The sequence below is a fragment of the Rattus norvegicus genome, chromosome 9, assembly GCF_021556685.1.
Source record: "Rattus norvegicus strain SHRSP/BbbUtx chromosome 9, alternate assembly SHRSP_T2T, whole genome shotgun sequence".
In the NCBI taxonomy this organism is placed as follows: domain Eukaryota; kingdom Metazoa; phylum Chordata; class Mammalia; order Rodentia; family Muridae; genus Rattus; species Rattus norvegicus.
This window is the reverse complement of record NC_141542.1, coordinates 61428024-61572202: the sequence shown is the minus strand read 5'-3', so window position 1 is coordinate 61572202 and position 144179 is coordinate 61428024. Positions and strand designations below refer to the sequence as shown.

Below are 144179 nucleotides of genomic sequence, written 5' to 3'. Positions count from 1 at the left end.
TGTTGCTGTTTTCTTGGTCATGTGTTGAACAATAAGCAAATAATACACTAAAATAGCAAATGCCAATAATTAATTCAAAATGTATAGTAAATGTAACTATTCTTACCTGATAGTTTAACTTCTTATGTAGCTGAGAAAATTATAGTAAAATATTACCAAATTAACTAATGTCAATTAATTAATGTCAATTAACTTATCCACCAGATGGTGATTTAGGTACTTCCTACCTTTATGAGTCCACAGCACCCAGGCAAAGGTTTATAGCAAGCTTAAGTACTTAGAGCATATAATTGAAATTAGTGTAATTAAACTGTTAGTCTCTGAAAACGACAATTAGATGTTTCTCAATTTGACTTCAAATGACAACACCACTACTGCTGTAATAATATAAAACTTTCTTTCAAAGATCCCGTGCACTTTCCCCAATAACCAAGTTTTCTTTGTAGTATGCCTCTGTAAGTTAGAAACAAAGCTATTTCCCTACAATTTATATACTATAAAAACTGAAGTTACATAATACCATCAAAATCATAGAGCTAAAAGAATAACAAGACATTTTCCTCTGAGTTTTCCATTTTTCCTATTAAAGGAAGCAGTCTTTAATATTCCTGTCTTTTTAGAGATGAGTATTTGGTCAATGTTAAGGCTGGACATACCTAAAAGTGTTAGCTGAGTTTACAGAAGGTGAAAGAGTAGCATCCACAGCTTGTGGTTTGCTGCTGAAGCCTCTGGTAATGCTTGCAAGACTGACCTCAGAGCTTGTGGTTCACTACTGTATACCCTGGCAACAAATCCAAGCAGAAAGGATTAGAGTCTGACAGCAGCAGTTTCTGCGCCTCTGGTTGCACAACAGTGACATTGAAAAGCCTGAAGCAAGGACTGAAGAACAGTAAGAATGTTCCATGACTGTCTGGGAACACAACTAGAGCTTGGAAGAATAGACACGACTCCTGCAGTGAGAACATAAACTCCTTAGACGAAGCAAACCCAGTTTTCAATTCTGATGCCAAGAGTTATTTTAAGATTCTGTGGCTCTGACGTCCTATGAAATAGACACCATGTAGTTTTCGTGTCAGTTATGAGGGTGTGAACACAGTTTTTAGAATCCAAGAACTACGTCAGTATGTGTGTAGCATTATTCTGTACCCAAGAATCAAATAATGACATTTCCTTCTCACTGGAGCTAACCAGGACATGGTTCACTGAGCATCTACATACCAGCATACATCTCAGGGCACATATAAATTCCACTTCTCTGATAACCAGCCTTAATGCTGCAAGAGGATTCAAAGCCAAGCAAGACTGCACATTCAGGAGCGTGAGTACAACCTCAAGAAATACTTTTATACCATGATGTACACAGAACTGACCTGAGGTCTAGGCATCACAAAGCCAAGTTTTCATTATTCATATCAGTAACTGCTTATGACTTGGGGCTATTTACCTACTATATTTCTTACCTTTCCTCATTTTTAAAACAGGATTATAAAAATCACATAAGAAGTACTTGGAGAATAAATATTATAGGTAAAACATTCCTGGATATTGTTTTGTCCTAACAACAGTGTCCTTTGCCTTACAGAAGCTTTGCAGTTTTATGAGATCCTATTTGTCGATTCTTGATCTTAGAGCATAAGCCATTGGTGTTTTGTTTAGGAAATTTTCTCCAGTGCCCATGTGTTCGAGATGCTTCCCCGCTTTTTCTTCTATTACTTTGAGTGTATCTGGTTTGATATGGAGGTCCTTGATCCACTTGGACTTAAGCTTTGTACAGGGTGATAAGCATGGATCGATCTGCATTCTTCTACATACTGACCTCCAGTTAAACCAGCACCATTTGCTGAAAATGCTATCCTTTTTCCATTGGATGGTTTTGGCTGCTTTGCCAAAAATCAAGTGCCCATAGGTGTGTGGGTTCATTTCTGGGTCTTCAATTCTATTCCACTGCTCTATCTGTCTGTCTCTGTACCAACCATGCAGTTTTTATCACTATTGCTCTGTAATACTGCCTGAGTTCAGGGATAGTGATTCCCCCTGAAGTCCTTTTATTGTTGAGGATAGTTTTAGCTATCCTGGGTTTTTTGTTATTCCAGATGAATTTGCAAATTGTTCTGTCTAACTCTCTGAAGAATTGGATTGGTATGTTGATGGGGATTGCATTGAATATGTAGATCGCTTTTGGTAAAATGGCCATTTTTACTATATTAATCCTGCCAATCCATGAGCATGGGAGATCTTTCCATCTTCTGAGGTCTTCTTCAATTTCTTTCTTCAGAGGCTTGATTGGGAAAAGATCTTTACCAATCCTACAACAGATAGAGGGCTTATATCCAAAATATACAAAGAACTCAAGAAGTTAGACCTCAGGGAGACAAATAACCCTATTTAAAAATGGGGTTCAAGAGCTAAACAAAGAATTCACAGCTGAGGAATGCCGAATGGCTGAGAAACACCTAAAGAAATGTTCAACATCTTTAGTCATAAGGTAAATGCAAATCAAAACCTCATACCACCTCATACCAGTCAGAATGGCTAAGATCAAAAACTCAGGTGACAGCAAATGCTAGCGACGATGTGGAGAAAGAGGAACATTCCTCCACTGTTGGTGGGATTGCAGACTGGTACAACCATTCTGGAAATCATTCTGGAGGTTCCTCAGAAAATTCCAGTTTTGTTGATGTTCCTGGGAGGCCTGCTCTTTGTCTGAGGGGAAGTAGAGTGAGAGTAGATCTACAGAGGAAAGAAGGTGGGAGGGAGAGACTAGAGGGAGGTAAGAGAGGGGAAACTCCATCAAGAATGTAATTTATGAGAGAATAATAAAAATTGAAAGAAAGGAAGGAAGGAAAGAAAGAGAAAAAAGGAGAGGAGAGGAGAGAGAAGAGAAGAGGAGAGGAGAGGAGAGGAGAGGAGAGGAGAGGAGAGGAGAGGAGAGGAGAGAAGAGAAGAGAAGAGAAGAGAAGAGAAGAGAAGAGAAGAGAAGAGAAGAGAAGAGAAGAGGTGGGTTGCCATTGGAGAGGAAGTAGGTTGAAGTTTATAGCCCAGCTTAACTGCAGTTTTCTTACTAGCCTAGGTGTGAGTAATTGTAATTAATTAAATTAGAATATAATATGACCATGACTTTCATCATCTAACTATTAACTTGCATTATTTAATCATCCTAAAGTTTGTAATAGCATCTATTAAAAGGAGTAGATCTAAGCCTTATGTTCTTAAATGAGTTGAACAGGCACAATGCCTATATAAGAGGAACAATATTAATTTTAAAATTTGTATCAAAACATTTATATCAGTGAAAACATTAAGCCTATATCAATATATAAATTCTGTATAAATGTAAGAAATTATAGCTTCAATTTTGCCTCAAATATACAGATTTCTACTAATGTAATATTATGGACATACAATGCTTTGTTTAAGAGTAAATTTGATATCGTATCGCTATTTGACTATTTGTCTGACTTCTATTTACTATATTCCCCCTTTCCTTTTCCACCCACTCACTTTACATAAGAAAAGAAGGATAGATTGGGTGAAAGGAAAGGTAGAAGATCCTGAGTCTAAGCTCTCTAGTTTCCTCCCTATCCAAAGCTACAACATTTACAAATTATTCCTTAAAATGACAACATATCTATAATTCATAAACTAACCAGAATTATCCACCCCAACCAAAAGGACTAGAATGGTGATCTTTTGCTTGCTTCTTATTGATTTGGGGTGAAAAATTCCCTTCTGTGGCTCCAAAGGGAAATAGGAAAATTGTTTTGTCAAAGGAAGGCTAGCTGGCATTATTCCAATTCATGGCTTAGCTGAAGTCCTGATTGTAACAGTTTGAAAGGCTGAATGGCAAGCTAACTATTCCGGAAATGTCCTAAAAGCAAGTCTTTAGAGGAAACAGCTTTGATGTAATTGAGGTAGGATTAGGCAGGAAGCTGGAATGTAAGGTCCCAGAATCTCACCATCCCAGAGCAAGGATCTTGTCAGGGCTGTCTTTCTCATCTTCCACTCTGCAGTATACAAACCTTACAAGCAACATGTAAAAAGACATTTATTATATAAAGACATGAATATGGAACACGCAGGGTACACAGATTAATTAAGGAAGATCAATAAAGAAAGACAACTGCTGGGGGCTGGAGAGATGGCTCAATGGCTAAGAGCACTGACTACTATTCCAAAGGTCCTGAGTTCAATTCCCAGCAACTACACGGTGGCTCACAACCATCTGTAATGGGATCTGATGCCCTCTTCTGCTGTGTCTGAGGATAGCTACAGTGTATTCATGTAAATAAAATAAATTAATAAATCTTTAAAAAAAAGAAAGAAAGACAACTGCCTTTCCTTAGATGTTAGTTTGATCACGTAATCAAGCGACAATATAAATTTCTATTCAAGCCATCTTAAAGAATGGCATGTAATAATAAGTCATGAGAATTTTGTACCCAATAAAAGTCTTAGCCAGTCCCAGAGCTGTCTCTGTGTACAGATTCACATATAAATCACCTATCTTGTTGATCTTGTCAATCTCCTCCTTGGAGATATTCAGGGACTCTCTGTCATGTCTGATTTTTATCAACTTAGAAGGAACCCATAGCTTTTCTTTTCCTATAGAAATATACAGATAACTTCTCCTCCAATGTAACACATTTCCTGTTTTCCATTCTGATGTTAGAAGATCCTTAAACAGGTTGGTTTAGTTCAGCAGTTTTTCTCTACAGTCCAATGTCTTTTAGTAGCCACAGTTTTCTCTTGTTTACTAGCATTGAGAAATATATAAGGTTAATAAAGCACTATGTAATCTATCTCTGGGTGTCTCTGTTGCCCTCCTTTTGTCTGTTAAGCATCTCTTTTAACGTACAATTAGATCTCTCCACAATTTCTTGTCCTGTAGGATTATGTAATATACCTGTAGCATGTTTTGCATTATAATATGTAGAAAACGGCTTCATTTTATTTGGAGACATATGACAGACCATTGTCTGTTTATATTTGTATAGGTATACCCATAATGGCCGTAACAAATTACAGCTTCCAACAAATTACAGAATCAGCCTTTTCTGAAACGAAGGCAGTTGGCCATTGAAGTCCTGAACAGAGGTCTAGTCTGTAATGCACATATCTTAGGTTATCAGACTCTGTAAAATGGAACACATTCATTTGTCAAATTTCATTTCTTTAGGGTTACTTCCAGTGGGTAATGGAATTTGGTTATATAATGAGAAAGTAAGATATCGGCTTACAATTTCCTTGGCTTGTTGCCAAGTGATATAGAATTATTTCTTTAAACCTTTGTTGTTCAGTCTGATCTATGCAATTCTACGTTTTTTATTCTAATATCTTTTGCAGCTCCTGTCTCCCACCTTCATTTCCTTCTCTCTGATGCTTATCATGATCTATAAAGTCCTGTGCCTTTCCTTCCAGTGTTCCCTCTACCTGTGTTGCCATGTCTTAAATTTATCTCTCTGTGGCTCAGCCTCATCTATTAAATTCTGCATCTTTTGCTCCAATGTCTTCTCCAGCTCCTGTGGTCAACCTTGATTTTCCTCTCTCTGTCACTTATCATGAGCTATAAATTCCTGTACCTTTAGTTCTACTGTTCCCTCTAGGCCATGTTGCCAAGTCTTAAATTTCTCTCTTTGCTGTTCAATGTGCTCTATAAATTCCTGTATCCTCTGCTCTAGGCCCTGTTTCTATAATTTTAACTTCTCTTTATGTTGTAATTCTGATACTAAGTTATTCCTTAGCTATAAGACCTCTTGCTACTTGTGGGATTTCCTCCTGGCCACATGGTTCTGGTCCATCGTGTCTTCTTCCTCTTCTTCAGTCCTCTCTCCTTCCCCTTTCACCCTCTTTGGCATCTCTGTCTGCCCCTATTATCAAACCTTTAGTCCCAAATTTCCCCTTCACTGACCAATCACGGGCTCTAACCTTTATTGACCAGTTAAAATGTGGAGAAGGTTCACATGAGATTATCTGATTATGTGATGGACTGCTCATCGGGGCCAACCCTTCTTGAGGAAGCAGAATTAATATCAGAATACAAACTGCTTCAGAACAACCCAGAACAGTATATGATGGCCATAATCCTAACCAAACTACAGATATAATACTTTATTCTAAATAATAAATTGGTTTTTCTATCATTTCAAACACATTAATTTATTTAAAGTAAAAAAGTACCCTTGAAATTTTTTAGTATTAACTTCCTACAACCACCCAATGTTCTTCCATGATTCATGCATAAAGTTCTCTCCTGCTGTCTGCCTTGGAATAGCGGGTGGCAGGGCTTGAGTTGCCTGAACTGCCAGATTGTGGACTGAAAAGAAAGAATTTTTTTTCTTGCCTGGGTCTGAGTCAGAGGGAAGACATTTTGAGAACGCACTCAGCAATAGAAATCCTTCCCTTTTCTTTAATGTTGGTCTCAAAGCTCCAGATTTGTAAGACAATAGAAACAATGATAAAGTAGAAAACAACAGAAAAAAATGTAGCACACAGAAACACTGTCCAGTTTAGCAGCCATGCTTTAAAAACCATACACTCCGATCCTCTCTCTTCTTAGCCTGTGGTGAGGCTTTTGACTCTGGGAGACAAAATATTTAAAATTATTTCAATTGTGGACCTGTTATTAAAGAGTTTTTATGAAATAAAAGTAAGTTAAAACATAAGAAATATTTATGAACACTGATCTATAAGCATGTTCTTTTCTCTACACGTTAGCATTATTGACTGTGTCTACATTAAGGAACCACTCTGGGACTGTTCCAAGTGCATTTTTTTAAAGTTCCGTTTGTGACCCCCACCATGTAGGTTCAGGCAGGTTCATGGTGTGGGGCAAGGAGCCCGCCACTACATGGAGTGGCCGCTGCCATGTGGGTTAAGCCCTGTAGACTGAACGTCATTCATTCCAGTCCACCTGCTACATAAGCTCACTTTCTGGCCACCAGATCCCTAAAACTACATGCAAACCCTGGCAGATTGGTAAGCTTTCTGCCCCATTTGGCGGACACGGCTCACGGTCCCAGGAAAAGACTAGCTACCTTCTACCAGTCTAAGGGACGGATTTATCCATGGACTTTATGACTGGCATTCTAGTTGACTCGTCATTTTAGGACTTCTACCCTTGGGTGAACCACCTCCCCCTCGCTGTCCGTAAGCGTTTTCTCTCTCTTTTTTTTTTTTTCCTCTCGATTTCTTTCTTGTGCCGCACTGCTGGTAAACCATTCTCCTTTGGGCTCTGTACCCACAATTCCGGCATTAGGCCTTCAGCCCTCAGTCACTAGCTTCAGCGTGACGACTCAGTCTAGGCTTGGCTGCTCATTATATTTCATTGATCTCCTGCCACTTGGATGCCATGGTAAGATTGATCTATCATTAATTTGCCGGTAAGAATGTTTTGATAACGTCTACCACCCAATGGGCGTCTGTCTCATCTTCCAGTGGACCTCCAGGCTCCCCGCTGGGATGCCTCTAAAACTCGTGTGGTTGCTGGGATTTGAACTCGGCCACTCTGGAAGAGCAGTCAGTGCTCTTAACCAGTGAGCCATCTCTTCAGTCCAATGAACTATTTTCTAAAGATGGATATTTAGCTGTTACTAAATAAAAATGTTAAAGTAAGTAAAATTTATTTTGGATATCTTTGTTGTTTTGAAAAAAAAAAAAAACAAACAAACTCGTGCTGATTTAAAGGCGTCCAAGCGTATACACCTTTGCAATCAGATCTGGTCTCAGTACCATTAGATAACGACTCAAAGTGACCACTTAATGGTACTTTTTGATCCTACCATTCTAGAGAATCTTCATATCCACTGCCAGAAGTCTATTAAAGGGAAGGGGCTCCTCTACAGGAACTCCAGTGGCTCTATGTTGGCATTTACTTTCGGCCCTCCCATCACTCGTTCTAAATCTGCAGTCGACTCCCACACTTCTTTCCCTATCCAGCCTAACCCAGCATTGCCTCTTTCTTTAAGGGAAGTTGCTGGAGCAAATGGTCTAATTAGAGTTCTCAACTAAATGAACTCTCTCAGGTAGAAAAAACACTGGGATCTTAAACCTCCAACCCTTCCGCCTTTATTTAAAATTTTCAATCTTTTAGCTTGACTTTCTGTGATACATGTATGTTTCTCAGTAATAATTTACTCCCGGATGAACACAGGTGAGTTTGGGAACAGCCTAGGATGCAGATGTCAGACAAACACAGCATATCTGACCGTGTCTGAGACGGTACCTGACCAGAATCCTCAATGGAATTATAATTCCTCATGTAATATTCTAGCCAGAGACTGATTCGCAACATGCCTCCTGGCGGGTCTCCATAGGGCTGCCCTAAAACCAGTAAACTTTATTTTTTTTTTCGAAGCTGGGGACCGAACCCAGGGCCATGCGTTTGCTAGGCAAGCACTCTACCACTGAGCTAAATCCCCAACCCCACCAGTAAACTTTAAGACAAGAAAACCCGTCTTGATTTTTAGAGCACTTTACAAAGGCCCTATTACAATATACTCATTTAGACCCTGAAAATCCAGAAGGTAAGCAACTCCTGATGACCTTCTTCTTTTTCCAAAGCTGACCCAACATTAAGGCCAAACTTAGATGCTTAGAGAGGGGGCCCCTAACTTCATAGGCAGAAGTCTTGGTGCTGGCCTTTAAAGTGTACTGTCAGAGATATGAAAAGGCCCTCAGACAAAAATACCATACTCGGGCAAAGGCTGTGTGATCAGTTCCAGCCACTGCCTGGGCTTCCTGGCTTTCCAAGGTTTGGAAACCACCAGGTCAGTGAACAAAGGCTTGTTCTGACCACTGCAAACCATCAGAGCTGTCAATGCCCTCATGCCTCTTAGGACAGAAAGATATCACTCTCAGGTCACCCTCCAGCTGATCTAGGCTTGGCTAATGGATGACTGAAGGGGCCTGAGCTCCCTTGACCCAACCATTTTCTTCACCAGCAGGGAGCCCCAGGTACTCATCATGGTATCTGGGCAGCCCATCTTCTTCCTCTTGAACACTGAACCACTTACTTGGTCCTGACAGAGTTTTGGAGACTCACCTATCCTCGTTTCCCTACAGAGCCTCAGGGGACTTAAGCCTACCATCTCTGGCCTCCTAAGGAAAAAAACTCCTCTATTCTACCTCTTCTGCCTTTAATGCCCCTATACTAGCAGTTAAGAAACCTAATGAAACCTATCGCCTAGTTCAATATCTCAGGCTCATTAATTCTGTAGTGGCTCCTCTCCATCCTGTTGTGGCTAATCCTTACATATTTCCTTCCACTACTCCTCAGGAACATCTCATTTCTTGGTCCTAGACTTTAAAAATGCATTCTTCCCTATCCCTCTAGATGCCCAGTCAAAGAATATCTTTGCCTTTACCAGAACTGGCCTGAGCACCCACTTTTCTACACAATTCACCTGGACTCTTCTACCTCAGAAATTCCAGGACAGTCCACACTTATTTGTCCAGGCCCTGACTTCTGCTTACTTTCTCTGTCTCTTCCTAAATCTAAGATTGTCCATTTTGTAGATGATAATCTTCTCTGCAGTCACTCTCTAGAAGTTAGCCAAGTTGACACCTCTGCTTTTCTAAATTTCCTGTCCAGTCAAACCTACAGAGTCTTGCCTTCTAAAGTCCAACAGTCCTCTTCTCAGATGACCTATTTGGGACTAGCAATTACTCCAACACACAAGGCCATTACCTTAGAATCTAATTCAATTTCTAACAGTTTCCTCTACATAGGAAGAGATTTTATCATTCCTTGGAATATCTAGTTTTTTAAGTCCTGGGTTCCTCCCTCTTCCCTCCTTTCCTGTCCCTTATATGAAGCAGCGTTAGGCCCCCAACCATGAATCTTCTCAAACCTGTTACAAAGCCTTTTCAAAGGCTCCAACAGACTCTCCTTCAGGCCCTGGCCTTACACCTCTCTGACCTGACCCAACCCTTCTCCTTCTATGTAACCAAAAAGAGATTTGCCCTTGGAGTTCTAGGCCACCAACTGGAACCATCTTTTGCACCTACTTGTCAAAAAATAACTAGACCTAACTATCCAGGGATTGACACCTCATATATGTATTTTAGCAGCCACTGAACTCCTTACTCAAGAGTCCATAAAACTAACTTTTGAGTCACCTATCACTGTCTTCTCATAACCTATCACAGCTCCTAACTTAAGGCTTACAAACTCTACCTCCCTCCAGGGTTCTTTCCCTTCAGGTTGCACTAATAGAAGCACCACATTTACTTTCTAATCATGTGCGCCTCTTAACATTTACAATCTTCTTCCTTGTCCAAATACTAATCACTCCCTAACTCACTGAAACGTGAGAGGAATTATTACCTCATCCTTCACACAGGAGGGCACACTGCCTCAGGCCATCTGTACCTGGTATACAGATGGCAGTTCCTTCTTACAAGAAGGAACCAGAAGAGTTGGCTATGCTACAGTGTCAGACAAATAGGTGGTTGAGGCACGGGCTCTTTTTGCCCATACCACCAAATAACAGGCTAAACTAAAATCTCTTACCTATGCCTTTCAATTAGCACAGGAACAATCCCTAAATGTCTATAATGACACCAAAAATGCTTTCCATATCCTCCCGTCCCACGCCACTATCTGGAAGGAGCAGAGGTTATTTATGACAAAAAGAGGATCAGAAGTCAATGCAAACCAAATTATGACCATGCTAAAGGTCTCCCATCTCCCCACAGCTATTGGAATGGTCCAATAGAGATCCCACCAGACGGATGACTTTGTTGTTTCCAAGGGAAATAATTAATCTGACAAGGCAGCTAGAGCTGTGGCCCGTAGGGGCCTAGAGCAGTCTCAAACACCACAGGATATCCTTACACACTACAACTCACATCCCCTCTCTCATCACACATCAGACTCTATCCTACCTTCACCAGCTCCTTCATCCTGATAGCCAGCATTGTCTTTTTTTATTTGTTTTATTGGTTATTTTATTTATTTGCATTTCAAATGTTATCCTGTTTCCTGGTTTCCCCTCCACAAACCCCCTATCACATCCCCTCTCCACATTGCTTCTATGAGGGTACTCTACCACCCACCAACCCATTCCTTCCTTACCTCCCTAGAATTCCCTTATGTTAGGGCCTGGAGCCTTCACAGGACCAAGGGCCTCCCGTTCCATTGATGTCGGATAAGGCCATCCTCTGCTACATATGCAACTGGGGCCATGGGTTCCTCCATGTATACTCTTCGGTTGGTGGTTTAGTCCTCAGGAGCTCTGGGGAGTCTGGTTGGTTAGTATTGTTATTCTCCTATGGATTGCAAATCCCTTCAGTTCCTTCAGTCCTTCTGCTAACTCCTCCATTGGGATCCACATGCTCAGTCCAATGCTGTATCAGGCTCCTGTCAGCAAGTACTCCTTGTCATCAACAATAGTGTCTTTAAATGGAATGGATCCCTAGGTGGGGCAGTCTCTGGAAGGCCTTTCCTTCAGTCTGTGTGCCACTCTTAGTCCCTATATTTCCTTTAGACAGGAGCAATTCTCGGTTAACATTTTCGAGCCAGGTAGGGGGCCCCATACCTCAACCAGGGGCCATACTTAACCTCTGGATATGGTCTCTACAGGTTCCCGCTCCCCTTTATTGGGTATTTCAGCTAATAACATTCCTCTTGGGTCTTGGGAGCCTCTTGCTTTCCTGGTATCTGGGACTTTCTGGTGGCTACACCCAGTTCCCCATCTCCCATTGCTACACACTTCTATCCAATTTCTTCACCCTCTGTACATCTCTCCCATCTCCTCCCATACCTGATACTGCCCCCCTTTTTGACCCTTCCCTTGCCTCTCTCCCTCCAAAATCCATCCCTGCCTTCTACCTCCTGTGATTATTTTGTTGTCCCTTCTAAGTAGAACTGAAGCATCTACACTTTGGTCTTCCTTCTTCTTGAGCTTCATAGGGTCTGTAAGTTGTACTGTGGCAATTCCAAGCTTTTTTCCTAATATACACTTACCAGTGAGTACATATTATTTCAGTAAATATTATGTAAAGAAATCTACCATCCCCCCTAGTGCTGGCTCTGTTGGGCCTGGTATCTGCAGGGTATTTTCATCTTAGAGAGTAAAGTGACTCAAGCCAACTCCACAGCTCACACTGCTTCCAGCTGCTCTCTGAGCCCTGCAGCCTCCGCCCTCTTACAACTTTCTTGCTGCAGACTCTGCTCACATATCCGGCATCCACCCACTGTGGTTATAGTCACAGCTACCAGTAACCCATTAAAATCAAAACTCAATAAGTTTGCAATTTAGCAATCAGATTTATATCTTAAATTCTCGTTCCACAAAACGTCCACATAATGAACTCACAGCCAATTGATAATGATATAAAATGCCCACCTAGATAACACAGATTGTCCCATAAAAATCCACCCCTTATGAAATATTCATAACCAGCTGTGGCCCTATAAAGCCACACAGATCTTGGTCATCCTTCTCCTCCATCTTGATTCTTCTCATCCTTCTCCTCTTTCTCTCCTCCCTTCAAAACTCTGTGCCCACCTTACTTTTTCACTGCCCAATCACAGGCCTTGCTTTAACTTGTGTCAGCCCTCATCTACATAGAGACATCAAACTACAACATACCATTTGTGGTTTTTGTGACTGGGTGAACTCACTCAGGGGGATATTTTCTAGTGCCATCCGTTTGCCTGCAAATTTCATGAAGTCATTGTTTTAATCGGTGAATATTACTCCATTGGGTAAAAATGAGTATACATTTTCTGTATCCATTTTTTTGTTGAGGGATATCTGAGTGGTTTCTAGCTTCTGGCTATTATAAATATGTCCATTTATATGTTGGTGCATCATTTGGGTATATGCCCAGGAGTGGTATAGCTGCATCCTCAGGCAGTAATATGTCCAATTTTCTGAGGAACCACAAGAATAATTTTCAGAGTGGTTGTACCAGCTTGAAAACCCAGCAGCAATGAAAGAGGATTCCTCTTTATCCACATCCTCACCAGCATCTCTTATGCCCTGAGTGTTTAATTTTAACCATTCTGATTGGTGTGAGATGGAATCTCAGGGTTGTTTTGATTTGCATTTCCCTGATGACTAAGGATGGTGAACATTTCCTTAGGTGCTTCTCAGCCATTAGATATTCCTCAGCTGAGAATTTTTTGTTTACCTCTGTACCCCATTCTTTAATAGGGTTATTTGGCTCTCTGGAACCTAACTTCTTGAGTTCTCTGTATATTTTGGATATTAGCCCTCTATCTGTTGTAGGATTGGTAAAGATGTTTTCCCAATCTGTTGGTTGCCGTTTTGTCCTAATGACAGTGTCCTTTGCCTTACAGAAGCTTTGCAGTTTTATGAGGTCTCATTTGTCAATTCTTGATCTTAGAGGATAAGCCATTGGTGTTTTGTTCAGGAAATTTTCCCCAGTGCCCATGTGTTCAAAACTCTTCCCCACTTTTTCTTCTATTAGTTTCAGTGCATCTGGTTTGATGGGGAGGTCCTTGATCCAGTTCAACTTGAGCTTTGTACAGGGTGATAAGAATGGATCGATTTGCATTCTTTTAGATACTGACCTCCAGTTGAACCAGCACCATTTGTTGAAAATGCTATCTTTTTTTCCATTGGATGGTTTTGGCTCTTTAGTCAGAAATCAAGTGACCATAGCTGTGTGGGTTCATTTCTGGGTCTTCAATTCTATTCTACTGGTCTATCTGCCTGTCTCTGTACCAATACCATACAGTTTTTATGACTATTGCTCCATAATACTGCTTGAGGTCAGGATAGTAATTCTCACAGAAGTTCTCTTATTGATATGTATACTTTTCGCTATCCTGGGCTTTTGTTACTCCAAATGAACTTGCAAATTGCTCTTTCTATCTCTATAAAGAATTGAGTAGGAATTTTGATGGGAATTGCATTGAATCTGTAGATTGCTTTTGGTAAAATAGCCATTTTTACTATATTAATCCTGCCAATCCATGAGCATGGGAAGTATTTCCATCTTCTGAGAACTTCTTCAATTTCTTTCTTTAGAGACTTGAACTTCGTGTCATACAGATCTTTCATTTGCTTGGTTAAAGTCATACCAAGATATTTTATATTATTTGGTACTATTATGAAGGAGGTCAATTCCCTAATTTCTTTCTCAGTCTATTTATCCTTTGAGTAGAGAAAGGCTATTGACTTGTCTGAGTTAATTTTATACCCAGCCACTTTGCTGAAGTTGTTTATCTGGTTTAGTAGTTCTCTGGTGTAACTTTTGGGATCACTTGAGTATACTATCATATCATCTGCAAATAGTGATATTTTGACTTCTTCCCTTCCAATTTGTATCCCTTTGACCTCCTTTCGTTGTCTAATTGCTCTTGCTAGGACTTCGAGTATTACATAGAATAAGTGGGCAGCCATGTCTAGTCTCTGATTTTAGTGGAATTGCTCCAAGTTTCTCTCCATTTAGTTTGATGTTAGCTACTGGTTTGCTGTATATGGCTTTTACTATGTTCAGGTATAGGCCTTGAATCTTTCCAGGACTTTTATCATGAAGGCGTGTTGAATTTTGTCAAATGCTTTCTCATCATCTCATGAGATGATCATGTAGTTTTTATCTTTGAATTTGTTTATATAGTGGGTTATGTTGATGGATTTCCATATATTGTACCATCCCTGCATCCCTGGGATGAAGCCTACAAGATCATGATGGACGATTGTTTTGATGTGTTCTTGGATTCGGTTTTCAAGAATTTTATTGAGTACTTTTGCATAGATATTCATAAGGGAAATTGGTCTGAGGTTCTCTTTGTTGGGTCTTTCTGTGGTTTAGGTATGAGAGTAAATGTGGCTTCAGAGAAAGAATTTGGTAGCACTCCATCTGTTTCTATTTTGTTGAATAGTTTGGACAGTATTGGAATGAGGGCTTCTATGAAGGTCTGATAGAATTCTGCACTAGACCCATCTGGGACTGGGCTCTCTTTGGTTGGGAGACTTTTAATAACTGCTTCTATTTCTTTAGGAGTTATGGAATTGTTTAGATGGTTTATTTGTTCCTGATTTAACTTTAGTATGGGGTGTCTGTCTAGAAAATTGCCACTTCTTCAAGATTTCCCAGTTTTGTTGAATATAGGCTTTTGTAGTAGGATCTGATGGTTTTTTGAATTTCCTCAGATTCTGTTGTTGTGTCTCCCTTTTCATTTCTGATTTTGTTAATTTGGATACACTCTCTGTGACCTTTGTATAGTCCGGCCAAGGGTTTACCTATCTTGTTGATTTTTCTCAAAGAACCAGCTCCTGGTTTTGTTGATTCTTTGTATAGTCCTTTTTGTATCTACTTGGTTGATTTCAGCTCTGAGTTTGATTATTTCCTGCCTTCTACTCCTCCTGGGTGTATTTGCTTCTTTTTGTTCTAGAGCTTTTAGGTGTGCTGTCAAGCTGCTGATATATGCTGTCTCCTGTTTCTTTCTGCAGGCACTTAGAGCTATGAGTTTTCCTCTTTAGCACTGCTTTCATTGTGTCCCACAAGTTTGGGTATGTTGTATCATTTTCATTAAATTCATAGAATTCTTTAATTTCTGTCTTTATTTCTTTCTTGACCAAGTTGTCATTGAGTAGAGCATTGTTCAACTTCCATGTATATGTGGGCTTTCTGCCGTATTGTTATTATTGAAGACCAGCCTTAGTCCGTGGTGATCTGTTAGGATGCATAGAATTATTTCTATTTTTCTGTATCTGTTGAGGCCTGTTTTGTGACTGATTATATGGTCAGTTTTGGAGAAGGTACCATGAGGTGCTAAGAAGAAGGTGTATCCTATTGGTTTTGGATGGAATGTTCTATAAATATCTGTTAAATCCATTTGGTTCATAACTTCTGTTAGTTTCTCTATGTCTCTGTTTAATTTCTGTTTCCATGACCTGTGAATTGATGAGTGGGGTGTTGAAATCTCCTACCATTATAGTGTGAGGTGCAATTTGTGATTTGAGCTTTAGTAAGGTTTCTTTTATGAATGTAGGAGCCCTTGTATTTGGAGCATAGATATTTAGGGTTGAGAGTTCATCTTGGTGAATTTTTCCTTTGATAAATATGAAGTAACTTCCTTATCTTTTTTGATGACTTTTAGTTGAAAGTCAATTTTATTCTATATTAGAATGGCGACTCCAGCTTGTTTCTTTAGACCATTTTCTTGGAAAGTTGTTTTCCAGCCTTTTACTCTGAGGTAATATCTGTCTTTGTCTCTGAGGTGTGTTTCAGGTATGCAATAAAATGCTGGGTCCTCTTTACATATCCAGTCTGTTAGTCTATGTCTTTTTATTAGGGAATTGAGTCTGTTGATGTTGAGAGATATTAAAGAATAGTGATTGTCGCTTCCTGTTATTTTCATTGTTAGAGGTGGAATTGTGTTTGTGTGTCTCTCTTCTTTTGGTTTCATTGCAAGGAGATTACATTTTTGCCTTTCGTGTGGTGTAGTTTCGCTCCTTGTGTTGGTGTTTTCCACCTATTATCCTTTGTAGGGCTGGATGTGTAGAAAGATATTGTGTAAATTTGGTTTTGTCATGGAATATCTTGGTTTCTCTATCTGTTAATTGAGAGTTTTGCTGGATATAGTAGTCTGGGCTTGGCATTTGTGTTCTCTTTGTTCTCTTAGGGTCTCTATGACATCTGTCTACGATCTTCTGGCTTTCATAGTCTCTGGTGAGAAATCTGGTGTAATTCTTATAGGTCTGCCTTTACATGTTACTTTTCCTTTTTCCCTTACTGCTTTTAATATTCTTTCTTTGTTTTGTGCATTTGGTGTTTTGACTATTATGTGATGGGAGGAATTTCTCTTCTGGTCCAATCTATTTGGAGTTCTGTAGGCTTCTTGTATGTTTATGGGCATGTCTTTGTTTAGGTTAGGGAAGTTTTCTTCCATAATTTTGTTGAATAAATTTACTGACCCTTTAAGTTGGGAGTCTTCACTCTCTTCTATACCTATTATCCTTAGGTTTGATCTTATTGTTTCCTGGATTTCCTGTATGTTTTGGGCTAGGAACTTTTTGCATTGTGCATTATCTTTGACGGCTTTTGTCAGTGTTTCCTATGGTATCTTCTGCCCCTGAGATTTTCTTTCTCTTTCTTTTCTTTCTCTTGTATTCTGTTGATGATGCATCTATGATTCCTGATCTCTTCCTTAGGTTTTCTATCTCCCTTTGTGCTTTCTATTTCCATTTTTAAATCCTGGGTGGTTTTGTTCAATTCTTTCACCTGTTTAGTTGCATTTCCCTGTAGTTCTTTCAGTGATTTTTGTGTTTCCTCTTTAAGGACTTCTACTTGTTTACTTATGTTGTCCTGCATCTTTAAGGGAATTATTTGTGCTCTTCTTAAAGTCCTCCATCATTATCATAAAATGCGATTTTAAAATCTAAATCTTGCTTTTCCCATGTGTTTGGATATCCAGTATTTTCTTTGGCAGGAGTACTGGCCTCTGATGATGCCATGTAGTCTTGGTCTGTTGCTTAGGTTCCTGTGCTTGCCTCTTACCATCAGGTTGTCTCTGGTGTTAGTGTGTCTTGCTGTTTCTGTCAGTGGCTTGACCCTCCTGTAGGTCTCTGTGTCAGCACTCCTGTAAAACTGTTTTCCTGTTTTCTTTCAGCTGTTTCTGGGAACAGTTGCTCTGCTCTCAGGTATGTAGGCCCTCCTGGTGACTGTCTTACAGCTCTCGCTTGGAGCAGGCAGGAATCAGACAGGTTCTGCCCCTGACTGCTCTTAGATCCTTGTACCCAGGGGGCACAGCTGGCACTAGGCAATTTCCTCTTGGGTCAGGAATGTGGGCAGAGGGTGGTCTCCTCTGATTTCTCAGGAGTGTCTGCAATTCTAAGGATCCAGCTCTCTCCCCCACAGGATTTGGGTGCAGGGGATCTCTGCAATGCGATCAATTCAGTTCCAGGCACAGCCAGAAACCGAGGTGCCATGGCCATGCCTCAAAGGTCTTCCGCCTCTGTGTGTCCTGAGTCTGCCAGGCAGGTCACTTGGAGCACAAAAGTTGGTCTTACCTCTGCTGTCATATGTGTAGGCATCCCCAGTGACTGTCTTTCAACTCTAGGTGCAAACAGAAATCAGATGGGCCTGCCCCTGACTGCTCTTAGGTACTTGTTTCCAGGGCGGGCACAGCTGGCACTAGGCAATTACCTCTTGGGTTGGGAATGTGGGCAGAGGGTAGTCTCTGATTTCTCAGGAGTGTCCACACTTCTGAGGGTCCAGCTCTCTCCCACAAGGATAGGAGATGTGGGTGCAGGGAGCTGTTTGACTGGTTTAGTTCAGTTCTGGGCACCGACCAAAACCACAGGTACCCGCAGCTGACTGTTCTTATATTCCTGTGTCCAGAGGCACTTTGCAGTTTCCTCTTGGACCAGGGATTCAGGCAAATGTGGGCTGAAGTTGCAGTCTGTCCTGCGGTCTCAGGATGGTCCACACTTCTGGGTGTTCAGCTTTCTTCCTCTTTACCCCATTTTTAATAGGATTATTTGGTTTTCTGGAGTCTAACTTCTAGAGTTCTTTGTATGTATTTGATATTGATATTAGCCCTCTATCAGATGTAGAATTAGTAAAGTTTTTTCCCAATCTGTAGGTTGCCATTTTGTCCTGATGACAATGTGCTTTGCCTTACAGAAACTTTTCAATTTTATGAGATCCCATTTGTCTAGAGTTGATCTTATAGCCTGGCCCACTGATGTTCTGTTTAGGAAATTTTCCCTTATGCCCATGTATTCGAGGCTCTTTCCCACTTATTCTTCTATTAGATTCAGTGTATAAGGTTTTATGTGGAGATCCTTGGTCCACTTGAACTTGAGTTTTGTACAAGGTGATAAGAATGGATTGATTTACATTCTTCTACATGCTGACCCCCAGTTGAACCAGCACCATTTGTTGAAAATGTTATCTCTTTTCCACTGGATGGTTTGTCTTCTTTGTCAAAGATCAGGTATCCACAGGTGTATGGGTTTAATTCTGGGTCTTCTGTTCTATTCAATTGATCTATTCATCTGTCTCTGTACCAATACAATGCGGTTTTTATCAATATTGGTCTGTAGTAAAACTTGAGGTCAGAGATGATGATTGTCCTAGAAGGGATCTTATTGTGCATAGTTTTCACTATCCTGGATTTTTTGGTGTTACAAATGTATTTGAGAATTGATCTATCTCTGGGAAGACTTGAGTTGGAATATTGATGGGGGTTGTCTTAAATCTGTAGAGGGTTGCCTTGAATCTGTAGATTTCTTTTGGTAAGATGGCCATTTTTACTATGTTAATCATTCCATGAACATGGAAGATCTTTCCATCTTCTGAAGTTTTCTTCAATTTCTTTTTCAAACATTTGAAATTTTTCTGTACAGCTCTTTTACTCGTTTGGTGAGAGTTACACTAAGATATTTTATATTATTTGTGACTATTGTGAAGGGTGTCATTTCCTTAATTTATTTCTCAGCTTGATTATCCTTTGAGTAGAGAAAGGCTACTGATTTGTTTGAATTGATTTTATATCTAGCCATTTTGCTGAAGTTGTTTATCAGCTATAGGAGTTTTCTCAAGGAATTTTTGAGGTCACTTAAGTATACTATCATATCTACAAATAATGATAATCTTGACTTCCTCCTTTCCAATTTGTATCCCTTTAACCTCTGTTTGTTGTCTAATTGCTCTGACTAGAACTTTGAATCCTTTATTAAATAGATAGGGAGAGTTGGCAGTCTTGGCTAGCCCGATTTTAGTGTGATTGCTTCAAATATCTCTACATAAGTTTTATGTTGGCTACTGGTTTGTTGTATATTGCTTTTACTATAATATCCTTTTACTATAATCCCTGCATACCTGGTATGAAGCCAATTTGATCATAGTGAATGATCGTTTTGATGTGTCCTTGGATTTGGTTTGCAAGAATTTTATTGTGCATCTTTGCATCTATATTCATAAGGGAAATTGGTCTGAAGTTCTATTTCTTTGTAGAGTCTTTGTGTGGTTTAAGTATTAGTGTAACTGTGGCTTTATAGAATGAAACAGGTAGTGTTCTGCTGTTTCTACTTTGTGGAAAAGCTTGAAAAGTATTGGTATTATTTTGAAGGTCAGATAGAATTATACACTAAAACCTTCTGTCCATGGTCTTTTTTTTTTTTCACTTTTAATGACTGTATCTGTTTCTTTAGGGCTTATGGGATTGTCTAGATGGCTTATCTAATTTAGATTTAACTTTGGTACCTGGCATTTGTCTAGGAAAGTACCAATTTCATCTAGATTTTCCAGTTTTGTTGAATACAGATTTTTGTGGTAGGATCTGATAGTTATTTTAAAATTTCTTCAGTGTCTGTTGTTATCTCTCCCTTTTCATTTCTGATTTTGTTAATTTGGATAATATCTCTATGCCCAAGGGTTGGTCTATCTTATTGATTGTATCAAAGAACCAGCTCCTATTTTTGTTGATTTTTTGTATAGTTCTCCTTGTTTCTACTTTGTTAATTTCAGGCCTGAGTTTGAATATTTCCTGCTGTCTACTCCTCTTGGGTGTATTTGCTTTTTTTCCTTTTTTCTTTTTTTTTTGTTCTAGAGCTTTCAGATGTCCTGTTAAACTGCTAGTGTATGTTCTTTCTAGTTTCTTTTTGGAGGCACTCAGAGCTATGAGTTTCCCTCTTAGTATTGCTTTCATTATGTCCCACAGTTTTGGTTATGTTATGCCTTCATTTTCATTAAATTCTAAAAAGCCTTTAATTTTCTTCTTTATTTCTATCCTGACCAAGATATTATGGAGTAAGAGTTGTTCAGTTTCCATGTGTTTGTGGGCTTTATGTTGGCTTTGTTGTTATCAAAGACCAGTCTTAGTCTCTTGTGATCTGATAGGATGCGTGAGATTATTTCAATGTTCTTATATCCGTTGAGGTTTGATTTGTGACTGATTATATGGTCAATTTTGGAGAAGGTATCATGAGATACTGAGAAGAAGGTATATTCTTTTGGTTTAGAGTGAAATGTTCTGTAGACATCTGTTAAATCCATTCAGTTCATAAATTCTGTTAGTTTTACTGTCCCTGCTTAGTTTCTGTTCCATGATCTTTCCATTGATAAGTGTGAAGTGTTAAAGTCTCCCACTATTATTATGTGAAGTTCAATGTGTGCTTTGAGCTTTGGTAACGTTTCTTTTACAAATGTGTGTTCAGTTGTATTTGGGGCACAGTTGTTTAGAATTGAGAGTTCATCTTTGTAGATTTTTTCCTTTGATGAGTATGAAGTGCGCTTCCTCATGTTTCTTGTTAACTTTTGATTGAAAGTCGATTTTGTTTGATATTAGAATGATCACTCCAGCTTGTTTCTTGGGAACATTTGCTTGAAACAAAATTTTCAAGCCTTTTCCTCTGAGGTAGTGTCTGTGTTTGTTACTGAGGTGTGTTTCCTGTAAGCCCCAAAGTGATGGATCCTGTTTACGAATCCGGTCTGTTGGTCTATGTCTTTTTATTGAGAAATTGAGTCTATTGATTTTGAGATACTAAGGAACAGTGATTGTTGCTCCCTGTTAATTTTGTTGGTAGAGGTGGAATTATGTTTGTGTAGCTCTCTTCTTTATGTTTCTTGTAAGATTAATTTCTTGCTTTTTTTCTTGGATAAAGTTTCCCTCCTTGTGTTGGAGTTTTCCATCTATTTTCCTCTGTAGGGCTAGATTTGTGGATATTGTTTAAAATTGGATTTTGTCATGAAATATCCTAGTTTCTCTTTCTATGGTACTTAATAGTTTTTCTGGGTATACTAGACTGGGCTTGTATTATTGTTCCCTTAGGGTCTATATGGCATCTGTCTGCCTTTTAGGATCTCTGTTGAGAAGTCTGATGTAATCCTGATAGGTCTGCCTTTATATGTTACTTGACCATTATCCCTTACTGCTTTTAATAGTCTTTGTTCTGTGAATTTGGGTTTTGATTAGTATGTAATGGGAAGAATTTTTCTGGTCCAATCCATTTGGGGTTCTGTAGGCTTCTTGTATGTTTATGGACATTTCTTTCTTTATGTTAGGGAAGTTTTCTATAATTTTGTTGAAGATGTTTACTGCCCATTTGAGTTGGGAATCTCCCTCTTCCTCTCTCATCCTTAGGTTTGATCTTCTCATTGTGTCCTGGATTTCATAGATTTTTGGGTTAGGAGCTTTTTGCATTTTGGATTTTCTTTGACTGTTGTGTCAATGTTTTCTACGGTATCTTCCACTCCTGAGATTCTCTTTTCTATCTCTTATATTCTGCTGGTAATGCTTGCATCTATGACTCCTAATCCCTTTCCTAGATTTTCTGTCTTTAGGGTTGTCTCCCTTTGTGATTATTTTACTGTTTCTATTTCCAGTTTTAGATCCTAGATGGTTTTCTTCAACTCCTTCACCTCTTTGGTTGGGTTTTCCTATTTTTTTTTTTAAAGAAACTTGTGTGTTCCTCTTTAAGGACTTATATTTACCTGTGTTCTCCTGTATTTCTTTAAGGGAGTTTTCTTAGAAGTCCTTTATCATCATCATGAAATGTGATTTTAAATTAGAATATTGCTTTTCAGGTTTGTTGCGGGTATCCAGGGCTTGCTCTGGTGGAAGAACTGGATTCTGATGATGCAAAGTAGCCTTGGTTTCTGTTGCTTATGTTCTTGTGCTTGCCTCTCACCATCTGGTTATCTCTGGTCTTGCTGTCTCTGACTGAAGCTTGTCCCTCCTGTGAGCCTATGAGCCTGTGCATATCAACACTCCTGAGAGACAAACTTCTGGGCAGGATTGGGGTACAGAGTTGTAGCACACAATCTGCTCTGAGTGGCAAATGGAATCAGGAAGGATCATGTCACTGGCTGCTCGGCAGTTCCTGGGTCCTATTGGCCCTGGTGGGGTCCCACTTGGACCAGGTATTGGGGCAGTAGTGGTGGTCTCACTTGTAAGCTTAGGTGTGTCAGTACTCCTAGGGGACAAGGTATCTCCAGCATGTTGTGGAGGGTTTTTTGTTTTTTGTTTGTTTGTTTTGCTTTGTTTTGTTTAAAACAATCTACAGCTTACTCCTGAGGACTTACATTTCTTAAAATCTATCACTGCCTCTCGAAAAATATATCAGATCTCAAATTCCAACTCCAGGTATCATAACACTCCTTTTCCTATCCACCAGACTAGAGGAACTGATTGGCAACTTGACTTAACCTTTATGCCCACTGTCAAACGTGGGAAGTACCTCCTGGTCTTTGTGGATACCTTCTGAGGGTCAATGCAAGCATTCCCCACTACCAACAAAAGGGTTCAGTCTCTGATCTCCTCCTTTAGGGAATTGTTCCTTGATTTGGAGTACCAGCTCTCCTCAGTCAGCAATGGTTCTGAGTTCACCTCCCAAGTTTCTCAAACTCTATCTAAAGGTCTCTACATCACTTATTATGTTCATATTTCCCATCACCCCCAGTCTTTAGGAAAGACAGAAAGAACTAACTGCTCCCTAAATACTACTCTTGTCAAACCGTCACAGGAACATAACCTCAATTGGGTAAAACTCCTATCTCTGGCTTTTCTTTAGGCTATCAGCTCTTCCGAAATGACCTCTTTTCATCTCACCTTTGGAACTCATATATAGACATCCGGTCCTAACTCCTGGTCTTTCACCTACAGGCTCTTCTCCACCCTCTTACCCCCCAACTCTCCCCCCACCCCAACCCCGCCCCCAGATCCCCTACTTAGCTCACCACTTTGCCACCTCCGCTCTCGCCTACGGAACTTTGTTGAATACTGCCTATTAGGAACACAAACTGTCCTCTGCCCACTTGCTGTTAATTGGAGATCAGGTTCTTCTCTCCCCTCCAGATCATTGGCCCTCACCTCTCTCTCCTAAATAACAGAGCCCCTTCAGACTCCTGACGCCCACTGCTGCTAAACTCGAGGGACCTTCTCATTGGGTCCCTCTGTCTCACCTCAAACCTTTCACCCCTCCACCTCAAAATGACTCTTCTTCCTGTACATTGACTTCAACAGGACCCTGCTCTGTTAAGCTCTAGAAGACTTTGAGAATATCCACCTTGTCCCCAATCCCAGAAAAATAAGACTCCACTCCAGCAGCTGTGCTCAACCCACTGGATTAGATATGCGCATCTAAACCTCCCCCTGCTATTCATTTCCATCCAGGGTAGCCCTTAAGTCTGGAGATTCAAGGTTCAAGAAACCCCCACTGATAGCAAACAGTCTTTCCAAATAGGGCCAGGAAACTGCTCCATAGCCAGATTCCAGAAACCAATCCAAATTGCTTTCATCCTTATATCCACCATTCCATCTAAATATTATGACCTATTTGACCAGATAAAAGATGATTGTAAAAACTACCCAAACAAATATGGCAGCTGCCCATTATTAGTCTTGCCAGATATATATGTTAGGATCATGGACAAATCACATCTATCAACAACACAAGACCCTCTTCATCTATATTCAAGACTTATGGAATCCCAGGTGGGAAACAGGCATTGTTGGTAAGGTATACTATAAAAACCAATCTGGGTCCCCAGTAAGTACTATTCATATCCAGAAGAAATATGTCTCAACTGTCCAACTTCTAGGAATCAGAAAAACAGAGGAAATCAAATAGTCCTCCAAGGTCCTTACTTCCTTGACATTCCCCCTCATAAATGGTACTAACCTGTCATTTCACCCTCTGCTTCAGACACTGACTTTTGCCTACCAATTCCTTAATGTCACCCACCTTATCTCTTTAAAGATTGCTGGCTATGCATACCTTCTGGAACTAATTCACAATTGCAACTTAAAAGTGACCCCAACAAGCAGCTTCACCTCACTTTTCATCAGCTGCCCCAACTCTGGTGTTGCCATGACCCCATACTTCTTCTCTATCACCCTTTTTTGGCATGGCAGACTGTTTTAAGACATCAGGGACACATTCTATAGGAATGCTAAGTCCCCTAGACTGCAACAGAGCCATAACCCTTGTCTTAGTCAGGGTTTGTATTCCTTCACAAACATCACAACCAAGAAGCAAGTTAGGAAGGAAATGGTTTATTCAGCTTACACATTCATATTGCTGTTCATCACCAAAGGAAGTCATGACTGGAACTCACACAGGGCAGGACACAGGAGCTGATGCAGAGGCCATAGAGAGCTGTAACTTAATGGCTTGCTTCCCCTAGCTTGCTCAACTTGCTCTCTTATAGAACCCAAGACTACTAGCCCAGGAATGGCACCCCCCACAATGGGCTGCGTCTTCCCCGCTTGATCACTAGTTGAGAAAATGCCTTAGACTGGGTCTCATAGAGGCATTTCCTCAACTGAGACTTCTTTCTCTGTGATAACTTCAGCTTGTGTCAAATTGACAAATAAAACCAGCCAATACAACTCTTGATACCTCATCTCTGCTTTAGTGCCCTACATACCAGAACATGTCAATTCTCTGTGGCACTCAAGTATATCATCATCTACCTTTCAGCTGGTCCGTAGTTTGCACATTGGTGTTCCTTTCCCTGAATTAGGAGTAGTCCCTGGGAAAGAGCTCTACCAATCCCAGCTGGAGACACAATACCAGCCTGAAATAACAAGAGGGCAATTCAAACTCATGCCATTCCTGGTGCCTGTGGGAGTACTCTAGGTGTTAGTACTACCTCCCTAACCTTATACAAAAAATTCCCTTACCAGCTTGACAATGACCTTCAAGAAATGATTCAAACCATGCTTTCCCTCCAATGACAGATTGATTATCTGGCAACAGTGGTGCTTCAGAACTGATGGGACGATGTTCTTATAGTGAATAAAAGTGATCTTTGCCTTTTCCTCCAAAAAGAATGATGCTTCTCAAAGAAATTGAAGATCTCAGAAGATGGAAAGATCTCTCATGCTAATGAATTGGTAGGATTAATATTGTAAAAATGGCCATCTTTCCAAAAGCAATCTACAGATTCAATGCAATCCCCATCAAAATTCCAACTCAACTCTTCATGGAGCAATTTGCAAATTCATTTGGAATAAGAAAACATGCAGGATAGTGAAAACTATCCTCAAAAATATAAGAACTTCTAGGGGAATCACCATCCCTGACCTCAAGCTGTATTACAGAGCAATAGTGATAAAAAACTGCATGGTATTGGTACAAAAACAGGCAGGTAGATCAATGGAATAGAATTGAAGAACCAGAAATGAACCCACACACTTAGGTCACTTGATCTCTGACAAAGGCATTAAAACCATTCGGTGGAAAAAAGATAGCATTTTCAACAAATGGTGCTGGTTCAACTGAAAGTCCACATATAGAAGAATGCAAATTGATCCATTCTTATCATCCTGTACAAAGCTCAAGTCCAAGTGAATCAAGGATCTCCACATCAAACCTGATACACTCAAACTAATAGAAGAAAAAGTGGGGAAGCATCTCAGACACATGGGCACTGGAGAAAATTTCCTGAACAAAACACCAATGGCTTATGCTCTAAGATCAAGAATCGACAAATGGATCTCATAAAACTGCAAAGCTTCTGTAAGGCAAAGGACACTGTCATTAGGACAAAATGGAAACCAACAGATTAGGAAAAGATCTTTACCAATCCTACCTCCAATAGAGGGCTAATATCCCACATGTACAAAGTACTCAAGAATTAGACTCCAGAGAATGAAATAACTCTATTAAAAATGGGGTATACAGCTAAACAAAGAATTCTCAGCTGAGGAATATCAAATGGCTGAGAAGCAACTAAAGAAACGTCCAACATCCCTAGTCATCAGGGAAATGCAAATCAAACCAACGCTGAGATTCTACCTCACACCAGTCAGAATCCATAAAATCAAAAACTCAGGTGACAACAGATGCTGGCAAGGATGTGAAGAGGAACACTCCTCCATTGTTGATGGGATTTCAAGCTGGTACAACCACTCTGAAAACTAGTCTGGAGGTTCCTCAGAAAATTGGATATAGTACTACCTGAGGACCCATCTATATATACCTCTTCTGGGCATATACCCAAAAGATGCTCCAACATATAACAAGGACACATGCTCCACTATGTTCATAGCAGCCTTATTTATAATAGCCAGAAGCTTGAAAAAAACCCTGATGTCCTTCAATAGAGGAATGGATATAGAATATGTGGTATATTTACACAATTAAGTACTACTCAGCTATCAAAAACAATGACTTCATAAAATTCATAGGTAAATGGATGGAACTAGAAGTTATCATCCTGAGTGAGGTAACCCAAACACAAAAAACCACACATGGTTTGCACTCACTGATAAGTGGATATTAACCCAAAAGTTCAGATTACCCAAGATACAATTCACAGACCACAAGAAGCTCAAGATGGAAGACCAAAGTGTGGATGCTTCAGTCCTTCTTTGAGGGAGGAACAAAAATATTCACAGGAGGAGATGTGGAGACAATGATTGGAGGAGACTGAAGGAATGGCCATCAGAGCCTGTCCCACCTGGGGATCCACTCCATATACAGCCACCAAACCTAGACAATATTGCTGATGCAAAGAAGTGCATGCTGACAGGAGCCTGACATAGCTGTCTCCTGAGAGACTCTGCCAAAGCATCACAAATACAGAGGCAGATACTCGCAGCCAACCATTGAATTGAGAACAGGGTCCCCATTGGAGGAGTTAGGGAATGGACTGAAGGAATTGAAGGGGTTTACAACCCCATAAGAACAATAATACCAATTAACCAGAGCTCTCATGGACTAAATCACCACTCAAAGACCATGGATCCAGCTGCATATGTAGCAGAGGATGGACTTGTTGGGCACCAATGGGAGGAGAAACCCTTGAACCTGCCAGGGATGGACCCCCCAGTGTAGGGCAATGTCAGGGTGGGGAGGCAGGAAGGGGTGGTTGAATGAGTGGAGAAACATCTTCATAGAAGATGGGGGAGGGGGAATGGGATAGGACGTTTATGGTCAAGAAACTGGGAAAGGGGATAACATTTGAAATGTAAATTTAAAAAATTCGATAAAAAATTTTTTTAAAAAATGATGCTTCTCCATCAATGAGTCAAGAATAGTTAGAAACAAAATTCAGCAGCTACAATCAGATAACCAAAAACTGCAGGGAATAGAACAGTGTAAGGCCTCTAATTCCTGAGTTTTCAAAAACCCTGTATGGAAGTCGATACTGCCTTTCCTAACCCCACTTCTCATTTTTCTGGCTTAATGGCTCATTAAACTCATCTCCACATTATTCCAGTAACAAATTCAAAATTTTTCTAACGAAACAATCAGTTCCTTTTATAGAATTACCAACCACTCTCCACAGAGGAACCTGACGTGAACCGCTATCAAATGAGCCCCAATGGTGAAGGTCAGCTGCACCCCAATGTCGGCAATGCCACTAGATAGCAGGAATCAATTTAAGAGACCCTATACTCCTAATCCCCCCTCACCATCCCCTCCCCCGGCCCTTTTTTTCTCTCTTTATGATAAAAAAAAGGAATGTTAGCATCAGATCATCAGTGCATCCATCCACAGCCAGAAGCTCATCCCTGGCCTGCAGCCTCCTCCTCTTTCTCTTTGTGATCATTTGTGTGCTGGGCCCAGGGAGAGGCAGGATTAAAAGGTGTGGCCATATTGAAGTAGGTGTGTCATTGTGAGTGTGTGTTATAAGTTTCTCATCCTAAGTGCCTGGAAGTCAGTATCTGCTGGCAGTCTTCAGATGAAGATGTAGAACTCAGCTCCTCCAGCTTCATGCCTGCCTGGATGCTGCCGTGCTCCTGCCTTGGTGATAATGGACTGAACCTCTGAACCTGTAAGCCAGCCCCAATTAAATGTTGTCCTTACAAGAGTTGCCTTGGTCATGGTTTCTGTTCATAGCAGTAAAACCCTACAACACTCTTCTTCCTAATTCTTCTCCTCTTCTTCTCTTCTTCTCCTCTTCTTTTCTTCTCCTCTTCTTCTTTTCTTCTCCTCTTCTTCTTCCCTCTTCACCACCCCCCACCCCTAGGCTGCCTTTGCCAATAAAACCTCCCACATAAGACCTGCAGTTGGTGTGATTTGTCTGGTATTGCACCACATAAGCTAACAGGTATAGGTACATGTCTATCCCTGTAATGGTAAACCAGGTGTAATGGTAAACCTAGCTACCACACAACAGTTTGACTAAAACATACCATGTTTCAGTTTTGTGTGAAGATAACAATATGAACAGTAAAACAGATGTATTTTTATATGAAGTTTTTCTGTTCTTTGATTGTTATAAACTTTAGAAATTAAAAAGAGAATTAAAAACGGATTATACAAATAGATTTAATCTTATGCTTTCAATACATATTCATTGCAAGCACTGTTTTTCTAAATGACTGTTTTTGTTTTTGTTTTTGTTTTTAATTAGATTTTCTTTTTCCTTCTCCTCATATTCTTTAGTTTCCCCTTTTTCTTCCCAAATACAGGTCTAGCAGTCACTAAGACAGCCTTGGCTTTGTCCTCGCCATCCTCACTGGAGCTACTAGTGGACATATAGCCATCCCTCCCATGAGGAGTGTCTCTCACTAAGTCAGGCAAATCCGAGCAGCTGACATTTGATGACTCAGCTGCTCTTCTCTGTTGTGCACTGATCATAGATGAACCTTCTGCCTCCTCACTAGAAGACTCCTGGGGTAATTCTGAGAGGTAGGAGTTCCCTAGAAACCCACCATTTCCTGAAGGCCTCCTTCTTTTGGGGACTGAAGTCTCTCTTGTGTTTGGTTGGCTTCTTTTCTGGGTTTTTCCGTTTGCTTTGTCCAGGGTCTCAGGCACTTTCTTCAGCTCACCAGCTGTCTCTTCCCTCTCTTTCCTTAGCATACAAGTCACTGCTCTACTCAGCCTATGGCTCTTTATGTGTTTGGCATCTTGTTTTTCCTGCTGGGCTAGTCTAAAAAAGGAATCAATCCGTAGCTGGGTCTAAAATAAAATAAAGCAAAAAATCAGGTAAGTGAGTAGTTTCTATACCAAATTGACACGTTGAACTGTGAATTATTAGTTCCAAGAATTTGGAATTATGGCCTCCAGAAGACAATTCTAGCTGTTTTTTGTTCGTTTGTTTGTTTTGTTTTGTTTTCATAACAATTTTATCCTCTTCTTTGGCAACAACAGAATTAGTCTGTGCCTAAGCCATTCAATGCCTTTCTTTTAAAACCATTATCATCGCATAGTACCTTCAATGGACAAGTTCACTGATGCACTGGGAGCAATTAAAAGTCACATAGGAAAGGTCAAGTAAAATCAGGTCAAGTAAAATTCAGTAACTGCACTGTTGAGAGATAGTCTTAAATCTTAGTGTGAATTACGGCATTACTTATAATTACTTGAAAACTAAACACCCAGCAACACAGAAACAGCCAGAGTGAACTTTCATGGACTTTAAGCCAGTCCTCTGAAACCATGAAAAGCAATGCAATTCACAGAAGATGGTATATGCTCATGAGCCAGGGGAAAGGAGACCCACTCTGTTAAGAGAGATGCATGTACAGGAGCAAATTAACATGGGAAACAAAGGAAAATAAACACAAAGAAAGCACACCTCGAAAGGAGGTAGCAGATCTAATCTACTTCCATTACTTTCTAGACTATCTTTGCTTTTTAGAAAGAAAAAATTCATCCTGGAAAGGAAATTAATAACTAGTCACTAGAAAATATTTTCATTCGTAGTAGGCTTCTATTGCTGGTAAGTAATATCATCAGACAGACAACAGGAAACCCACGGGAAATTTTTTAAAACATTGTCCATTTGGATTTTTCTCCTAAATTACCCAAATTTAATGGAAACTGATTCCATTGTTTTAAACACTATAGTCTTATTTCTAATTGCATGTATATTTCATCAATGGCTTCTGAGATGGGGGAAGGCTTATCTGATATGAACAGGACACATGAATAAGGCAAGCACACACATCCATTTGGAAACACTGAATGCCATATAAAAGAGCATTTACTCAACAAAAACCTCTCTTGTTAGAAATGTTAGTATATAGACCAGATCCTAAGTTGTAAATTAAAATGTTAGTGTTTGAAAAAATTGTTTTGGTGTGAATGTTTCCTGAGCTTTTAACAACTGAAGATAGCTCTGGAAGAGTAATATATTTCATCTTACTATTAAGTTATTTAAAAGACTAGAATTTTTTCAAAGTTAGCAAAACAAGGACACTGTAGCACTAACATAAACAGACTTAGGACCCAATCCCTTCTTCTGTTTCACTCTGTTTATAAGGTGTCATCATTTCAAGTCTTCAGCTACTTGCCCTAAAATAAGAGTTAACAGGACATTAACAGCTACTAATTGCAGTCATCACTCTGGATATAAAGAAAATCCACAATTACCTGGTGGGCATTCAGTTGCTTTAGTACTGGATACAGGGATTCATCTGTCTTCATCCTGTTCCAGCCAAAATACCTCTGACAAAATGTGCTGGAAGTTAAGATTTACACAATTTCTGAAAGAGATTTAACAGGTAATACAAATGCAAAAGCCAGAGTTGGGACCAGTCTAGGGCCAGTTGGAAAATTCCCACCACAAACCTCCAAGCACAAGGACCCCTCCCTTCCAAGAAGAAAAAAGCTGGTTTAGTTCCTGGAACAGGTACAAGCCAAACTGTCACACAAAGCTACCTGTGGCTTCCAACCAACTCCCTCCCCTTGGGAAAGTCTTGAATGGTACACTGAGTCCAATCTGAAAGTTGTTTTGTGAGGTCTGAATTGAACCTCTTCCAGGACCTCTTGAATGAGACTCACGGAATCTGTGATCGATGCAATAGCAAGAGGAGTTTAATTCTGGCATGCTGAGGTCCTCCCACTTCAAGGGGAGACAACCCCAAGCAGACTCTGGCAGAGAGTTATATACCTTCCAAAAAATTGGGGCAGAATTCAAGCAATTAATAACTAAGCAGGGTATTATTGATGGGGTAAAGTGACCTTCAAGCTGACTCGTGATCAATGAACCGTTCTGGACTTTCTAGGGGGAACGGTTGGGAGTCAAGAGGAGGTTGATTTGGAGTCATAGGTAGCTTTGTTTGACAATTTGGTTTGCAGTTGCTCCGGGAACTAACTACTTCCTGGAAGGGAGTGGTCTTTGTGCTTGGAGGTTTGCAGTGGAGCTTTCCCACTGGCCTTAGATTAACCCCAACCCTGGCTCTTTCAGTTTTGCTCTACCAAATGTGCACAGTACCCTGCCTAGTTACCATTGTGCGGATTCTGCCCCAATTGTTTGCAAGGTTTATAATCACCTGTTAAAATCTGCTCAAGGTTGTCTCCCCTTGAAGTGGGAGGACCCCGACATGTCAGAATTAAACTCCTCTTGCTATTACATCAATCACTGCTCAGTGAGTCTCATTCAAGAGGACCTGGAAGAGGTTCAACTCGGACCTCACACTACTACTACTACTACTACTACTACTACTACTACTACTAATAATAATAATAATAATAATAATAATAATATATTCAAAAGCCAATCATTGTTACCATTCCCTGAATCTCCCAGAATAAGATCATCTTGCAGTAAGTTCTAATCAATCTCCAAAGGAAGAAGAGACTCAAAAATCCATACTAGCACACTGAAGACTCCTCACTGCAAAGCATGGCTAACCTAGAATAAAAGCAGGGGGTAGATATTCTACATACTTCTTTATGAAAGGAAGTTGTACTTGGGTTGAATCTATTGTAGATGTTGAAACAGCCAACCAATTTATTATTTAAATACATAGAATGGAAGGACAGCAATCTTCCATTGTCTTTCAGACTAATTACTCTTAAACATGTGGTCATGCCATGCATGTTGTAGCTGCTTCTTTCAAATTAAGATCTATATTGAAGGATATTTGCTGCATATGCATGAAACCCTGAGTTCATTCCCCAGCACTGGGGAAAAAAAACAAAAACCAAAAAAAACAGGATACTTTTCCCCAAGTTTTAATCTGCAGCTGGGATGATTTGTAAAGGCTGGCCCAGGGAGTGGCACTATTAGGAGTTGTGGCCTTGTTGGCATACATGTGTCCCTGGGCGTGGGCTTTAAGACCCTAGTCCTAGCTGCCTGGAAGCCATTCTTCTCCTAGCAGTCTCCTCCTATAGCTTGCTACCCTGGAAGCTGCCAAGCTCCCACCTTGATGATAATGGACTGAACCTATGAATCTATAAGCCAGTCCCAATTAAATGTTGTCCTTATAAGAGTTGTTCACAGCAGTAAAACCCTAAGAGAGAGGCTTAATATCCCCATAAATATGAAGAAAGAAAGGATATTCTCTAATCTTGTCAACATCAGGCTTGCCCCACAGAAACGATCCCCTGGAGTCATCCACCACAGGCCTGAGGTAGGCATCTGCAACTGCAGGGTTGGGGAAACCAGGTGTCAGCTGCAACTTCCGTAATTTTTTTTTCACTTTGGTGTCATAGGGATTTTCTGCAGCCTTCTTGTTATTTTGAGCTTTGTGCCACCACTCTCTGCAAGATAACAGGGGTAATTACTTACCAAACAGAGAGATGTTGTAGTTGTCACACTAGAAGGAAACGTAATTTCAAATCCGAATTCAAATATATGCAGTGTAGAATACTAAGCTGCAAGGTACAGGTCTTCCTGCATGTTAAATATTTCATGTGTACTGTCATTACTCTCACCCCTCAAAAAGAAGAAATAAACTCACTTAGAAGTACCTTGCTCAACATTTCACAAATGGGACTAGAATCTCAGATGACAAACCCCCACAGCTCCTCTTCAAACCACAGCAGCACAAAGCCACAACTTCTCCAGGCCCCCTGTCAGTGAAATGAAAGGTACAGTGGATCCAAAAATATCAAGAATATATTGGTTGTTTTAGTGTAGACATCATTCAGCGCCAAGTAGGATATGATAGACGGGGCACTGGGCACAAAGAGAGACATAAATAGGTCTTTTAAATTATAAACAGAAGCAAGCACTATTGCTCTCATGTGCTGGATAATGTTCTAAGCAAAATTAGACTGTTAATTTTAACTTTTTTATATTAAGTCCATTTTAAAATGTTTTCTATCTCAGTGACAATTTATTGTCGTGCACTTCTTCAGTTTTGTTTTGTTTTTTTTCCTTTAATGCTCCTCTGATGAAGAGATCAATCGTCCATCTCTGTGGCTTTGGATAATGATCAAGAAGCTGAGGGGCATAAAACATGCCCGTCCACTTCCTGGTTTTGGACAAAGCTGCCCTTTGAAGCAGCCACCACCACTCCTTGAGAAACCTGTGTTCACTGCAGCGATCTCAATGGAGACTATCCAAGGTCTAGCAGCATTCTATCTGTCTACTGACAGTGCCTGGCATGTGAAACTTTCAGCAGGTCCTTGAGCTTTGAGCTGTTCCAAGACAGAGACTAGGAATAAAACACTCCCAAGCAAGTTTCAGAGTCAGGAGCAAAAACACCAGGTGCTATTGGTGGAAGTTTAAGGTAGGTAACTGCAATGTGCCAACAGAAAACTGAGAGATAATACCATGAACACTCAAACATGCTCCTCACCTACCCAACTTTCAGTGGTTCCTGAAGAACACCTGTGTACCTGCCCTTCAGTTCTATTTCCTAACAAATTAGTACCAGCAACAGGGTTCCAGCCTGCAGATTGAGCAACTTCAGAGCGCCATCTGCTGTTCAAAGGCTTATAGTCTTCACCAAAATCAAGGGGAAAATAATGCTTTCTTAATTTTTTGCTCATTTTGTTTTGAGTATATGTGTAACTGTCATGAGTATGTGTAACTGTCACATATGTGCAGGTGCCCTTGGAGGGTACTTGATGTAGGTGCTGGGAACTGTCCTTGAGTCCTCTAGGAAAGCAATAAATGCTCTTAACCACTGAGCCATCTCTACAGCCCCTAAGAAAATGTTTTCTTAACCAGTTTTACAGCATAATATTAGCAAAGCACACTGAGTATCTACCCTAAATACATCCCTGAAAGAAAGAGAGTCAGGCATTGCAAAAGAAGAGGGAAAAGAGTGGGGCTGAGTCTCTCGGCCATGCTGTGAGGAGACTGTAAGATGTAGCCACCATGAAAGTGAAGGGCACGTGTCTGGAAGAGGAGCTGCTGTCCCTCGCTCCCTGCAGCTATCCCAAGCCTATTTGCAAACAGCGGCCCAGAATCTTTAGAGCTCCTTTTCTTCTTAAACAAATCTAAACATTTTGGGTTTAAATTTAATTTAAACCCAAATTTAAATGCAACTGGGATAAAAAAAATTAAAAAATAAAAATAAATACAAATTAAAAACAATCCACAAGGTGGCATGGAGGGCTCTGCTATATCCCTACCCCTCTTTCTAAACTTTAGCTCTGCCTTCATCCTACATCCGAGTTAGGCAGAAATGAGACTACTCGGCCTGCCTTCAAGAAATTCTAACACCCCTGAACACAAGGGCATCTTGGTAAAAGAAACACTACTACAGCTTAAACCACACAATGCCCCCACAAACTGGAAGACCTCAGTACCCACTCATGATCATTTTGCCCATGGATAGGTCATCCAGACAAAATTTAAACAGAGAAATGTTGCCATTAATGGACGACTCTATTGGCTGGTTTTGTGTGTTAACTTGACACAAGCTGGAGTTATCACAAAGAAAGGAGCCTCAGTTGAGGAAATGCTTCCATGAGACTCAACTGTAAGGCATTTTCTCAACTAGTGATCAAGGGGGAGGAAACAGCCCATAGTAGGTGGTGCCGTCCCTGGGCTGGTGGTCTTGGGTTCTATAAGAGAGCAAGCTGAGCAAGCCAGGGGAAGCAAGTCAGTAAGAAACATCCCTCCATGGCCCCTCATCAGCTCCTGCTTCCTGACCTGCTTGAGTTCCAGTCCTGACTTCCTTTGGTGATGAACAGCAACATGGAAATGTAAGCTGAATAACCCTTTCCTCCCCAACCTGCTTCTTGGTTGTGATGTTTGTTCAGGAATAGAAACCCTGACTATGACATGGACATTATAAACCAAGTAGAACTAAAAATATTTATAGATCACTTTACTCAAACACAAAAGAATACACCTTTTGCTCTGCACATCACAGAACTGTCTTCAAATTGACCCTGTACTAGAACACAAAACTAGTCTCAACAGCTACAAGAAAATTGAAATAACCCTCCGTACCTTATCAGACCATCACGAATTAAAGCTAGACTTCAACAACAACAGAACGCCTACAGACCTATGGAAACTGAACAACTCTACTCAGTAACCACTGGGTTTAGGAAGAAATTAAATCATTCTAGAATTGAATGAAAATGAATACACAAAATACCCAAATTTATGGGACAAAATTAAGGCGATTCTAAGAGGGAAGTTCACAAGACTAAGAGTCTACATAAAAAGGATTGTCATACGCCTATCCAAACTCACAAAAAGACGGAGGAAAGAACTAAGTGAGCAAAATTAGAAATGAAAAGGGTAACATAACAACAGACACTGAGGAAATCCAGAGAATCATAAGGATATAGGGACATGGACATATGAGGTCACATAAGGGACCTCATAAAACTGAGATGCTTCTGTATGAAAAGGAGACTACCATTCAAAGTGGCAGTCTGCAGAATGGGAGATTTTTTTAACCAACTCCACATTCAATAGAAGGCTAATATCCAAAATATATAAAGAACATAAGAAACTAGATATCATGAAAACAACCCAATTTTAAAATGGGGTACAGATCTAGGAGAATTCTCAATAGAGGAATCACAAAGGGCTAAGAAACAAAGAAATTTTCCATATCCTAAGCCTTCAGGGAAATGCCAATCAAAACTACTCTGAGGTCTCATCTTACGCTCATCAGAATGGCTAAGACCAATAACACAACTTATATTATCAAGGATGTGGAATAAGGGAACACTCATCCATTGCTGGTGGGACTGCAAACTGTATAGACAGAATTGTAATTAATGCATCAGATCCTCAGAAAGATGGGAACTGATCTACCTTAAGGACATTTCATTCCACCACACGAACACTTACCCAACCACTTACCCATCTCTATTGCTTTACTTATAGTAGCCAGAAATTGAAAAGAACCTATATGTCCCTTACTCAACAGAAGAATGAATAAGGAAAATGAGGTACATATACACAATGCCATATTATTTATATCACCATTAAAAACAAGTGAAATCATGAAATTTGCAGGCAAGTGGATGGACCCAAAAAAGAAGTCACCCTGTGTGAGGTAACCCAGACACAGAAGAACAAATATGGTTATGCATTTATTTACACATGGATATTTGCTGTTAAGTCAATGACAACAAAGCTATAATCCGTAGAACCACAAAGAATTAGATTTAAGTTTAGGTTTAGATGTAGATTTAGAGTAACCGACTAGGGGAAATTGATAAATCTCCCTATGAAATGAAAATAGAATAGGTAGCTATGGATGGGGGCTGGTAGTGCTGGAATAGGAGGATCACATGGTAAAAGAGAAGAGAGGAGACAGATGGTAGGAAATACAGAGAGAGACAGCTAAAATTAAGAACTATTTGAAGGGTAGTATGGAAACTTAATACAGTAGAAACTTTCTAAAAAATATAAACATATATGAAGACAATCTAAATGAAATTGCCACATAATGGGAGACAGACCCCAAATAGATGCCTCCTGTCACCAAATGAAGCTTCCAGTTCCAGGATTGGGTTACATCTAATTGAGCTGTTACCATAGTAATTTAAAAAAAAAAAAAAAAAAAAAAAAAAAAAAAACAGCTGCTGTGAAGACTACAGGCTGCTTTGACAAACCGACAAGAAACTATTGCTTAAGACAACACCTACACAACTTACTGAACACAGAGAAGTCAAACTGGAGCCTACACGGCCTTCACCCTATGTGCCAGCATCTTCTGTACAGGAAGGTACTCTGCATGCTACCGAAAGAGAAATATAAAAAACATCAACCTAGCAACAAACCCTTTGATCTCTGATGGTGTCCTGCCCGCAAGGTATACTTAGGCAATGATGGTGGTACAAAGCTTGTAGAAATAACAATATCTGGTGTGAGTTAAGGCCTAGTCCAGGAGATGGAACCTACACCTAACACTGCTTAGGTGACCAAGAACCTGAGCCTAGATAACCCAAGGTTAAGAACCAAATATTAATATTTTTTTTCTTTTTTCCGGAGCTGGGGACCGAACCTAGGGCCTTGCGCTTTCTAGGCAAGCGCCCTACCACTGAGCTAAATCCCCAACCCCTAAATATTAATATTTTTAAGAAAAAAAAAGGAGCAATGAACCCTTATGACATTCTGCTATACATCAGTGCCTTGCTTAGCTATCCTCAGAGAGGCTTCCTCCTGAAGCAGAGGGAACAAACACAAAGTCCCCCAACCAGACATCATATAGAAGGTGAGAGACCTTGAAACACTAAGACCTAATCAGGGTGTGTCTATTAAGTCCCTCCCCTAAGGGCTCAAGGAACCCCAGAGAAAAGGACGTGGGAAGACTGTCCTTTTCCTATATATTATGGCTTCCAGTTTAGTGCTTTTATAGGATTCCTGAATATGTAAATAGTGTATCTCTGTTTCCTGTGCCTCCTCTTAGGCTCTTTGCCTCTGTTTATTTGTTTTATACAATTCCGATGTATTAGTTTTGTTTTAACATATCTTGTCTTATTATTATCATCCCATAGAAGCCTATTTGCTTTCTAATGAGAGACAGAAAGGAGGCTGATCTGAATGGGAAGAGCTGGGAACAAAGGGAAGAGAAAAAAATAATCAGGATAAACTATGTAAGGGAAAAAATCTAGTTCCAAAACAGGAAAAAGGATGTAAGAAAATTAAATACCAGCAAGAGTGCATGCATGCATGCATGTGCATGTCTAATAGATACAATGTGCATATAATTGCAACTTCTTCCAATTGATTGTAATTGCATAAACCAAAATTTAAGATAATCATTTTAATGCATATTCTGCAGTGTTTCTTTATTTTTTCATTTGTAAAAGAATATTATTTGTAGCTACATAGTTCTTTACTGAACATGTTTGATGAGCTATGTAATAACATACCCCAAATACATCAATTTCTCCAAAACTCAGAAGTTGCACCTTAAGACAGCATACCTCTGGGTCAGCACATGGGTTTTCATGGACAGTGTCTTTACAATGTAAGCTCCTGGCCCTGGACCTCAAAGCACACTTATGGTTGACTTCTTTTATAACACTGAAATATATCACTAGCAACACTGAACAATTTCATTTGCTTCTCCATTACCCATTTAATCCCACAAGGAACCCTAAGGGTGTAGAATATAACTACTCATCTTTTCCATTACTAGGGCCTGCATATCTGAGTCATGGGCTACTCTACAACCATTCAAATGAACTCAGAGGAAGTTCACATACCAATAAGCACTGCAGAACTGTCTTTGTGTCCCTAGACTAGGATAAAGCAGGCACACGACTAAAACGAAACTAAAATAGACCAAAACCAGACTCACCAAGGCCCTAGAAACCACAGCCACTGTCTCCAACTACTCCCTCAATGTACACTGACTTGGGACAGCTTGTGAAACAGATTCCCAGAAGTGGTGGCACACACCTACAGTAGCAGCTACACAGGAAGCTAAGGTTGGAGGACTGCAAGTTTGAGCTCAGCCTAGGCAACATAGTTAAGAGCTCAGTTAAAAAAATAATCCATGTGTTAGTCTGAGTATTTATATAAATACCTGAATTAAAAGCATGAGGAAATGTCTTACGAGAATTTTAGGAGTGGGTCCAGGCCTCGACCAGGGAATTCATTGAGAATCTCCATGGCTGTTACACAGCCAACAGTTGGAATCCCTTCAGTATAATCACTGCCCAGTAGATAAGCCAAGTTGATTAATTTGTTGCGGTCCAGTCCTGTATAAATAGCAAAAAAAAAAAAAAAAAAAATATATATATATATATATATATATATATACACACACACACACATATGCACACACATACATATACACAAACACAATACACACATATATACAAACAAACATAAACATACACACATACACACACACACACACACACACACACACGCATACACAGATGGATGGATGGATAGACAGACAGACAGATAGATAGGGTTTCTTTGTGTAGTCCTGGCTATAGTAGATAGATAGACAGACAGACAAATAGACAGGAAGATGCTGTTTTGTTTTTCAGGACAGGATTTCTTTGTGTAGCCCTGGCTGTGATAGATAGATAGATAGATAGATAGATAGATAGATAGATAGATAGATAGAGAGAGCGAGAGAGCGAAAGAGAGAGAAAGAGAGAGAAAGAGAGAGAGAGAGAGAGAGAGAGAGAGAGAGAGAGAGAGAGAGAGAGAGAGATGTTTTGTTTTGTGTTTCAAGGCAGGGTTTCTTTGTGTAGCCCTAGCTGTACTGGACCTCATTTTGTAGATCAGGCTGGCCTCAAGCTCAGAGAGATCTGACAGGCCTCTACTTCTCAAGTGTCAAGAATAAAGACATAAATTAGGCCTCTGCCCAGAGCTGACACAGTCCCATAGCTCTCTGTACCCAGATGCCTTGGGGGAAAGAGGTGGACACTCAGAAGTTCGGACAATCCTGAGATTGTCAGGGGAGACCACTATTTCTCCTTACATTACTGACCCAAAAGGAACCCTCCAGGAGCCCTCTAGACACAGGAACCTAGGAGCAGTCTACAACGATATCCTTCCAGTTTTAGCCTGTGCCCTGAGGTGACCCTGTGACACAGCTCTCTGTACCCAGAGGCAGCTGGAAGAAAGCCAGTCTCCAGGAGTGCTGACACACAGGAATACAGGAAGAGTCAAGCCACTGTCAGAAACAGAAAGACCAGTTAATACCAGAGATAACTACATGGCGAGAGGCAAGCGAAGGAACCTAAGCAACAGAAACAAAGATCAAGTCATCAGAGCCCAGTTCTCCCACCAATGCAAATACTGGATATCCCAACACCCCAGAAAGGCAAGATTTGGATTTAAAATCACATATTATGACGATGATAGAGGACTTTAAGATGGACATAAATAATTCCCTTAAAGAAATACAGGACAACACAGGGTAAACAAGTAGAAGCCCTTAAAGAGGAAACACAAAAAACCTTAAAGAATAACAGGAAAACAAAACCAAACAGGTGAAGGAATTGAACACAATGATCTAAATGTCTAAAAATGGAAATAGAAACAAGAAAGAAACCACAAAGAGAGACAACCCTGGAGGTAGAAACCTAGGAAAGAGAAACCAAGAGCATCACCAACGGAATACAAGACAAAGAAGAGAGAATCTGAAAGGCAGAAGATACCATAGAAAACACTGAAACAACCATCAACAAAAATGTAAAACTCAAAAAGCTCCTAACCCAAAACATCCACATATACAAAGTACTCAAAAAGTTAGACTCCAGAGAGTCAAATAACCCTATTAAAAATGGGGTACACAGTTAAACAAAAAATTCTCCATTGAGGAATATCAAATGACTGAGAAGCACCTAAAGAAATGTTCAACATCCTTAGTCATCAGGGAAATGCAAATCAAAACAACCCTGAGATTCCACCTGACACCAGTCAGAATCCCTAAGATCAAAAACTCAGGTTGACAACAGATGCCGGCGAATATGTGGTCAAAGGAGAACACTCCTCCATTGTTGGTAGAATTGGAAGTTAGTACAACCATTCTGAAAACTAGTCTGGAGGTTCCTCAGAAAATTGGACATAGCACTACCTGAGGACCCAGCTATACCACTCCTGGGCATATACCCAAATGCTCCTACATATAACAAGGACAAATGCTCCACTATGTTCATAGCAGCCTTATTTATAATAGCCAGAAGCTGGAAAGAACCCTGATGTCCCTCAACAAATGAATGGATACAGAATATGTGGTACATCTACACAGTGGAGTACTACTCAGCTTTCAAAAACAATGACTTTATGAAATTCATAGGCAAATGGAATGAACTAGAAAATATCATCCTGAGTGAGGTAACCCAATCACAGAAAAACACTCACTGATACATGGATATTAGCCCAAAAGCTCGAATTACCCAAGATGCAATTCACAGACCACATGAAGCTCAAGAAGAAGGATGACCAAAATGTGGATGCTTCACTCCTTAAAGGGGGGATCAAAAATATTCATAGGAGAAGATATGGAGGTAAAGTTTAGAGCAGAGACTGAAGGCACAGCCATTTAGAGCCTGCCCACATGTGGCCCATATATATATATACAGCCACCAAAAGTAGATCAGATTGATGAAGCTAAGAAGTGCATGCTGACAGGAACTGGATATAGATCTCTCCTCAGAGACACAGCCAGAGCAGGACAAATACAGAGGCGAATGCTAGCAGCAATCCACTGAACTGAGAATGTGACTCCGGTTGGAGGAATTAGAGAAAAAGTTGAAGGATCTGAAGGGATTTGAAATCCCATAAGAACAACAATACCAACCAAACAGAGCTCCCAGGGACTAAATCACCATCCAAAGAGTATACATGGACAGACCCATGGCTCCAATTGCATATGTAGCAAAGGATGGCCATGTTGGGCACCAATGGGAGGAGAAACCCTTGTTCCTGCCAAGGCTCAACCCCCGCAGTGCAAAGCAATGTCAGGACGGGGAGTCAGGAAGGGGTGGGTGGATGGGAGGGAGAACACTCTCATAGAAGGAGGAAGAGACATTTGGTAGGAGGTTTATTGTCGGGGAAACCCTGAAAGGGGATAACATTTGAAATTTAAATTTAAAAATCCAATTTAAAAAAATGTAAAAAAAGAAAAAAGATAATGACTTATTTCGCTGAATTTAGGGGTCAATGTTTTTCCTCCCAAAATTCTAATGCACATTCTCTTTTACCAGTCTCTTTGCCAAGAACCAACCAATTGCGCATGTTTGAAAGTAAAATGTGGAATAACTTCTTTTTATAAAAGTTGTAATTCCCTTAGCAAGCGCTATGCTTCATACTGAAAATGAAAAAAAGGCATAAACTATTCTATTATATAATATTTTTGTAAAAACTATATAACATATATAAAATGTATGTTAAACATCCAAAGGCACATATTTTATTTAAAAATAGGTTCTTCTGTTAAGTATTCTGTTGAGATTTTAAATTTTAAACATTATTATGTTAAATATTCTCTACATGCTGACCTCTGCATTTAGTTATCTAGACTGCTCAGCATATGCATTCAATTACCAACAGAGTACCCCTGCCTGTGTATCCAGTGAGCCTCTCAGACTCATCTTATCTCAATTCAACTCTCCCTTCCCTGTCCATTCTACTACTGGCCCAGAACCAGGAATCTAGAACCCTTCCTCACATACCCTACATCCAAGACATGCACACTCCTCTTTCTGATGCACCGGATATTGCAAGGTTTCAGTTTCTTCTCTCCAATGTTAACTATTGTTATCACCACCCTCCTCCATTCCCACTGGCCTCCTTGCTTCCTAGAACACGTACATAAGCAAGGTTCTGCCTCAAGGCTTTGAAATCTGTAAGTCCCTCTGATACAATCTTTGTCAATTTTGTAGTTACAGTTTTCTTCCTATTTCCTTAAGGAGCCTGCCAAGACTGCCGCAAACAAAGCCATCTCTGATGACGGCCCTGTCAGGAAGGGCATGTACCATCCTGCACTTGCACCTCATCCTCTCTCTGCTTCTCTTTCCTATGGTAGACACTAATGGTCAGATTATGACTTAGAAACATGGCCAGAGTGTTTCTTTTCTACTAGAGAAAAATATTTCATTCTCAGCTATTTCCCAATTGCCAAGAATGAGACTGGCGTATGAGAGTCACTCTGTGCACATTTCGCAGGTGAATGAATGGATGAAGGAGAGAGTGGTGATGGATGTGAGTATCAGGAACACTCACCGTGGCAGAAGCCACAATGGCTCCATCCCCCACACTATGAGAACGTCTCTGGTTCACTGTCAGGTAAGTATTCAACTAACCTTGTCAGATGACTTAACTGCAAGAAAGATGCTAAGATTTTAATTTCTTAAATCCAGTTTATGACCTCCCATTTCCATTCATGCATGAAATGTGTTCCTTGAGAAGAAAAACCTCAGAGGGCAAATCAGGAGAATGAACGTGTGGAACTGTGGGAAATGACTACACTCTGACTCTTACCCAATTGGTTGTAAAAGTCCACATACTGATAGTACTCTACAAACTTGTTTTTGTTAAAAAAATTCTTATAGACATGCCGGGCCCCAAACAGCCAGATATCACTATCATCAGTAATGGTTCCAGAAGTCTGATCAGTGAGGTCCAGAATGGCGCACTGTGCCTCTGCCTCCATGGGAGCCTGGATGTAGGGAATGCCAAAGAGACGCAGGAGTTCCTGTAATGAGAAATAACAAGCAGGGAAATGTACTGTGGGCCTTGACCTCAAGGGGGTGTGACAGTAGGAAAGTCTAAAGAAGACCAAGCTAAAGTCACACGTACCTGGCTTTCCAGAAACATCTGGCCTGTTACAGAGGCAGCAATCCGATCTTGCTGCTGTTTTTGAGCTTCCAGTGAATTCTGTTCTGCTAAGAGGTTACTCTCCAGGGCATCCAGTTCCTCCTAAAACATGTTCCCAGCCACCGAAAATTATAGTCATGATACAATTATTTTCATTTATTACAGTAAAGCATGCATTTCCTCTGGCTGAAATGACCAACAAGCCATTTCTCCTTACAGTGTTTTCCACTTGGGATTTCCAGGCAAGACTGTACCTTTCAGTTGCCTCATTACATCATATGAGAACCTAACTAAAAATCCCAGCTGTAACTTATACTTTAAAAGGAAGCTATGAGTAACAAGAAGATGAATTTTAAAAGCTAGTAAATATCTATCTAGCAGGCATAGGCTTGGCCTCCTTGGCACTAAGTTAAAAATGTGGTGTTACCAAATTAACATCTTGCCATTCGTCGGGTGAGTCCTCAGCACCTCTGTCTTCTTTTCTGTGTTCCTTCATTGCCTTGATGTCAGAGCTGTCTTGTAGGAGGCACTCTGTGTTCCTGGGGCTTCCTTCCTCCAGAGTTTCTTTAGGTTCCTCTGCATCTTTTTCAGAGAGATGCTTAGAAATCTCTGATGACTCTATTTGAAGTTCATCATTGCTGATCACACTCTGCACCTCAATGAAACTTCCTGTCCAAAAAAATCATGATATCACTTCATCTAAAATAAGAACATTAGAGTCACTATGAAGTCATCAAAACTTTCTGAACAGCCCTGGAAAATGTCAAACCCCAAAGGAAGTGATGTAAGTATAATAATAAACATGCAACTCGCTAATTTGCTACAGTGCACCACAAATGCCTACCCACCACTTCCAACCAAGCTTTTTTCATTAGACAAATTGATCTATTCGGCTGTTGGTCACTAAAAGTAGGAACCAAATTCTCAAAAATTTGCATATTAACTTTTAAAAGCTATGTTCGGTCGACTAATGCTATTTTTAAAACCCAGAGAGAAGGCCAGGGAAGCAGATAGGCTTACCTTTCAGTTTCTCCTCCAGTCCCAATTCCTTCAGTCTCATCCACAGCTCTGTAGCAGAACACCTGCTGCTGCCTCACTTTCCTCTCTAACCCTATACCAGATGGATCACAAAAATCTTCTCCAACCTGCCTTGTCTCTAATCATCCCAGTTCCCAGTCTCTAACACCCGCAGCCATTCTCTGTGAGCACACCAGCTGAGCAGGCCAGTGAACAGGTAAGCTAATAGAAAACCTTCACCACTCCCTCCTCTCCTCCACATCCAAATTCCCAGTCTCATCCCTCTCTATGCAACAGAACACATTGCTTTCCCCTCTGCGCACATCTCCTGTGGATTCCGCAACTTTCCTCTCCTAACTCTCTGTTACTTTATCCCAGCTCCAATTCCAGAAGGCACTCCTTGCTAACTGACAGAGACTACTCCTGTCAGAGAAGCTGTCTGTAAATCCTTTTCTCTCTTTAGATTCAAGCCTCAAGTCTCATCCCCAGTGCTACAGCAGACCCTCAGAAATGACCTCTCTCTGGTAGTACTATGACCAGTTTTCTAAGGAACCACCAGGTTTGACCAGCTTGCAATCTCACCAGCAATGGAGGAGTGTTCCTCTTTCTCCACATCCCCACCAGCATCTGCTGTCACCTGAGTTTTTGATCTTAGCCATTCTCACTGGTGTGAGGTGAAATCTCAGGGTTGTTTTGATTTGCATTTCCCTGATGACTAAGGATGTTGAACATTTCTTTAGGTACTTTTCAGCCATTCAAGATTCCTAACTTGAGAACTCTTTGTTTAGCTCTGTACACCATTTTTTAATAGGGATATTTGGCTCTCTGGAGTCTAACTTCTAGAGTTCTTTATATATATATTAGATATTAGCCCTTTATCAGATGTAGGATTGGTAAAGATCTTTTCCCAAGCTGTTGGTTGCCATTTTGTCCTATTGACAGTGTCCTGTGCCTTAAAGAAGTTTTGCAGTTTTATGAGCTCCCATTTGTCGATTCTTGATCTTAAAGCATAAGCCATCAGTGTTCTGTTAAGGAAATTTTCCCCGGTGCCCATGTGTTAAGGCTCTTTCCCACTCTCTCTTCTATTATTTTGAGTGTATCTGGTTTTATGTGGAGGTCATTGATCCACTTGGACTTGACCTTTGTACAAGGCGATAAGAATGGCTTGATTTGCATTCTTCTACATGCTGACCTGTAGCAGTAAATAGTAATAAGTGAATTCACCAGCACCAGTGGGCCACATGGCATCTGCAGGGTATTTTCATCTTAATCAACAAAGCATCTCAACGCAACTCGCTAAGTTTCCAATTGCCATCCTAAGCTGCCACTGGCTACTCTTTGGGCCCTGTAGCGATCTTGCTGCCATGGCTAGCCCCACATTGCTGTCAGCTACTCTCTGCCCCAGGAGCAACCACCCTCTTGTGACTTTCTGCTATGAGCTCTGTTCACAGTCCCAGCATCTGCTCCCTGTGGTTATAGTCCAAACTCCCAGTAACCTGTAAAAATCAAAACTCAATAAGCTTGTAATTTGTCAGTAAATCCTCACCCCCAAAATGTCCTCACAATAAACTCTAAACAAGTTAATATTGATATAAACTGCCCACCTAGATAAGACAAATTGTATATAAAACTCTATCCCTTATGAAATATTCATAACTACCTGCAGCCCTTTAAAGCCACACAGAACTAGGCTATCCTTCTCCTCCTCCATCTTGGCTCTTCCCCTTTTTTCCCCTCTCCCCAAAACTCTGTGTTGTCCTTACTTTTTCACTGCCCAATCACAGGCCTCACCTTATCTTGTGCCTACCTTCACCTGCATAGAGCCAACAATCCACACTCACTGCCAGAAAATTGGACATAGTACTACCTGAGGATCCAGCTATACCACTCCTGGGCACATACCCAAAAGATGCTCCAACATATAACAAGGATACATATTTCACTATGTTCATAGAAGCCTTATTTATAATAGCCAGAAGCTGGAAAGAACCCAGATGACCTTCAACAGAGGAATGGATACAGAAAATGTGGTACATCCACACAATGGAGTACTACATTTTTACCCAATGGAGTAATATTCACCTATTAAAAACAATGACTTCGAAGTCCCACACCCGCGGATCCCGGCCCGCAGCAGCTCTCTGCTCCCAAACCCCGTGGGAGAGAGACCTCACCGCCTGATCAGGTGGGCACTCCTGAGGCTGCAGAGCGGAGGAGACCACCAACACTGCCCACCCCTGCCCACATCCCTGGCCCAAGAGGCGACTGTATAAGGCCTCTGGGTTCCCGTAGGGGAGGGCCCAGGAGTGGCAGGACCCCTGCGCCTGAGACACCGCCGGAACCTGAAGGAAACAGACCGGATAAACAGTTCTCTGCACCCAAATCCCGTGGGAGGGAGAGCTAAACCTTCAGAGAGGCGGACACGCCTGGGAAACCAGAAGAGACTGCACTCTGTGCACATCCAGACGCCAGAGGAAAACGCCAAACGCCATCTGGAACCTTGGTGCACGGAGGCTCCCGGAAAGAGCGGCACAGATCTTCCCGGTTGCTGCCACAGCGAAGAAGACTTAGGCAGTACCCCACGAGCAAACTTGAGCCTTGGAACCGCAGGTAGGACCAACTTTTCCCCTGCAAGAAACCTGCCTGGTGAACTCAGGACACACAGAGGCAAAATTCCTCTAGGACCTGGCACTTCCTGTGTTTACCGGAAGTCCCACACCCACGGATCCTGGTCCGCAGCAGCTCTCTGCTCCCAAACCCCGTGGGAGAGAGACCTCACCGCCTGATCAGGTGGGCACTCCTGAGGCTGCAGAGCGGAGGAGACCACCAACACTGCCCACCCCTGCCCACATCCCTGGCCCAAGAGGCAACTGTATAAGGCCTCTGGGTTCCCGTAGGGGAGGGCCCAGGAGTGGCAGGACCCCTGCGCCTGAGACACCGCCGGAACCTGAAGGAAACAAACTGGATAAACAGTTCTCTGCACCCAAATCCCGTGGGAGGAAGAGCTAAACCTTTAGAGAGGCGGACACGCCTGGGAAACCAGAAGAGACTGCACTCTGTGCACATCCAGACGCCAGAGGAAAACACCAAACGCCATCTGGAACCCTGGTGCACGGAGGCTCCCGGTAAGAGCGGCACAGATCTTCCCGGTTGTTGCCGCCGCGGAGAGGACTTAGGCAGCACCCCACGAGCAAACTTGAGCCTTGGAACCACAGGTAGGACCAACTTTTCCCCTGCAAGAAACCTGCCTGGTGAACTCAAGACACAGGCCCACAGGAACAGCTGAAGACCTGTAGAGAGGAAAAACTACACGCCCGAAAGCAGAACACTCTGTCCCCATAACTGGCTGAAAGAAAACAGGAAAACAGGTCTACAGCACTCCTGACACACAGGCTTATAGGACAGTCTAGCCACGGTCAGAAATAGCAGAACAAAGTAACATAGAGATAATCTGATGGCGAGAGGCAAGCGCAGGAACCCAAGCAACAGAAACCAAGACTACATGGCATCATCGGAGCCCAATTCTCCCACCAAAGCAAACACGGAATATCCAAACACACCAGAAAAGCAAGATCTAGTTTCAAAATCATATTTGATCATGATGCTGGAGGACTTCAAGAAAGACATAAAGAACTCCCTTAGAGAACAAGTAGAAGCCTACAGAGAGGAATCGCAAAAATCCCTGAAAGAATTCCAGGAAAACACAATCAAACAGTTGAAGGAATTAAAAATGGAAATAGAAGCAATCAAGAAAGAACACATGGAAACAACCCTGGACATAGAAAATCAAAAGAAAAGACAAGGAGCTGTAGATACAAGCTCCACCAACAGAATACAAGAGATGGAAGAGAGAATCTCGGGAGCAGAAGATTCCATAGAAATCATTGACTCAACTGTCAAAGATAATGTAAAGTGGAAAAAGCTACTGGTCCAAAACATACAGGAAATCCAGGACTCAATGAGGAGATCAAACCTAAGGATAATAGGTATAGAAGAGAGTGAAGACTCCCAGCTCAAAGGACCAGTAAATATCTTCAACAAAATCATAGAAGAAAACTTCCCTAACCTAAAAAAAGAGATACCATAGGCATACAAGAAGCCTACAGAACTCCAAATAGATTGGACCAGAAAAGAAACACCTCCCGTCACATAACTGTCAAAACACCAAACGCACAAAATAAAGAAAGAATATTAAAAGCAGTAAGGGAAAAAGGTCAAGTAACATATAAAGGCAGACCTATCAGAATCACACCAGACTTTTCGCCAGAAACTATGAAGGCCAGAAGATCCTGGACAGATGTCATACAGACCCTAAGAGAACACAAATGCCAGCCCAGGTTACTGTATCCTGCAAAACTCTCAATTAACATAGATGGAGAAACCAAGATATTCCATGACAAAACCAAATTCACACAATATCTTTCTACAAATCCAGCACTACAAAGGATAATAAAGGGTAAAGCCCAACATAAGGAGGCAAGCTATAACCTAGAAGAAGCAAGAAACTAATCGTCTTGTCAACAAAACAAAGAGAATGAAAGCACACAAACATAACCTCATATCCAAATATGAATATAACAGGAAGCAATAATCACTATTCCTTAATATCTCTCAACATCAATGGCCTCAACTCCCCAATAAAAAGACATAGATTAACAAACTGGATAAGCAATGAGGACCCTGCATTCTGCTGCCTACAGGAAACACACCTCAGAGACAAAGACAGACACTACCTCAGAGTGAAAGGCTGGAAAACAACTTTCCAAGCAAATGGTCAGAAGAAGCAAGCTGGAGTAGCCATTCTAATATCAAATAAAATCAATTTTCAATTAAAAGTCATCAAAAAAGATAAGGAAGGACACTTCATATTCATCAAAGGAAAAATCCACCAAGATGAACTCTCAATCCTCATCTTCGATTGGTTTATATACAAGTGTGCAATTTCTAGGCTTGAAAGTAAAATGATGCTATCTGGTGCTGGATAGAGGAGCCTTATTTTTTATTATGGCAGCTTGCTATTTTTGTAACATGGTGATTTGGTTGAACACAATAAAGTACAGTAGTAACTGATCTCCCCCTCTTCCTGGATGAGTGAGGAGATGATTAAATGTTGAGGTCAGCATCCATGAGCATATTCAGATGAGCTTCTGCTTCTGTTGAAAAGGATGCTGTGTTTGATTGTGGTCTGAAGCTTTGAAGCACTACTTGGCATCTCCTTCCTTGGAGGTCTCACTGTTTAAACATAACAGATTTGATAGCTTGTTGGTAAGGTGAGGTCCAGCTTGTCTCCACTAGGTCATCTTCATGTGAATCCGGTGGTTATACGGTTTTGTTCTAGGGATATTTCATTTTTTTAATAACGGTTTTAGCTGACATTCATGGAGAGAATGAATCCTTAGAACTGTGCCACTAGTGAAAGGAAATCCTGTCTAGAGTATGTTTCTTTACAAAGCTGTGTCACACCATCCTTTGGGCCCTCTGCTGGAAAAGTAGAATCAAGTCTCAAATAATGCCTTTTAAATTGTATCCTCTAGTATTATAGATGTAGGACAGTACTGTATCATACCTCTGTGGATGTAAAATAGCTTGTACCTGCTTTATGATACGTAGTAGTGACCGTGCTTTATCAGAGCTGTTTTTAATGATGTTGCTCAGAATGTTTTCTTTACAGATGATGATTGAGAAGCTAATTTAAAAAAAAAAAATGGTGCCAGGTACCACAAGAGTAACAGAACTGTGCTCTTTTCTCGGGTTTTGCTTTTTACTTTTTTTTTTTTTTTAAAATGGAGTGTGCTGGATGTCTCTACAGTTTTGTTCAGATGACTGCAGAACCTGGAAAAGCTGTTGCTGCTGTTGATGCATAACACACTGCTATTATTGGTCTTTTTATATAAATATAAATATATATATACAGATATATAATTTGAATTTTTTGAAACTTTACCTGTGCTGTCAACTTTGGAAAAAAGTATCCCCGTTTACTGTGTTGAGTTGGCACTGTACAGAAATTAACAGCCATATTGGTCTAGAAATGTTGAACTTAAGTTTTTTCCATTTGTACAGGGGTAACACACTGTATTAAATATGTAAGGTCTTATATACGTGGGTTTGATTACAAAAACTAATAAAGTATTCTCTAAATTAAAAAAAAGAAGAAGAAGATGAAGAAGAAGAAGAAGAAGAAGAAGAAGAAGAAGAAGAAGAAGAAGAAGAAGAAGAAGAAGAAGAAGAAGAAGAAGATGACGACAACTCAAAATTGAGTGGGAAGTTGGGGGAGGGAATATGAATATGTTCTAAATGCATTGTATGAAATTCTCAAAGCATTAATAAAAATATTATTTAAACAAAAAAAAACAATGACTTCATGAAATTTGCAGGCAAATGGATGAAACTAGAAAATATCATCCTGAATGAAGTAACCCAGTCACAAAAGAAGACACATAGTATGTTATTACTGATAAATGGATTTTAGTCCAACAGATTAGAACCTGCAGGATACAAACCCACAAACCATATGGAACTTAAGAAGAAGGAAGACCAGCATGTCGATGCTTCAATCCTACATTGAAGGGAGAGAGAAATAATCACAGGATGTAGAGGAAGGAAGGGGCCTGGGTGGCAGAGAGGAGGGGAAGGAAAAGGAGGAGGCAGGATTACAAATGGGAAAGGACAGGAGAGAAGTACAGAGGGTCAGGAAATTGAATAGAAATATGTAGCAGTGGAGGATGGGGAACTGGCAATAGCCACTAGAAAGTCCCAACTGAGATGACTTTAGTCAAAATAATCAACAAAGGGGAGACAGAACCTGTAGAGACCACCTCCAATAGATAGCCTCAGTTCCAGTTGAAGGATGGGCCCTCAACCCATCTCAAAATTTTTAACCCAGAATTATTCCAGCCCAAAGAAAAGACAGGGACAAAAAAATGGAACCGAAACTGAAAGGAAAGGCCATCCAGAGACTGTCCCACCTAGGGATCCATCCCATCTGCAGACACCAAACCCTGACACTACTGCTGAGACCAAGAAGTGCTTGCTGAAAAGAGCCTGGTATGGCTGTTCCCTGACAGGTTCTGCCAGGTTCCCTGACTAATACAGATATTTACAGTCAATCATCGGACTTAGTTTGGGGACCCCAATAGAAGTGCTAGAAGAACAATATCAAGTAACCGGACCACGTAGAACTCCTAAACCACCAACCAAAGGGTATGGAGAACTCCATGGCTCCAGATACATATGTAAAAGAGGATGGCCTTATCTGGGAACAATGGGAAGGGAGGCCCTTGGTCCTGTAAAGGCTCCATGCCCCAACATAGGGGAATGCTAGAGTGGTAAGGAAGGCAGGAGTGGGTGAGTGGGAGGAGAAGCGCCTTCATAGAGGCAAAGGGGAAGGGGAAGAAAGGGGATGGGATGGAGGGGGAGGGGTTGTGGAGGGGAATCTGGGAAGGAGGATATCATTTGAAATGTAAATGAATAAAATGATTATTAAAAAAATTTAGCAGCACTGCTATCAGGCCTAGCTCGCTGCTTTGTTTGTCTGTTTATTAATTCTTTCAATGCCTGCAGTAAGGGCTATGAATCAACCTTCAGTGGTTCAAGGATCCGTCCTCACAATGGAAGACTTCGACTATTAAGAGATTTGGCTCATATACTCACAAACCTGCCAACACCTCTGTGATGTATTTATGTCAAGGGTAGTTTTGTGTTATTTATGCAAATGGAATCATTTCATCTTCTTTTAAATTGTTGACTTGGCTGCTGTTTTCATGGATGGCATAAATGTCCTGGTGTCCTACCACATGGTAAATTATTTTTCATATAATATTCTTTTCCAGAAGAATGATGATGTACTTACACTTATTGGCTAGCTCCTGTTCTTCTTTCCTATAACATGAATGTACTATGTTTTATTACCAAACCTACGTAAGGAATGGAAGAAGAATCTTGGCTGAAAGGCCCAGAAAATAGTTTCAACAAAATAATAGAAAAATAGCTAACCTAAAAAAGGAAATGCCTAAAAAGGAACAAAAAGCATACAGAACACCCAATAAATTGGAACAAAAACTTAAGTTCTCTTGCCACATAATAAGCAAAATACTCAAAATACAGAGCAAAGTAAGAATATTAAAAGTGGAAAATAAGTGGAAAAGACCAAGTAACAGATAAAGATAGAGCTATCACAATTACCTAACTTCTTATTGGAGACTCTAAAAGCTAGAAGAGCCTGAACATTATGTGCTACAGATGCTAAGAGACCATATATGACAGCACAGACTGCTTAGACAACTCATAGCCTACAAAAGTTTCAATCAAAATTACATGGCAAAAATAAGATATTCCATAAAGTAAAAGTTAAACAGTATCCAGCCCTAATGAAAGTGCTAGAAGGAAAACTTCCAACTTAAGGAGCTTAAGTTCTCAACTTCAAATGTTGTTTTCAACTCGGATGTTGAAAACAACATCCAAGGCACTCTTTTAAATGGAAGATGAAATGATTCCATTTGCATAAAGAAAACAAAACTACCCTTGATATAACTACAACACAGAGGTGTTGGCAGGTCTGTGAGTTTATGAGCCAAATCTCTTAATAGTTGAAGTTGGGGCTGGAGAGATGGCTCAGCAGTTAAGAGCACTGACTGCTCTTCCAAAGTTCCTGAGTTCAATTCTCAGCAACCACATGGTAGTTCACAACCATCTGTAACCAGATCCAATGCCCTCTTCTGGTGTGTTTGAAGACAGCAACAGTATACTCACATATATAAAATAAATAAATCTTTTAAAAAAATTAAAGTTGAAGGAGGAATGTTTTCACAGGTGTAAAAATTATCAGAGAATAAATAATCTCAAAACAGAAAAATCAAAATGTTAGTACATACACACATATAAACACATACACAAACTCGTATATAAATCACCACCAGCAGCATTACCACCAGCAAAATAATAAAAATTAACAATCATTTCTTATTGATATCTTTCAATAGATCAATGGTCTGATTTACCCAATAAAAAGTCAGAGTAACAGACTGAATGTGAAAGCATCATCCATCTTTTCGCTACATCCAAGAAACATACCTCAACATCAATGATAGACATTACTTCATAGTATAAGGTTAGAAAAAGATATTCCAAGTAAGCAGACCTATGGAGAAAGCTGGTATAGTCATTTTAATATCTTAGAAAATAGACTTCAAACCAAAAATAATCAAAAGAAAGGGAAGAACAGTAAATACTCATCAAAGAAAACAAAATCAACCAAGATGACATTTCAATTCTTAAATCGATGCCCCAAATAAGGGCATTCAAGTTCATAAAAGAAGCGCTCCTACACCTTAAATCATGTACTGAACTAATACACCTACAGTGGGAGACTTCAATACCCCATTCTCATCAATGGGGAAGTCTTTGTCTTTGTTAGAATTTCTACTGTAATGAAGAGACGCCATGGCCACGGCAACTCTTATAAAGAAAACTGTTTAACAGAGGCTAGCTCACAATTCACGTTTAGTGCACTGTCATCATGGCAGGAAACATGGTGGCATGCAGACAGACATGGTGCTGAAGAAAGAGCCAAGAGTTTTACAGCTACATCATCAGGCAGCGGGAACAGACTGACCCTGGGTCTGGCTTGAGTTTCTAAATCCTCAAAGCCTGCCCCCAGCGGCATACTTCCTCCGACAAGACCACATCTACTCAGACAAGGCCACACCTCCTAACATTGCCACCCTCAGTCTTCCAGACAAAAACTATAACAGAGGGATGCTGGTGCTAACAGAAACTTCACAAACACGAAAGAATATCTGTTGCAAAATATCTGATCACACTGGGAAACAGATTGTTTTGTTTGCTAGAAAAACCTGTTTCTAATGGTGTGGCTGAACCTTTGCACCTTCAATCTCTCTGGCTGGAACACAGACACACTCTTAGTACACACCTTTACACCCAAGCAATGACAGTAAAGTTAGTTTGTAAAAGGAAGCATCCATGTTTGAAACTGAAGTCTACTTGAGTGGCAGAAAGGTCATGAAATAGACAGAAAAAACAACAGAATAGGAAATACACAAATCTGCTCAATTCTTATGAGAACACAGAGGAAGGAGAGGTGACTTAAGAGAGAACAGCACAGAGAGAAGAAGGGAGCAATTTTACAAAGACAGGCTGTAGACAGAGAACAAACGAGAAACAGGTAAAGACAGAACAAGCCAGAAGAGAAGGAGCCAGAAGATTAGAACATATTGGCAAAGTTAGTATGAGGTCAAGCAGGGCGATTCAGTCAGAAGCTGAGAGAAGCCAGTTTGAACCAGAACAGCTAAGTTGAACCAGTCTGTCAAAACTAAGAAAAAAACTAGGAAGGGTAAACTTATTCAGCAGTAAGTCTAAGAGACTGAAAAGTCCTAGGCCTAGATTAGATTGTATGGAAGCTAAAAGCTTCCATAACGAGGCCTAGATTAGCAGAACATAAATTATATATAAACATATGCATACAGTTACCTTCACTACTTGAAGTATGGTCTATGAAGTCATTTCAAATACTAAATTGGCAAATACATATGTTTCATACACAAACATATGAATATATGTACAAATTTGTTTATGGGTATGTGTGTGTGTGTGCATACTTGTATGTGTGCATTCTTTCATTATGGAATGAAGCTCAGAATGTCATGTGACTTGCCTGAGAGTACCCACAGTAGGGCAGCAGAATGGGGATGCTCCACATCTGGAGATTCCTGCTCAAGACTCCACTACCCTACCAATGGTTCTTTGGTTGTCTCTGTGGGTACACTGAAACCAGTAGACAATATAAAATAAATGGGGCAAAATATTGACCTCTAAGGTTAGGTGTGAATCAGTCAGTATTACTTTTAATTTTCATAATTACGTCATAGTAAAAAGAGAACAAAAGCTAAAGGAAATTCATCTTTCTTTTCTCCAAGCATGGTACCCCCTTCCTTTAACAATACCAAGGACAGAGGCTGACAATATGGCTCAGCACTTAAAAAATGTTTGCTGCTCTTGCAGAGGCCCTGTGTTTGGTTACCAGTGCCCACAGCATAGTTCACAATCATGTGTTAATTCCAGTTCCAGAAGATCTGATGCCCTCTTCTGGCCTCCATGGGCACTACATGCACAGACATACATGGCACATAAAATACATGTAAAATAAAATAAAATCTTAAAATTCCAAGGATAGCCCAGAAGCAGGGCATCCCCACCCTGGATCTGAGTCCCTAGAAAGCACATTTATTCTTTCTTCCTGGTTCCTTGGCTGTAAAGCAAAACAGGCTACACTACAGAGTCTTCCAGTCCTTATAGACAAGAAGTTCTCATTCCATCCCTTGAAGGAACACCTACCATCAGACTCGCTCTCTTCAGACTCCATCTCCACTGGTCCCAGGGACTCTGGGGCTGAAATCAGCTCCCTGGCAGCAGCCTCAGGCATCTCCCATAGCTGGATAGTTTTCTGGAAATCTCCATGTTCTTCAGCATTAGAAGACGACACGTTTTCTACGTTACCTACTGCCTCTGAAGGGACATGAACTGTGCTACCTGCTTTGGAAGCAGGATTTTGTCCACCTTCTGTTTCATCATCACTTGAAAGATGAGAGGAATTACACGTGTTCTTGGGTGGGCAGAGTCCATTTTGTAGCTCAGGCTCTTCAGGGTCTATGCTCGTCCTCTGATGAGAATGTGTTCTTATTGGAGGTGCCAGGGTGAGTTCCCTTTCACTGAGGACCCCAGAGGCATAACTGCATGGAGTTTCTATGAATGCTGAGGGAAGGGGAACTGGCCTACCAGCGACCTCACACTCACTACTTATCTGAGATGCTTCACTCACCACATGAGCAGGAGATACTGTTTCTTTGGGGACTTCACCTGGATGACAAGCAGTACTAGATGCATGAGTTGAGGCTGTCTGCTCTTTGTCATTGCTGGCACTGGCCACACACTCCTCTACCTCAGTCACACTGGGTAAAAGAGATGCTGTGTCAAGTGGCACGCCTCCACCTTTTACTACCACTTCATCAGCGTGCTCCTGCTTCAGACCATTTCCAAGCAGCATTTCCACGGCCAGATTATCACTGCTGGCACACATTCTCTCCTCTTCATCATCATCCAGAGCTCTCTGAATAGCTGCACAGGTCTGGGGTGAAATGGAGCCTGCATCTGCAGTGGCCCACGCACTTCTCTCCTTAGACTGCCCTCCTTCTCCACTCTCCGGCTCCTCTTCTGAGCTACCTCCCAGCATGGCTACTTGAATAGCGTGTAAAGTTCTTGGAGAAGGAGGTGTGGCCTCTGGCTCGCTCTCTGGCTTCACTTTCTCATAAGGTGATGACTTCAGGTTGAAGGACACACTGTGTTCTTTGCTGGAAGAAGGAAGAGATTCTAAATCCACATCCACGACTTTCTTTCCTTGAATTCCTAAGAGAAAGCAAAACATTTCTCAGTATGCAATTCACAGTGTGACAGTGTATTTCTGGGAAGATGAGCAGGAGAATCCTGGATCATAAACACAGTGATACATTTTTATTAAAATCTGCTCACTAAGTCTAAAGTGCTTAGCTCTGTAGTGGCTAAGTACAACCGTTATTACCTAAACAAGATTCCACCGGCTTTATCATGGTTGTCTTTTCCCAGAACTCAGAGTCACAAAGTCCTCTCGATTATTAATTTAAAACTTTATTTTGCCACACCACATAGGCAAAAGGAAGGCAAAATACTTTCATCTATTTCATAAAACATAATTCCATCTTAGTTTTTTTTATTTGTTTTTGTAGAAAACAAGAAGTCAAATCCTGGTGTTATTTCTCACGTGTGCATTTAAATTTATAAAATGATCTTTCTCATTTTATAAATCATTTTAATGACTAGTAAATTTCAAAAATGCTATTGAACCTAAGATCTTTATCAAAAATATCTTAAATGAAAAAAATTTCCAAAAACCCTTCCCAAAGAAAAGCAGCAATTAAGAAAACAGAAATATATTTATTTGATAAAGTTGCTAAAACTACTAATGTTGTGGAGTTATGAGGTAGTCTGAGATGGCCTTATGATTCAAAACTGGCCTTATAGATTATAACTTTTTAAATTTTTATTATTTTATCTGGTTACTTATTTATTTGTGTGTGTGTGTGTGTGTGTGAGAGAGAAAGAGAGAGATAGAGAGAGATAGAGAGAGAGAGAGAGAGAGAGAGAGAGACTGTCATGTGTTTGTGGATGCCTAGGGAAGCCAGAAGAGGATGTGGAATCCCCTACGGTTAGTTACAGACACTTTTAAGCCACTCGTCTGGGTGACCTCAAAGTCAGGTCCTCTGAAGTCGGATGATATCTTAACTTCTGAGCTATCTCTGAAGCTCCTTGATGTATATTTTTAATGTTAACATCCTATTTCAAAATAGATATTACATTTTAACCCATCACAAAGAAAAGGTGAAAAGTCTGAGAAAACGTTTGAGATGTTTTAGTGTCAATGGGAGCAAAACTCTCTCTTATGTAGTTAATATGTATGATAAACTGATAGACACCTCCACTTACCAGACACTTTACAAATAAGCTCTGATACAGCTTACAGAACAAACCTATACCAGGGTTCTCAACCTATCTGGTATGAAAGTAAAGAGTCACAGAGGTTAGGCCACTTGCTCAAGAATGAATCAGCAGAAGTGGAATCGAGCCCATGCTAAATTCTGATTTCAACTTCAGTTTTCTCTATCATACCCACAACAAATTGTATTACTTCATTTCCTCTCATTTTTGAAAAGCAGTGTTTCTCCATATGATAAGAAAAGGAAGAATACCAGGGGCAGAAAGGTTTAACTAAGAAAGGAATTTGAGGAACAGAAGAAAGGTAAAGGTTGTAGATGGGAAGGGTCAACCAAAACCAAAGATGCACGTAAAAACCACATGGAAATGCACCACTGTATAAAACAAAGAACACAATTAAAAAAAAAAAACAATTTGAAGTACCCATAATGAGCTGACAATGTTGTTGCCAGAAGCCACAGGGTCTTGAACAAAAATCCCAGCTCCAACTGTATGATATTCCCCATGATTCTCTGACAAGAGAGCCCCAAGAAGTTCCCAAAATAATACAGCCCTTGCTGTTGCTTTTCATTCTCCTCCAGAACTAGATATTAAAGTCCTATTGCAAATGACACTGTACCCCCTAGACACAGGACACAGAAAAACGAAGCTGAAGTGAGGCGTAAGCCTCCTCTCCGCACAGTACTGAAAGGTACTAGGCAGGCTGCTTCCCAGTGAACCCTGTGTGCTACAATTCTGACCTAACAAACAAGATGTGCACATTTGTGCAACAGTGCAAGAATACTCTGGGGTCAGTCAACATGCTGCTCAACTGGATTTGAGACCCACCCCAGAGGAGGGAAGACATGTCTAAGACTGAAAACTTGGTAAAAACTTATAGCTAGAGAGAGGTCATAGGCTCTAAAGAAGAATATACTGCTGGTATTTTTCTACCTTGACAACTGCTTCCCAAACACCCACATTTGTACCTAAAAACTAGTGTTGCTGCTAGCCTGAGCCAGAGAAGCTCTTCCCTGAAAAGGGTGACAGTCAATGTGGAGTTCTGGAACAAGCAACTACTAAGTGCTCTGCCTTAAATCACACACACACACACACACACACACACACACACACACACACACACACCCCAATACACGCATATATAACCATACATGCCCACACCAACTAACACATACCCACACCCACACCCACACTCACACCCCCCTACACACACAAACACAGATACATACAGACACACACCAATGCATGCCCAGGGAACATCTCAAAAGTCGGGGTGAGGTAGAAAGAATGAGGGAGCCTGAAGATGGAAAGAAACCCTACAAAGTGCTGTTCTGAATATGGGAGAACCATCAGAATTAGAAGCACACAGTAGTTGTTGTTACCTGACTAAGACATAACCCGGGATAGTACAGTTCTACTGATAGAAGCTCGCATATGCTCTCTCTCTGCTTTGACTGGCACAGAAGAATGTAGGCCATCATTGCAGGGAAGGCATAACAACAGGAGCACACTGCGTATCTATCATGATTTTTAGCTGTCAAATCAATGATGGCACCTGGTACCTTTTATCAAGATGTAGTGTGAGGTGTCTTCAGCAACCACTCTCCTCGACTCGACTTCCTTCAGAAAGCCTCCCTCGTCTTCATATTGCCTCTGGATTTGTCCTGAATGTTCCTGGTTCATTTCCTTCTGGACATTTTCTATGTGCTGGTTTAGGTAGTTTTTCTTAAGCAAGCCTTTCAGCTGATACTGTGAAAAGTCATTAGACTCCTAAGGACGAAATAAAAAAAAAAAATATATTGCTTAACACTAACACAGATAAGAACACCACTGTCCAGTTTAGTCCCAGAAGGTATAATTTCGTAGTGTGAGAAGAAAACTTGAAAATTAAGGTGGTCCCACTCTCAACTTCATTTTTTTTTTTATTTCTTGTTTTATTGTTGTTGTTTTTGAGATAGTCTTCCAATATGTAGTCCCAGTTGCCTGGAACTCACTATATAGAATATGCTTGCCTTGAAATTGTGCAAATCCTCCTGCCTCTGCCTCCAAAGTACTGTGACTAGCATACATCGCATTATAACAGACTTTTAAAGAAAGGAATTAAGTAAAAGAAATTATGAAATATCTTTTTATTATTTAATCATTTATTCAAATGATTAAACTATTGCTGAACTAGACTACATGGCTGTGGTAAGACATGTGATGGTGGCTTGGCAAATATAACCTTCTAGAATATAAGTGAAGTGTCCAGCATTGTTCTTGGTCCACAGAGAACAACAGGTAAATCAACCAGAGGTATTAATAATCATAGTTAATATGAATAAAGCCTTTCCCATGGAGGGTGTTCCAATTACTTTTACATTCACTACCTTGACTTATTTTCACAGACACCCAATGAGACATTTTTCTATCCGCCATCTGCAAATGAGAGGCTTGAAACCTCAATACAAGACTAACATGGGCGACCTCAGACAGTTGACTTACTACAACTGAGTCTACTATTAGTCTCATTAGTCCCCGCTATTAGGACATAGGTCTTCTCCTATTAACATCACATGCACATGATAGATAAGTCATACCAAGGTCTATTCTAGACTACTCAGAACTTCTCTACATATGGAACCACCCCAGCCTTCCAGCCCTAGCAACATCATGGTTGCACAAAGAGAAAACTACTAGAGGTTATATTTCTCCTTTCTACTCAAATGCAACTGTTACCAGTCATACTTAATGATTCTCCACATTTATAAAGACACAAGCCTGATGAAACCTGGACTGTTTTCCCCCAAAATAGAAATAAATTTATTTCTTGTACCCAAAAACTTAATAATATCATTTCCATGCAACTTATTGTTTTTTTTTATTGTAACTACATAGAAAACAAAAAAACAAAAAGATCTTATCTTTTTTCATCTTTCTGACACCAAAGTAAAAAGTATCCTAAAGTCTATGGCAAGCTAAAAGAATAAAAACAAAAACCAAGCATCTACATAAACTGCTAAGCTTACACCCTAGCTCAGTGTTGGGGGAGAACTGCTGGAAATAGCAGGTGGTAGCAAACGGAAGGGAAGTGGAGCTCATGCATCAGGAACTAAGATACCAAGTGCTCGATGGCAACATACATCAAGCAATCATAGCACCACGGACAGGACACATTCAGCAACACATCACCATGCACACCAAACCTGCTCCAGCTTCCTGTGACTGAAATCACCACATTCAGGCCTCCCTGTTTCTATTATTCACAAAGAAAGAGATGAACACACACAATCCTGTATCTGGAATTTCAATTAAGAAGTATTTTCCATGTGATAGTTACTTTTTTGTACATCATGTTGTGGTATGAAGTAACTTTTATGAACCCAAGAACCGTATGTTTCTGGGCATTTACTATGTAAAACACTGAGCTACCGGCTGAGAGTGTAGCCATAAGCATGTTCTGTGCTGAGCACTAGAATACTATGTTACAGGGTGCTGAGGACACAGAAGAAAAGGCCTAGTCTTTCTCGGACGCAGAGTGCAGAAAACTTCTTTGACTGCTTATGGACTGAAGTAATTGCTTAAACAAACAATGTCTCACGTGACCTGAGATACACAGATGCTGTGCCCTTGCAACTGGGATAAATTAGAGACTTAGACTCTAAGTAGCACTGGTGTGCTCCTGTGCACTGCTGGGTGTTTTACCTCTGGCATTGCTTCAAACAATGTCCGTCTTCGCTTGGTAAACTCTTTCATGTCAGTCAAGATCTCATGCTTTACCTCAGGAGGCAGGCTGCTGAAATCCTCAGACTCGATATCTATGGCATGAGGATTATGAAAGAATTCTTCCTATAAGGAGTAAAATATTAACATCATTAAATTGATATTTACCCATTTAGGTCTAATCACTGCTACAAATGTTCATTGTGTTTATACGATAGACACAGCTCTAAGTAATCTATACACGGAAGTATATGTTCCGCAATAGACATCACAATGAAGACGCAGATGAGCGATAAATCCCTTGGTTTGTTCATTCACACCAAAGCAAACCACTTGCCTGGCACTTAAACACCACCTAGACCCTTGCCTAGGACTTGGGGTACTGTGTGATTATGTATGTAAGTCCTCTAATCTTAGGAGTAGAACAAGGCATATCGACAAGTAAATAAATAAGCAAGATAATTGTTAGAACATCCAACAGGCTGATCTGATGAAAGTAGTCAAGGAAACAAAAAGGAAATAAGCCTTATGGGTTAGACAGAGAGAATCCTACCAGACAAGGACTTGAAAAACACCAAGAACCTGATGCAGATGGGGATCGTAAGCTGAGGAAGAACAAGTATGTCATGAGATAAGGACAAGGCTTGTGGATTTGAGACATTTTTATGCTCACATTAGTTTTATATTATTTTTTAAAAATGCCTTAAAGAATTCAATTTCTTTAAATCACACAACCTGAACACTGAAGTCCTTGTGTTCACAAGATCCTCTGTCTTAGCCAACATTGCTTGTTAACACTTGATGCACAGTTTTAGCTTAAAAGTTTACTACTAGACATATCAAAATCATCTGCCATTGGGAGTTAAAGAATGTTCTCGATTATTTTAATATGCTTGAGAAAAAATGTTCATTCAAAAAACATGTGCAATGGAGGCCAGAGAGATGGCGCAATAAAGAGCACTAGCTGCTCTTCTACCTAACGCATCCAGGCTTGATTCCCAGCAGCCCACGTGATTATTCCCAAATTTCTGTTCCCTGGGACCTGATATCCTCTTCTGACCTCTGCAGACTCTACATGTATGTGGTACAGACATACATGCAGGTAAAACGTCCACACACATTGAAAGAAAAAAGTATATAGCGGACTTAAAGCCGATTCTTCAGCTGACTCCAGTTCTTATGCCCACACCCTGAGAACTCCTTCTTCCTCCTCTCAGATCTGCACAGATTTTCCTTGGTCCATTGCACATATTCTGTCACTGTCTTGGAATTCTGTTTGGTCATTAGAAAGTTTCCTACAATGGACTCTGTTTTTCTTAGTCCCTTTTGTTTTTTATTTTATTTTTTCACTTATTGTGGTAGCACACATGCTTTAGGAGTAGCCTTCCTGTGAGGGAATACTTAGATAAAAATGTTTATTTTGTTTTTTCTGATTTGTAATGTTGTTTCTCTAAAGCTGGGCTGCATGGCAAAATGGGGAAGCTGAGTTCTGGCTTAGAAAATACTACCTCTCTTTTGATGGTTATCATATTCATTGATGCTATTTAGAGAGACTGGCAAATTGTAGTAAGTGAGACATATTTTGGGATATAAACTACAGGTTTACATATCTTAAGAATTTCTATTTTACAATTCTGAGAAAACTTCCATGTATAGTTTTGAATGTTTTTTTTTCCCAATCTTCTTCTGCAGTAGCTTTCCTTATTTTTATGTTATAGCTTAAATCACACATTTCTATACAATCATCCCCACTTTTAGATTTTGATTTCTACATACAGCTTTGTTGCAGTTTCTGTACTTTCATATTTTCAGCTTTGAAAGGCAAATTATCTATCTGTCTTTAACATTCCTATACTATATAGCTCTTGCCATCATGAATACTCCATAGGTCTATATTCTGATATGGTATTCACGGTTCTGTCTTTCCAAAGTTATTCTCTATGCAATCAGTTTTTCTTGTTTTTATTAATTTCTGCTGATTTACTAAAAATTTCAAATTTTTATTAAAAAAAGAAAAATTTAAAAGACTACATTTCAAAAAAATATTATTACTATGCTGGCTAATTTATGTCAACTTGACACAAGCTAGAGGCATCTAAAAGGAAGGAACCTCTGTTGAGAATATTCTTAATTATTCATGGGGGAGGGGCCCAATCCTGTTTGAGTGCTGCTATACCTGGGCACTGCTATACCAGGTTGAGCCAGCTATAAGGAACAAGACAGTAAGCAGCAACCACCATCAACTCCTTCCTCCAGGTTTCTGTCTAGCTTGAGTTCCTATGCTGATTCCCCATTGTGATAAACTGTTAACCTGAAAGTGGAAGCCAAATAATGCTTTCAAGCCAAAAATGTAAATCTAAGTTAAAAAAAAAAAAAAAAACTTGTTCAAGAGCCAGGAGTAGTCGTGTAGTCATGCTTTATACTATAATTTTAGCACTTGAGAGACTGAAGCAGGAGGATTACAAGTTGTAGATGAGCCTAGGCTACTAAAAAGACCCTGTCTCAAAATAAACAAAAATCAAAAGTAGCAATCTGCGTAAATTCAGTGTTTAAAGACAGTACTCACTAATATGTGTGATGATAGCTTTATCACATGAGCAGTATTTTCTTGACATTCTGCCCTTGTAATACTTGAAAAAAACATAGCCAAGAATGTGGTGTTGTAGAAAATATTTAATCTCATCGCTTCTCGGCCTTTTGGCTAAGATCAAGTGTAGAAAATATTTAATCTCAATCAGGGGCTTCTGCCATGCCTTTGACTATTCAGTTCCTAAATAAAAGACACACAGGACCTTTAAATTTATAGTAAGTCTTTACTAGCACTAATGCTGGGCAGATATCTATCCTCTATGCTATTAAAATCTATTTCCTATCAGTAACCTAACCCTAGCCCTAACCCTAACCCTAACCCTAACCCTAACCCTAACCCTAACCCTAACCCTAACCCTAACCCTAACTCTAGCCCTAGCCCTAACCCAATGCATGGATAAGTGTGGATTTTAAATATACATGTACATATACATCATATACATATGTGCAATCAGAAACACACATAGTTAAAGAGGCAGGTATCTTTACTTTCATTGGGAATTTTCATAAACCATCACACCTCATAAGGATTACTCATTTTCATCATTTCAAACGACAACACCCACTATGAATTCCCATGTTTTGTAAGTACCTGCAAAGCTTGCTTTTGATCCATTCTTGCTTGCCATTGCTTTTCATCTTCCTCTTCTGAACTGCAAGTCAAGAACATAATTTTAACATCTATGATTTTTAACAAATACTTAAAAACCTATTTCTTTAGCTCAAGGTCTGCAACAGTGAGCAGAATGAGGAGACTGTGACTCCAGGGTCTCACTGTCTGCTGAGGGGCACATGCAAGTAACTGCAATGTGAGCTCCGAACTGCTTCACAAGGAAGACAGGATGCTGAGGGAAGTTTAAGAGGAAATCACCTAAAACGCTTTCGACGGCATGGTAGCTTAAGTGGGGTTAAACCCCAAAGGCTCATACATTTGAACATTTGATACCTAATTGGTGAACTATTTATAAAGGATTAGGAGGTGTGGCCTTGGTCAAAGATCCATTTTACAGGGGTCAGGGTTTGAGACCATCCCCAGTGTACTCTACGCCTTCCACTAAGCTTCTGAGCATAAGTTCTCAGCTGTTTCTGCTGCTATGCCTGCATTCTGCCATAACAGAATGCCCTTTGGTCATGGTGCTTTACCATAGAAATATAAAAGTGATCAACACAGTCATGGAAGATTTCCAAAATCTCCTATTACCTTGGTGGGTTTGCACTGAATAAACAAAGGGCCCAAATGTAGGATATAAGGAAGGTACATGCAAGGAAGTGCTCTAAGTACACAAACTGAGTTCTACAGTATCTGGAAACAAGGAGAGGAAAAGTTGCCCCTGACAGTGAGTAGACCAGGGAATGAGGTTAAAGAAGAGTGATTAAAGGTCTGAAAGTCGATCCTGAAGAAATGACAAACTAGGCCAGGCATGGTAATACAGGTTTGTAACCCCAGCATTGGCAAGGCTACAGCAGAAGGACTGGACCTTCACACAACAAATTTCAGGCCACACTAGGATATAAATTGAGAATTTGTCATTTTAAAAAATGCAGGGGAAAAAAAAAAGCCAGGCGTTATAGCACATGACTGTAATCCCAGCCCCTGGGAGGCAAAGGCAGATGGATCTCTGTGCACTGGAAGCCAGCCTTGTCTACAAGGGAGTCCAGGATAGCCAAAGCTGGTTATACTGAGAAATCCTGCTCAAGAAAACAAAAACAAACAAACCAAAAAAAAAATCCAGAAAAAAATATTATTAAGTTTTGTAAGAAGAAATCACAATATCAGAACGGAAGAGGACAAAGCTCACTGCGCTGGGAGGTGGGGAGTGGAGGCAAAGATGGGAAACAGATTCTTCAAGGATGAAACAGAAATAAATGTTAGCACTACTGAGATGGCTGAGAGGAGAGAGTGAGGACAACAATGGAGAGAAAGAAGACAGCCAGTACAAAAGCTACCTTGTTGCCAAGGAGCCCCTGGGAAGAGAGTGAGAGGCTAAGGTCAAAGAAAAACTGTCCAGACTTCTGGTCTACCAACACTTCACACAGACACCTTGAGGACTAACAGCCAGCAAAGACTCATGGAAAGACAGGAAAGGAACATCTAAGAAGGTGACAGGAATGCAGGTCAGCATGACATGGTAGCCACATGGATGCAGAAGCCATGTACACTGAGAAGTGCTAAGCGTCTGCCTGTCTAACAACACGGTAACTCTAAGTGGTAATTCAGCCAGGTGGTGAGAGAGATGAAAGGAAGCTAAGAAACAGGCAGAATCAGCCTGAGAACAAAAACATGTAAGTACAATATGAAGGGTGAGAGATACTGAGAGGCAATGGTTTGAGCATGGGTAGGGGCAGAGCAAGGGTAAAGTATAGGTACTTTAACCAAAAGTATCTGAAAAATGTTCTTATAGAAACCCAGTACTTTATTGTGTTTAAATATATAATTTTAAAACATAGGAGTTTAAACACAGATATTCTCTATGATTGGACAGCGGTCCTAGAAGTTAGAGATACTAAATGATAATCTCAGTGCAGGTAAGGATGCCCATTATAAATCAAGGAAGCCCTAGAGATCTCCCAATCTGAGATTATAGACATTTGATGCCCAGCTTTTTATGTGAGTGCAAGGCACAGATTTGGGGTCCTCATACTTGAGCCATTTCCCCAGCTCCAAAGTAATATTCCTTAGTAGTTACGTATTACCTATGTTTTTCTTCCTCTTGTAAAGGTGGCAAAACATAGATGTCATCCTCTCTTTGAACTTGAGTAAGACTGGGTAGCACTTCATTTCTGGAAATCACACATAATGGTCAACAAAATCATATGACATACATCTTGAGTCAATCCTCCTCTCTCACTGGTTATTCAAACCATGCTCAAGGACAGTAGCTGACAGTTCCTTGTCTGGATCTCCCCTCCCAGCCTGGGTTTCCCTAAGCTATTGTCACAACTAACAACCAAGTAGAGGGAAAGGGAAGCTCAGTAGAGCTGCTCACAGCCTTTGCCACACCCCTAGCTACAGTCAGGAAGGGCTCTATTGAAGTCAAGTTGGGTTGCAGTGAACCCCATAGGAGAGGACCTACCCAGCACATGTGAAGTCCTGTGTGGACTTCCCCAAAAATCTTAAAAACATATACATCAGTAAACTAGTTAGTTAAAAGAGGAAGCAATAGACAGTGCTTCTATCTCATTAGCCGCATTCTGCATCCCCAAGTCCGATGTTCTCTATCTGCTCGCTCCTCTCCTGACTCCCCCTATTGTTAACTGAGACAGAGAGAACAGCAGAGTCCAGCGAGTGTCTGCAGCCACTGTGGCCTTCTTGCCTTTTGCTTCTGAAGGCAGTTTTCAGAGCCTGTCTCTTCAGAAAGGTTTTCAGAAGCTTCTCTGTGGTTTTTCTCGAGTCAATGGATGCAGAATCCTTCTTCTGCCTTCTCTTTGCCTGTGACAATGAAGCACATGGGGTCTCAAGTCTAATGAGGTTTTTATCATCTGAAATTAGGGATAACAGTTGCTCTAGTGATTCCTTCTCACTGTGTCAGTAACCATAATCAGATTCTGTGCTGCACAGGGCACACAGAGCACTTTGCCTAAATATTACCTATAAACAACATATCTGGGAAGTTATTACCTATTCTCGGTTTCTTGTAAATATACTTTTATGCTACCAAGAATCTAGACACCATACAAATTATTCCAAAATTCGTTTGATATTATTTTTAAAATGTATTATTTGTACATACAATAATATTTTAATACAGTTATTTGGCTATCTGGAGTCTAACTTCTTGAGTTCTTTGTATACATTGGATATAAGCCCTCTATCAGATGTAGGATTGGTAAAGATCTTTTCCCAATCTGTTGGTTGCCGTTTTGTCCTAATGACAGTATCCTTTGCCTTACAGAAGCTTTGCAGTTTTATGAGGTCCCATTTGTCTATTGTTGATCTTAGAACATAAGCCTTTGGTGTTTTGTTTAGGAAATTTTCCCCAGTGCCCATGTAATCGAGATGCTTCCCCACTTTTTCTTCTATTAGTTTGAGTGTATCTGGTTTGATGTGGAGGTCCTTGATCCACTTGGACTCACCTTTGATCCCAGCATTCAGGAGGCAAAGGTAGGTGGATCTCTGAGCAGCTCTATACAATGAGTTCTGACAGCCAGGACTAGACAGAAACCCTTTCCTGAACTCCCCATCCCCCACAAAAGAAATAGAAATTCCATGCAGGCAGACTTACACAAATAGTAATAGATGCATATACATTTATGTATACAATAAAAATCAGATTGAAAGACGGCATGATTTGGAAGGAGATTGGGGAGGGATATATGAAAAAGTTTGGAGGAAGGAAAGGGAAGGGAGAAATGCTGTAACTGAATTTAATATTTTAAAAATTGCTACTGGTGTCTAAAGAGAAAATCAAATCACATGATATTTACCAAGGTCTGTTTCTTTAGCAGTGGAGCATCACCATCAAATACAAAAATAGGACGGATGCGGAAAAACAAGAGTTTGCAGAGCCGGTGGAATAATGTGAGAAGATGAGCATTTTCTATTGCATTCCCATGGCGATCTCGGACTCCTTTAAGTGCTTGGTTTAGCCAAATGCTAATATCTGGGAGAACCGGTAAAGGAAAACAGTTTGCAATTTTCAGCTTCATCCTCAAAACTTCAACATCCAAGATATGATATGGCCAAACAGAAAACATTAAACACATCATCATTTCTGTGAAGTTGAAAGACACCTGACCATAATAAAATCTACCCAAAGTCAGTGAACTTCTCTGGCTCCCTACTACTTTCCACATACTGAAATTTAAACTCATAGCCAGAGGCACCCCTTGAAAAGTCGAATGGCTCCTTCTGGTTTGCACCATAAGCCTCTGCTCTGGATCCCGAACCACTCAGACCTCACCCCAGTTGTAGATCAACTCCCCAGATACTCTGGCACATCTATTCTGACACATCCAGACTCACAGGTGAGACTCCAAACTCCGCCCCAATACCTGGTGTAACCAGGACACCCTGGACCCCCGGGGAAGCAGAGACTCGCCCTCCTTCTGGTGTGCACCTGTGCCAGGAGCAGAGCCTCTGCTCTGGAACCCAAAGCACTCAGCCAACACCCAAGTTGCAGCTCCCCCCAGGAGTTGTGACACATCCAGGATCACAGGAGGGACAGGCTCCATTTACAGACAGCCAGGCCAGTTAATACCAGAGGTAACCAGATGCCCATAGTAGAGTATAAGAACATAAGCAACAGAAACCAATACTACTTAGCAACATCACAAACCAGTTCTGTCTCCACAGAAAGCCCTGGATATGCCAATACACTTATAAAGCCTGATTCAGATCTAAATTCTCATCTCATGAAGATGATAGAAAACTTTAAGAATGACATAAATAACTCCCTTAAAGAAATACAAGAGAACACAGGTAAACAATTAGAAGCCCTAAAAGAGGAAACACATTAAATCCCTTAAAGAAATACAAGAGCTCTGTACTCAAATCCCATGGGGGAGAGAGCTAGACTCCCAGAAGTGCAGACAATCCTGAAAGCTCTGGGGAGACCAACACTTTTGCTCACATTCCTGGCACAAGAGGAACCTGCCTAGAGCCCTCTGGACACAGAAACCTAGGAGCAGTCAGGGACAGGATCCTTCCAGTCTCTGCCTGCGCCCAGAGCTGAAAGCCAATCACCAGGAGTGCTGACACACCTGAGAGCAGAGGTAAGACCACCACTTCTGCTCCCAGGGACCCTACTGGAGCCCTTAGAACACACAAACCCAGGATCAGTCTGGAACAGGACCCTTCCAGTTTCTGCCTGCACTGGGAGCTGACCCAGTCCCACAGCTCTCTGTACCTGGATCCCACTGGGAAAAAGCCAGTCTCCATGAGAGCTGACACATAGATAGGCTTACAGGAGGGTCAAGCACTGTCAGAGACAACGAGACCAGCTAAAACTAGAGACAACTAAATGGCAAGAGGTAAGCCAGAAACCTAAGCAACACAAACCAAGACTACTTGGAATCATCAGAACCCAATTCTCCTACCAAAGCAAATACTGGATATGCCAACACACTGGAAAATCAAGATTTGGATTTAAAAATCACATCTCATGATGATGATAGAGGACTTTAAATAACTCTCTTAGGACATAAATAACTTCCTTAAAGAAATACAAGCCTTCAAAGAGGAAACCTAAAAGTCCCTTAAAGAATTACGGAAAACACAACCAAACAGGAAAAGGAATTGAACAAAACGATCCAGGATCTAAAAATGGAAATAGAAACAATAAAAAAAATCACAAAGGGAGACAACCCTGGAGGTAAAAAACCTAACAAAGACATCAAGAGTCATAGATGCAAGCATCACCAACAGAATACAAGAGATGGAAGAGAGAATCTCAGGGCAGAAGATACCATAGAAAACATTGACACAACAGTCAAAGAAAGTGTAAAACGCAAAAACCTCCTAACCCAAAACATCCAGGAAATCCAGGACAAAATGAGAAGATCAAACCTAAGGATAATAGGTGTAGAACAGAGCGAAGATTCCTAACTTAAAGGAGTCAGTAAATTATCTTCAACAAAATTATAGAAGAAAACTTCCCTAACTTAAAGAAAGAGATGTCCATAAAAATACAAGAAGCTTACAGAACTCCAAATAGATTGGACCAGAAAAGAAACTCCTTCTGTCACATAATACTCAAAACACCAAATGCACAAAACAAAAAATATTAAAAAACAGTAAGGGAATAATGTCAAGTAACATATAAAGGCAGACCTATCAGAATTACACCAGACTTCTCACCAGAGACTATGAAAGCCAGAAGATCCTGGGTAGATGTCAGACTCTAAGAGAACACAAATGCCAGCCCAGGCTACTATATCCAGTAAAACTCTCAATTACCATAGATGGAGAAACCAAGATATTCCATGACAAAACCAAATTTACACAATATCTTTCCACAAATCGAGCCCTACGAGGGATAATAGATGGAAAACTCCAACACAAGGAGGGAAACTACACCCTAGGAAAAGTAAGAAAGTATTCTTCGTGCAACAAACCCAAAAGAAGAGAGACACACAAACATAATTCCACCCCAACAACAAAAATAACAGGAAACCACAACCACTATTGGATAATATCTCTTAACATCAGTGAACTCAATTTAATATCAAGCTTCAACACAAATGGGATAAAAATAAATTCCCTAAGGACTAGAAAAATTAAAGTATGAAGCAAAGTCAAAACTTGCTTTAGAGTTTAAACTCAAAGAACCAATAACATCTGAGAATAAAAGGGAATTTTCCTTAGTCCTGAAATTAGGTGACTGAAGACTATGTTAATCCAGATTGTCCCTGTGTTCGGTGAGGGTATTGTCTCCTTAATGCTGGTAATGCACTAACAGATGTTAAGGTCTATAATGAGAAGAAGCTAATCTGTTATTTCTTAATTTTTTTGAGACAAACATAAACTGTTTAAATAAGACACTCAGCTATCCACATGGTCTAAAACCCAAACAGTTTCTCTGGAAAAGCATGTAAATTACAAACCTGAGAAAATTGTGACTTATTTATTAGCAAACAACAAATTTCTAACACCTATTTTCAGATATCAGAATTCTCACGATGAAATATAGAAAATTAAATTACAGAAGTAGTTAGATTATTATGTGATATAGATGTGACTGGATGCAGACTCCTTTACAATTTTCTTTAAACGACCCATTATTTCAGAAAAGCTTAATAACCTCATAAACATAACTTCACACCCCAAATGGAACTCGGGCATTTACAGATCATCTACACAGCTTACTTTTCCTCTGACTTAACTTCCTAATTCTTTATAAGGGTTGGAAGAGAAAATAATATAAATCCTTGATAGTGTTATCAGTAATACTTTTTCTCAAAGATGAGTATGGAACTCTGGTGTGTCATACATACTAAGAAAGTGCTGTACCACTACTAAGCTGAAACCCTTTGATGAGAATTTAAGAGCTCCTCACTAAAAATTCTTTCATCCACTTATAATTAAGAAATCCTTAAACTGCAGTAACACCGAAAAACCACTGGGGTGCGTTTACAAAGCTCTTCGAATTACCCAACTTACTCTGTAAAGACTTGTAAGAGGAATTAATTTGTCATTGGTGTATTTGGCTTAAAAAGTGACTGTTTCCAATAGTGCAAGTTCTCCATTAATTATAAGCTGGGCATATAGTGAAGAACTGACCCATTAGTGGCCTCTTTGCTGTACCTTACCGAAAGACATGACATGCCACCCCCTACGGACACACATACAAGCATGCATGCACGCTCATCAACTATTTACAGGAACTCCGAGTTTTCATTAAGAAAATGGTGTAAAAGTACCTTCTAAGCTAAAAGAAGCACTGTAAAACGGATCGTGGAACAGAAGAATGAAAACAAAATTTCAAAAATGGTGCCACATTTTCAAAATGGGAGAAAAACAAAACTCCAGTGACACAAAACTAAGAGTTCACACACCCATCACAGAAGCTGGAGGAAGCTAGTTCACTATACACCGTATTAATTTTTTTATTCCAACAAACAAGAGATAACTATTCAAGGGGGGGGGGGTAGTCAGGAGCTCTTCCTTTTTTTCTCCACGCTGACCTCTCACACAAAATAACTTCTCAGGTTTACAGTACCAGAGCCTGACGCTATACCAGATTTCATCATTTAAATCTCCTTATTCTCCACAACTCTGTAGCCACTCTGCTGTGAGAACTAAAACACGGGGGACACAAAATGGGCCCGAATGAGGGCAGGCCTGCAAGCTGGATCGGAAGACAACCAAACAATTCCCAGCACCAGCTTCCGGACAAAGCCTAGTCACTGCGCAGGCGCCCGTCCCGCGCTCCTCCAGCGCTCAGCAGCCGCCTTTAAGGATACCCACGGCCAGCACCTTGCCCTCTAGCGCCTCCGGGCTGACCGGGCGGCCAGAGCACTCCAGCAACTTCCACAGCCCCTGCACTCCCATGGCGCAGGCGCTCTTAGCCGGATTCGCAGGGCCTTTGTTTCACTTTAGGATAAAGGACGCTCCGGGATCAAACACACAGGGCCCCTCTACTCGTAGAGGGAACAGCTCTCCAGCTAGGATCCCGGGTCTCAGAGGCTTGAAAGAGAAACACCGCGCCGATTCACTTCCGGAGCGGACCTGGTCTCCCGGAAGAACGGCGGAATTTAAATATGGCGGCGGTGGGAGGAGCTGAAACGCTTCAGCCCAAAAGTTGGCACGCCTAAAAAGTACTGAGACGCAACACGGGAAACGGTAAAGCCAAGTCTGCCTCCTGTCGCGATTCATTTCTTCTGCTGACCACAGGAACTGAAACCTCTTGGCTTCCAAGTTAATGCGAGGGATGGGAGTCCCGCATTGACATTTGACTTATAAATCCCACGCCAGAGCAGCGTAGTGTGGCGATTCAATTTTGAATCAGTGCCTCTGTTCCACTGGCGCAAAAGGTATTTGCACATTGGCTTTCTTAGTGGAGTGAAGTCTCCTTTGTGCATTTTCGTTATCAGTCTTCCCATTGCCTCCCCAGCTTTGACGATTTGGTGCCAAGTAAAACGAGCAAAGAACAGAAAGATGAATCTTGACTTTTGTTTTTTTTAAGGCAAATATTTGCACAACATGCGGTAACTAGGTGGCAGTACCACGCAGTGCTTAACTTTGAATTTCCTCCAGCAACTGAAACTTTGATTTCCACAGTTGTGAGAAGTGACTTTGGGTACAGCCAGGAAAAGACACCGTACACTCATACTAAATCAAAAGCAGCCCTTTGCCTTATTATAGAGTTGGTTCTGTGGAGATAGCGTGTTTTCAGAATTTTTGCTCCATCACCTGTAAGCAGTACAAACAAATAATCCTTTACCGAGTAGAGTTAATGTGTGCAAAGCATTTGGCATACAATTGCTCAATTTTGATGTACAGTATTGTAATTACATTCAAACCCAGTAAAAAGATTGATAGGAAATAGTAGCCAGACGTGGTATCATAAATATCTGGGAGATAGGCAGGGATACCACAAGTTCAAGACTCACATGGTCTAGTCTAAGAAAAAAAGAGAGGGATAGAGGTAGATGATCTCTGAAAAGAATCACTTACAGCCGAAGTCTATCAGATTAAGTTTTTAAGATGATTTCTGAAAAGAATCATTTACAGCTGAAATCTATCAGATTAAGTTTTAGCAAAAATATATCTATGTCGAAACAATGGTTTACAGTAGCCATGTTTACTTGTCTTAATGCCAACTTATTTTCCACTGGGTATAAGTGTCACAAGTGCTTTTAGCATTTCCTCAATGTGTAAAATTATGGACTTTTGCATTTTAGTACAGCTGTATTTTACTGAAGGCAGTCTAATTGCCTGTTTAGTTTTTATCACTTCTAGCAATATAAACTTGTTGAAATTGGTATCAATTGATGACGGTTACACCCTTACTTTGTAGTACATAGTGGAAGTTCATAAATGTTGTTTAAATGACCTCTCAAGCCTCCCCGGGACATTTTACATTCTGTGGAAAAATATTTGGATTAGAGGTCATACAAATCATAGTTCAGATCTTATCTGGACCATAGAATTACTATGTATTCAGGTCAGTATTCATTTTGAATTCAAAATTCACATGTTAAATGTAAGTACTTCAGAATGTGCCTGAATCCAAAGTGACTCTTAGAAACTGATCATCATAACAATAAGGCCATTAGGGGCCTAAGGGCACATGAACCAGAACTTAACAAAACCATTTCTGATCAGTGATAGATCACAAACATGTATGTCTAAGTCCACAGATGTGATTCCCCCATAGATATACAGAGAGACCATCAGAGTAGCTTCTAATCCAGGATAACTGCTATCCTAATAAAAAGAGGGAGTTGGAACATAAAGGGTGCCCACAAATGAAAGGTCATGTACAGAAAGAGTGACCATCTGCAAGTCCAAAATATAAGAAACCGAATGTGCCAAGACCTTGTCTTGGTCTATATAACTGTGAGGGGGAAAAAAAAAAAAAACTTGGTTTTAAACAACCCAAGTAATGATGAAAGTTCTAGCAAACGAAGAATCTCTACACTCCTAGGCAAGATGCTTCACTCATGAAAGCCTCGGTTTTAGATGTCACGTGTCACAACCACCAACTGCTAGGGCTGTTCTGATTTTCATATGAAAGTGTACGTTGTTGTTGTTATGCAGGTGAAGGCAGACACAAGATAAAACACAGCCTGTCAATGGATGAGGAGGAAGAAAGGCGGGGGACCGACGTTTTAGAAGGAAAAGGTAAAGCAGAAAGAAGCCACATGGAGGCAGACATAAACGACCCTTGCCATGCATCCCTGCATAGATGCAGGTTGTTGTGAATATTTCTTAAGGGATGGATTTCTATAGGTTAATTTATCATATCTAGGTAGGCGGTTTATATCCTTATATAAATTGTTGTGAGTTTATTGTGTGGATGCATTATGGACTGAAAATTTAACATATAAATCTGATTGATAAAAATATTGAGTCCTAATTTCACCCGATTTTGGAGTTTATACCTCAACTACCAAGGGGCAGTTGTTGGAAGTGTGAGCAGAGTTGGTGGCAGGGAGCCTTGATAGGCCAACCCATGCTGGACTTCTACAACCCTGATTTTACCAGTTAGGTAGAACCAGAGAGTCCGTGGCTAGCGGAGAGCCTCCGGGAGAGATACTAACCAGAGATAAATTATGGTTAGTTCCACATGGCCCCATGGGTACCAGAACTAATGCAGGGACCAAAGTGGCAAGGTGCCATGCTGGAACGGCCCCACAGACTGCCTGGGTCAGTGAGTGCTTGGGTGCAGCATGGACCCAATGAGATAAAAGTACCCCGCAACGTCATGCGGCCCTACGGGCACCGATGCCAGTGCCAGGATAAAAAGTTCAGGCATTTTTTAATATTTACTGGGACATGAAACCACCTAGAAAGTGATGGCATTAGAGCATGGCTTTCGTTTTGTTTTTATTTTTAACTGAAAGATTGGCAGGGTAGAAATGCTGAGTGAAATTGATTTAAAGACTATCATAGATCGGGGAGTGGTTGCCTATGCTCATTCTATGTCTGAAACAAAGCAACTTGAGAGACATTTCAGTTGCTATACCTGCTTGATATGATGGGATATACCCCTGTAACTGTAATAGTGGATAAAGAAATACAAGATTTTTTTTTTAATTTCTGAGAGCTGGATATAAACAGCCGCTGTACCCATTTGAATATTAGGAATGTTTTTAAAGCCAGAGTGGTATGTTTTGAATATGAAATGCTTTTGAAAGGAAAACAGCTAAGAAGTGTTTACATAAATTTACTCTTTGTAAGGATTAACAGGCTCTATAAATGTGGTGGTTTCAACATACTTGGCCCATGGGAAGCTGTATTAGGAGGGTGGCCTTGTTAGAGGGTGGGCTTTATGGTCCTATTCTCAAGCTCTTCCTGGTGTGGAAGATTGTCCCCTCCTGGCTGCCGTCTGATCAGGATGTAGAATTCTCAGCTACTTCTCCAGTATGATGTCAGCCTGCAGGTTGCCATGCTGATAACAGACTAATCAATTAAAAACACATTTTCAAAATAATAATTATAGCAAGCACTTACATAGCTTTCCTGACCTTCAACTACTATTATAAATACCATACTCATTAGCATATCCGCTCTTGCAAACCACTATCAAAGAGGACATAATCTCACAGGTGAGACAGTATTCTTCATTAGAAGATCTATGAAGATTCCTAAGACGGGTTGATTAACAAGTCAAATAGGACAGGAATATTAGTAGTTTTCAAAAAGAACTATGTGGGAACTCTTACCCTGAAAAAAACTCCAACTGAATTCAAACATTCTGTGCTCTAAGTAACTTTTAAATTTGTAAGCTTTAAGTCTTAAGTGGTCATATGTCTGTCAGTGTTTTTAATAAAGCATATGATTAATATACAGGAAATAACTCATCTTATTTTCCCAGCTGTTACTTTGTTCTTAAGGTTTATATTTTATTTGTATTCTTTCTTCCTAGCTCTTCAAACCTATTTCTTTGAAATATCCAATTGAACTATTAAAAAACAGTTTATATTGAAAATACACTTGAATCACAAAAATTCCAACCTCGTTTTTTTTCAAACTAATATCATAAAATGTCCAAATCATGTTGTGAAGTTTTAGAGTCAGTGTTCAAGTACTTGAAAAGTAGTAAGCATGGATTGGAAGTCATTGTTTCAGTGATTATAAAAACTGTAAGATGTTTCTTATAACACTAATTACATGAAATTAACAAATTATCATGTGCTTCACAGTTACAAGGATACATCCTAACTTAAACACAGACATTAAAATTCATAGGATTAAAAGTAGAAAACAAATCTTTATTTGATGAAAACATTTTCAAATTTCCAGTGTGAAGTAACAAAAATCAACAACCTACAAATCTTTCAGTCCTTTACATTTCAAGCTAAATAATCTCTTCAGAAACAGGACCATTTTGTAATTCTGTAGGCTAAACATATATGCATGGATAAATGGATATAAAATTCAAGAGAAAAATGAATTTTGTTTAAAAAGTCAAAACCTTCCTTTTTATTGCAATATGGTTCCAACATACTCAGAACCTTGTAATCACCAAGTTACTGATTTGAACCCTGGAGTGAACTTATGACAGGAAAGAACAGTATCACAGACGTCTATGAGTCACACCTTGGCAGCAAAAGGAAAACAGCAGCTAAAGAGGAGCTCAAGTATTGAAATCACACTTCCAAAATTTTTAACACACACTTCAAATACCTAATTGCTTGGATGTTTCACAAAAGGAAACGGCTCAGAATTTAGAATACAAAGTTGTCCTCAGAGTGAGCTGGACACTGCCAACACGTCTTCAGTGCTGTTGCTAACAGATGACTCCATTAAGAGACAAGTCAAAGGTGACATCTCACTGCACATATTACCATGGATACAGAAACCTTGGACTGTAACTATATCCCTAAAACAAGGTTTGTTCTAGAACATCACTCAAGACCTATTCTTGTAACTATTTCACAGCCACGTGCCAAGTCAAGAGTATCAGGACCAATGACCTATGTCACCCATCTGCACCTATAGAAAAAGTCAGTTTCTTGAATATTTTCTGCTTCTTTTTGGAGAATCCTGAGACAGTTATTCAGGAAAGCAAAGATGTGGGGTGGATACTGTTAGCACTGAAAGAACAAATAGACTAGAAAGATAATTTTAAATTAGTTTTAACTATAAGCAAAAACCAGACCTTGACTGCCCCCATTTTTTAAGGACAGATGGTGCCATAGGAATCAAAGTATCCGAAATAAATGACTAGGGATCAAGTTTCAATAAATCACTTCATGCTTAAGTAGTTTTGAGTTTTGATGCTATTAAATGTATTTGTGGTTTTGCTTTGAAGCAGTTTTGATTGTGTTGGATTTTGTGAAACCCTTTATCTACATTGCTTATCTACTTTTAACGTTAGAAGGGCAGAAATCTGTTCTTACCTGTTTGTATAATTTGAAGCCACCCATAGTAATCCTAAGTAGGCTTTAACTAGAGAACTACAGGGTATGCTTTGTACCACAAAATCTGTTCCTATTGATAGACTTAATAAAACCATCTGATGGCTTAATGCAGTCCTGTACATAACAGCTATGTGGGTGACATCAGCGATTAAGTTTTGGCATGGTCAGTCATTGCCATTGTAATCTCTATAGCTGTGGTAGCCACTGTTCCTTCTCTCGTGGATGCCAGACACCTTCTTCCATGCTGAGTCCTGGTGGAAACTAGCACTGAAGGACCTGCCCAGACGCCCATACTGCTTCTTAGAAATATTGTCCTCACTCTCAGATTTGGCAATTCCCAGGACATGTGTGGGAGGTTGTGATTCTTGTGTAATGGTTCCAAATGGAAAGTTCCAAAAGCCAAATCTTTGCCAACTGAGTCTCTGGAATGCTATGATGCAATGCAAATTTCCTCCAACCTGAGAAGGAAAAAAAAGATGAGGATAATAAAGAGAAAATAAGTTTGTAAGTTTGTGGGGTCCTTATTGACTCCCTTGGGATGATGGTGTTTTTCTTTCACATGTCTGAAAACACTACTTTTCTATTCTGCTTTTTGCAGAGCTCACTAAATACTCACCATTCCTAACAGCTGCCTTTATATAACAGACCCCTAGGGACCAGAGCACTCGTATCCCAGATGCCTCTCCACAGCCTAGAACATAGTCACATCTTCATAACTCCTGACCCACAAATTAAGATCATGCTTTTCCTTTTCTGTATGTGTAGTCTCCTCTCCTCCATTCTACTAAAATCTTATCCTATCCCCTCCCATGTGTGTGTGTGTGTGTGTATGTGTACACACAAGACTTTTGAGACATTATATCAATAGTTTAAGATAGCATGAAAATCCTCTCAACTGAGATAAGACTACAAGCATGTGCTACCACTCCCAGCTTCATTTATAGCAAAATGTTGCCTACTCAATCTATATTATATCTGTTTTTGAAAGCTTCTTTCTGTAGTCATGCTTAAACACCTGGCTCTGCCTCATGACCACAATTTACCGAACTTGGGCCAAGACCATGGAACTAAACCAAGGCATCTCAATCTACAACTGGAAATAAATTATCCATTGAAAGTTATTGTGCAAGAAATTTAAATTCAGATAAAGTACCGAGTATCACAGAGCCTACATAAGAGTGATTAGCATTCTAAGCCACTTGGTTTCTACCATTACTGCAGTACTAGCTATCATTTCGTTATGACTATCCTTAGCTGGGAGTTTAAAGTTAGCCTAAATCCTTAAAATAATGTTACTTTTCTGACTATGGTAGTTTGAACTTGGCTTCTGTTATTTACCAAAACAAGATTAGTAATAAAACACTGCATTCTGGTCATTCAACTTCCAATGTAGTAATATTCTTACCTTCTTTGTTTTCCGGAATTGCAGTCCCCTCTCTAGATGTCGGATATCTAAGAATTCTGGATTTTGAGTGTTTAGATCAGTGACAATATCTGCCCATCTATAGTAAGAAAGAGGACAGTTTTCTTTAAGTCCAAAATACCACTGTAATAAAGCTTTTTCCATGAGCAAGCTCCCACAATGATTGGTGATTATTCTCTTAGGTCAGCATTGTTCCATCAACTGGCTTTTAAAAGCTTCATTTTTGTGAGTGACAGTTGTGGTTATCAAATTACTGTCAATGTTCTCAGCTTATAATTGGTTCCAATTTTTATATGTCAACATACCAGATAATAATAATACCTGGCAGGCTAAAGCAGTGCATGCTATACTTTCTGTTATACTCAAGTCACTTTATTTTCTTAGGCGGGGTAATGATTTTTTTTTTTTTTTTTTTTTTTTGGAGCTGGGGACCGAACCCAGGGCCTTGCGTTCTTGCTAGGCAAGCGCTCTACCGCTGGGCTAAATCCCCAACCCCGGGGTAATGATTTTATATATTGAATAAGCTGGCCTTGAACCCCTTGGCTTACAGGATACTTTTGCCTCATTTTGCAATGTGCCATTATGTGCCACATTCTGATAGCATTACTAATAAACAATATACTAATAAACAAAATGTTTGTGGAGAACAATCAAAGCACGTTTTATACAAATAATAAGTAAATTTGGTAAAGATGTGAAAGTCAAGTTCTATACAGTAAAATCAGGGAGTTTTTTCTTTATATTACCAGCAATAATAGAAAATGAAATTTTTAAATCAATTTGCAATAGGAAGAATCATTTAAAGGATATGTGTGAGTTTATATGAAAAATCAAAATCACTGCTAAAGGAAATTAAAGTTCTGATTATGGGGTCCTTGATATTACATGGATGCTACTCTTTGTAAGAGCCATGTCATTATGATGACAATTCTCCCTAAACAACAACATGAATGCTCAGATTGTGTCAGTCTGTGTGTATGCACAGGAAATAGTGAGAAAGAGCAAAGGTGTGTGTCAGGAGCCATCATAGGACAAGGTAATAACTAGTAGATGATCTTCCTGAGATGGTCTGCCCTGGATTATAATCTACGGCAGATTTGCTCTCATAGGCAAGGCCCAGGAGAAAATCATTTTAGGGAAGGTTCCTGCTATTAATATGTTTCTCCTGTCATTAAACATATATAACAATCACTACATACTAGCCCACTCTTTTGAGCAGATCTGTGAAGATCTACAAAGATATACTGTCTTATAGTAATGCTACATAAACAAATGAATAACTTCATTTTTTTATTCTTTTTTTTTATTGAATATTTCATTATTTTCATTTCAAATGTTATTCCCTTTCCCAGTTTCCTGGACATAAACCCCCCTATCCCATCCTGCTCCCCTTCTTCTATAAGGGTGCTCCCCTCCCTATCCACCCCTTCTTGCCCCTACCCCCGAGATTCCCTTACACTGGGAGTCCAACCTTGGCAGGACCCAGGGCTTCTCCTTCCTTTGGTGCCCAATAAGGCCATTCTCTGCTACATATGCAGCTGGAGCCATGTATGATCTGTGGATAGTGGTTTAGTTCCTGGGAGCTCTGGTTGGTTGGCATTATTGTTCTTATGGGGTTGCAAGCCCCTTCAGCTCTTTCAATCCTTTCTCTAATTCCTCCAATAGGGGTCCTGGTCCCAGTTCAGCAGTTTGCTGCTACCATTTACCAATGTATTTCACATGCTCTGGCTGTGCCTCTCAGGAGACAGGTATATCCAGTTCCTGTCAGCATACACTTCTTAGCTTCATCAATCTTATTTAGTTTTGGTGGCCACATGTGGGACAGGCTCTGAATGGCCATTCCTTCAGTCTCTGCTCCAAACATTGCCTCCATATCCCCTCCTATGAATATTGTTGTTCCCCCTTTTAAGAAGGAATGAAGCATCTGCACTTCGGTCATCCTTCTTCTTGAGCTTCATGTGGTCTGTGAATTGAATCTTGGGTAATTTGAGCTTTGGGGTTAATATCCATTTGTCACAGAATGCAAACCATGTGTGTTTTTCTGTAATTGGGTTACCTCACTCAGGATAAAATTTTCTAGTTCAATCCATTTGCCTATGAGTTTCATAAAGTGATTGTTTTTGATAGCTGATGTAATACACTATTATGTAGATGTACCACATTTTCTGTATCCATTATTCTGTTGAAAGGTATCCAGGTACTTTCCAACTTCTGGCTATTATAAATAAAGCTGCTATGAACATAGTGGGGCATGAGTCTTTATTGTCTGTTGGGACATCTTATGGGTATATGCCCAGGAGAGATAATAGCTGGGTCCTCAGGTAGTGCAATGTCCAATTTTCTGAGGAACCTCCAGACTGATTTCCAGAGTGGTTGTACCAGTTTGCAATCCCACCAACAGTGGAGGAGTGTTCCTCTTTCTCCACATCCTCGCCAGCATCTGCTGTCACTTGAGTTTTTGATCTTAGCCATTCTGACTGGTGTGAGGTGGAATTTCAGAGTTGTTTTGATTTGCATTTCCCTGATGACTAAGGATGTTGAGCATTTCTTTAGGTATTTCTCGGCCATTCCATATTCCTTAGCTGAGAATTCTTTGTTTAGCTCTGAACCCCATTTTTTAATAGGATTATTTGGTTCTCTGCAGTCTAACTTCTTGAGTTCTTTATATTTTGGATATTAGCCCTCTATCAGATGTAGGATTGGTAAAGATCTTTTCCCAATCTGTTGGTTGTCCTTTTGTCTTAATGACAGTGTCCTTTGCCTTACAGAAGCTTTGCAGTTTTATGAGGTCCCATTTGTAGATTCTTAGAGCATAAGCCATTGGGGTTTTGTTCAGGAAATTTTTCCCAGTGCCCATGTGTTCGAGGCACTTCCCTACATTTTCTTCTATTAGTTTGAGTGTATCTGGTTTGATGTGGGGGTCCTTGATCCACCTGAACTTAAGATTTGTACTGGGTGATAAGAATGGGTCAATTTGCATTCTTCTACATGCTAACCTCCAGTTGAACCAGCACCATTTGTTGAAAATGCTATCTTTTTTCCATTGAATGGTTTTAGCTCCTTTGTCAAAGATAGGTGTGTAGATTCATTTCAGGGTCTTCAATTCCATTCCACTGGGTTACTTGCCTTTCTCTGTACCAATATCATACAGTTTTTATCACTATTGCTCTGTAATACTGCTTGAGGTCAGGGATGGTCATTTCCCCAGAAGTTCTTTTGTTGTGGAGTTTTCGCTATCCTGGGCTTTTTGTTATTCCAAATGAATTTGCAAATTGCTCTTTCTAACTCTATGAAGAATTGAGTTGGAATTTTGATAGGGATTGCATTGAATCTGTAGATTGCTTTTGGCAAAATGGCCATTTTATAATATTAATCCTGCCAATCCATGAGCATGGGAGATCTTTCCATCTTCTGAGATCTTCTTCAATTTCTTCCTTCAGAGACTTGAAGTTCTTGTCATACAGATCTTTCACTTGCTTGGTTGGAGTCACACCAAAGTATTTTATATTATCTGTGACTATTGTGAAGGGTGTTGTTTCCCTAATTTCTCTGTCAGCCTGTTTATCCTTTGAGTAGAGGAAGGCTACTAATTTGTTTGAGTTAATTTTATGCCTAGCCACTTTACTGAAGTTATTTATCAGGCTTAGTAGTTCTCTGGTGGAACTTTTGGGGTCACTTAAGTGTACTATGATACCATCTGCAAATAGTGATACTTTGACTTCTTCCTTTCCAATTTGTATCCCTTTGACCTCCTCTCATTGTCTGATTGCTCTGGCTAGGTCTTCGAGTACTATATTGAATAAGTAGGGAGACGGTGTGCCACCTTTTCTAATCCTGGATTTTAGTGGGATTGCTTTAAGTTTCTCTTCATTTAGTTTGATGTTGGCTAGTGGTTTGCTCTATATTGCTTTTACTATGTTTAGCAATGGGCCTTGAATTCCTGATCTTTCCAGGACTTTTATCATGAGGGGGTGTTGAATTTTGTCAAATGCTATATCATTATCTAATGAAATGATCATGTGTTTTTTTTTTCTTTGAGTTTGTTTATATAGTGGATTACGTTGATAGATTTCCATAAACTAACAATTTACTAACAAAAGGGAACTAACAATTTATTATAGGTGCTATGACAGAAGATAAAATATTCAGAGGGTTTATCTATACAAAACTTCACTAGTAACTTAGTTATGGTTTTTAACTTTTAGTGAATCTGTGGAGCTGTGACAGGTAATGAATGTTTAGCCAGATAATTACTCCTAATGGATATGCATGTAAACATTCACTGTTATAAATTTATTCTATTTATAATTGGAATCTGTATAAACTTGTGTTGAACTTTTTACCATGTGTTCGGGTATTCTTAAGATGTTTAAATGTTGAGGATAAAGAGAAGACTCAGAACTGAGCTGAGGAGAATTATTTTGGACAGAACATTTTTTATCTGATATGAACAAAAGTTGAGAGAGCAGAAGAAGCAGGCAGGCTTCTTATAGGACAGAACAGATCTATTCTTAAGGCAGGCTTAGTCTTATGAAAAGGAACAAAGCCTTATTCTTACAAACTTGGGTTTAATTCATTTAGCATTAAAAGGGTAGAAGCTTTTACTTTCTCTATGCCATAAATATTGGAGCTCATTTTTCATCCAGAATAAGTGAGTTATTTCTGCCCTGGTATTAGGTCTTTTGCTTCGAATGCATATGTAAGTATGGATATGTGTGTATACAATTATAAATATGTAATTGTGAGAATGTATGCAAGATGGACCCAACTGGTTGAATGGATATGTGTAAATAAACATGCATAAATCTGTATATGAATTCATGTGAGTTTATGCATATTTGCTTGTGTAAAGTTTTTCCTTCTCTGAGATTCTCTTCTCCTGGTTCAATAGAAGTTTACTGCTCCAAAGAGAAGAGTGTGAGAAAGAAAATTTTTCCATGCCCAACTGAGGATCTTTCTGCTTTTCCCCCTTTTTCTTAGAGAGCTTTCATACCTAACTTTTTACAACTTAGTAATAAATGCTATAATCATTTTTCAAAGTGTCCTTTTTTCTTCCTGCAACTTCTATTTGCAGGCTGGAAGTTAGAGTTGTGCAGTTCCTGCTGAGCTAGAACTAAAGCCACATTACTTAATCCCCCACTGTTAGGCTACAGGGGTCAATCACCTAAACCAACAACTTTTTACCCTCAGAATTAGCAAGAAAGTTTTTAGGACTTTTTAGAAACTACCAGCAACATTTCAGTATAGTTAGAGAACAAAAATGTCTGGAGACCTTCAGTCTTTAAAGCCACGCCAGAGTCCTACTCTATGCCCTGTCTCAACCCTCTCCAGGCCAGGAGGCTCTCAGCAGTTGTGCAGAAACAGAAGAGAAAAACGAGACAAACAGGGGGCCACAACTTCTTCCCAAACACCCAGCAGAACTAGGACGCATATAGGAAATAGGGAAATACAAACCCCCACCCACCCAGAGGCACGGGTTCCTTTCAGCTTTTCTCTGTGCTCAAAGCAAACTGAGGGCTCTGGCCTTCCCTCATACACTCCTGCAACACCCAGAGAAAGCTTAAATCCCAAGAACTCTGACACACTCAGGATCCCATGGTCCTAGGATCCCTGGATCACAGGATCACAAAGACACCTGGACTCTGAAGAGTTCTGACACAACCAGGATCATAAGAAGGACAGACACCAGTCAGAGACAGTTAGGGCAACCACTAGAGATAACCAGATGACAAGAGGCAAGTACAAGAACATAAGCAATAGAAACCAAGGCTATTTGGCATCATCAGAATCCAGTTTTCCCATGACACCAAGTCCCGGATACCCATCACACCTGGAAAGCAAGATTCGGGGTTTAAACCATATCTCATGATGATGATAGAGAACTTTAAGAAGGACATGAATAACTCCCTTAAAGAAATACAGGAGAACACAACCAAACAGGAAAAGGAATTGAACAAAACCATTCAGAATCTAAAAATTGAAATAGAAACAATAAAGAAATCACAAAAGGAGACAACTCTGGAGATAGAAAACCTAGAAAAGAGATCAGGAAACATAGATGCAAGCATCACCAACAGAATATAAGAGATAGAAGAGAAATCTCAGGTCAGAAGATACCATAGAAAAAACATTGACACAACTGTCAAAGACAAATGCAAAAAAAGCTCCTAACCCAAAACACCCAGGAGATCTAGGACACAATTAGAAGACCAAAACTAAGAATACTAGGTATAGAAGAAAGCAAAGATTCCCAAATTAAAGGACCAGTAAATGTCTTCAATAAAACTTCCCTAACCTAAAGGAAGGGTATGCCCATAAACATACAAGAAGCGTACAGAACTCCAAATACACTGAACCAGAAAAGAAATTCCTCCCGTCACATAATAGTCAAAACACCAAATGCACAAAAGATAGAATATTAAAAGCAATAAGGGGAAATGGTCAAGTAATGTACAAAGGCAGAGCTATCAGAATTACACCAGACTTTTCAACAGAGACCATGAAAGCTAGAAGATACTGAACAAATGTCATTCAGACCCTAAGCAGCCCAGGCTGCTATATCCAACAAAACTCTCAATTACCGTAGGTGAGGAAACCAAAATATTCCATGACAAAAGCAAATTTACACAATATCTTTCCACAAATCCAGCCCTACAAAGGATAATTGATAGAAAACTCTAATACAAGGAGAGAAATTCCACCCTAGAAAAAAAGCAAGAAAGTAATCTTCTTGCAATAAAACAAACATAATTCTACTTCTAACAACAAAAATAACAGGAAGGGACAATCACTACTCTTAATATTTATAGACTCGGGGCTGGGGACTTAGCTCAGTGGTAGAGCGCTTACCTAGGAAGCGCAAGGCCCTGGGTTCGGTCCCCAGCTCCGAAAAAAAGAACCAAAAAAAAAAAAAAATATTTATAGACTCAATTCCCCAATAAAAAGACATAGATTAACAGACTGGATACATAAAAGGACCAAGCATTTTGCTGCTTACAGAAAACACACCTCAGTGACAAAGAAAGACACTACCACAGAGTAAAAGGCTGGAAAAAAAAAATCTCCAAGCAAATGGTTCCAAGAAACAAACTAGAGTAGACATTCTAATATCCAATAAAAGCGACTTTCAAACAAAACTTATCAAAAAAGGATAAGGAAATACACTTCATACTCATCAAAGGAAAATTCCACCAGGATGAACTCTCAATCCTGAATATCTATGTTCCAGATGCAAGGGCACCTACATTCATGAAAGAAACCTTACTAAAGCTCAAAGCATATACTGTACCACATACAATAATAGTGAGAGACTTCAACACCCCACTCTCAGCAATAGATAGATCATGGAAACAGAAACTGAACAGAGACACAGTGAAATTAATAGAAGTTATGAACCAAATGGATTTGACAGATATCTACAGAACATTTCATCCTAAAAAAAAAAAAAATATACCTTCTTCTCAGCATCTTAGGGTACCTTCTCCAGTATTGACCATATAATTGGTCACAAAACAAGCCTCAACAGATATAAGAATATTGAAATAATCCCATGCATCCTATCAGATCACCACAGACTAAGGAAGTTCTTCAATGACAACAAAAATGACAGAAAGCCCACATACACATGGAAACTGAACAATGCTTTACTCAATGATAACTTGGTCAAGAAAGAAATAAAGAAATTAAAGGGGGGGGGGGGCTGGAGAGATGGCTCAGTGGTTAAGAGCACTGTCTGCTCTCCAGAGGTCCTGAGTTCAATTCCCAGCAACCACATGGTGGCTCACAACCATCTATAATCAGGTCTGGTGCCCTCTTCTGGCCTGCAGGTGCATTACATGCAGGCAGAAAGCTGTATGATGTATACATAATAAATAAATAAATATTAAAAAAAAAAGAAATTAAAGACTTTTTAGAATTTAATGAAAATGAAGGCACAACATACCCAAACTTATGGGACACAATGAAAGCAATGCTAAGAGGAAAACTCATAGCTCTGAGTGCCTCTAAAAAGAAACTGGAGAGAGCATGTATCAGCAGTTTTACAGTACACCTGAAAGCTCTAGAACAAAAAGAAGCAAATACACCCAAGAAAAGTATATGGCAGAAAATAATCAAACTCAGGACTGAAATCAACCAAGTAAAAACAAAAAGAACTATACAAAGAATCAACAAAACCAGTAGCTGATTCTTTGAAAAAAATCAATAAGATAGATAAACCCTTAACCAGACTAACCAGAAAGCAGAGAAAGTATACAAATTAACAAAATCAGGAATGAAAAGAAAAACATAACAGAAACTGGGGAAATTAAAAAGGAATCATCAGCTCCTACACAAAGACCTATATTCAACAAAACTGGAAAATCTAGAGGAAATGGACAATTTTCTAAACAGATACCAGATACCAGGTACCAAAGTTAAATCAAGATCAGATAAACCATCTAAACAGTCCCATAACCCCTAAAGAAATAGAAGCAATCATTAAAAGTCTCCCAACCAAAAAAAAAAAAAAAAAAAAAAAAAAAGCCCAGATAGATTTAGTGGCGAATTCTATCAGACCTTCATAGAAGACCTAATACCAATACTATTCCACAAAATAGAAACAGAAGGAACATTACCCAATTCGTTCTATGAAGCCACAATCACACTTATACCTAAACCACACAAAAACCCAACAAAGAAAGAGGAATTCAGACCAATTTCCCTTATGAATTTTGATGCAAAAATACTCAATAAAATTCTCGCAAACTGAATCCAAGAACACATCAGGACAATCATCTATCATGATCAAGTAGGCTTCATCTCATGGATGCAGGGATGGTTCACTATATGGAAATCCATCAACGTAATCCACTATATAAACAAACTCAAAGAAGGAAACCACATGATCATCTCATTAGATGCTGAGAAAGCATTTGATAAAATTCAACACCCTTTTACGTTAAAAGTCTTAGAAAGATCAGGAATTCAAGGCCCATTGCTAAACATAGTAAAAGGAATATACAGCGAACCAGTAGCCAACATGAAACTAAATGAAGACAAACTTAAAGCAATCCCACTAAAATCAAGGACTAGACAAGGCTGCCCACCGTCTCCCTACCTATTCAATATAGTACTTGAAATCCTAGCCAAGGCAATTAGACAACAAAAAGAGGTCAAAGGGATACAAATTGGAAAGGAAGAAGTCAAAATACTACTATTTGCAGGTGGTATGATAGTATACTTAAGTGACCCCAAAAGTTCCACCAGAGAACTATTAAGCCTGATAACTTCAGCAAAGTGGCTGGGTATAAAATTAACTTACAAATCAGTAGCCTTCCTCTACTCAAAGGATAAACAGGCTGACAGGGAAATTAGGGAAACAACACCCTTCACAATAGTCACAGATAATACAAAATACTTTGGTGTGACTCTAACCAAGCAAGTGAAAGATCTGTATGACAAGAACTTCAAGTCTCTGAAGAAAGAAATTGAAGAAGATCTCAGAAAATGGAAAGATCTCCCATGCTCATGGATTGGCAGGATTAATATTATAAAATGGCCATTTTGCCAAAAGCAATCTACAGATTCAATGCAATCCCCATCAAAATTCCAACTCAATTCTTCATAGAATTAGAAAGAGCAATTTGCAAATTCATTTGGAATAACAAAAACCCAGGATAGCAAAAACTATTCTCAACAATAAAAGAATTGCTGGGGGAATCATGATCCCCAACCTCAAGCTGTATTACAGAGCAATTGTGATTAAAAACAAACAAACAAAAAAAAAACAACAACAACAAAAAAAAACAAAATGGTATGTTATTGGTACAGAGACAGACAGTAGATAAATGGAATAGAACTGAAGGCCCAGAAATCAACACACACACCTATGGTCACTTGATCTTTGTCAGAGGAGCTTAAAGCATCCAGTAGGAAAAAACAACATTTTCAACAAATGATGCTGGTGCAACTGGAGGTCAGCATGTAGAAGAATGCAAATTAATCCATTCTTATCACGCTGTACAAAACTTAAGTTCAAGTGGATCAAGGACCTCCACATAAAGCCAGATACACTGAATCTAAAACAAGAGAAATTGGGAAAGAGCCTCAAACACCTCAGCATAGGGGAAAATTTCCTGAACAGAACACCAATGGCATATGCTCTAAGATCAAGAATTGACAAATGGGACCTCGTAAAATTGCAAAGTTTCTGTAAGGCAAAGGACATTGTCAGTAGGACAAAACGGCAACCAACAGATTGGGAAAAGATCTTTACCAATCCTACATTTGATAGAGGACTAATATCCAATATATATAAGGAACTCAAGAAGTTAAGACTCCAGAGAATCAAATAACCCAATTAAAAAATGGGATATAGAGCTAAAGAAAGAATTCTCGGCTGGGGATTTAGCTCAGTGGTAGAGCGCTTACCTAGGAAGCGCAAGGCCCTGGGTTCGGTCCCCAGCTCCGGAAAAAAAAAAGAACCAAAAAAAAAAAAAAAAGAATTCTCAGCTGAAGAATACTGAATGACCAAGAAACACCTAAAAAATGTTCAACATTCTTAGTCATCAGGGAGATGCAAATCAAAACAACCCTGAGATTCTACCTCACATCAGTCAAAATGGCTAAGATCAAAAACTCAGGTGACAACAGATGCTGGTGAGGAGACTATTTGGTTATTAAAAACAATGACTTCATGAAATTCTTAGGCAAATGGAACTAGAAAATATCATCCTGAGTGAGGTAACCCAATCACTAAAGAACACACATGGAATGCACATTGACCCAAAAGCTCTGAATACTCAAGATATCCACAGAGGACATGAAGCTCAAGAAGTTGGAAGACCAATGTGCAGATTCTTTAGTCCTTCTTGGAAGGGAGAACAAAATATTCACAGGCAGAAATACAGAGACAAAATGTGGGGCAGAAACTGAGGAAAAGGTCATCCAGAGATGGCCCAACTTGGGGATCCACCCCATATACTGTCACTAAACACTAAACACAGACACTATTGTGGATGCCAAGAGGTGAATGCTGACAGGAGATTAATGGAGTGGTCTCCTGGGAGGCTCTGCTGGAGTCTGACAAATATAGAGGCAGATGTTTGCAGCCAACCAAACACTGAACTGAAAAAGGGGTCTCTAATGGAGGAATTAGAGAAAGGACTGAAGGAGCTAAGGGGGTTTTCAACCCCAAAGGAAGAACAACAATATCAACCAACCAGACTCCCCAGAGCTCCCAGAGACTAAACCACCAACCAAAGAGTACACATGGAAGGGACCCATAGCTCCAGTCACATATGTAGCAGAGGATGACCTTATTGAGCATGAATAAGAGGAGAGGCCCATGGTTCTGTGAAGGCTTGATGCCCCAGTTAGGGGAATGCCAGGGCAGAGAGGTGGGAGGAAGTTGGTGAAGCAAACACTCTTATAGAGGCAGAGGGAAGGAAGGGTAAGGAATAGGGGGACTCCAGGGGGAAATCAAGAAAGGCGATAACATTTGGAATTTAAGTATATGAAATATCCAATAAAATAAAATAAAATAAAATGTGGGGGAAAAAAGAAAACATTAAATCTACTAAAGCATACCTTTTACAGTGAATGGCAGGATGTTTTCTACTTGACTCTCCAATTAAAATCCAGTATTCTACTTCTTGTGGTGAAAGGGGGCCCTTGCTAAAAAGAAAATACATTCACAGTCAGCTTGATAAATGGCATTCACTACCCACAGAACGCTGTTCGAACTAAAATACACTAAAACTGAAAGATGCTTTTTTTAATCAAGGATAAATATGAGCATTAAGGTTTGGGCCATTCTAGAAATCCTTGTGTTAAGTTTGAGCCCTATTATTTCCATATTCAAAATCTAGGGTTAAAAACATTTTGACATAATACCCACTTGGATCAGAGGAGAAGAAGACGATTTTAAATATACAATGTTCCATTCCCATCCCTAGAAATTCTAATTCAAGTCTGGAAAGGAGCTTGGAATTTTACATAATTTTCAAGAAAAAAATCAGATGGTTCATAGGCACAAGCATTCATTGGTGAAGCCCAACTATTAAAGGAACAGAGCAGGAGAAGTCAACGCATGTTTCATATTTGGTAGGTACCTGGAGTAAGATAAAAGCGTAGCTTGGAATCATAAAAGAAGTACAAAAGTGCCCCTCACTCCAGAAAGTGAACAGAGCATGCAGGAGTTGGAGAGAGAGCAGTTATGCTCTTGTTCCTCATATACGAGCAGCATTCAGCCTCCTGAGTCCTCCAACTTCTGCTCACCTGTTTCAGGTTACCACATCCAAGGACCTTTGAGTAGGACTCCAGGTATCCATGGCCTCCAGTACATAATAAATTCCCTCCTATCCTAAAGGTCAAACCATGTTCTCCACCCAGAATCTGGCCCTCACTTAAGATATAACTTCTAAGGGCTACTGAATCTTTTCATCCTCCCTAGTCACTAATCTCACCAAGCCAAGTGTGAATCAACCAGCAAACCAGTGGAGTAAGACAGTCACGTTACCTGTTCTTAAAAATACCCTGCTTTCAAGTCCCCAATGAAGGAACTTGGCAAAGAGTAACATTCAAACTCAGCACCTCTCTGTTGCACACATCTCCTTCAAAAAGACAGAAGTTTGTGTGTCTGTGTAAAAACATGTTGTTCAAAAAGCAACTGGATTAAGAAAAGCAGGAGGCAAATATAACCAAAAAGATTAGAGATGAAACTGGTCCTGAACTCCCTTGGAGAAAAACCCTAACAAATCCTTAGTTCTTCACTATGACCAGAGAAGGTGCTTTTTAATGTACTTAGTTGTGGCATTCTTGACACAGGGACATGCAAGGCAATGGAGAGGACCCTGGGCATAACACGGGAAGGCCCGTGCACCTGTGTGTAACAGTCATAAAAGTGGTATGTCAGATAGCTTCCTCTTACAATGACTGAGCAACTGCTTTGAAGTGCAATCAGTCCTGCAAAACATATGCACACTCGCTTTGAATAAAACACATTACCAAGCTTCCCAATGGCTAAAAGACTAGAATCTGTTTAATTCCCAAAAATACTTTGTCAAATTTTCCTATTGATGTGCCTTTATCGAGTATGGGAATGCTTACCTGAATGCTTTATTAGCTTTAACAGGGGTTGCTTCAAAGCCAATTGGACAAAAGTAATGATTTTGGCAATGATAGATATAAGCCAGTGACTCATCTTTCAATCCTTGGGTCAACTTTGATAAGGCCCCAGGAGCTACAAAGACAAAACCAGATAAATTGAGGTACACAAATCAATGTCCACATTTAATACAGAGGACCCATTAAGGACTGAAAGACAGAATTTGGAATACACTGATATTCTGAGTTTCATTGAGGGAATATCTTTGCCCAATATGGGCAAAAACATGAATGAATTTACTTTTAGTTTTAGATAAACTCAGTAGCAAAACAAGTGAAACACATCCTTGCTTATCAGAACTTTCTAAGAATATACCAAATTGTCTAAGATATTCAGCGATTGTGTAAAATCCAGTAATTGCACAATCACAGCCTTAGCTTTTCTCCACTACCAGCTTCTGAACACCTCTCACTACCAGCTTCTGAATGAGCATGCCCAAATGAAACATATGTATCTATAAACTCTCACATATAAACTAACTCTACAAAAGATTTACAAAAGAACCTTAAATTAGACTAAATTATAGCCATTCTAATGTCTAGATGAAGCATCTACATCCAACTTAAAGTTTACTAATGCATATGAATAAACACAAACCTTAAATAACAACGAACTACAACAATGGTGTGCATGTACACACACACACACACACACACACACACACACACCTGCCACACAATAACCTTCACACTTGTCACATAATTATCACGTAATTATAACAAATATTATCATTGTATTGGCTCATTTTCTATTAAATTACACAGGGTACAGTCATTTGAAAGGAGGAAGCTTTGATTTGGAAAATACCTTCACAAGATTTGGCTGTAGGCAAACCTGTAGAGCATTTTCTTAATTGGTAATTGATGTGGGAGGGCTCAGCCCATTGTGGGTGGTGCCATCCCTAGACATGTAGTTCTGAATTCTATTAAAAAGTAGTCTGTGCAATCCATTGGGAGCAGGCCCGTAAGCAGCATTCCTCTATGGTCATGACTCCAGGTTCCTACCCTTTTGAGTTCCTGCTTTGGCTTCACTCAATGGACTGTGATTCGGGACGCACCAGCCAAATTCCTCCCTAAGTTGTTCTGGTCATGGTTTTCATCACAGCAATAGAAACACTAAGACTTTAACAAGACTAAGAAACACCAAGGTCTTTCTACACCTGTCACACAGATGAAAGTCATCAGCTTTTCCACGCACATCACACGGATCAAAGGCATCAGCTGTGCAGTCAGGCTGGACTTACACAACTGTTTCTCCTCATCATTGTAATAGCTGTCAAATGATTTCCAAAGTATTAGCACAAGAAACAATTTTATCAGCACTCAGTACTCAAAACCATTAACTGAGGTTTCATTAACTTCCATTCCAGGAAGATCTTAAATTATTCATTAACAAGTAGTCCATTAAAACTGGAAACCCTAAAAAAAGCAAGCTGAGAGCCTGCATGGTATGTTCACAGGGATTGACTTTCTGGCCATGAAACCACCAAGATCTGGGCCCTCTGCCACAGCTCCACAGAAGCAACCTGACTGCCTCACAAGGGTTTTGGGGTGGGAGCTATGCCTGTGCACGTGTTAACATTTCTGATCTCTACTCTGAAGTTCCATCAAGGCATTCCACATAGATTTTCACTTCCAGGTAGATCAGCACAGGTAGATAGTCCTCTCTACTAAAATCTCTACTTCACAAAGACTAATAACGACTAGACACTCCACAGGAGAGAGTTGTATTCCCTCACATCTTAAAAACTGACCCTTTTGGCAGTTTAGATGAGAATTTTTAGAAATAAATTCAGTACAGTCTTTCGTTTCCATAAAAGAGCATGATTGTAAATAGATTCTATATGGTGGATTAAGATCACTTTACTCTGTATATTCAAACATTACAAAAGATGACTATTACCACCATTGCCATAGAAAAACTCCTGAAATATTTTTAAATTTAAATTAATCAATGAGAAGCTTTCTCAGATAACTGAAAATATTGTTTTTGCAATAATACTTGAACTCAAAGCCTTTAGTTATGTTAGGCAAGCTCTCTATCACTGAGTACAGTGTAAGTTCTGGCAACTGACTGTGTTTCTTAAGACAGAGTCCCACTCTTTCTCCCAAGTACTAACCAGGCCAGATCTTTGAGATCAGGCAAGATCAAACTCATTCAGAGACGTATAGCCATACAAAGGTCTTACTCTGTAATTTAGGCTAGCCTGAAACACAATATGAAGCCCCAGGCTAGTCTTGTACACAGAGCAATCCTGCTGTCTTGGCCTCCTCGATGCTTGAACTATAGGCATTGAGCCAATATCCTGGCATCCCAGACATAGTCAATAAAAGAGATTTTTGCCAGCAGGAGTGGCACATGCCTTTAATCCCAGAACTCAGAAGGCCAAGGTAGGTGGATTTCTGTGACTTCAAGGCCAGACTACAGCTCTACAAGAGCAAGTTTCAGAACAGTCAGAGCTACACGGAGAAACCCATCTCAAACAAATGAATGAAAGAAACAAAGACAAAATTTAGGATTCCATGGAAGGAAGGAAGGAAGGAAGGAAGGAAGGAAGGAAGGAAGGAAGGAAGGAAGGAAGGAAGCGAGGGAGGGAGGGAGGGAGGGAACTAAGGATTCTAGGAGCATATGAGATGGATAACAAAGTCTGCCCTCCTTGGCAATCACATAATTTTGTCTGCTGCAAACACTCTTTTACCATGTCCTAGTTTTCCAAATGCCATGACATGGGTTTTCTTCTATGGGATAATGTTTCTAGTACTGTTAAATATGATATATAACACATATACACATGGTTTCTAGTAAAAGGATGTTTGTTCTTATCCCTCCAAGGTACATAAAACATTCTTCAGGTGATTTCAAGATCAGCAAACTTATTCTTAAAGCAGAGCTGCTGTAGCCAAATAAATATATGAGCAGTTTTCTTCTACTGTCTCCCTTTCAGGCCAAAGCCTTTAAACAGAATCCTCAGGTTTTATCTGAGCACAATTAGAAAATGACTGCATCTCCTCTCAATGCAAAAACCAAACTCCTGGTAAAGAGGCCATATCCATATACCATCTTGTTGTCAAGACTTCAATAAAGTCTTACTAGAGCCCAGTCTGAGTTGCTGCTGGCCTTGTAGGTCTGTGGTTGGGAACTAAGAATTTGCATTTCTAACAAGTTACCAGGTGATGCATCAAGGAACAGTATTTTGAAGCAGCTAGTTTAGATAAACGGAGATTTTAACTTAAGTCACGAGTACTAGTAACTCTGCCAGATACCAGCATGGAAGATGAAAGAAGTAATGTTAATCACAGATGGGTATAGAAGTCGGAGGAACAAGAAGGGATGGCATTGAAGATGGGACTTAAGGAAGAGTGGAGATTTTAGCAATCTACATAGAGGAAGGGGCATAAGGAGGCAGATCCACAGGGAACATACACCAAGCCACTGGTTAGGAAGGTAGCATACAACAGAGAAAGCCTACAGAAGGACACCCCCACAATTGCAGGGCAAAGTCAGAGAAAAGATGACCTTCTAAAATAAAAGACAATGCAGCATTATTCAGAAGGCAGCTACCCAAGGAAATGACCTGTGATGAGAAGACAAATGTGTTGCCAAGAGAAACTAGGTTCAGAATATACCAGAGGACATCTAAAAACAAACCTAAAAGCCAAGTCACAAAGCAACTACCTCCATAGCTGTCCAGTAAACAGGATGTGAAAAAAGCTTTAAGAATTAGGTTCAGAGTTGAAAGGAGTGGGAAACTTGAGCTACCAACTCATTCATCGCCCTTGGCAGTATAGCTCTCATGCCAATACACTGTCAACACATTCTTTGGGTTGGTTTAGTATTAACTAGTCCTTCTGCAGAAGAGCCTTAGAGAACTGAGAACAAACATATCCTTATACATCGAAAGTCAAGGGAAAATTCTGGAACTATGATAAGTAATCAAGCAGCATATCATTGTCCTGCAAGGCCCCACCCATTTGATACCTTTTAAATACAGCAGGCACATGAAGACAGTGGTGGGAGTCCAGTCGATGTTGGCTTCACATGCTATCAATACTATGGAGTTTGGTCTGTATGCAAGCCTAGAGAGCTCCCAAAAAGGAAAGGGGCGTAACCACACTGCAGGTTAAAGAAAACTATTCAATATGAACTGGAAGGATATTGGAGATGAGGAAAACAGTATCAACCGGCTGTATACCTGAGTGTGCACAAGGCAACCAGAGAATCGATAGCTGTGGTCCAGGGGAGAGTATGTGAGATATATGTAGGGAAAAGTAGAGGCTGGCATTGTATTAAGCAAAGTAGCGAACTGTAGTATCCACTGAAAAAAAAATAAATTCCTGAGTCTAAGCATGATTTCCAAGTGAATCCTGCCTTTGCAACATAACTGGGTGGATGGCTACTATTTTCCATGAGATCAACCGTAAATCCGAAAAACATGCTTCGTCCTTTATTAACACTAAGTTTTATCTCAATCTCCAGGTTTGTTTTAACTCTATCACATGCTTCATTTACAGTGACCTTTGAGGGCCCAGAGTTCATCAAGAACCAGAGAGTTACTAAGTCCAGGATATGCTGTTCCCAAGAACACTGAAAGCACATTGTAAAAAAAATCATAGAAATATCAGAAGGGGTAAAAATTGAACTGTAAAATGAGAGTGCCCTATATATTATATATTATCATGATTTCCCTCTTAAAGAGGTATGAAAGTATCAGACTGTGAAAAGTTAATTTGATGTCCAAGAAACAATATAGCCAATTTCTGAGATGTACTCAACCTGAAAGCGTGGCGTGTGTGTGTATGTGTGTGTGTGTGTGTGTGTGTGTGTGTGTGTGTGTGCGCGCATGTATTTTTACCTACCAGTTTCTCCAGCTGTTTTGTTCTTCCCATGGGGCTTATAGAGAACATAAGAGCATCCTTTCACATGAAAGTGGTCATTAATCTGTCTAAACCATCTGAAATTAAGAAGAATATTTGCTCATAGCAATAGTTTCATTATACAGACAGGCTACGTCCTAATTGTATAGAAACCCAAGCACAGCCCACAAATGTCATATCTAAGGGAGCCTGGGACCCAGCACCAAAGTCTATCTTGTACTGTCCCCAAACACGACAGCGTTATCCCTTCATAGAATTAGAAATAAGGTGTTGTCCCTAAGTGGCAGCTCCGTACCTCATGAGTGTTGTATTTCCAGTGAAAGGGCCAAACCTAATATCTTCAAATGGGGGTTGGAAGCCCAAAATATGTAATGCTTCTTCTTGGGTAATAGGTGGGAGACTATAAAAGAAACATTTCCTTTCATTTTACAGTTCCAGTCACGTGCAAATAAAATATCCCTCAGTGTTAATAATATATAGGTTTATCTTACAAACAGTTTTAGAGATATTTTTCATTTATTTTATTGAAAAGAATACATGCAAATATTTTAACCTGAAAGGGTTATAACAATACACACAATTTTTTTCAGTTTGTGAAACGTCAACTCTCAGAGTCTTCCATTATAAATAAGTACCTTAAAATTCCTTTTTCTTTTCTTTCTCTCTTTCTTTTTTTAATTTCTTTCTTTTTTTTTTTTTTCTTTTTTGGCTTCTTAAGACAAGGTCTCTATGTAGCCCCAGATGTCCTAGAATTTAGAATTTATTCTATAAACCAGCAGAAATCTGCCTCACTCTGCATCCTGAGTGCTGGGATTAAAGGTGTGCATCATCACACTCAGTTTCCTTCAAACCGCTTTCAAAGATGGAGTTTGGTGTAGACTGGTATACTTACTTCCCAGCTCCCATTATGCTGTATAGGAAATTCCAACAAGAAATCAATGAGGAGATACCACACGAAGTCTTGTATTGTGGTCGGCTTATGCAGTACCTGGGAAATCAAACAGCATCCTTCACGTGAATGAACACAAAACATTCAGAACAGAAATATCAATCTTATAGGGGACTTAATATGTGACCATAATGAAAACTATAATACAGTGTGAAATCATTCTTTAATTCCCCTCCCCCCAATAAAAGTCATTTTTTTTGTTTAAAGTATTTCCTACTTATTAGACACCTAAAAATATATGAGAATAGAGATCATCTATTTTATCAAGACGAGCTACATTATGGCTTACAACCTATGAAAGTTCATCCTATTCAAACCAAGAACTTCTGATGCCAACTATTCAAGTTTCTATACGAATACGCATTTGAGTAGGCACAGGATCATCTGCAACTTCTGAAAAGACTGGAGAAACAAAGCAAACCACTTTCTCTGTGTCAAGAGGTTCAGAGATTCTTCAGACCAAAGCACATGCCATGTACCCCTGGACAGAGATACTCAGAACAGAATTGTCACTGAGGACTTAAAAGGGAAATACAAAATCCTCCAGCAAGAGATGGAGACAAAGAAAGCTGGAAATTCTAAACTGAAACTCATGAGCCATGACAAGTAAGCACGTATATAATGAACTTTTAAAACACTCTATAAAGTGTTAATTTAGTCTGGAAAGTATACGCACAAGAAATATTGTTAATTTTACTAGGTATAACAATAATTAAAATAGCTGTATGCTAACAGTCACTTCCTGGAGAATTCTTCAACAAAGAACAACCAGGTAAATGACCACTCCAAATTTGAGACTGACAGCCAGGCAAGTCTAGAAAATACCGGCTGAGCTAAACTAGATCACTTCCAAAATCTGAGATAAACATAAAGTATTTAGACACAACTTTGGAATTACAGTGTTTATAATAAATATAATTTATTAACCTATACTCAGCAAAATTAATGTCAATTTATATATTTTTAAGATTGGAAAAAGTAAAAACTGACATGGCCACATACCATCGCCTAAGGTCTAATACTTTGCGCTGTTTAACATCATCAAGAGGAGAATAGTGGAGACACTCCCTCTGATACCGCCCTTTTTTATCTGATGTTTTCTTCTTGGAAATTTGTTTCTTTGCATTGCCTACAGAACAAAGAAAAAATACAAGAAAATGTTCAGATAAAGTAAACCCCCATGCCAGAAGTTACAACAGAATTAGAGAGGAACTGCCATGCATTCTGAAAATGGTATTTGCAAATGACTCAAAGTAATGCCTGTGCTTTCTAGAATAGTACTCGTCCCTACAGAGAAAGCAGGAAGAGAGTTCAGAACAATTTGAACCATCAGAAATGCTATTTCCTATCAAGATCGTATCCAAGTACAGCTAGGCTCTTAGAGCTGGTTAAAATAACCAATCCAAAGATCTTTAGCCACATCTACAGCTTCAAGTTACCAACAGGAAAGATTAAAGTAGATCACTTTCCTGAAAACAGATCCTTTCCATAAAACACTAAAACCCGCATTAACATAATTCTATTACAACATCCAGCATGATGGCATTCTGTCCAATAATAATTCCAGGTCCCTGAGACCTCAAAATGAATACACAGTGAAGCATTTGGTTTTTTTTTTTTTTTTTTTTTTTTTTTTTTTTTTTTTTTTTGGTTCTTTTTTTCGGAGCTGGGGACCGAACCCAGGGCCTTGCGCTTCCTAGGTAAGCGCTCTACCACTGAGCTAAATCCCCAGCCCCATTTGTTAAACTATTAAAATAAAGCACTGCCCAGGCACACGTACACAATCTTCCCAAAGATAGGGAATGACTAGGGTAGGAGGGATATAGAAAGTGGACAAAGGAGGCAGAAGTGAGGGGGAGAGTTTATCTTGTTTAATTTTGATACATTTATTTATTTCTGAACCATGTTAATGTTCCATTCACTCAATAGTATACATATTAAAATGTTATTAACTTTCCTTTTCAGCTACATTAATATCTCCCTGACAAGATCTATTTTAAATGAAATAATCAAATCTCGTTTGAAAATTAACTGAGGCTAATATTTTGTTTTTGAGTTATCAAACACAGATCAAACACAGATTATATAGACACCTGCTTATAGACTCGTGGCAGAAGATCTATTTCAGTACAATAACCATGTAACTCCTCTAACCATCTGGGAGTCAGGAAATACTGCTACACAGGGGACATCTGTAATGGTTCATAACAATGAACACTAAACAATAAAGATATCATCTCTCCTCCTATTTAATCATTATTTCTTTGTCTTCACAGACACAGAGAACACAAAATGTTTCAGAGCTTATCAACTACTTGCAAATGTAAACTAAATCTCACTGAACTATCCCTCATTGCTTAAAATAAATCTCAAAGAGAAAACAGAAAAGTGATTTTCTTTGGACTCTCTCCTCTGCCTCTTGAGGATTTAATTACCTTGGTAGTTTTCCCAGCCACTGAAAGTTGTGAGGTTAAAGAAACATCAAAGTCTGCAGCCTCCATGGGCCACAACTGCTCTGTCACTCTGTCCTCACTGGACTCTGAATCTGTCCCTGTGCTTCTTTGGCTATGTATGTTGCCGTGATTCTCTCTAGGTTAAACGAGCATACACACTGCGAGTAAGCAGAGACCTCCGCAATGCCACAAGACCTGGTCCACTGCCAACATTTCACCGAATGTGCAGGAGGAAAGCACTGTCAGAGCAGAAGCTGGATCACAACAAAAAAGAAGCCCCTCACAATTCTGTCTCTTCACCACTCGATGGCACTGACCTTTGCCCATGGCTCTGCACCATCATCTCATCCTTTCTTTCCAACCCTACCCTACCAAGAACACATGCACATAGCCCTCTGCTGCCACACACACACACACACACACACACACACACACACACACACACCCACCCACCCACCCCATCCTGGTATTCAGAAATGTATAAGGAAAGATGATAAATGAAAACTCAGAGCTGTGTGCAGTGGCACAGTTCTATAGTCCTCAAAAAAAAAAAAAAAAAACCGAAGCAGGGATATTAAGAATGAGAGGCAAGGGGGCTGGAAATACAGTTCAGAAGTTAACCGCTGCTTTTGCAGAGGACCAGGGTTCAGTTCTCAGCAACAACATAGTAGCTAATAACCATCTATAACTCCAGTTCCAGAGTATCCATCATGTTCTTATGGCCTCTAAGATTGTCAGGCATGCACACTGTGCACAGACATCATGCTGGCAAAACACATCAAGTAAAAATAAATAAATAAAATTCAATAAAAAAGAATTATAGGCCGTGCTAGAGTATATAGCCAGACTGCTGTCTCCAGAAGAAAAAAAAAAGAAGGGGGGACAGGGGCAGGACAGGACACCCACCACTAAGTGAGGTGGGAAGGAACCTGAAAACAGGAAAGTTGTAAAAGAGAGAGAAACCCAAATCTTGTGCTAAGACCTGGACCATATATGCACAGAGTGACCCTAAGTGACTCAGCCAGCGCTAATGGGCCCAACACAAGAACAGAACTATCTTTAAAAGACAGAGCTTGCAGTTTCAAATCAACCGGGGTAGGGTGGGGAACAGAGAAAGAGAAGGGGGGGGGGCAGACAGACAGACTCAGACAGAAACAGACAGACACAGACACAGACACAGACAGACACAACACAACACAAGAAACAGAAAGTAACACAAAGAAGGGGAGGGAGGAAAGGAGGAAGACAGAGAATAGAGTAAGAGATCACTTGCTTGCTTGCTTACTTTCTTGTTGGGATATAATACAGCAGTCCCCAAATCCAGGACAAATTCAAAATCAATATAGCATGTGAAGAAACAAAGAAATGAGTTAACCCCAAGCAAAAGACCAACTCTGCCTCTGACCTGCCCCAGCTTTTGAAAACTGCAGACTTTGAAGCAGATCTGATAGTTGTGCTAGATGATACAGACTTGGTGCTCTAGTGAAACATAAAGACACCAAGTCCCTGCGAGTAAGAAGCAGAAGCTATAAAGCAAGGTCAGTTCTAGATCCAAAAGAGGATGCACAAGAATGTACTACACAAGCATCCCAAAAGAAAGCTAGGACGATTGTGTCAATATTAAAACAGTTTCCATAACAAGGTCCTCAGACACATGCCATATTAGTAAAACGAACACTCCCCACAATCTAAGGTCTAGCCACGTGGCCTGAGTCAGCCTAGAACTCCCTGTAAACTCATGGCCACTCTGCTCCGCCCTCCACAGTGTTGGGATTATACACAGTGTCATCATGTCTAGCTAAGAGAGGTCAATTCTTGAAAAGAGCATAAAGATTACACATGTGAGTGTTCTAGTAACAGAGTTTCAAATTACACTTTTAAATTTCAACAGCAGAGAATAGAGAACACCAGCAGGCGGTCTTCTACCTAGGTAACAACTGCAATGACAGGATGCCATTCTGGAACTCTGGAGACTTCTGCAAGGGCAGCACATTTTAAGGCAAGGCCAGAAAGGCAGCAACATTTAATTTCAGTCAGTTTCAACACATAGCAAGGTAACTGACACACATCCCCTGGTCCAGTAACTAGCAACTGAAAGTGTTGTTCAGTCACTTAGGGAGCCAGGTTGGGCAAATGGGACCAAAAGTGAAGAATGAGTTATCACTAAAGGCCCTACAGAACAACAAAATTATTAATAAGGCAATTCCATAATTAAGGTTAGGAATTTTTTTTTCTTTTTTTCGGAGCTGGGGACCGAACCCAGGGCCTTGAGCTTGCTAGGCAAGCGCTCTACCACTGAGCTAAATCCCCAGCCCCGAAGGTTAGGAATTTTTAACACCCATTACAAACCCACAGAAAACAGGACAAAGCACTCCCCATCTTGTTTTAAGAAAACCGCACAGCACTAATTCTCAACACTAAAGAAAAAAATTGCACATGAATATTGACACAAATGAAGCATACCAGTCCCCTGAGAATTGTACATATACCCAACAATCTCTGTAACAACTGATTTCAGAATGTACAAGCAGAAGTACAGAGATTTTTGTAAAACCATCAGAAGTAAAATCCTAGTTCTATCCAGCTGTGAACTTTGGGCAGATTTATCTCCTCTAAGCCTCAGTTTCTTCACCTACACAACCAGAATAGTGGCAACCACTTCATATAACCCCTGCATTACTGTAACTCAAGGAAAGTAAAGAAGCATTACTATCTGAAGAGCACCCCAGCGCAAAGGTAAGGACTATACCCTGCACCCTGAACAATGCAATCCTCTCACTCACATCCTCTTACATCACACAGCCTTTGGCTGTTGTCGTTTTTTGAAGTAGATTCTAAAGGATGTTTGCTTTTAGTCCCAGAGATTTAACTTTTCCATTCATATTTCTGTAATAGAAATGAATGTATATACTTCCAAATATAACTATTCTTATGTCCATTTCTGTATACATACATAAAATAGATATTATATAAGTATATATTATATAAGTATAACAATATTATATAAGTATAATAGATAATATATAAATACGCACATACACACACTAAATCTTATATATAGAATGTTTAATTATATGTTTAATCCTTATATAATCCTGCTAAAAGTTTGATATGACAAAGAATTCTATATTGATAGGTTCACTGTTATCTCCAATTTAAAGCAATTTGAATGCTATATGACCCTGTTCTTCTATCACCATGTTCATACTATTAGATAATATAACACAAGTATTTCTTAAGTTTGGCTCCTCAAAAATATCAGTGCCACCTACGACTGAAGCATGAACTCCTTGGAATCTGGGAGTTTTAAAGCTACCACTGAAGAGGAGGAAAGGAGATATCAAACAAAACTTTCTTTTAAAATCTGAAACGAGTAGCAGATAACACATGGAAAAAGCAGGTCCTTAGAAACACACACATACATGAGAAATAAAATGGACTTTAGAATATGGTTTAGAAAAGAGATCTCTCCTTGGCTAATATCCTACATAACTGTAACTTTAAAAAAAAAAACTAGACTGTGATCAAAACAGATGTTCTTTTTGCATTCAAATTTTTTCAAAACAAAAATGTCTTAATATCTCCTGCATTAGAAAATAATCACATGTCTCTACAAAACGACAACATAACAGTAATATTCTAACTGTATCAGTAGCCTTTTCAAAGCTACTGTGCTCTTATCTTTAATATGTATATTTCATTCTTTTTGATTTTCAAAGCTCCTCAAATGCACACATGATATTAGAAGTTTCCATGGGCAACACAATCAGAGACTATGTCCAGGGTTACTTAAAAAAGAAGCAAAACAAGACAAAATAAAACAAAAACTGCAATGACAGATAAGATGTCAGTGCTGCTCCTGGCTCAGCAACAGAAAACATTTCATGCAAGACTTAGCAGTGGATGGGATTTGTTCCTCATTGTTCTCACCTGTAAACTCCATGGCTCCTTCTTACCTGATTTATGTTTCAAATTTGTAGTCACCCCATCAAATTCAGATTTGTCGATTTCCCATGCCAGAGGCAGCTTGCCCATACTGGTGGGTAAGTTTTCCAAGTTATTGTCTTCATTATAGATTATTTCTGATGTACTAGTTGGGATTCCAATATATCTTGTACTATTTCCAGCAGAAAGCGAGGTGTTATCGGGGAGGCAAGCAGAGCGGGCTGGGCTAGGAGTTTTGTAGACTGAGGTTGCCTGGTTGAGGAAGGCATAGTCTGAGCAGATGGCATAAACTTTCTCTCGAGTATGAGTCACTGGACAACTCGAAGGATAATGCCCATCTCCTCTGGGGCCCACAGGTGTTCCTGAGGCATTTGCGTAGAAAGATGGTAAAGCACCTTGTAGATTCTCTTCTGGGGACTTGTTCTCAGATCTGTACTCATCGCGTCCAGAATCGGTGGCTTTTCCAGCTTCAGTGATGTTAGGCATTGAGAGCAAATGCAGACGTCTCTGTTCCTAGGAAGAAGCCGCAACCCTGTCTTTTAAAAAACAACTTTGGCAAACATTCACAGCATTCTATAAAAGCTTGAGAGTTGACAAATGGGATCCTAAGAAAAGACAGAGAAGAAAGACTGATTGGATACCCAGCAGGCATGATAAATGGCCACAAACACAAGTATGATTCATATACCTGCACTCAAGGCTTATCGATTTTATAATACATCCTGAGTAATGATTACTAACCATCTATCTTATAGTAGAGATTAGCTTGTGGGATGAGGAATATGGCTTAGTTGGTTAAGTGTGTTGCCACACAAATATGAGGATCTGAGATGGATCTCCAGAACCCACATTAAAAAATAGATAAGCAGCTGTGTGAGCCACAATGCCAGCTCTGGGTAAGGAGAAGCAGGAGCGCGCACACACACACACACACACACACACACACACACACACACACACTAGTTTAAAACAAAATATGAGAATAAAATATAAATAACCTAGTTAAAAGGGGGTAAGTCACATCTGCAATGATATTACAGAGATGAACAATGAATGCATGAAAAGAAGCCCATCACCACTAGTTGTTATGGAAACACAAATCCAAACCACAATGGTTTGCCAATTCATCCCCACCAAGATGTCTATAATAAAAAGACACAAGCAACAGTGAGCATTAGAAAGTGTGTGTAAAATCAGACCCTTCATAAGCTACTATCAAAGATATAAAATGATCCAGGGTTACAGAACAGTTTTCAGACATTTCAACGCTCCCCATGTAATGTGGAAATTTCTGTTCTGGATAAATGTGGAAAACATTAAACCAAGTGCCCAAATGGGATATTAGCCCAAATGCTTGAATTATCCTAGATGCACAGAACACATGAAACTCAAGAAGGATGACCAAAATGTGAGTGCTTCACTCCTTCTTTAAAAGGGGAACAAGAATATCCTTGGCAGGGAATAGGGAGGCAAAGTTTAGAACAGAGGCAGAAGGAACACCCATTCAGAGCCTGCCCCACATGTGTCCCATACATATACAGCCACCAAACTAGATAAGATGGATGAAGCAAAGAAGTGCAGGCCATCAGGAACCAGATGTAGATCTCTCCTGAGAGAAACAGCCAGAATACAGCAAATACAGAGGCGGATGCCAGCAGCAATCCACTGAACTGAGAACGGGACCCCCGTTGAAGGAATCAGAGAAAGAACTGGAAGAGCTTGAAGGGGCTCGAGACCCCATATGAACAACAATGCCAAGCAACCAGAGCTTCCAGGGACTAAGCCACTACCTAAAGACTATACATGGACTGCCCCTGGACTCTGGCCTCATAGGTAGCAATGAATAGCCTAGTAAGAGCACCAGTGGAAGGGGAAGCCCTTGGTCCTGCCAAGACTGAACCCCCAGTGAAGGTGACTGTTGGGGGGAGGGTGGTAATGGGGGGAGGATGGGGAGGGGAACACTCATATTGAAGGGAAGGGGGAGGGCTTAGGGAGATGTTGGCCCGGATACCGGGAAGGGGAATAACATTCGAAATGTAAATAAGAAATACTCAAGTTAATAAAGATGGAAAAAGAAAAAACATTAAACCATGCCCATGAATGGCACAAAGTGAAAACAACCAAAGCAACCGACCTATGGTTAAAAGTGACACATGCATTTGGTAAAATACTACTTTGCAATAGAAAGAACTACTGATGATGATACAGCATGAATGGACTTTGGAAACATGCCAATCACAAAGGAACTGATCCCTTCACAGTCCAGGATCGCCAGGAGAAACAAGTCTACAAAGCACAATACACCTCAGCAGTTGCCTTAGGATGAAAGGTTCAACATGATGAGCTTTTTCTTTAAAACAATGAAAATATTCCATAACTAACACAGGAATAGAGTAAAGGACAACTTAGGGCATTTCCTAAAAGGCTACTGAAGTGTACATTGTAATGAGTGAGTCATGGCACGTGTCTTAGTTAGCATTTACTGCTGTGAACAGACACTATAGCAAAGGAAACTGTTAAAAGGACATTTAATTGGGGCTGGCCTACAGGTTCAGAGGTTCAATCCATTATGATCAAAGCAGGAGCATGGCAGCATTTAGGCAGGCGTGGAGCAGGAGGAGCTGAGAGTTCTATACCTTCAGCTGAAGACTGCTAGGAGAAGACTCTCTTCCAGGCAGCTAGAACCAGGGTATTAAAGCCCACACCCACAGTGACACACCTACTTCAACAAGGTCACAACTCCTAATAGTGCCAGTCCCTGGACTAGGTATACCCCAACCACTAAAGTCTATGGGCCATAACTAAAAAAATACACTTACTCCAACTTCCAAAGTCCTCATAGTCTATAGCAGTCTCAACAATATTAAAAGTCCAAAGGTTAAAGTCTCTTCTGAGATTCATCCAATCACTTAACTTAGTCCCCAAATCAGGACAGGAAACCAGCTGGGCAAACTCCAAACTCTGTATCTCCATATCTTATGCCAAAACTGTCTTCAGACCTCTACTCCCTTTTCATCTTTACTGACTGCAACGAAGTTTTGTCTTCCCGGGCTGGTTCCACTCCCTGCTAGCAGGTTTCCTCTGCAGGTTTTCCACAGCTCTAGCATCTCTAACATCTCAGGGTCTCCAAGGCCACTTCAACATTACAGCTTCTTGTTCCAATGTCTGGGATCCACACATGATCTTCTGGACTCCTTCAAAGGGCTCTGTCCTCTGGAGCACTCTAGGCTCTGGTTGATTCCACTCCAGTGCTGCTGCTGTTCTTGGTGACCATCATATGGTACTGACATCTCCTTAGGCTTCACCAATAACCTCTCTAGGCTCCCTTCATGGTGCCAAGCCTCAACTTCTTGCATGACCCCTTCAGTCCTAGGCCATCAACTACAACTAATGCTGCACCTCCACCGATGTTTAACCATGGCCTCTCACAGTGCCCAGCCTCATCTGTTCTCCATGACTCCTTCTTACCTTCAAAACCAGTACCACCTGGGTGATTCTACAACATTACCAAGTTTAGCTGCATCACGAGGTACAGCATTGGCTATTTCTGGGAATATAGCTTCTTTGTGCTCTCAGAAAACACCAGATTACACCTCAGTGATGCTGGTCTCTTCTTAATCACTACTAATTTCTTAGCTCCAGCTAACCAGCATCAATTGTCCCTCTAGCCCCTTCTATTCTGGACTCTAAAGCCAGAGCCATGTGGCCAAAGCTGCTGAGATCTGCTTCATGCTGGGATTGGAATATGCCCTGCCCTCCTTTCCCCCATATCCTATTACCAGCTTTGTTTTCCAACTCCCTCACTTCATTATGTCCTGGAATTTGCTCTTAAGATTGACCTTGAACTCAGAGAACTACATGGCTCTGTCTCCTGGGATTAAAGGTGTTACCACCATGACTGCACTTAGGATTTCCTTCACCTGGAACCTGCTCTGTCCTAAACTGGCCTTAAGCTCAAAGATCTGCTTGCCTCACCTCCTGAGATTAAAGGCTTGTATACTACCAAGCTTGGACCTGAATTTAGCTGGGTGGAATCTTGCCCCTTTAATTCAATTTAATACCCTTGAACACAGGATTCAGTTCCATTTCACATGCCCCTTTAATACTTGAACCATATATTTTATAATTTTTTTCCTTTCTCAGCTTGCTTCTTTTCATTAAAACACTTTTCATAAGAGAGAAGTTTAGTAATCACACAACAGAGTTTATATCAGACTGTTTTAAGACTTCCTTTAACAAAGGAATTAATCCAAATCTCTTCACCTTAGCCTCAGATAGACTCTTCAGACAAGTACAAAAAGCAGCCACATTCTTCATCAAAACATCACACAAATAGTCTCTTGGCCACATATTAAAATTCTTCTCGGAAACGTCTAGAGCCAGGCTTCCACAGTTCAAATCACCCTCACCAACATCGTCCATATTCCTACTAGGATGGCCCATTCAGCCCTGCGTAAAGTATTCCACGCCCACAGTGACACACCTACTCCTACAAGGCCACACCTCCAAATAGTGCCACTCCCTGGGTTAGGCATACTCAAACCACCATAGCATGTGAATTAAGACTAAATAATATTCCCTAAAGTACGGTACTGACACTGACCAGAAGAAAAAATGTATGCAGGGATAAAACATGCATCATGATAATGGTCATGCCCAACAAATAAAATTTACGCCTTAAACTTACTGCCACTGACTTCTGATCAGTCTCAGGGAAAACTGGGCTCCAAGTCTGACCTGATTCCTCTGAAGAAGGAAATAGTAAAGTTGAATAGGAGGCCATTCAGAGAAATTCAAGCCTTACAAAGGAGCAAGTCCTTGGTGAGGCACAACATCGCAGGAAACCTAACGCAGGGCAAGATTGGCCATTCCAGATTCCAGTGACCACACAGTGCACGAGAAATTGAGCCCATCCATGGGGGTCATTTGCTTACTTTAAACATTAGTCGTGAAAAGAATCACAGGTTATGATTTTTTTAGTAACCATCACATAGTAAATGGCACAAGCCTATGTGTGAGTCTCTAACAGACAGATGTGATGATAAACGGGAATCTCCAGCATCTCCTGAATGAAAGGGGTAAAGGCCCTTTCACCATAATGGAATCTAAGAGACCACTCCTGGGGACTCCCATCTGAGCTCGCCTTATGAGATGCGCCTTCTCACGACTTCACGTCTGCTGTTTTCTCCTCTTCGGTTAGCAATGGCTTACAGGACACAAGAACATCATCGCCCAAAGTGGCACCCGCAGTGCTTTCCTTTAGAATATTCTTCGGTAAAAACATCTCAGTGTGTCTACAGACAGTGCCTGAGCTTTCTCCTTTCCCTCATTCTGAGGTTTGATGGTGACGGTGGAAGAAGACACAAAGGGACGTACAATGCATGAGTTTTGCAGACCACACTGCTCTGCTCTGAGCACTGGGTTTCTCGAATTCTCCATTTCCTATTTCCTGTCTGTGATGCTCATGTTCTTCTTTAAAAGCTGTGTGGAAGAGGGGCATTGTGTCTGTGATTGGGTGTACATGGATAACAGACACAATGTAGAAGGATAACAGATGGTCAGCTGGGGCAGTGGGAAAGCTTGATTTCGTACATCCCAGGCACCCTACGCCCTACCCTTTGCAGATCGCATGCCATCACTGCCTTTCTCACCTTGAAAACAATTTGACTATGGGACCAGTACAATGCATCAGTTTGAGGATTTTATGCTCATTTGGAACATACAGAAAGAAAATAAAGTATGGTCAAAATAGAATGTGGTAGACCATTTCTGCAATCCCAGAACTCAAGAGGCAGAAATAAGAGGGCTGTTGCAAGACTGACTCTAGACTAAACTGCACAGCTACTTCTGACCCAGCCAGTAGCACACACTGGGCAAGACCCTGACTCAAATAACCAAAGCTAAATAAATAGAATAGTCAAGGGAAACAGCTTCATTTATGAATGAAAACTATGACTGAACTTGCTAGATAACGCTGTTAAGAGTAAAGCACTTGATTAATAAAACATACAACCTTCTGGTTTTGGTTTGTTTGCTTTAAGCAATGGTCACAGAACAAGAATAATTTCTTTGTTCTCATTTTATCTTAAAAAAAAAAAACAAACCTGCCATCTACCTGAAGATATATTTTACATAGTTGTCACTGAAAAATGAAAGGTATCAACATTTCCTCATTTAAACCACTGTTTTATGTGAATATCTCTGAAAATACATATATTTATAGGTTTGGTGACACAAGTAAAGGATATTGTAGGAAAATTATAAAATATCAGAAGATATTCACAGAAAAAATGAAAAAGAATAACCCAGAACCCATGCTAGTATTTTACTTCTTTGACTGATCTACATCTCCACCTTTTGCAGTTAATTGGTAATGAAAATGAACTTCATTTCCTGTCAATTGTATCCCCAGGCCTAGCCTTTGTAGAATCCAGGTCCAAAAAAATATTTTAGGTGCCTCAGGCATTATTGAAATTGTTTCCCTCATTTTGTTTAACGTATTAAGACTTGGTAATGAGAATAACTGCAGAAGTACCACTCGATTTCAGTTTATTCACAGTATCTCATAAGCGATATGAACCCCAAGATTCCAGAATAGCACTAGAGAAATGACTTGTGAAGGTCTTTGGAATGAATAGTTCTGTCAAATAAACATACTATTTGCAAAGCTGATATCGATCGCCTGAATTATATTCTTTTCAGTTTATGTGCCTTTCGTGTCTACATGCTAAAGTATCACATTCAGTAGAGAACTAGGCATCTTATAAAATCTCGGTAAAGCCTTCCACATATCACAAAAAGTATAATCAATATTCTGTACAGAAAGCAACTGGGACACGGAAAAAATGTTTTGAAGAGGATTGATGAGAACCGCTAAGACAGCAGCTGGGCCCCCGCTTTTCCATCAGCCTAGCCTAGACCATCAGACCTAACCTGGGAAGCCTACCTGCAAGTACAGGATTCATGCAGCACATGGTGCCCTCTTGGAGTTCAGGCTCTAAGGAGCCAGGAGACTTCTTCCCACTGCCCCCTCTTTGAGACTCGGAAGCCACCTGAAGGTGACAACGGTGCAGGCGGAGAACCGGAAGAGCAGGGGCGTCGCGAGTGCAACTGCAGCAGTGCTACTGTGCCAGGTTCCCACTCTCCCACTCCTGTCCCGCGTTGGCCAACACAGAGACAGGTGCCCCAGTCCCCACAGGCCAAGGCCAGACCGAAAGCCTACTAACCTCCTCCCGGCCTGCTCCCTCACTCCCAGCCGGAAGAAAAGGTTTGCCAGGAGGGGGAGCGCGCAGGCCTGTAGGGGGCCGCTTCCTACGCGCTAAGAGCTGGAGAGGCTGGTGGCATGCAGGCAGTAACTGCACGAGAGCTGGGAGGGGAGGATGCTATGAATGAGCTGATACCACCAATAATGACAATAGCGGGGGACAAAAAGGAACCCCCTTGCCTTGGCTCACAACCAGGCCGACTTTAGCTCACGGAGCCACTGGGGATCTGTGTTTTCCACGCCCCTTACCCCGTGGAGGGAGGACAGAGCCTGCGACTCCTCTTGACCTCGCTGGCCCAGAAGCGAGAGTGCAGAGAGAGGATGGCTACTGCAGGCCGGGTGCCTGGGACCCGCTAGCGCAGCGTGGAGACCCGCTCCTGAAGAGAGTACAGGGATACCCACGGATGCACCCCCAAGACGAGCTTTGTTCCGGTGATTTCTATCCCTTACACCTCTCCGTAGAGACTCAGCTCGACCCAAATGCTTCCAGGGGAGCGGCGGGGGTGGGGGTGGGGATGGGGGTTGTCCTGCAACAAAGCAGTGACGGCGCTGCGGAGAGGCGGAGCGCACGGCTGTGCCTGGGCTCGGCCCTCGGCTGGGGAATACCTCTGTTCCTGTTGGGTCCCGGAACTCTGGTGCTGGAAGGCAACACCGGATCTGCATCAAGTCTCCTACCCAAGGCCCAGAATCTTTCGTCCCATTTAGATCACAAGAATAGCACCAGGACCTTGACGCCGGGTGATTGGATATTACTGATAACACCTGCCTCCCTTTCAGCGTTTAATATGTACCTGCCATTTGCGGTGGATACCGTGGACAAAATATAATTTGGGAAATCTTAGCTGTGACTCCAGAATTGCCAGTTGCGTTGCACAACTGTTGTATTTAAGGGTTGCCAGAAAGCCGTGCTCCAAAGTTGAAAAAAGAAAGTGGGAAGGGAGGGAGCGAGGGAAGGAGGAAAGGAAGGAGGGAGGGAGGAAAAGGAAAAGGAAAGGAAAGAAGGAAAGGAAAGGAGTTGGGGCTGGACTCCTGGCAGGATTTCCGCTAGTCCTATGGTGAACTACAAATCCCAGGAAGCTGAGGGCCCAGGACGCGTGTCCACTCTAACCCACTCATCCACTAGCAGAAGACCTTACTAAGACTGGTCACAGCGCAGGCCAATCCTTTTCCTCTCACCTTGGCTAGAACCTGCGACGGATTCGTTCCCAAAGTGATGCTCTAGTGGCAAGAGTAACTCCAGTTTGTCATTGTCCGGAGAAAGGAGCCTGCGGTTCTTACCCGGTTCAGCAGAACGAGTGGCATCCTTCTCCTGGACATGCTCGGATTGTAACATTCCTGAGCACAGCGTAGTCCCACTCGCGGACCTCGCACATCAAGCGACACTTTAGGGACCTCGACTGCTGCTAGGACTGACCACCGTACAACTACCTACCCAGGCTAGCTCGGTCCACTTAGCACATTTGCATTTATCGTGGATCTTCCCAGACTCGGTCTTGTAAATGTTCAGCATTTCGCTGCTTTCCTGCCTTTTTCTGGGGACTGTGCCAGCACTTGCCCAGACCCGTGGAGAGAGGAGGCTGAGCCCAGAGAAGAGCGAAATATGGGGACCCGGGCTAAAAGCACACGTGGTCCTTCCTGCCCGCTATTTCTACATTCGGGCGGTGGATACCTCAGGGGAACAGTAAGTGGAGAAATGACTCCTCAACTATTTGGGATCGCGGTTTAAAGTAACTGAAGGGGGTTTTGTTCCTATTGTTTATTTTGGTTTTGTACTTCATCTTATTACATGCCCCACTCGTCTTTTCTGCCGGCAATTTACATTCTAGAATTTTTGAGTGCTGTCTACATCTGGTTATTTTTCTTCCAAATCAACTTTTCTCTGTGACTTTAGGAATAATTCTGAAATATGTATCAGTATAGTATAAGTAATATTGCTATAATAACAGCTCTGTTCTTGGCTGTTTAGATAGGACTCGAGACTAAACAGATCTCTTATTTTTAAATGCTTTCCCACAAGCTGTTTTAAGAAAAATAGTACAACTGGGAGAACTAAACACTAGAAACTAAACACATCCCAAATGAAGGAATACTCAGTCCAAAACACTTGTGCTGCTAACATGATAGACCAGTTATTTTGATCTTCCCCATAACTAAGCATAATTTAGAGTACTGGTATATTTGTTAGACTTTTATTAGTAATAATATTTTAATTACATGATGTGGGTTCGGGTATATACTCACGTCCAGGTGCTGGAGGAAGCCAGAAGAGGGCACTGGATCTCCTTGAGCTGAAACTGCAGATAGCTATGAGCCTTAAGGACAGTGGGTACTAGGAACTAAACTAAGTCTTTTACATAACAGTAAATGTTCCTAACCATTCACCTATCTCCCCAGCTCCACAAATACTGAATTTTCTTTTGAGCCACTAAGAACAATTTTTTCAAATAAGATCATCCTTGAAGTAAACATTTAACAAATGACAAATGGCCACAAGTGTTGATCGTGAATTAATAGAAATATTGCTCTGTTGTGTATGCTAAATAGATTGCTAGTCTTAAATGTTATCTCCTGGCAACTGTCTTATGAAAGTATTTTATGTTATCATTATCTTCATTTTTATCTTTGTTCCATCATATTGGTTCTGGTACTAAAACCCTAAGAGTGAAGCAAGCAAGAATATCTCTTTTTTTTTAATTATTATTGGATATTTATTTACATTTCAAATGTTATTCCCAGTTTCTCGGACATAAGCCCCCTATCCCACCCCCTCCCCTTCTTCTATAAGGGTGTTCCCCTCCCCATCCACCACCCCTTCCCAAACCCCACACACACATTCCCCTACATTGGGGTCCAACATCAGCAGGACCAAGGGCTTCCCCTTCCATTGGTTCCCCAACAAAACTATTCTCTGCTACCTATGCAGTTGGAGCCATGGGTCAGTCCATGTATAGCCTTTGGGTAGTGGTTTAGTCCCTAGAAGCTCTGGTTGGTTGGTATTGTTGTTCTTATGGGGTTGTAAGCCCCTTCAGCTCTTTCAATCCTTTCTCTAATTCTTCCATTGGGAGTCCAGTTCTCAGTTCAGTGGTTTGCTGCTAGCATTCGCCTCTGTATTTGACAAAGCAAGAATATCTTAAAAGAAAGATATAATAGAATGTCCAAGCTTTACAGATTAAAGAGAATAAATAGTGTGCATTTATTCTTAAAATAACCCTCATCTCTCACTGTTTTCCATAACAGGTTTACATCTTCTCCAGGAGAAAAGGTGTTCCAGGTTCAAATCTCAGCACCTGATGAGCAGTTCACTAGAGTTGGTGTCCAGGTTTTAGATCGAAAGGATGGGTCCTTTATAGTGAGATATAGAATGTATGCAAGCTACAGAAATCTGAAGATAGAGGTTAAACACCATGGGCAACATGTCGCCAAGTCTCCTTATATTTTAAGAGGTATTTTGAAACAAAATTTTACGATAGGATTTATACACAAAAATGCGTGTCATTCCATCAATAAGAATTCCATCAAAAAACTTAAAACTTTTTTCACTAAATGAAAACACTAGATGTTTTTCTAATTGAAAACTAAATTAGGCAACCTGGCAAAAGAGAGATATTGATTACTTACATGGTGATTGTAATTCATTGAAGACCAGGAAACATTACTAGAGAAATTGCTCTTTGAGGACACTTCAGTGAGAATAATCAAGTCAGAAAGCTAGAGAGACGGCTCAGCAGTGAGAAGCACACGCTGCTCATGCGCAGGACCAGGGTTCGGATCCATCCCCCACATCAGGAGGCTCAGAGCCACTTGGAGCTCCAGCTTCAGGGAGGAGGATATCTGTATTACACAGGCACCTGCATTCATGTGTGCACGAGCATATGCATATACACATAATGGATACTAATGCATGTTTGGCCATTAGAGATGTTTTTAATCCATAATTTACAACAAAGTTTTATAAACCGTTTGGAACACCGCTTACAATAGCATATAACATATACATGTATGTATAAAATAATTGATATTTTTGATATGAAATTGAGACAAAGTCTCCAAAAAGTCATACTTATTTATTCATTATTACCACCTTCATGTTGCACTACTTCTGACTTTTTATTTATTTTGTGTGCATGTTTGTGCAAATCTTAGGATTAAAAAAGAATTTATAGGGCCAAAAGGATGGCTCAATGCTTAAGAACACTGGCTGCTGTTCCAAAGGACCTGGGTTTGGTTCCCAGCACCCATATTGCAGTTCAAGACTGACTATAACACCTGTCTGAATAATCAAGTTAAATATGTAGTCTTAGGTGATTCGTGAAGGAATGATCTGATTAAGTGTCTTCTACTCATCACTAAGATTGCCAGGCATGGTGGCACATACCTTTAATCCCAGTGCCCTGAGGAGGGTGAGAAGCAAGTTACCTCTACAAGTTTGAGGCCAGCCTTATCTATGTTGTAAGTTCCAGACCAGCCAGATGGCTTGAAGCAGAAAAAGGGATTAACCATTGGTTTGGTAGTCATTGGCATCCCACTATTACAAAAACATTCTCTGCTGTTTTCTCCCATAGGGATAAGAAGAGAACTTTGTGATTAAAAGACAACATTTTTCCCTTTCTATGGGGAGATAGGACCACAAGAAAATTACAGAGTTTTTTCTAACTGTATAAATTATTTTACATGCTACTGGGACTCCTTGGTATAGTCCAGCCAACGAAGCATTTAAATATATTCCATTGTCATCTATTGACTGGATCAGGTTGGAATCTGAAAATATCAGAAAGGAATAATACACTTCCAGTTTCAATTCTTATGTTATGCTGGCATTATTTTTATAAATGTATAATTAATTCATTTTGATATTAATGAGATGACAAGTTTATAGGCTTACCTTTACTTTATATTTGTTTTCCTAAAAAAAAGAAAAAGAAAGGAAGGGAGGAAGAAGGTTGGAGTCCTTTGGGTTTTTTCTGCTGTACTGGCAATGGTTTGTCCATTGAGAAAAGTACTTTATATTTTTGATTATGAGCCAAGCCTTTAATAGCTAAGCCATCTCTCTAGCCCATAGACACCCAAAGAAGTTGTTTTTGTAATAAGCCAGTAAAATAGTAATTCATATCACTTTTATCCTTCAGGACATATAGATTCCTCAATTTTTTGCCAATATTTTGTTATTCTTTCTAAGATTTAGAAATAAAAAATTATTTATAAATACATATGTGTGCCTGTAACAAGGGCATGTCCACACATGTCAGGTATCACAGAGGCTATCGGGTCCTCTATGCCTGAAGTTATGGGTCATTATAGGTCCTGGGAATAGTCCTCTGCTGGAGCAACAAGTACTCTTAACCGCTTAGCCATTTCTCCAGCCCCATGATCATTATGTGAAATATAAGGACAAATGAATTAAATCTTCATAGAACATGTACACCACCCATTGACTTGATTTGCACCTGTGCAAAGTAGGCCAGAATAGAAAAATATAGGAAGAAGAGCTGTGAGGGCCTGGCCAGATAGAAAGTTGATAGTTCACGGAACATTTCTATATTATCATTCAGTCGTTACGTGAAATGCTCACCGGTGTGCTATGCTGCTGTCTGTCTGTAAATAGGACCAGTTTACCACGAGAACTGTGACTGCCCTCTGGAAGACAGTGCAGCCTGGCTACGGGAGATGAACTGTCCAGAAACTATCACTCAGATTCAGAAAGATCTGTCACATTTCCCTACTGTTGATCCTGAAAAGATTGCAGCAGAAATCCCAAAACGATTTGGACAGAGGCAAAGCCTATGTCACTATACCTTAAAGGACAATAAGGTACAGTATGATTGAGGTTTGCTTCTTTTCTGGACTCCACAGTGTCTTGACCTTTTGATTACATCTGGCTACTTTTGTTAAACATCATTCTATATACATTTTGTTTTCTCCATGTGGAGAGGTTTAATGAGAGAAGAGTAGAAGTGTGTGAAGGCAGCCAGCCATGGGCACGTGGAGCGGGGGTGGGGAAGGGGCAAGAGCATTGAAGAAAAAAAGAGCAAGAGGGGGTAGGAGGGGAGGAAGAGAGAGTAAGAGCACCTTTTTTTTTTTTTAACTGTGCCTGCCAGTCCCTTTCCACAGTGCAATAAATGTCAAGTTTTCTCCTAGGTTTACATCAAGACTCACGGTGAGCATGTTGGCTTTAGGATTTTCATGGATGCAATACTACTGTCGTTGACTAGAAAGGTTAGTTTATCTTCTCTGCATTGTGATAGAAATGCCGATCTGGGTTCAATTTTTCAAAATATTAACATCAATATAAAGTGTTCTATTCTGGTGCCTTCTATATTGCTATCTTAAAGTTTATTTTTTCCTAATGTATGCATTAGATATTAAGGGCTGCTATATATAGTACCCTAAAAAGCAGAGGATGGTTCTGGGGGCCACTGATCCAAAATCAAAGTGTTGAAAGGGTCACACTGCTAAGATTCTGGCAGCATTCTTTCCTGCCTCTCTCTGGCTGCTTGTCCTCTATTCCTGGTGCTCCTTTGTTCAGAGTTTTGTCAGTCTAATCTCTGCCTCTTGTCACATGGTTGTCTGCCCTCAAGAATCTGCGTCTCTGGGTCTCCTCCTGTCCTCCCTTCTCCCTTCCCAAAGATGCCAATCATATCGGATTGACAACCCCATCCCACATACTTGTGTGGTCTCATCTTAATGAGTTACATCAGCAATGACTCGTTTCTGAATAAGGTAACTCTAAGATATTGGGGTTTAGGACTTAGGCAGATACATATATATATATATATATATATATATATATATATATATATATATATTATTATTATTATTATGGAGGGAAAATAAGTCTATAGCAGTGGTACACATGGAAAGAAAATGCCTCTGCCTCATTAACAAGAACCCAGGGCTAAAGCCCCAAGTGCTGTATTTCTCAGCAACACTTCCTCTCTCCCTCTCTCCACCCTCTTCTCTCTCCACTCTCTCTATGATTTTGTTAGATTCTTGGCAATATTAGAACAATAGAAATTATCTTTGCCAGTTTCTTGGTTTTGTAGTAAGTCTGATGGCCAACTTGGACACCACAGAAAGCGTATAAGGTACTTGTACGAATGCCATATTCTGAAAGGTTTCTGGCCATTTAACCTGAAGTGATTGTCATTGCCTAAAGTTGGAAAGATTGGCCTTTTTTTGTGCACTGACTAATTTTGTGAAATCACCATACTGAATGATGGGTTTCATTGTGACCTTTTCATATATGTATATCATATATATCATATCTGCATAGTCTCACATATCCCCATTTTTTCATATTTTGAGGCAGCATATTGCCCACACTGGCCCCGAACTATGCGGCCCAGTCCAGCCTTATCTAGCCAATTTAGAGCAGCAGCATTCCTCTCATAACAATCCTGCCTGAGCCCCACAGCCTAGGATTACAGATAAGCACCACCATACTTAGTTCCAAATGCTAGTTAACTGATAAATACATGATTGCGTGCAACGCAAAGACTGTGAATAAGCTCTTTTTATCCCCACCTCTAGGTGAGGATGCCAGAAGTGGAATTTTTTGTTAATTTGGGAGACTGGCCTTTGGAGAAAAAGAAATCCACCTCCAACATTCAGCCGATCTTTTCCTGGTGTGGCTCCACAGAGTCCAGGGATATCGTGATGCCTACGTATGACCTGACTGACTCTGTTCTAGAAACCATGGGCCGGTGAGAGATGGTCAGGGTTGACCCCGAGCCTTGGTTTGCTCTCTTTGGTGAGTTCTTTTCTATCTGCTTTCATGAATTGATAGTTTTGGAGGAAGACATGTTCTGTTTTCTGTCTTCCAGAGTAAGTCTGGATATGATGTCGGTGCAAGCTAACACAGGGCCTCCCTGGGAAAGTAAGAATTCCACAGCTGTCTGGAGGGGCCGAGACAGCCGCAAAGAAAGACTAGAGCTGGTAAAGCTTAGCAGAAAACATCCAGAGCTCATCGATGCCGCTTTCACGAATTTCTTCTTCTTTAAACACGATGAGAGCCTGTATGGGCCCATTGTGAAACACATTTCATTTTTTGATTTCTTCAAGGTATGACATCATCTATGGACATACCTTTCTGCTTTCCAATTTATGCACTTTGGGGAAAGGAAACTACAGTCTGTAAGTCACGGAGAATGGGAAGGTGTCACAAAACACAATAAGTACTGAGGTTTGATTTGGTCTGAATCTGGATTCACCACACAGCACTGATATTGAATAGACACGATGGGAATTCAGAACCTGGAAAAGCTATATTTTTTTTCCGGCTAACCCTTAAGACAAATGTGTGTTTGCTCAAATCCTGTTTTTATTAGTGAGTATACATAATCACTTTAATAGTACTTCTCCCCTAAATCATAGCATCATAACAAGATACGAAACAGGTGTCTCTTCTCAGGCATTCTGCCGAAGAATGACTTGAAACACATCCAAATGCTCGGCCCGGGCATTCTGGGCATGACGAACGATTTTCTGCACCTTGGTGTGGATTCCTCATGTTTCCCCCGGAAGTTATCCTCTTTCTCACAACTTTTCAACCAGTGCCACCCCACTCTCCCACCCCCAGCGAGGTTTCTGAAGTTCTTTAGGTCAACAAAAAAGTGGGAGGAAATAAGAAATTAGTGAGCCCCTCTGCTCTGTGGCTGCTGATGCACTATTTCATAGGTTCTATGGCAGTAGATAGACCTTAAGGGTGCTATTAGTTCACCATGCTGATGCCTTTTAAGTGTAACAAAAGACGTGATGAGGCATTGCTTCTCAGAAGGGATGGATGGTGTGCTCATAGGTACATACTTATGTGCGAGCCTGTGTGTTTAAAGGTCAGAAGAGCCTTGGGTGTCATTCTGCAGGAGTCATACACCTTGGCTTTTACAGAGTCTCTCACTTGACCCCGAGTGTGTCAGTTAAACTAGACTGACTGGCCTTCAAGCTCCAAGGACCCACCCATCTCCCCTTCCCCAGCACTGGAATGACAAGCACATGCCATCACACCTAGCTTTTGTGAAAAGGTTCTGGGCATCCAAACTCAGGCCCTTGTGCTTTCATGGCAAGCAGTTTACTGCCTGAGCCATCTCCTAGCCCGAAAGGCAGTATTTCATCACTTGGCCTCTTCTTGCATGTTGAATTTTCTACATCTAGGGTTACTGATTTCCATAGTATTACTCATAGATGCTCTTACCCCAAAACTTCATTCCTTTAAGAAATATGTATAGCCATGTTGTATTTTAAAAACACTATTGACATGGTACAGAATGTGCTGCGATAGCTGCATGTGTAAATCAACAAAGAAGCAGAGCACCTAACAGCTACAGTGCCACCTTTCTTTATGTTGTATCCTTAGGACATCCACATCATTAGTTTGCTAGCGGCTTCAGCATTAGATATGTAGCTGTGTTTGGGAAACGTGGGGGCCATATCAAATGAACTTTTAGCTCTAGGTCAACACAGTGTATAATAAGAGAACTTATTTAATTTTAGTGGAGAGGGAAAGTCAGTCTGAGGATGGCAAAATGGTTCATAGAAAGAGGAAGAAAAGTGAGTAGAAATGGGAATTTGGTAAATTCCCTCTTATACTCTATTTTGCAGCACAAGTATCAGATAAATGTTGACGGCACTGTGGCAGCATACCGGTTGCCCTATCTCCTGGTAGGCGATAGTGTCGTCCTGAAGCAGGACTCCATCTACTACGAGCATTTTTACAATGAACTGCAGCCCTGGAAACACTACATTCCAGTGAAAAGCAACCTAAGTGATCTGCTGGAAAAACTCAAGTGGGCGAGAGACCACGATGCGGAGGTAAGTTCAGTTTTCAGGAAGCTTGCTCCCGCTCATGCCCCTGTATTACGGAAGTGTTGGAAACATGCCTGGACACCGCGATGTTCGGATTCAGCATTTACCTATACATGGGATGCTGCCTGACTGAGAGTAGCATGTACTTCCTCTTGAGATGAACATAACAGCATTTTAGATTGGCTGACCACTCTGCCAAACTCTGGGCTTGTTTGTGTTTTCTCTTTCAGTAAGGTTGGTCATGGGCGTAAGCAGTGCCTATCTGGCAGTAGGTGTCAGTAACTACTATAGAATAAAATGAGGAATATTACAAGTAAGGCTCAACTAAATGTATGCTGAAAACTAAATGGAGAGCGTGCAAGGCTTCATACTCTGTACTTGACTAATTGTTGCTACTTTGCTTGGATCCAACCGTCTTTTCCGAGGGAGGCTTATCTCTAAGACATCCCACACGCCAACTTGTACTTTCAAATCTTACAAACCTCTCTGAGCTGAACAGACACACTCTCTGGAATGCGCCTTTTGCCACCTAAGGCAAAACATATCTCGAGGCTATGTTTTCTGGGTCATCTCACTGTGTAGTCTTAAGGTCTATGTACATCTGCAAGACAAAAAAAAAAGTTCCATTAAAGGGTGTTTTGTTTGTCTGATTTTTAAATTCCTATAGGCAAAGAAGATAGCAAAAGCAGGACAAGAGTTTGCAAGAAACAATCTAATGGGTGATGATATATTCTGTTATTACTTCAAGCTGTTCCAGGTTCGTATTCTCACACACACGAATAGCGCACTCCTCACATTGCTGGGCAGTGGACATGCTGCAGGCAAGCACTGTTTTACATAAAATGTTCCAAAAGTATATTAGTATGAGGACATATATGGACTACTTTGATAGAAAGTAGATACAAATACTAAGTAATAAGTATTTGGGACCTGGGAATGTAGCTTACTATAGAGTACACATCTAACATTCATGAGGTATTGGGTTCAGCTCTGAGCACTGTAAGGGGAAAAAGAGTTGAAATCTTCAAGTGAAAAGTGTTGACATTAGGCCTCTCTTTGGAGGCTGGGGTTTTATGTGTGGAAAGCAAGTCCAAACTTGGGTAGAAAAAGGCCCAGGCATGTCCTGACAGGTTGAGAGTTCAAGGGGTCTATGGTCATACTTCCCTTGGACAAGCCCAGGATCATTAATCTGGGCGCTAAGTAGGATCGGGCCTGTTTAATACTTGCATTGGGAGACTGCTTGGCAATAATGGGGTACTGTAGGCAGTCAATAAAACTATGAAAAAAGTTTTAATTAAACAAAGTACAAAGTAGAATCCTCCTCTTTTGTCACAAATAACTCTTACCACTTTTTGAAACTTATTTTCCTGGACCAAGAACGTATACATTGTAATCACAACATATCCGATAATTTAATATTCTCTTCCTTAAAAAAGAATGTATAAACAAGATATTTGATAGTAATAATAGATTCTTGCCTCAGACTTACAGATATCAAATACCATAGCTCCGTTACAGAGCCAAGTTGGTCTGTCTCTGATTTGTACTGGTCTATTTTATGGTCTTTCCTAGAAGGTGGTAAAGGGATACAGAGAGTGGGCTATATAAAATGAGTCAACTAGCCTAGGGGGATTACTGTCTGGACATCTAAATATCCAGTGGGTTGTGTCATTTATTTAGCTAATGGGCAGCATCCATACCTAGCACAGTGCCCATTTGCAGAATCAGAATATAATCAAGAAAGGTAATGATTCAGAGTTTGTGCAGCCTTAGTGGGGAAGGAAGAAACAGGTTCTATTCTCCTTCTTGGGAGGATTCCGTGTAATATTATTTACACTTAAAACAGAAGGAAATATTTAATCATATAAATTTGCTCACCAGTTAAAAGCACACACTATTCTTGCAAAAAACCTAAATTCAGTCCCTATCACCCATGTAAGACACCTCACAAATTACTACAAGTTTGGTCCTAGTGTGATCTACATATCACTAGGCCAACTGTAGTGACAGCCTGTCTCAAAAATACAAAGACAGACAGGGCCAAGCAGATAGCTCAGTGGATCAAGTGCTTGCTTTACAAGCATAAAGAGACTAGTTAGGATACCTAGCACCCTGTGAAGATCCATTTGTGTCAAAATTTATCTATAATCCCAGCACTAGGAATCAAAGACAAGAGAATTTCTCAGGCTGGTAGCCAGCCAATCTAGTCAGTCTGTGGGCTCCAGGTTCAGTGAGAGAGACCCTGCCTCTAAAAATAATATGTAAAGTAGCTTAGGAAGGCATATGTTATCCGACTCTGGTCTTCCTACACCAACATATACATTACACACATACACGTGAGTAGACTAATGAGGGGTATATTAGGAATCAGTAGCCAGTGTTCACAGAGCAAACAGTATTGAACATTTAAAATGGATATGGAGGACACTGTGGGTCACTGTTAGGTACATATATACTAAATGAATGCTTTCCTTATAATTTCCAGCTTGTCTCATTTGGTGAGTATATTTAAAAAGCTGCTTAAGAAATGCTTTTGCATTGATGTTTAACAGGGCTATGCCAATTTACAAGTGAGTGAGCCTCAAATTCGAGAGGGTATGAAGAGGGTAGAGCCACAGTCTGAGGATGACCTCTTCCCTTGCACATGCCATAGGAAAAAGGTAACAAGACTCCCTTTCTGGCTCTACTGGTGTGAAAGAACCAGCCTGTCTGTGAAAGATGAAGGAATTCTGAATGCTAGTTAAAATGTGGGTTGCTTGGTTAGACTTTGTACACCTGGACAGTCGGTAAATAGGAATTTTGGTTGTTCGTAGGTTTGTCTGTTTTGAGAAATGGTCTACCATAGCCATAAAGGGTACAGCATCTCTGCTAATCCCTTTCTGTGATGTAAGACTCATGAAGTCGCAAGAGCCAATAAGAAGTGGAATAAATATACTTGTGGCTTCTAATACGGGGCAGTTCCATTTCCCTTATATCCCTTCATGGTTTCGAGAGAGTGGGTACCAAATCAGTGTCTCCCACTAAGCACTGGAGTGAGAGTGAGAATGGCAGATCTTGTTTCCTGTCCACTCCATTCCGTCACACATACCCACCCATAACACAGGGTGTAATGGTGACACAGATCTCCGGATATAACGTTAAGATCTCCATCACTCACTCCCGTGTAAGCAGGTGATTTTATACCTGGGTGATTCTGTTCCTCCAGAAATAGTCCTGAGCATTTAGAGCACCTAGAAGAAACTTGGATTTTATCTGGTATGAGCATTCTTGCTTCCTAAGATATTTTAGGGCTCTTAACATTTTTCTTCCTAATTACAGGCCAAAGATGAACTCTGATATGTAAAATATCTTCTGTTCAAATGATGGTGCTCTGAAGACACTTTACTATAAAGATTATTTTTAAACTTCACGGACAATGTAAAATTTACTTGTGACCATTTACTTCCTCACAGTATTTCTTCTTATACAGTGTTCCCATGACTGTCTTTTACATCACATTTTAAAGTTTTTATAATAAAACTGGCTTTATTTTAAGATTCTGTTTTGTTACAGTTATTATCTGTGAATAGAAATAGGAGAATCTAGGTCCTTGATTCTGGCAAGTGCTCTGATTCAAACGGACCTCCAAAACCAAAACAAACCCAGCCTCTTGTGGAGGTTCATGCCTATAATTTCAGCACTTCAGATAATGAGACAGGAGGATTCTATGAGTTCAAGACCAGTTTGAGCTGCGTTAAGTAAGTTGGAAGACAGTAAGACTCTGTTTTAAAATGCAAATGGCTGTCTCCTTTAAGCCGTTTTTCTTTTGGAATAACTATTCACTGAGTCTCTGCCAAACCTCGTTCTAATAAAACATGCAAAAGCTGCCTTTATCTGGCCTCCGCCTCTGTTGTGAGTCAAATCTATTACCACTTAGTATGAATCCTGTCACTGTCCTTCCACTGCTTGTCCTTCCTGCCCTGGCATTTGTTTTTCCCTTTATGTGGAAGCCAGGATCCACTCTGCTTTGTCTAGCTCACGTCAGGAGCATAACACCTCTGACTTCCTACTGTGTAGTCACCACACTTCAGAGTAGTTGCCTGTAGACTCCCTTACTCCTCAGACCTTGAGCATCTTGACTACAAAGATGATTCTTATTTGGGTCTAACATGCTTGCCTGAACATGGAAGGGACAACAGATTTTAAATGGGTCATTATTATGACAGTTACCTTGAAAATGCAATTGAAGAACTAGCTGGGGGCCAGGCATGCTAGTACATGCATTTAGTCCTACCACTCAAGTTTCTCCTCTAATTAGATAAAACCCACTCACATCAGTCAATCTACTTTACTCCAAGTTCACTGATTTAAATGTTAATCTCATTGAAAAAAACCCTGGCCGAAACATCCAAAATGTTTGACCTTACATTGGGTTTGGCCCAACCAAGTGAACCATTATTAGTGGGAATTCATACAATAAATATTGAATACATAATGTGCACTCAGTTATAGTAGTAAGCTCCAAAGATAGAGCAGGAGATATTTTTTGTCTTTTCTGGAAAAAGCATGAAAACTTGGGAATCAAAATAAGTATGGGTTGTGGCTAAAATTAGCATCACAGGCACCGGTGCCTACTTCACTAATCTAAATATGCAAATCAGAGATGGACTGTTGGTTTAGCTTATGATAAGCCACTGTTAAAATACTAAAATCTTCTAATACTAATTTTTAAAAGCTTAACCATAACAAGAGCTTTAAATAGGCATTGTTTTTTCAGATATCTATTGGAACTGTTTACATTTTCTTTTTCTGCTTTTGTTGCATTCATTTATAGTGATTGTACTTACAAAATTTTAATTTTGAAACAATGTAAAAAGCCTTGCAAATTATGTATTGTTTAATTTGGGCATGGCATTTTTTGCATGTTTTACTTCTTCAGAATTTTATGCAATGTGGTCATTTAATAGTTTTGTATTTTGTTTCTTCTTTTTTTTTTTTTTTTTTAACATGGTCTTACTAGGTAATCATGGTTGGCCTGGAACTCTCTATGTAGAGCATGCTGGCTTCAAATTCATTGTTCTACCTTCCTCTGCCTTCTAAGTGCTGGGATTAAAGGACTGGGACACCATACCAGGCCTTGATTTAGGGCATTTTAAACTACAACCCACAGGCCAAATCTTACCCACCACACATTTGTACAACCTTGAAACTAAGTATAATTTTAACATTTTAAGTGGTTGAAATCATCAAAAACAATTACAGTCCAGTACATGTAGAACTCAAATTTGGGTTCATAAATATGAGTTTTATATTAGTTTCCTATTACATCTGTGAAAATAACTATCACATACTTAGTCATCTAAAACAGGACAAATATTACAATCCTAGAAGTCATAATCTGAACTCAACTTACCTGGATTAATTAATGTTAAGACATTTAGCAGGGCTGAATCCTTAGGATGTATTGGGTGGGGGTATCCTTGCCTCTTTTTTCTTCTAAGGGTACATTTTTAACATTTCTTGCCTTGTGAACCCTCTATCTTCCTAGCCTTCAGCTTAATGTCTTAATCTCCCCCTGCTTCTCTCACCAAAGCACTGCTGTCTATCTGAACGCTGTAGCAATATGATTCACAGTAAGCCAAATGTCCACAGACTGGTAGATGGATACATAAAACTGTTTAATAGGATTGAGTGACAGACATTTGAGAGGAAGCAGCAACATACACTTGCACATTCCAAGTGCAAGATGACAGATCAAAGATCTTATTCTGTGGCTCCATTTGTATAAACTAAAAAAGGCATAAACACAAATCATGTTAGTGGTGGTCTGGTGTTAAAAGGTAGGAAAGGGAATGACAAGTTTCTTCTAGAAATCATAAGATGGCCTAAGAATTTGGTGATGGCTGCAAATGATTGTACAATTACTAGAAATTGAAACTTAGGATATATGAATAAATAAAAGTTAGAAAAAGTAGCAGACATGAGCTAGCAATGTATGCTAGTGGTAGAGTGGACAGTGGGAATATGGACTCCATCCCTCCATTAAGGGACAGATGACTCCATTTCTTTTTTCAACTAAACAGTGTTAGACTTTGAGCATATCCATGTCTGGAGGTCACCTTGATTATTTTTTTGGTTGGTTAGTCGGTTTTGTTGTTGTTTTAATGTTCTTCTGCAATAATCCTGTGAATAACCCATTGTAAATTGTTTCCATTGTTCCAAGAATTGATGACCATAAAATGTTTCATGGTATGTTAGCTGTCTACTCAGTGTGTACCTTTTCTATGATCATAAAAATAACACCAAAATTCCATGTTTGCTTTTTGTTTCGTTTTGTTAGGTTTTTTGTTTGTAGGTTTTTTTGTCTGTCTTTTTTAAAACACTTGCTTATTTGCCGTAAAAAGGCCTCAGTTTCTGGTCTGGGCTGCTTTCATTCTCCTACTCCTGAGGAGAGTGTAAGTCTGGTCTGGCTATAAAACTAAAATTTTTGCCTGGCAACATCTCAGTGGTGGCTCCTGGTTTTTGACACTGTAGGACACTCAAGAACTCAGAGAGGAAGGAAGAAAAAGGGCAGAGGAGGGAGAGAAGACAGCTTAACAGACAATAAGGAAGTGTTAATTTAAAATGTTAAGACTAACTTGAGAAAGCACTTCTGATAATGGCTTTCCCCTAATTGTTTCTTAATATGTACTGTGTCAGAAAAGAGGGCAGGTAACAAGTGCATAAGGGGGATTTAATTCATTCATCAAACATTTGCCACGAGTTATCCTAATCAGGAGATTCAGTCAAAACTGAAAAACAATCTCTCCCTCCCTCCCTCCCTTCCTCCCTCCCTCCCTCCCTCCCTTCCTCCCTCCCTCTCTCTCTCATACAAAATAACTTTCCTAAGTAAAAGCTGCAATCTGAGCAACTGGAAGAGTCAAACCTATGCCAAAGGGCCTGCTTGGTAGGATTGGGGTGAAGCGGCAAAGCACCTGTAAGAACAGGAGGAAATTCTGATTATTTGACTCTAAAGAGGGAGGTTCGAAGAGTCTTTGGGTGGGACTGAGTGAATGGGTCCTATATATCCTCAGGGTCATCCAAAGGAAGTGATGGGCACAAGGATGCTAGCAACCCACCTTTTAGGTGACGAGTAGACAAAACAGGCAATGATAATGTGGGAGGCTTAACCTAGCCTGGCACAGGTGAGAAGCATCCCGTCTTTAGACTCTATTTTGGCATACAGAGCTCACAGGGAATCACGAGGTCAAGTTGCCAAAAGGCATACTTTTGATGGATGGATGGAATCTGGGGGTGGGCTGGGGGGGACGCGGAGATAGGATGAGACCAGAGCGGGAGAGGGGAGAGGTAGAGAATGTTTTAAGTGCAATTTTGTTCGGGGTTGCATGCATAGCTGTCTTGTGCCCATGAGGCACTGGACTGTACGCGCCTGAAATGCAAGGGGATAAAGAATTCACTGCGGTATGTGAGGGAGGGGCTGTCAGGCTTGACTCCATGTCTTCTGAAGGGACGTCCGGACCGGAAGTGGACATGAACGTCTTTCCCGCGCTCGGCTGTACTAGCGTACAGACTCTAGCACCAGGATTACAGCCACCAAGCGCCCGCGAAAGGCGGGGCCGAGCTAAAACCAGCGGAAAACTCTCCTTCCCGGCGAGCCCCGCGGCGCGCCCCACGAGCAGGGGAGGAAGCCTGCGTGCGCCAGCGCAGTAGCGGGCCGCGCTGAAGGGGGCGGCTAGGCGGTCGCTTCGAGCGTGTTAGTTAGCTCCCTGAAGAGAGTGAGGGCGGTTGGGCGCTGGCGGTCACTCGTGCGTTCGCTGGTAAGCGCGGCGGCGGCGGCGGCGGCGGGAAGTGGAGCGGCGGTGCCGAACCAGGTGGGCAGCTCCTCCGGGGCTGTCGGTCTCCGCCTGAGGCGTCTGTGGAAGCTCTCTGCGGACGTGGAGCAGCCGATGGTCTGTTTTGCCGGGGAGGGTGGACACTGGTTTGGTTCTGTGGGCAGGTGGAGCCGGGCCGCGGCGACTCTCGTTGAACTGTCCGGGCTGAGGAGAGCGAAGCCTCCTTCCAGACGAGAGGTTCACCACCCAGGCGGCTGCCCGGCCCAGGACACGCGCGTTCGTTGAGTGAATAAACGACGGTTCCCGTCGACCTCTAACCTCGGGTTTGGATTTTTTGGTCGTTTGGTTGGTGGATCCCGGCATTACTAGAATTGGGTTTTGTTCGCGTGGTGACAACCTAAATAGTGCTGCAGCTGTAACAGACAATAAGTTAATATACATTTTTTTAAACTTGAAGTCGGGTGGCCGTGGCGTTTTGGGGAGCTTAGTGGAAGGAAGCTACGACCGTAAAACACTACCTTTTGAGTAAAGTGTCCCCTTCCTGCTGAACTCTACGCTTGGTTGTCCACGACGTTTGAACTCAGTACCGACTCAGCTATGTTTGTTTTGTGTCATCACAAAACACCTTGCCTCTTCGGAGTTGGTGCAGTGTTCTCCATCTGCTGGGGAAGACATTGAGGCCGAGCCAGAGGCTTCGGCCCTCCCTTTCCTAAGGGAGGGGGGAGCCCGAGATATCAGTTGCTTTGAGCTTTTACCATATGGGACATTTCGGTGTTACTGAAGCAGTCTAAATCAAGTTCATAATGAAGTCTGGAGAAGAGCTAAGTTTTCCTTAAAAATCCCAGGTTAATCTAGAAGAGTTTCCCAGGTTGATATTAACTTTAAAACATGTATCTAATTGGACTGTTTTCCAAAACCCCATTAGAATTACAGGGAAGGGTTCTTTGTGGGTTGTTTGTTTGTTTGTTTTCTGTTTTGTTTTGTTTTGTTTTGTTTTTGAGACAGGATCTTGCACAGGCTGGTCTCAAACTTGCAGTGATTCTCCTTTCTGTCTTTCAAATCCCGAGATTATAGTCATGCCCCACCCAACCTGGTTTTTACCAGGGCCAGGAAAGAGACCTTAGAAATATTAACAGTTGAATAATGAACTCTTAAAAAGCAGTGGCTAAACCAGCAAGGGAGAACAATAAAACTAGTCCGAATAAATTATAGCCTTGGAGCGCACAAAAACTGGCAGTATTTAATATAGTTGGAACTGGAAGGGATAGTGCATCGATGTGAATAGAGGTGGGAGACACATGTTAAAAGTTTTTTTAAGGAAGCTGTAGGATATTTCCCTAGTCTCCCCATTTCACTCTCTTGAGTGATTGTGTTCCCCAAGTTTAAAAGATCAGAAAGGGGCTTATTTTGACAAATTAAAAAAAAAAAAAAACTGAAGGAGCCACAGCTGTTAATTGTAAGAATACACATATGAAAATAAGAGCCCTAAAGTCATAATTCCTTCATTCACTTCTCTTTCAGCTTCCAAAACGTTGATAGCTAGATTAATAACCTCCAGACTCAACAGGGTCGGGGCGGGATGACAGGACAGAGGAAACACACATATACACACAAGTCAGTCAGTGGAATTTAATACTAAAGGACTTGTGACAGGACCTCACTATTTACATCTTTTTTTTGGAATTTTGTACTAGGACCTGGGGAAATGCTTTAGCTGAGAAAGTAGCTGTTGTAAAAGCTGGGGATCTTGTCTTTGGATCGTCAGCATTCATTTAAAAGCCAGGCCTAGACTCAGGGAGCCCAAATAGGCAGATAGGATAGGGAAGTCGTATTGGCTGGCCAGCCAGCTTACTCAAATTGTTAAGCTCCAAGTTCAGTTCAGCGAGAGACCCTGTTATAATAAACAAGAGTGATAAAGGAAGACACCTGATGTTCATCTCTGACCTCCACACGTAGGGCACGCGCACACGCGCACACACACACACTCACACACACACACACACACACGTGCATTTGCACATATGTACATACAGCACAAAAAATAATAGATATATGTGTTGCCTCTTCTTAAATGAAAATTAGTTTTTAAAATTACAGATTATTTGATGCAACATTTCCTTTCCCATGATTTTTTTTTTTTTTTTACAAATGTACCTACACACCTGTAAGTATATCTACTGAAAAACAAGTAATACTGGTTGCCTTGAGAAGTGTTCCAAATGCAAGGCAAAAGTGAACTGAGACAATGTAATATATTCTTGGTATCTTTTTGAGCTTTGAACCATGTTACTGTTACCTACTGAATTAACAAATGCCAATAAAGGCATATAGATAATGGAAATTCTCATGGCAGTGATATGCTGAAAAATGAAAGTTCTCACAATAAAAAGGGATTGCAAAAATTACAGTGGCTTTTCTTGCTTATGGTTCTTCAGATCAGTTGTGACTTAGACTGAGTTCTAGGCTTTAATTTGGCTTTAAATTTTCTCAAACTGTCTTCATTATGGGATTCTGGCTGAAACTGAAAAAAATCCTGCGATGGATTTTCTCTGTGGTTCAGGGTGAAAATCAGTTCAAAATTTCTAGGAATCTGCCACAGCTTACCTCAGAAGTAACACTTTGAAATGTTCCAGTAGTCAAACCCAGAGTCAATAGGATCACATGACAAGGACTTCTGTTATATGAAAGGGAGAAAACGAAATGATGAAAATTATTTAATAGCTTCAGGAAACTTAAATTGAAATTGTTGAGATTGTATCAAAAAAGGAATGATGAAGAAAATTATTTAGTAGATATAGAAATTAAGTTGGGGTGGTTAAGAATGAAGACTCATAAATATATTTCAAAAATATATTTGTAAAGGTACAGTATCCTGTTTTGGAAAGAATTACTTTAAAGCCTCTGTATCAAAGTATCAAATTTGCTTTATCTTATATTTATCTGATAGCTCCTATAATTAGTTTTGAGTGCTCATAAAAATCTTGACAGTAATGTATGATTGAGTAATAAATAAGTACAGAGTACCAGTGTGTAAAGAGCTAGTTGGTAGTTGTGTTTATTTCAGCTTTTGAACATGCTCATTCATAGTTTTGGGGTCATATCCGTGTCTGACAACTCACCTTTTACAACAGAATCTTCTTTTCAGGGAGATGCCCTTTGCTTCTCAGATGTAATGCACCTTGTGTTTATTATTCAACAGTGAAAATGAGTCACACAGAGGTAAGATTTCCATATATTCGGTGTCTTCTGGTCAACTTTTGGGTGAGGTAGGAGAATGGGTTAATCACCAGTTCTATATAATAGCCTTGTTTTCGGTTTGCATAGTAGAGGCAGTACAGAATTAGAAGTGCAGGGTGAAGAACCTGACTTTTGATTCTTAGCTAAAGCTATGTCACCTTGAACAATTACTTAATCTGCTGTGCCTTATCCGTAAAGTACGAATAATAGTAATTGCCTCATAGAATTATAAGGAATGCTTACAGTGAGTTAATACATTAACACTTAAAGCACATGACAGTAACTATTTCTTAAATACTATAAATATGACTTGTTTTGAGGCCATGCATTTAGATATAAGTCCTACAGAACAAATATGTATATTTATTCAGGTGTTTAAATAGTCAAGGAAATAATTTTGATACTTTTATTCTTTCAAATTTTAGGTTAAATTAAAAATACCTTTTGGAAATAAATTACTGGATGCCGTTTGTTTGGTACCTAACAAGAACATAGCATATGGAATAATTCTTACACATGGAGCATCAGGAGATATGAATCTTCCTCATTTGATGTCACTGGCATCCCATCTTGCATCTCACGGGTTTTTTTGCCTGAGATTTACTTGCAAAGGCCTTAATATTGTACATAGAATTAAGGCATATAAAGCAGTTTTGGTAAGAACAATACATTCACCTATAATCAGGTTCTGATTAAAATTCTTCATAAATTTAAGATATTTTGTTGTCTTATTTAACTTTTAGATAGAAATACCTTAATGAGTATCCTTGGAAACTCGGCAGTACATGAGGTTATTTAATGTTCATATTTCTTTTTTTATCATCAATTTGTTTTTGTGGAGATGAATGTTGACATCGTAAGTGTTCTTTCATGCTGCTGCTCAAGAAACTCACTAAAATAATATAACTTTAGAATATAGTTTTGGCAACCTAGAGGAATAAACAAGCTATAATATGCATATTACAAATATACCACCTTTATATGTTGTTTATAAGCGTGACTTACAAGTCCTGGGAAAAGGACAATGCTGAAATTCCTTTAAAATATTTTCGTTAGGTACTATTTTCATCAAATTTGCGATTTCCAGCTTTAAAAAGATAATTTGTCATTCATCAGGTTTACCGTTTTATCTCTTTAGTTGGTGGTGTGAAACTGGGAGAGAAGAGCCTAAAAATGAGGCAGACTAAAGTCTCATGCAATAGCCAACTTTATTTAGAGTGTATACTCTTAAGTTTCTACTCTTAAGAGTTAAGAAGCATCACATGATTAAGATATTCAATAACAAGGACAACCTACACATGGCAAAAATCCGTTTTTCATAGAAGCATATGGATACCAAAAGCTGAAATGATGTCACTTCTCTATCTACCAGACCTGGGAATAATACATAAAAGCACATTCCAACAGTTTTTTGAAGAAACTCAGTCACAAGACTCTTATCTTGTTTTCTTGTAGTTTTCTCACAAGTACTCAGAATTGTCACATGATTCCATCCTTGGACTGTATTCTGACATTTCCCCATTTTGATTTTTAATAGCAGGACCTCCAAAGTGGTTTTGATTTGAAATGTTTTAGAAAAATCTAATATCATTTAATTAGTGAGATTCCCGTATGCAAGCAAATTATAATTAATACTCTGCCACCAAGAAAAGAGATCCAAACCAGGTCTGGTACTATTAATTAAATTATTATATTGATCAGAAAATTCTAGAGAATAGCTTAAAAAAGAGATCCATATAATTAACTGCTGACATCGGGTCTTTCCCTCATTAACAAGAACAGTAAAGTAAACAGTATCTTATGGCCTTTGTTGTGTAAATAAATCCATTCCAAAGGTTTATCCTCTGTGCTCTAATACCTATAGGAGACCATTTAGTGAGTACAATGTTAAAGGCAGCAAAAGGTACACTTAAGACACAAATGGTTATTTTAGTCTGGATTCAAATTCTCCCTTTGCCACTCAAAATATTGTGAAAGGACTGTCCAACATTGTCTTTTGTCCTAGAATTTTAAATAGATTGGTTAGTACATAATTAGAAAAACATTTTGATTTTGCTGAAATTGTACTGGAAATACCAAGCACAGCTCATGAGGTGTGGGAGAGCACATCTCACAGGGAGAGATGGGTACATGAAGTACTTTTTCCAGCCATGCTCTAGCTTGCCTGGGTTGTAAAGTTTTCAGGCAATGGAGGATATGTATTTAAAGGAAGCTCCAGTAAGGGAGCTGAGGGAACCCTCACTGGCCTAGTTCGTGTCACTTTATAATTTTCAATTTTGCTTCCACAAGGAAAACCTTTTTCTTTTCTCCTCTTTTATCAATTTTAAGGTTTGGTTATCCAGTTTATATTCATTCAAGACATCAGCCATCTCTTTGTCGTAATTAATATCCTCTTTATCATCCTTAAGTATTTTAGTAACAATTTGAATCAATGCCCAAGTGACCCAAAATTGAACAAGGATCTTTTCCCTGTGTTTATATGCTTTTTCAATCTTTTTTAGACCCTCCCATACTTCATCTAAGTCCTTTCCTCTGGAAACCAGGGATTGTGATTATAAACAACTTGCAAGCAATCTAGTAATTCTGATTTTGATACTTAGGCTTCTCCTTTCTTTAAGATATTAAGCACAGGCTCCTTAACATAAGGCAAACTTTCCCTGTTTTCTGCGCTGTTATGCTAACCTCCTCCTGTGAGGGTCTCCACTGTTTTACCTCATAGACTTCAGGTCCCTGGTGCCATTTACCACTCTAGAGGCAGTGGGAACTAAATTAGGGAGACTAAAGTTTCATGCGATAACCAACTTTACTTAGAGCATCAGGCAGTTGATAGTTTGAGGATTAAGAAGAATCGCACGAATAAGGTGTTCAATCACAAGGACAAAGCTATACATGGCAAAAACATGTTTTTCTGTAGAGGTACATGGCTAATTGCTTAAGTAAACTCACTCCTATCTACTATACCGAGGAGGAGCATAAAAGCACATTCCAAAAATAATTCTGGTTTGAAGAAACTGAGATCACAAGACTCTTGTTTTCTGAGAGTTTTCTCACATGACTCCATTCTTGGATTGTATACCAATAGTATACTGTTTGAATATTTTTATAAAGGCAAATTTATTTTGCCCTGACATAATAACCAACATAAGGATTAATAGTGAATATATGACCAGAAGAAGAAAAAAATGTAAGAATCTATACAGTTGTCTTTACATAAATTTTTTTATATATCAGTAATAGTAAGACTATCTGGTGATATATGAGAGGAATCGATAATTTTTTTTCTTTTTTGGGTTGATTTACCTAGAATTACCTGAAGACCTCCGGAGAATACAAACTTGCAGGTGTTTTTCTTGGAGGTAAGCTTCAGTATAAATTGTACTATAATATTAAAACTGATAACAGGAAGTTAATTTAATAGTTATTTTGTTTTGATACATAACCTTGATACTTTATTATAAAGTATGCGTAAAGCAGATTTAAAGCATTTGTGTTTTATAAAGCTCCTTTTATTTTATAGCATTTTATTACTCTTAAAGTTGATTCATTGAAAAAAAATTTCTTCACTCTTTTAAGTATTGAGAAAAAGAATTGCTTCTTTTTAAAATGTTGCCTAAACTAAATCAGTTTTTAGCTTTTAATAAAACTGTAGTTTTCCATTAAGACCATTGGAATTTGTTGGTTGATCCACCTTTTGAATTGTGATTTTTTTTCTTCATAAATATGAAGAACAGCAAATCTAATTTTATCATACCACCATTACTGTTGTATGTAAATGTTTATATTTCTAATTGAGTTTACTTGGTTTTAGGTCGTTCGATGGGCTCAAGAGCAGCTGCTTCTGTAATGTGTCATACTGAGCTAGATGATGCCGATGATTTTGTTCGAGGTCTCATTTGTATTTCTTACCCACTGCACCATCCAAAGCAGCAGCATAAACTCAGAGATGAAGATCTCTTTCGCATAAAGGATCCTGTACTGTTTGTGTCAGGCTCAGCAGATGAAATGTGTGAAAAGGTGAATTGGAACTCTATATGTGTATGAGTGAAAGAAACGTATTAGGGGCAAGACTTTTACCTGCCACATTTAACCTCTGGATGTGGTACCCATCCTTTAACCCCAACACTCAGAAGACAGAGGCTGATGGATTTCTGTGAGTTCAAGACCAGCTTGGTTCTATGTATAAGGAGTTCCAGGACAGCCGGGGTCACATCCACTCTTTTTCAAAAAACAAAAACAAAAAAGTGTTCATTTGTCTGCTCTTTGGAGTACAGAAAAGTAAAAACATACTAACAAAATGCATCTCCCGAAAGGGATTTGATAAATAGGTTTAGTCCTTTATTTGAAGAATTAATATCTAATTGTTAAGACTTAAGGAGATATTAGGATATACATTTGCCTTATTGTTTTAAATTTTAGGTAGGTTGTTATTAAATCCAAAGTGAGCTTTGACAGCATTCACAGATTACTGAATATTAGCCAAATGGGAAACTGCTGATTGCCTTGGAAAGCTGTAATTTCCTTGGAAAAATAAGTTTTGTTTAAAAAAAAAAAAAAAACCTTTTTTTAGTAACTTGAATCTTCTTAACCTTTTTTGCCAGCAAATGTTTGGTGTATTCTATGATGTGATCGCATTAAAGAAGTGAACTGACTTTGCTATTGATGTTTCATTATATACTCCATTGTCTATAAAGTTGCCTGTAGAGCAGGTATTTAATGGAAACTCTTGAGTGACTGTCAGTCCAATAGAGATAAGGAAACATAATCTTTTACTAAATATCAATAGACTATTTTTTGAAAGATATATTTATTTATTTTATGTATATGAGTTATTTTATGTATATGAGTACACTGTAGCTGTCTTCAGACACACCAGAAGAGAATATTGGATTCCAGTACAGATGGTTGTGAGCCACCATGTGGTTGCTAGGAATTGAACTCAGGACCTCTGGAAGAGCAGCCAGTGCTCTTGACCTCTGAGCCATCTCTCCAGGCCCCAATAGACTCTAATATCCTCTTCTCTTTCCTGTCTAGAACTTGTTGGAGAAAGTAGCACAGAAAATGCAAGCCCCCAGTAAAATTCATTGGATTGAGAAGGCAAATCATTCTATGGCAGTGAAAGGACGGTCAACAAATGATGTATTCAAAGAAATAAACACTCAAATCTTGTTTTGGATCCAAGAAATCACTGAAATGGACAAGAAATGTCATTAAAAGCCATGTTTTGAATAAAAGTACGGTTGGTTAATTTGATAAAGTACACCTCTCAGCATTGTGAGATGTATTTCAGACTAATGTTCTTTAATGTTGCCCTATTTTTGAAACATTGTATCGTGAAAATATCCTTTACAAGATGTCTTTTGAAAGCACTGTTACAGTTATATGAAGATAATGTACAAATATTGAAGGTTGTCTATAATTTATTTTTATTAGTATAGTTAAGTTTTGAAAAATTAAACATTTGCATTTTGTTACATTGGTGCCTTTGTTTTACTCTGAAATGCAGATAACATAACAAAATGCTTAATTTTGAGAAGTAGTATCACCTTTTAAAAAGAGGACAAAGTGCTGGCAAGATGCCTCAGTTGTAAAAAGCTTGTTATGCAAACGTCAGGACTTAAATTTTGTAAAGGTTTCCTTTTATTTATTTTGGAATGGTGCGATATGTGCAGAGGTCAAAATCAACTTGGGACAGTTGGTTCTCTAATGTCCAGCTTGTTGGCCAGTGCCCTTCTCCTTAGCATCTTGCTAGCCCTTGAGTTCAGTCCCCAGTACCAATGTAAAGAAGTGGGTACATCAGCGTGCCCTGTAAACCCAGCACTGGGGTTTGCTGGCCAGCCAGTCTGGCCAGATCAGTGTTCTAACTTCAGAGCCAGTGCCTTAGAGATAAGGAGAGCACAAATGCATCTACCTGGGGACGCCATGTTTATACTCATGTGCACACATAAAGTGAAAGGGATAGTGTTGGGTTGATTGTTCAAACTTGTAACTTCAAACCCTGGACTCAACACAGTTAAACAGTGGAGAGGTCATAGAGGTGCATTTCAAACAACCGTGAATGTTTTTAAGAGTGAAGTAACAGCTTTCATTCATAAAATGTGTCTTAATGTCTATTAGGTAAAGTTTCAGTATTAAGTTTTCCAAAAAAAATTTTAAATGAGGACTGGTTCTATGCTAAATTCTATCAGTAACTTACCTTACTGCTCTAGGCACTAAGCTTCAAGATGTCAGGTATCTTTGAAGTCCTTCATTCCTCCCACCCTGGTGGAGTAGATCAATTTTAGTTACTACTTTTTTCCACCTTAGATAGAGCATAAGTAAAATCCTGGGTAACTGTTTAGATCATTTATATTATAGTAGAAAATGTATAATGATAATTTCAAACTTTTTTATCACTGTATATAATACTTTTTGATTGACTCATTTCCTGAACAAGATAAAACTTTTTAAATGTGTAAACAGAATATTGAAAATTTAAAAAATATAGGTGTTAAAACATTGTAAGCCAAAGAAACAAAGGCAAACAACAACAAAACAAAAAGGGAGAAATGACAGTAGAAAAGGAAACTTGGAAATCATCAGCATATAGAAGTATAATGATAAAGTAGGTTTATAAGATCAGTAGTGAGGCTGTAAAATTTTTAAACTGAACAGACTGTAAAGGTAAACTATGTAGATGGTGCCATCCCTGGCCTGGTAGTCCTGGTTTCTATAAGAACTCAGGCTGGGAAAGTCATAGGGATCACTCCAGTCAGCAGCTCTCTTCCTGGCTTCCGCATCAGTTGCTGCCTCCAGGACCCTGTTATGACGTCCCTCAGTGATGGGCTGTTACCTGAAGTATAAATTCTAATAAATCCTGTCCGCCCCGACTTCCTTTTGGTTATACTGTTTCATCACAGCAGTAGTAACCCTAAGACAGCAATCAAAGATACTACTTTAAACAGAAATAGTAGTCATTCAAAAAATCAGTGGTGTGTGAGAGCCATCCCTCTGCCCCCCAGTAATTAATGGCACTGTCTCAGGATTTTATTGCTGTGAAAAGATACCATGACCATGACAACTCTTAGAAAAGATATTTAATTGGGGCTAGCTTACAGTTTGGGAGATTTAGCCCACTATTGGTCATGACAGGAACCATGGAAGTAGCCAGCCAGACATGCTAGAGAAGCTGAGAATTCTATATCCAGATGAGCAGGCAAAAGGAAGAGACTGTGTGCCACATTGGGCATAACTTGAGCGTACATAAGGCACATCTCCACAAAGATATACGTCCTCCAACAAGATCACACCTACTTCAACAAGCCACACCTAATAGTGCCATTCTCTATGACTAAGCATTCAAACATGAATCTGTGGTAACCATTCCTACTCAAAGCACCACAGATACCTATCCATTTAACCCTAGTGATTATTTTAGTGTATGAGATAATCGGTTTCATTACAACAATGACCAGGCATCTTACCTGAGTCAAACACAATTTGTCATGACTTAATAGAATAGGTGCTACAAAGGCCTCCAAAAGAATAAAGGGTTGGGATGTGATGTGCCTAATTGAGGCTACTTTCAATTCTCGCCTGACTAGTTGAAATATTTTAAATGATGCTTCCACTTAATTGTCTTCTTGCTCTGATCAGTTGGTATTTCAGCTTTTAAAACATGAGTCTCCTCCAGCAACAAGCCCAAAATGAGATTCAGCTCGGGGAGACCCCCAAGGCCTGGCACCATTCCTGATGCAATCAGGTGTGCTTACAAACAGGGGCCTATCATGACTGCCCTCTTAAAGACCCAATAAGCAGCTGAAAGAATCAGATGCAAATATTTACACCCAACCAATGGACAGAAGATAGTGACCCCTGTGGTTGAATTGGGGAAAAGCTGGAAAAAGCTGAGGAAAAGGGCCACCCTATAGGAAGACCAGCAGTCTCAACTAACCTGGACCCCCAGGATCTCTCAGACACTGAGCCACCAACCAGGCAGCATATATCAGTTGATGTGAGACCCCCAACACAGGAGAGGACTGCCAGGTCTGGACTCGGAGAAGATGCACCTAACCCTCAAGAAACTTGGGGCCCAAGGTTGGTGGTGGGAGCATCCTCTTGGAGATGGGAGGGGACAGGAAGGGGAGGAGGTGTGAGATGTAGAACAGTCAGAGGGTGAACCAGGAGGAGGATAAAGTCTGGACTGTAAAAATTAGAGAATAAAAAAATAAATTAAACCATGAGCCTCCAAAGGTAGCCTCATGAAAGGACCATATGAACACTGTGGTCTGGACCCTTTTCAAACTTTAAACCTGTAGCCCTACTGCAACCAACTTGAATTACAGTTTTGTGACAACAAAATTTCTGTCTCATCCTGTGATTTTTCACTTTATTGATCTATATCTGTTTCCAAATTGTATTCCTCCTACAAGGACTAGCTATGAAATAGTTTTTCCCATTCTTTCAGGTTTCCTTGATTTCCAGAGTATCTTTTGTCAAAGCCGGAAGGCATGTACTCCTTTGACACAATCCCATATCCATTAGAAACTCCTGTCAAAGAAGGTTTTTCATTCTTTAAGTGCTTCTTGGCCTTACACTATATTCAATCAATATTTGCTGTGTTGAACTACTTATTTCTTATAATTATATGAAACCCTGCTTATTTTATACATTTATTACTAGGAAGTCTTGTTAAAATGAAAGTCTTGTCTTGCATTGCCCCAAAAGTTCAAAGAATATGAAATCTTTAGACAAGGTTTTAAAACTTAGAATCTCTGAGTACCTTCTTGTGTCATCAAATACTGTTGGTAATGGACTATCTGATGTTCTAACTTTTACATTTGCTTTCATGATTCTAAAGAATATATGTATTTTTTGTGCTGCTCACTTACGATTGATCTAAGAAGAGGTTTCCAATGCAAGGAAGCATCTATATGACAAAGTAGTCTCTTACCAGTAGGCATTTACATAGGGAGCAGACCAAAAAGCTCTAGAGGCTATTCCAAGACTGTGTGGTATGTATATGTTTAGTGTGTATAGGTGCTTTCAGTGGAGAACTAGCTAGGGTTTCTGTAGTGGTAATGGGCTACACCTCTTAGACTCCCAGAGGGATACGCCCAGGAACTATCTGGATTCTCGAACAGAACGTGCACACGCATGCACACACGCACGCACGCTCACAGCTCACAGGCATACACACCAGTTCTCTTTAAAATACTTTGGCTAGAACAAAGGCTGGGCACTACTAAACCTGCCCCTGCTACCCCAAGCCCAATTGGGAAAGTGGCCAGTGGCCATCCACCCAAATTCTTCATGGCTCATGGCTTGTTGGCTTTCTCTTCTGCAGCTCCTATGTCCCATCTTTCTCCCCCGAGTCTGGGCTATTCTCCTTTTTCCCAGTTCTAAGCCCTTGCAAATCTAAAGGTCCCTCCTTGTCTTTCTCTGCCCAACCATTGGCTGTACAGCAATTCTTTATTACAGTCAGAGCCAGCTGAGGACAAAACTCCCTTAGCCTATGTTTGGGACACTGCAAACAGTTTTGTTTTTTTGGGTTTTTTTGGGGGGGTAACACAATCAGCAAGAGAACACC

At 40.1% G+C, this 144179-nt stretch overlaps 5 protein-coding genes and 2 long non-coding RNA genes across 45 annotated transcripts in view; 3 read left to right on the top strand and 4 right to left on the bottom strand.

Moving 5' to 3' along the window:
- The window catches only part of Mettl21cl1 (methyltransferase like 21C-like 1), a 15384-nt gene extending 14636 nt beyond the window's left edge, over nt 1–748 (bottom strand). The window contains 2 exon segments of the mRNA NM_001447236.1: nt 1–47; nt 657–748. The exon segment at nt 1–47 is cut by the window's left edge and continues 79 nt beyond it. The gene's annotated coding sequence lies outside the window, so the exon portion shown is untranslated.
- A 24218-nt stretch (nt 749–24966) lies between these two features.
- Ercc5 (ERCC excision repair 5, endonuclease) lies at nt 24967–74352 on the bottom strand. Of its 8 annotated transcripts, none has more exons than XM_087565259.1 (15): nt 74099–74352; nt 69610–69785; nt 68499–68614; nt 67879–67965; nt 65777–65837; nt 62578–62721; nt 60456–60663; nt 56704–57771; nt 44762–45003; nt 44317–44436; nt 43999–44212; nt 39605–39749; nt 33174–33374; nt 31260–31344; nt 24967–29843 (listed from the first exon to the last, which is right to left on the bottom strand). In XM_087565259.1, the coding sequence occupies exons 5-15, from the start codon at nt 65798–65800 to the stop codon at nt 29292–29294; spliced, it is 3003 nt and encodes a 1000-aa protein (XP_087421385.1). In that variant the 5' UTR covers nt 65801–65837; nt 67879–67965; nt 68499–68614; nt 69610–69785; nt 74099–74352; the 3' UTR covers nt 24967–29291.
- Nucleotides 74068–78150, top strand: LOC148003711 (uncharacterized). Its single transcript, XR_015629491.1, has 2 exons — nt 74068–74655; nt 76385–78150. It is a non-coding gene; the product is annotated as an uncharacterized LOC148003711 (long non-coding RNA).
- A 385-nt stretch (nt 78151–78535) lies between these two features.
- Bivm (basic, immunoglobulin-like variable motif containing) lies at nt 78536–114822 on the bottom strand. Of its 24 annotated transcripts, none has more exons than XR_015628371.1 (11): nt 114018–114246; nt 106516–107017; nt 101109–101235; nt 100050–100145; nt 99453–99557; nt 99140–99234; nt 98262–98367; nt 94226–94358; nt 92705–92791; nt 81119–81215; nt 78541–80171 (listed from the first exon to the last, which is right to left on the bottom strand). XR_015628371.1 is itself a non-coding variant. In XM_087564378.1 (11 exons), the coding sequence occupies exons 6-11, from the start codon at nt 99185–99187 to the stop codon at nt 79878–79880; spliced, it is 765 nt and encodes a 254-aa protein (XP_087420504.1). In that variant the 5' UTR covers nt 99188–99234; nt 99453–99557; nt 100050–100145; nt 101109–101235; nt 106516–107109; nt 114560–114822; the 3' UTR covers nt 78541–79877. The 24 variants fall into 24 exon arrangements, 23 of the variants coding, with proteins under 23 accessions (NP_001292376.1, XP_087420504.1, XP_087420503.1 ...); XM_087564378.1 differs by lacking the exon at nt 114018–114246 and adding an exon at nt 114560–114822 and having other exon boundaries at nt 106516–107109; XM_087564377.1 differs by having other exon boundaries at nt 106516–107109.
- Nucleotides 114823–114997: 175 nt separating this feature from the next.
- Poglut2 (protein O-glucosyltransferase 2) lies at nt 114998–127102 on the top strand. Its single transcript, NM_001277228.1, is given in 10 exon segments — nt 114998–115449; nt 117006–117211; nt 119371–119576; nt 119904–119981; nt 121296–121468; nt 121589–121826; nt 123363–123572; nt 124234–124323; nt 126119–126226; nt 126885–127102. Coding segments are annotated over 10 exon segments (1509 nt in total). The 5' UTR covers nt 114998–115267; the 3' UTR covers nt 126903–127102.
- Nucleotides 127103–129202: 2100 nt separating this feature from the next.
- LOC148003710 (uncharacterized) lies at nt 129203–132085 on the bottom strand. Its single transcript, XR_015629492.1, has 2 exons — nt 131896–132085; nt 129203–131790 (listed from the first exon to the last, which is right to left on the bottom strand). It is a non-coding gene; the product is annotated as an uncharacterized LOC148003710 (long non-coding RNA).
- On the top strand, nt 131250–140085 carry Tex30 (testis expressed 30). Of its 9 annotated transcripts, none has more exon segments than NM_001395634.1 (6): nt 131250–131416; nt 134523–134596; nt 135040–135270; nt 137919–137970; nt 138423–138628; nt 139646–140085. In NM_001395634.1, coding segments are annotated over 5 exon segments (684 nt in total). In that variant the 5' UTR covers nt 131250–131416; nt 134523–134581; the 3' UTR covers nt 139826–140085.
- The last annotated feature ends 4094 nt before the right edge of the window (nt 140086–144179 follow it).

Excerpts from the sequence above, each read along its gene's own strand:
- Ercc5 (XM_087565259.1), bottom strand. The coding sequence starts at position 65,800 with ATGGATCAAAAGCAAGCTTTGCAG. Across the intron at positions 57,772-60,455 it reads ACACTACATCTTGATAAAAG|GAATTCAAGGAAAGAAAGTC; the intron begins GTACCAGGTGCC and ends GCTTTCTCTTAG. Across the intron at positions 39,750-43,998 it reads GGACTTTTACAACCAATTGG|GACTGGACCGCAACAAATTA; the intron begins GTAAGAGTCAGA and ends CTATTTATACAG.
- Bivm (XM_087564362.1), bottom strand. The coding sequence starts at position 106,990 with ATGCCTAACATCACTGAAGCTGGAAAAGCCACCGATTCTGGACGCGAT. Across the intron at positions 99,235-99,452 it reads GGAAATACAACACTCATGAG|ATGGTTTAGACAGATTAATG; the intron begins GTACGGAGCTGC and ends TCTTAATTTCAG. Across the intron at positions 94,359-99,139 it reads CAAAACAGCTGGAGAAACTG|CTCCTGGGGCCTTATCAAAG; the intron begins GTAGGTAAAAAT and ends TTGTCTTTGTAG.
- Tex30 (XM_087565253.1), top strand. Across the intron at positions 135,271-137,918 it reads AGGCATATAAAGCAGTTTTG|AATTACCTGAAGACCTCCGG; the intron begins GTAAGAACAATA and ends TGATTTACCTAG. Across the intron at positions 137,971-138,422 it reads TGCAGGTGTTTTTCTTGGAG|GTCGTTCGATGGGCTCAAGA; the intron begins GTAAGCTTCAGT and ends ACTTGGTTTTAG.